The sequence below is a fragment of the Aotus nancymaae genome, unplaced genomic scaffold, assembly GCF_030222135.1.
Source record: "Aotus nancymaae isolate 86718 unplaced genomic scaffold, 86718_ANA_hifiasm-v0.15.2.pri h1tg000138l, whole genome shotgun sequence".
Classification (NCBI taxonomy): Eukaryota; Metazoa; Chordata; class Mammalia; order Primates; family Aotidae; genus Aotus; species Aotus nancymaae.
Window position 1 is genome coordinate 2,324,606 of NW_026988553.1, and position 126,753 is coordinate 2,451,358.

At 56.7% G+C, this 126,753-nt stretch overlaps 8 protein-coding genes and 1 pseudogene across 17 annotated transcripts; 7 read left to right on the forward strand and 2 right to left on the reverse strand.

The window, feature by feature from the left end:
• Positions 1–14,441: 14,441 nt before the first annotated feature.
• On the forward strand, positions 14,442–21,627 carry SLC6A8 (solute carrier family 6 member 8). Its single transcript, XM_021668854.2, has 13 exons — positions 14,442–14,718; positions 16,226–16,357; positions 17,106–17,355; positions 17,763–17,895; positions 18,764–18,898; positions 18,982–19,085; positions 19,176–19,300; positions 19,595–19,707; positions 19,819–19,956; positions 20,034–20,136; positions 20,223–20,323; positions 20,403–20,573; positions 20,755–21,627. The coding sequence occupies exons 1-13, from the start codon at positions 14,457–14,459 to the stop codon at positions 20,893–20,895; spliced, it is 1,908 nt and encodes a 635-aa protein (XP_021524529.2). The 5' UTR covers positions 14,442–14,456; the 3' UTR covers positions 20,896–21,627.
• A 4,284-nt stretch (positions 21,628–25,911) lies between these two features.
• On the reverse strand, positions 25,912–53,933 carry BCAP31 (B cell receptor associated protein 31). Of its 8 annotated transcripts, none has more exons than XM_021668852.2 (8): positions 53,882–53,933; positions 52,649–52,784; positions 50,506–50,606; positions 44,546–44,693; positions 29,276–29,411; positions 28,234–28,357; positions 27,343–27,443; positions 25,912–26,389 (listed from the first exon to the last, which is right to left on the reverse strand). In XM_021668852.2, exons 2-8 carry the CDS (start codon positions 52,738–52,740, stop codon positions 26,351–26,353), a joined length of 741 nt encoding a protein of 246 aa, XP_021524527.2. In that variant the 5' UTR covers positions 52,741–52,784; positions 53,882–53,933; the 3' UTR covers positions 25,912–26,350. The 8 variants fall into 8 exon arrangements, with proteins under 8 accessions (XP_021524527.2, XP_064227565.1, XP_064227567.1 ...); XM_064371495.1 differs by lacking the exon at positions 53,882–53,933 and adding an exon at positions 53,751–53,766; XM_064371497.1 differs by lacking the exon at positions 53,882–53,933 and adding an exon at positions 53,588–53,603.
• An 890-nt stretch (positions 53,934–54,823) lies between these two features.
• Positions 54,824–72,809, forward strand: ABCD1 (ATP binding cassette subfamily D member 1). Its single transcript, XM_012437859.2, has 10 exons — positions 54,824–55,723; positions 58,822–59,002; positions 64,715–64,857; positions 64,947–65,115; positions 65,756–65,850; positions 68,385–68,530; positions 68,837–68,982; positions 71,108–71,192; positions 71,322–71,447; positions 71,591–72,809. The coding sequence occupies exons 1-10, from the start codon at positions 54,824–54,826 to the stop codon at positions 71,823–71,825; spliced, it is 2,226 nt and encodes a 741-aa protein (XP_012293282.1). The 3' UTR covers positions 71,826–72,809.
• Positions 72,810–73,673: 864 nt separating this feature from the next.
• Positions 73,674–74,177, forward strand: LOC105707095 (cytochrome b-c1 complex subunit 7-like). The gene has a single exon (XM_064371520.1). It carries the CDS (start codon positions 73,754–73,756, stop codon positions 74,048–74,050), a length of 297 nt encoding a protein of 98 aa, XP_064227590.1. The 5' UTR covers positions 73,674–73,753; the 3' UTR covers positions 74,051–74,177.
• Positions 74,178–77,089: 2,912 nt separating this feature from the next.
• On the forward strand, positions 77,090–77,739 carry LOC135272840 (small ribosomal subunit protein uS5-like; annotated as a pseudogene).
• A 15,159-nt stretch (positions 77,740–92,898) lies between these two features.
• On the forward strand, positions 92,899–106,958 carry PLXNB3 (plexin B3). Its single transcript, XM_012437860.3, has 36 exons — positions 92,899–92,997; positions 94,061–94,169; positions 95,265–96,305; positions 96,641–96,820; positions 97,279–97,407; positions 97,493–97,593; positions 98,111–98,243; positions 98,382–98,538; positions 98,628–98,736; positions 98,816–98,930; positions 99,046–99,171; positions 99,253–99,369; positions 99,567–99,660; positions 99,740–99,909; positions 100,101–100,252; positions 100,446–100,551; positions 100,952–101,082; positions 101,280–101,456; positions 101,568–101,763; positions 101,901–102,140; positions 102,223–102,381; positions 102,454–102,605; positions 102,714–102,814; positions 102,891–103,114; positions 103,236–103,414; positions 103,567–103,633; positions 103,858–104,185; positions 104,326–104,429; positions 104,516–104,609; positions 104,890–105,062; positions 105,199–105,359; positions 105,533–105,680; positions 105,846–105,910; positions 105,981–106,056; positions 106,191–106,265; positions 106,551–106,958. The coding sequence occupies exons 2-36, from the start codon at positions 94,125–94,127 to the stop codon at positions 106,653–106,655; spliced, it is 5,730 nt and encodes a 1,909-aa protein (XP_012293283.1). The 5' UTR covers positions 92,899–92,997; positions 94,061–94,124; the 3' UTR covers positions 106,656–106,958.
• Positions 106,959–108,561: 1,603 nt separating this feature from the next.
• On the forward strand, positions 108,562–113,089 carry SRPK3 (SRSF protein kinase 3). 2 transcript variants are annotated; one of them, XM_012437872.2, is made up of 15 exons: positions 108,562–108,660; positions 108,732–108,862; positions 109,030–109,138; positions 109,269–109,356; positions 109,652–109,739; positions 110,230–110,336; positions 110,411–110,576; positions 110,678–110,703; positions 111,163–111,292; positions 111,384–111,623; positions 111,704–111,804; positions 112,144–112,251; positions 112,328–112,397; positions 112,470–112,562; positions 112,702–113,089. In XM_012437872.2, the coding sequence occupies exons 1-15, from the start codon at positions 108,608–108,610 to the stop codon at positions 112,884–112,886; spliced, it is 1,695 nt and encodes a 564-aa protein (XP_012293295.1). In that variant the 5' UTR covers positions 108,562–108,607; the 3' UTR covers positions 112,887–113,089. The 2 variants fall into 2 exon arrangements, with proteins under 2 accessions (XP_012293295.1, XP_012293296.1); XM_012437873.3 differs by having other exon boundaries at positions 108,636–108,660; positions 108,739–108,862.
• A 34-nt stretch (positions 113,090–113,123) lies between these two features.
• On the reverse strand, positions 113,124–121,367 carry IDH3G (isocitrate dehydrogenase (NAD(+)) 3 non-catalytic subunit gamma). 2 transcript variants are annotated; one of them, XM_012437874.2, is made up of 13 exons: positions 121,216–121,367; positions 117,527–117,568; positions 117,375–117,386; positions 117,012–117,109; positions 116,553–116,665; positions 115,322–115,382; positions 115,074–115,206; positions 114,743–114,876; positions 114,350–114,452; positions 114,102–114,248; positions 113,723–113,817; positions 113,580–113,640; positions 113,124–113,330 (listed from the first exon to the last, which is right to left on the reverse strand). In XM_012437874.2, the coding sequence occupies exons 1-13, from the start codon at positions 121,294–121,296 to the stop codon at positions 113,229–113,231; spliced, it is 1,182 nt and encodes a 393-aa protein (XP_012293297.1). In that variant the 5' UTR covers positions 121,297–121,367; the 3' UTR covers positions 113,124–113,228. The 2 variants fall into 2 exon arrangements, with proteins under 2 accessions (XP_012293297.1, XP_064227593.1); XM_064371523.1 differs by lacking the exons at positions 117,375–117,386; positions 117,527–117,568; positions 121,216–121,367 and having other exon boundaries at positions 117,012–117,253.
• Positions 121,368–121,594: 227 nt separating this feature from the next.
• On the forward strand, positions 121,595–125,396 carry SSR4 (signal sequence receptor subunit 4). The gene is made up of 6 exons (XM_012437875.2): positions 121,595–121,724; positions 123,401–123,519; positions 124,450–124,524; positions 124,718–124,807; positions 125,060–125,125; positions 125,236–125,396. Exons 1-6 carry the CDS (start codon positions 121,658–121,660, stop codon positions 125,338–125,340), a joined length of 522 nt encoding a protein of 173 aa, XP_012293298.1. The 5' UTR covers positions 121,595–121,657; the 3' UTR covers positions 125,341–125,396.
• Positions 125,397–126,753: the final 1,357 nt, after the last annotated feature.

The window sequence follows — 126,753 nt, forward strand, 5'->3', positions numbered from 1 at the left end:
CCGCCCAAGCCACCAAGTTGCCCGGGATGCACCTGCGACCCCCGCGCAGCCACCTGCCAAGACCACGGCCACCCACGCGGCTGCAGACGCAGCCCGAACCTCGGCGCCGCGGAGCAGGGGGACCTGGCAGCCTGGGCCGCCCGCGTCCCGAGGTGCGTGGACGGAGCGCGTGCGGGCGGGGGACGCGCCGGGCGTGACAGGTGTGCTGCGGGCACGCAGGGCTGCGGCGGTCGTGGACCGGACCCGGTGCGCCCCCGCCTCGCGCGTCCCCGCACCCCGGAGCAAGTGCGCACCTGGAGCTGGTGCCGCGGCGTCCCTCCGCTCAGTGGCCGCTGCGCCGAGCCCCCCGCCCGTGCCCCGCCGGCCCCGCCCCCTCCGCGCGCGCCCCCGTGGGAGGCCCGAGCACGCAGGGGCACAACGCGGCCGCGGCGCCGCAGGGCACCTTGTAAGGTAATCGCCCGGCTCCGGCTCGGCGCCGGCCGCCACTGCCCGGCCCTCTGCTCGCTCGCGCCGCCTCCCGGAGCTCAGGCCTCCGCGCAGCCTGATTGGGCCGGCCCCAGGGCCTTTGCACCACTGGCGGCTGCCTCCAGAGAGCTCTCCGGCCACAGGTCGGCAAGGCTCTCTGCCTTCCAGTCTCTGCTTTCACCGCCTCTCTGAGGAGAGGCCGACCAGGCCACTTGCCCTACAACGGCCTCCATCCCTAGCTCCGGGATCCTGCAACCCTGCACCACCGCTCTGCCACCCTGGGCTCCCGGCACTCACTGGGCTCCCTCTGGCTCCACCGTTAAACCCTCACCCTCACTCTTTTCCTCTACCCAGCACCCAGAGCACTCCTTTTATTGAGATCATGTCACCCTTCCGCGGCTAACCACTGCTCTGGCCCCTCCTCCTCCATCCGTTCCCCAGCCACACCGGCCGCCTGACTGGCCCTAACCCACACCACATTTGCAGCTGCGTCCTTTGCTCCCCTGCCTGGAATGTTCTTCACTCAGATATCTGCCTGCCTTGGCTCCTCACTCCGTCAGATCTCGGCTCAAATGTCCCCTCCTCAAACGGGCCTCCTCCGCCCTGACCCTGCCAATTCTCCTGGCATAACCCTGCCTGTCTTTAGAACGTCCAACCGAAAACTCACCTTCTTCGCCTGGTCTTCCTCACCAAAGCGTCTGCTCCCAGAGTGTATGTCTGTGGACGAAGCCAAGACGAGCTTAACAAGTGCAGGGTGACTGAATTCAATTCTATATCAGCACTTCCTGCACCCCCTCGCTGCCCCATCCAGCCCCATGAGGTTCTGGTACCTCCCCAGGATCTGTGCTCCACAGTCCTGCAGGCCAGCATCACGGGGGTCTGTCAAGTGGCAGGGTCCAGTCTTCACAGTGACCCATAGGCCCCTGGCATGATACAGTCTTCAAGAGAGTCTGCGGGGCAGGAAAACTTTTTTTCAATCATTTTTCCAGACCTCAACTCCCATATGTACTCTGTGTAAAAACTGGGAAATCTGAGAAGGCCCGTGGCAGCTGCTGCCCCTGGCTTTTCCCAGTCACCCCTTCCCGGGCACTCAGGAGCTCCAGTCCCACGTGCTCATCTATGTGAACAGGGCTTCCTGGGACCGACATCTGTAACAGAAAAACAGGAATGGAGCTGATGGCCCCTTCTCATGACAGCAGGAAGTGCTATTTGTTTATTGATACCTGCAGAAGATTCCCCAGAACGTCTAATACGCCCACGGTGCTTCACTCAAGCCAGAAGAAACATTAGCAGAGTTCTACAACATTGTCCTGGGTTATAAAAAGAAACAGAAATATACATATTTCTGTGCCCCAGAGAAGTGTGGTGGTGTGAGCAATAAAAGACTTCCCAAGTGGACAGAGATGGCACAAAGAGAACTCTCTGAGGGGCGGCAGATGCAAGCTGGAGGCCAGGAGGAAAGGCCCCGGTCCCACAGCGGGCCTGGAAGGAAGAGCCAGTGGTCAGGCATCAGTCCATGAGGTGACTCAGAGGCCCCTGGGCTCCTGTAAAAAGTGACGGCACAGTTACTGTTTCAAATCATTGAATCACGGTTTGGGTTGGTTTGTTTTTCCTTTGTTGTTGTTTGAGACAGAGTCTTCCTGTCGCCCAGGCTGGAGTGCAATGGTGCAATGTCAGCTCACTGCAACCTCTGCCTCCCAGGTTCGAGCAATTCTCCTGCCTCAGCCTCCCAATGTAGCTTGGATTACAGGTGCCTGCCACCATGTCGGCTAATTTTTGTATTTTTAGTAGAGATGGGATTTCACAATGTTGGCCAGGCTGCTCTCGAACTCCTCACCGATCCACCTGCCTTGGCCTCTCAAAGTGTTGGGATTACAGTCGTAAGCCACCATACCTTGCCAAAACCTCATTTTCTTTTTTTTTTTTTTTCTTTGAGATGAAGTCTCACTCTGTCACCCAGGCTGGAGTGCAGTGGCATGATCTTGTCTCACTGCAACCTCTGCCTCCCAGCTTTAGGCAATTCTCCTGCCTCAGCCTCCTGAGTAGCTGGAATTACAGGCGTGTGCCACCACACCCAGCTAATTTTTGTATTTTTAGTAGAGACCAGGTTTCACCATTGTTGGTCAAGCTGGTCTCAAACTCCTGACCTTGCGATCCACCCACCTCGGCCTCCCTAAGTGTTGGGATTACAGGCGTGAGCCACCGCGCCCAGCCAAGACCCCATTTTCTACAAAAATCATTTACAAATTAGCCGGGTGTGGTGGTGTGTGCCCATAGTCTCAGCGACTTGGGAGGCTGAGGCAGCAGGATCACTTGAGCCTAGGAGTTGGAGGCTGCAGTGAGCCATGCTCATGCCACTGCACTCCAGCCCCACAACCAGAGGGTGACAGCCCAACTCGAAAAGAAAAGGAAGAAGAAATTATACCCTTTGCATCTGTGTAAACATCTGCTGAAATCCTGTAGATGCCAACGTTACAACGCACGTGTGTGTCGGGCGGTGGGGATGTGATTTAGCTTAGATGTCTGTCCCCTCAAATCTCATGTTGAACTGTAATACCCAGTGTTGAAGGTGGGGCCTAATGCCAGGTGCTTGGGTCATGGGGATTAATCCGTCATGAATGGCTGGGTGCTGTCCTCACAATAATGAGTGAGTTCTTGCTCTGAGTCCATACAAGGTCTGGTTGTTTTAAAGAGTCTGGCACCTCCTCCACTCTCACTCTTTTGCTCCTATTCTTGCCATGGATATGCCTGCTTCCTCTTAACCTTCCATCACAATTGGAAGCTTCCTGAGGGCCTCACCAGAAGCAGATGCTGGCACCACACTTCCTGTATAGCCTGCAGAACCGTTAGGCAAAATAAGCCACTTTTCTTTTTAAATTACCCAGCCTCAGCAATTTTTTTTTTTTTATTGAGTCGAAATCTCACTCTGTTGCCCAGGCTGGAGTGCAGTGGTGTGATCTCGGCTCACTGCAACCTCCGCCTCCCAGGTTCAAGTGATTCTCCTGCCTCAGCCTCCTAAGTAGCTGGGATTACAGGCATGCCACTATGCCCAGCTAATGTTTGTATTTTTAGTAGTGACGGGGTTTCACCATGTTGGTCAGGCTGGTCCTGACCTTGTGATCTGCCTGCCTCGGCCTCCCAAAGTGCTGGGATTATAGGCATGAACCACTGCGCCCAGCCTAGGAATTTCTTTATAGCAATGCAAGAACGGACTGAGACGTGACAGATAAGAGCTTTTCAGATCCATTCAGGGGACACATGCCAGGTGCAGTGGCAGCCACCTGTAATCCCAGCCCTTTGGGAGGCCAAGAAGGGAGTATCACTTGAGCTCAGGAGTTTGAGGCCAGCCTGCGCAACATGGTAAAACTCCATCTCTACAAAAAAATACAAAAATTGGCTGGGTGTGGTGGTGCACGCCTGTAGTCCCAGCTACTCGAGAGGCTGAGGTGGGAGGATTACTCGAGCCTCAGAAGTGAAGGTTGCAGTGAGATCACATCACTGCATTCCAGTCTGGGTAAGAAAGCGAGATTGTGTCTCAAGAAAAAAACACCTCAAAACGGATCACAAAACTAAATGTAAAATGCCAAAGTATAAAACTCATAAAACTTCCAGAAGAAAACAGAGGAGAAAGTCTGTGTTACCTCAGGCTTGACAATAAATTTTTAGGTGCAATATGGAAAACACGATCCATGAAAGAAAAAATGGTAAATTGTACTGTAACAAAATGTAAAATGTTTGCCCTGCAAACACTATTAGAAGGATGAAAAGATAAGCCACAAGCCGGGGAAAGAATCTTTGCAAAACACATATCTGATAAACAACTGAGATCCACAGTATAAAAAGAACTCTCAAAACTCAGTAAGAGGCTGGGCATGGTGGCTCCCGCCTGTAATCCCTGTACTTTGGGAGGGCAAGGCAGGCAGATCACCTGAGGTCAGGAGTTCGAGACCAGCCTGGCGAACATGGCAAAACCCCGGCTTTACCAAAAAACACAAAAATTAGCTGAACCCAGGAGGCAGAAGTTGCAGTGAGCTGAGACTGCACCACTACACTCCAGCCTGGGCAACAGAGTAAGACTCTGTCTCCCTCCCAAAAAAAAAAAAAAAACCTCAATAAGGAAACAACCCGATTTAAAAATGGGCAAAAAATCTGAACAGATGCCTCTCCAAAGAAGAAATACAAGCGGTAAATAAGCATATCAGAAAATGTTTAACATCAGACATCATTAGGAATTGTAAATTAAAACCACACAGAGATACCGCCACATACCTACCAGACTAGTCAAAGTACAAAACACTGACGATGCCTAATGCTGGCGAGGACACCTACAGCAACGGACATGCCCATTCATTGCTGGTGAGAATGCGACATGGTTCAGCCACCCTGCAAAGCGGTTTGCAGTTCCTTCTTACCCGTACAATTCAGCAATCACACTCCTTGGTATTTACCCAAATGATTTGAAAACTTACGTCCACACAAAAACCAGCACACACATATTTATAGCAGCCTTTTTTTAAAAGACCAGTGTGAGAGTATATAGCAGTTTTATTGGTAATCGGCAAAAACCAGAAGCAATTAAGATGTTCCTCAGTGGGTGATAGAGGGAGGAGCTGTGGCGCCGTGCAAAGGAGTCAGTCAGTCTTAAATACAGATCCATGGTTGCTAGGGGCTGAGAGAGGTCATGCTTGACTAGGGGCAGCACAGGGATTCTGTAGTGCAGAACCCATAGCACTTTACGGCAGACAGAGGGAACTGAAATAGTCAACTTTTCAAATAATCTTTTAGAAGTTTGGGAGATCACAAGACAGAATGCAGACTGCGGCAAAAGGCAATTCGAAATATACAAAACATGGTCCAGGCGCGGTGGCGTCCCACCACTTTGGGAGGCCGAGGTGGGTGGATCACGAATTCTGGAGTTCGAGACCAGACTGAACAACATGGTGAAACCCCGTCTCTACTAAAAATACAAAATTAGCCGGGCATGGTGGCGGGTGCCTGTGATCCCAGCTACTTGGGAGGCTGAGGCAGGAGAAACATTTGAACCCGGGAGGCGCAGGTTGCAGTGAGCCGAGATCGCGCCATTGCACTCCAGCCTGGATGACAGGGTGAGACCCGATCTCACAAAAAGAAAGGAAAGAAGAAAGAAAAAGAAAAAAAGAAAGAGAGAGAGAAAGAAAGAAAGAAAGAAAGGCAAAGAAAGAAAGGAAAGAAAGAAAGAAAGAAATGTACAAAACAGCCTTATTGAAGGGGGTCAAGGAGAAAGGGGCTGATCTCAGCCACTCTGGAAATGAGTGGCTTCTGTCAGACTAAAAGCAAAAGGAAGCACACATACACGCTGCACTCTAATTGATAAGATCGCTCCCCACCAGGGTAGAATGATTCTGAAACCTCTCTACCTTTATAGTGGAATTAAAGACCTGTGGCAATGGATGGCAGGAGGCAGGAGCCAGGTTTCTCACTTTAATTTTAATTTTTTATTTTAGAGATCTTGCTGTGTGGCCCAGACTAGAGTGCACTGCACCATCTGCAGCCTCGACCTCTTAGGCTCAAGAGATCCTCCCACCTCAGCCTCCTGAGTAGCTGAGACTACAGGCATCCACCACTATGCCCCGCTAATTTTTTCTATTTTATTTGGGGTTTCACCATCTTGGCCAGGCTGATCTCGAACTCCTGACCTCAGACGATCCACTCGCCTCGACCTCCCAAAGTGCTGTAATTACAGGCACGAGCCACCCAGATGGTGATGGATTCGAGTTGGAGACATCAGTGTGCACTCGAGTTGAATTTAATATAAATACTGATATGTAAGTGTATCTTTTTATAGATGTTATGTTAGTAACACAACATGGGTTAGTATATATATAAATACATGGATTAGTGTATATATAAAATGGGTTCATGTATGTATATATGTAGATACACATACATGGGTTAGTATATATTTAAAAGTCCTTGCTGTCAGTGGAGAGGGCCTAGAAGCACCAACACTCCAGGAACAATGGACACACCTAGAGCCCAGATCTTCATCTCCAACACCACTCTCTCAAAAATGGCTCCTTAAAGAAAATGGCTGGTTTACGACTGATTCAGGAAATATAAGAGATGAGCACAGAGCCAGATAGTAAGGAAGTGCTCGCACACACACACACACTCACACACCCCCACTCACACACACTCCCACTCACACACACCCCACACACCCTCACACCCACTAACACACCCACTCCACACCCACTCACACACCCCACACACATGCCATACACCCCCACACACCCTCACACACCCACTAACACACCCACTCACACCCCCTACACACTTTCACACACACCCACTCATACACACTCCCACTCACACACACGCACCACACACCCCCACACACCCTCACACCCACTAACACACCCACTCACACACACCCCACACACCCCTTTCACACACCCACACACCACTCACACCCACACACCCACTCACACCCACTCACACTCCCACACACCCTCACACACCACACACCCACTCCTCACACCCACTCACACACACACACTTGCACACATGCACACACCCACTCACACCCCTCCACACTCCCACACACCCACACACACCACTCACACCCACAGACCCTCACACCCACTCACTCCCACATCCACCACACACCCACTCACACTCACACACTTGCACACATGCACACACCCACTCACACACATCCACTCAGACACACCCCACACCTCACACTCCCACATCCACTCACACACACTCCCATTCACACCTACGCACCCACTAACACTCCCACACCCACTCACTCCCCACTCACCCACTGACACACCCACTCCCGCACACACCCTGACACACCCCCACACATCCACTCGCACACTCCCACTCACACCCACACACCCACTCCCACACATGCCCACACACTCCCACTCACACACTTGCACACACCCTCACACACATCCACTCAGACACACCCCCTCACACCTCACACTCCCACACACATCCACTCGCACACACTCCCACTCACACACACGCACCCACTAACACTCCCACACCCACTCACACACACACCCACTGACACACCCACTCCCGCACACACCCTGACACACCCCCACACATCCACTCGCACTCCCACTCACACCCACACACCCAGTCACACACTCCCACACACCCACTCCCACACAGACACCCACTCACATTCCCAGTCACCCACTCACACACTTGCACACACCCACTCACACCCCCCACTCACACACGCACACCCACTCACACACCACTCACACCCACTGACATCCACTCACAGACACACCCACTCACACACACCGGCACACAAACACACATGTAGTGATGGATGCAGTGATGGAGGGACGTCAAAAGGACACAGGTGGCCAGGTGTGGTGGCTAATGCCTGTAATCCCAATACTTTGGGAGGCCAAGGAGGGCAGATCACCTGAGGTCAGGAGTTTGAGACCAGCCTGGCCAACACTGTGAAACTGTTTCTATCAAAAAATACAAAACTTACCTGGGCATGGTAGTGGGCACCTGTAGTCCCAGCTACTTGTGAGGCTGGGGTGGAAGAACTGCAGTGAGCCGAGATCACACAAGTGCCCTCCAGCCTGGGAGACAGAGTGAGATCCTGTCTAAAAAAATAAAAAAAGGACACAGGAGCCAACTGAAAGAGCCCCCAACAGTCCAAGATGGAAATTTTGAGCAAGAAAATAAAGAGTTGTGTTAGATTATAACCGAATATAAGGTACACGTCCACAAGTCCATACCATTATAAATAAATGATTACATAAATAAATGCAGGAGAACAGACAATTTCACATCACTTGTGTAGACACTCCCCATTCAGGAGGTGGCCCTGCTCCCCAACTGGTTCTTCCCAAGAGCTGGGTAAAGAAACGGGGAACAGTCAGATCCCAGTGGAGAGATCCGACAAACAGGACCCCAGCCAGTCGTCCAAGGTCCACATGGCCCTGATGAGGAGGCGCTTCACCCCCGTGGTCTTCCCCCTGATCACCTCCCAGGCCCACCAAATCAGCAAAAGATTCCCAACGGAGGGCTGTCGGGGCCACCAAGAAACTGTCACAGCCAAGAGGAGCCTCAGGAAACAAGATGACTAAATGCAACACGTGATCCTGACAGAAAAAAAAGAAAAGCCAAGAAAATCGGAATAAAGCATGGGCTCTAGTCACTAACAATGTTGATTCATCGTTTGCAATGGCCGATGTTGATTCATTAATTGCAATAAATGAGCTGTCCTAACGTAAGAGGCTAACAAGGTGGGAGACGGGAGGTGCTCCACGGGAACTGTTGAGACCCTCTCCAGTTTCTCTGTACATCTAAAACTAGTCTAGAAGGTGAGGGTTGAAAAATTACCTATTGGGTACAACATTCACTGTTCGGGTTGTAACCACTTAATGGGTTCATTCTGCCCGCTGCCCAGATAGATAGAGCCGATTTATCAAGGTAGGGTAATTATAATAAAGTTTTGTTTCGTTTTGTTTGAGACAGGGTCTCACTCTGTCGCCCAGGCTGGAGTGCAGTGGCACGATCTCAGCTCTCTGCAACCTCCGCCTCACAGGTTCAAGTGATTCTCCAGCTACAGAGTAGCTGGGACTACAGGTGGGCACCACTGCATCTGGCAATTTTTGTATTTTTAGTAGGGAGAGGCTTTCACCACATTGGCCAGGCTGGTCTCAAACTCCTGACCTCAGGTGATCCACCCGCCTTGGCCTCCCAAAGTGCTGGGATTACAGGTGTGAGCCACTGCGCCCAGCCTCTTTTGTTTTGTTTTGAGGCAGGGTGTCGCTCGCTCAGGCTGGAGTGCAGCGGTACAATCACGGCTCACTGCACCCTGGACCTCTTGAGCTCAAGTGATCCTCTTGCCTCAGCCTCCCTAGTAGCTGGGACTACGGGTGTGTGTCATCACTCCAGCTAATTTTTAAATTTTTTGTAGAGACAAGGTCTGTCTATGTTGCGCAGGCTGGTCTTGAATGCCTGGGATCAAGTGATCTGCCCACCTGGGCCTCCCAAAGTGCTGGAATTACAAGTGTATGTCACCAGGCCCTGCCAGGAAAGATGTTAATACTCGTAGAGGACACTGGAGTTTTATTATTACTCAAATCTGCTGCCCTGAAAATTTGAAGGCTAGGAATTTTTTTTTTTTTTTTTTTTTTTTTTTAGATGGAGTCTCACTCTGTCGTCCAGGCTGGAGTGCAATGGTATGATCTCAGCTCACTTCAACCTCCACCTCCCAGGTTCAAGAAATTCTTCTGCCTCAGCCTCCTGAGTAGACAGGGTTACAGGCGCCAGCCACCATGCCCGGCTAAGTTTTGTATTTTTACTGGAGACGGGGTTTCACCATGTTGGTCAGGGTGGTCTCGAAGTCCTGACCTCATGATCCACCCGCCTCAGCCTCCCAAAGTGCTGGGATCCCAGGTGTGAACCACCGAGCCCAGCAGGATTTTTGAAAATAGTTTGGCGGACAGAGGGCTAGGGAATTGGTGCCGCTGACTGGTTGGTTGGTGTAGAGCCATCTGGTAGTTAGAAATGCAAAAATCTGAAAAGACATCTCAAAAAGCCAATCTGACAACAGTGATGTTATTTACAGGCGTAATTGAAGAAGTTACAAATCTCTCGACCTCTGGGACAATGGCCGGTAATCTTTAACGTTTGCAGAATTCAGGCCCCTCTCATCCTCCTAACCTGCTGGGCTTTCATTAATTTTACAAAGGTGGTTTCATCTTGGGAAGGTCTATTATCATTTAAACTATAAATTAAATTTCTCCCCAAGTTAGCTTGGCCCGTGCCCAGGAAAGACCAAAAGCAGTTTGGAGGGCAAATGTAGATGGGGTTGGTTAGATCAGATCTCTCACTGGCGTAATTTTGTGACTGTTGTAATTGTTGCAAAGGCGGCTTTAGGGTGATGGGTCCGCTAAAAGCTCAGACTTCACCACCACGAAATATATGCATGTAACAAAGCACCTCTCAATCTATAAAACAAATCAATAAAATGAGTCTAATAAGTTTACGCAAAATGTAAAAACAAACCGAAGCCTCCTTTCTGCGGGCCTGTGTAAAGCAGCACGGCCGGTGGGAAGGGTGGGGGTTCTATGGTCCCCATCCCTGCACAGCTGCAGGCCCTCGTCCCCAGCCCATTCTTTCTTTTCTCCGCTTGGCTGCAGCCACTCCAGCCCCCTCCCCAGGAGCTGGAAGTACAAAGCCCTTCCAGGTGGACTCTGGCTCCCGCTTTGTTCCCGGCTCATTCTCATTCCAAAGCGCATTGTACCCGGCTCGCCTGCAGAAGACGAGGCACCCCCACCCTGTCCAGCTGCCTGTCCTCCCGGGAGAACCAGTCACCCAGGGCCGCATGGCCCCCTACCCAGCCCCTCCCTGGTCCGCAGCTGCCCTAGGCTTCAGTGGGCACCGGCTCCAATTCCCAGGCCTCCCCGGACAAATGGGAGCATTCCCGCTAGGCCCCCTCCCCTGCCCTCCCTCCAGCTCCCCCTCTCCTCCCCTCTCCCTCCTCCTCAGCTCCTCAGCTCCTCAGCTCATAGTCCAACCCCCAGCCCCAGCTGGGGCCTGAAAGGCCGCCCACTCCCTGGGATACCGTAGGGGGAGGGCGCAGCTCTCCCTCCATCTCCTCTGCCCCAGAGAACAGTTTGCTTCTCACCCAGGAGTCACCGTGGGAGCTCTGGGCTGGGCTCACAGGGTACCCTCGCCCCCTGCTGCACATGCTCAGAAACCCCCTTCGGTGAGTAGAACACAAGGGCCTGGCAGGACAGGCGGAGGCTTGGACAGGGCTGGGGAGGGACAGCTGCCCGGCCCTCAGCTGGGGGCCTGGGGAGCCCACCCTGCCCCTCCCCAGCAGCTGCTGCCCCCGGGACTTGTCAGGACCCAGCCAGGGCTGGAAATCGCTTTGCCTTTGTTCCCTGCCCCCCACCCCCATTCCCTCAACTGCTCAGCAGCCTCAGAAGACCCTGTCACTGGCCACCTGGGTCACAGCCTGCGGCAGAGACCAGAACTCCAGCCTCAACAGCCTGAACTTCATGCAGTGCTCAGAGGCCCAGCTCGCCCTGGCTGGGCAGGGGCAGCTCCTAGGGTGGCTGACGAGGGCAGGGTTTCTGAACCTCCCTCAGGAGCCTCCCGGGACAGAGACCTGGAGGTCAGCAGAGAAAGGGTAGCCCAGGCTGTCGGCCCGCATGGAGGGAAAGCTCAGGGGGCCACAGCACCATCACACTGAATCTTGTAGTCTGAGAAGAATTTAACTCTATGTCCAGGGCACAGAGAAGCCCAGAGAAGGGATGAGACAAAGGAGGGTCCCTCTGACTGCTCAGAGAATGCGGTTTGGGGTCTGGCCTAGGGCATGAGGGGGAGTTCACAGCCACTATGGGGTCCAGGCCACCTAGGGGGGCCCTGGCCCAGGGGCTGGCAGCGGGTGCACCCCAGCAGAGTTACAAGAGGGAACTGCAGGCTGGACTGGCAGAGGGCAGGGAAGAAGGCGGGTGTGGGAAAGGGTGGCTGCCGGGAGGAGAGCGCAGATCCGAGAGGTCAAGGGAGTCAGGTGTGGGGGCCCACTGGACCTCCCTTCAGATGTGGGGGCCCCCACTCTGAAGGTCCATGGCAGACACTCTCCAAAGCCCCTCACCCTTCACTTCTGTCTCCAGCACTCTCCAGTCTGGCCACCTTGCCCTCCTCCTCGGCCAGCTCTGATCTCACAGAGGCAGCAGCAGCAGTCAGGGGTGGTGGCTCCCTCCTGATCCTGCCCCTGGTCTCGGAACCCGCCAGAGGAGAACCTTTCGCCAGCAGTGGCCCCTTCCCCAAAGTGCCATTGGCTTCCCTACGTCCTGCTCGTCCTTCTCGAGCCTCTGCTCTCTCTCCCTTCCACTCCCACTCCTTGGACAAGCAAGATCTGAAAGTCTTCCCTGCCCTAGGTTCCCAGAGCTAACTGGCTGTGGCCTGCACTCTCCCTCAAAGCGGTCCTCCCCCAGGTCACTGTCCTCCCTTCGCTGACATCACACGCCCACTCTGAGCTCCTGCTGGGCTGAGGCCCTCCGAGCCTACTTCACTGGATCCTCTTCTCTCTTCTTTGAAAGGCCATGGGGTTTGCCTACGGTCCAGTTGGGTCAGCCCTCTTCCCCTCTGTCCTGGGTCCTTGAGTGGTCCTGGCTTCTTTAGAGCATCTATGCATCACTTCTGTATCACCCCTGTCTTCAAACCAGCTTCAGTAGGCCGTAGTGAGAAACTTCTGATGAGCAGTGTGACCCTGCCACGTCAAGGGTACCCGCCCACCACCCCTGGTCGAAGCACAGGTGACACTGCCTGTCTACCCCAACCACACACACCCCTTGAGGCTCCTCCTCCAAGCCTGGGTGGGGACATGGCCCCTCCCTAAGCCAGCAAGCTCAATCTGGCTTGGGCCGGAACTGCTTTTCTTCCTAAAGCTGGCCGGATGGCCGCCGGCTTAGCTTAACGGGATGAGCCATCTGGGGACTGCAGTGTCCACGATCAGATCAGGGAGCATGAGGTTGAGGGGGGCACTCTACCTCCCAGGCCAGGACAGTGACCCCTTCCTTCCCCACCCCACCCCCAGGCTGCTCTTGGCCCTAGAAAATGCTAAACAAGCTGCTGAGCTGGCTCTTGCTGCGGAGGCCTGGGGGGTCCTGGGGAGAGGAACACTGGGTGGGTGGGGGCGGCAGCAGGGGCCTCGAAGCTGAGGCCTTTGGGGAAGGGTCTGTGCACCTGCCAGGCACCAGGGGGCAGCCTTGCCGTATTTCTGCTCCAGTCCCCTCAAGTCTGAAGCCCCTACCCACTCTCACCCCAGGCACGGGTGGGGGCCGCCACGGTCATTTACCCAGGCCCCTTGTTTGCCTTGGTGACAAAGTCGAGCCTCGCTCCTCAGGCAGCCAGGCTCCCCTCTGCCCCCTGTGGAGACACAGAGGCCTGTCACCTGAAGAGCTGGTTCCGACCTCTAGCTTCCAGGGTAGCCGAGAAGCTTTAGCCCCAGTGGGGCAGCGCTGGACAGAGCTGGAGGAAGGAGGGGCAGCAGGAGAAGGCAGCAGCCTGCCAGGAGCTGGGAGAAAGGGAGAGAAGGGGAGGTGGAGGGCTGAGGGGGTCCGGGGGGCGTCTTCCTAGGGCTGGGAGGGGCCGGCCGGGAAGCCTAGGGCGAGGGGCGGCCCGGAGCCCCGCAGGGGACGCTGGCGGCCGCCCCAGGTAGCAGCCATCCTGCCCCCAGCTGGAGCGGCGTCTCCTCCTCGGGAGGAGGGCGGGGAGGAGGTGGGCGGAGTGACAAGGAGGGACGGATGCGGGAGGGGGAGGGGGCTGGCCGGCCGTGGGGGTGGGGCGACAGTGACGTCACCAGGAGTCGGTTCTTAAGAGGCGGCCGGCCGGGGACGGGGAAGAGAGGGACAGTCGGAGCCTGGTGGCGAGTCGCTGAGCCCGCCGCGGCCCGGAGAGCGGCTGCAGCCGCCGCCGCCGGGAAGGAGGGGTGAGGCACTCCCGAGTCGCCGTCGCCGTCACCGGAGTCGCGGGCGAGCCGGGTAGCCGCCGCGAGCCCCGGCCGGGGCGGGGGGCACGGGCCGCAGGCCCCTGCTCCGGCCTCCGCTTGCAGACAGCGGGCGCCGATGCCGCCGGCGCCCCGCTAGGCTGAGCTTCGGGCCGGGCGAGGAGCCGCCCGAGCCTCCCGAGCCGCCCGAGCCGCGGACAGAAGCCTCGGGAGCCGCCGCCGCCGCCGCCGCCCGGCCGGGCCCCGCCGCCGCCCGCGCGCCCCCGGGTCCCCGACACACATGAGATTCTTCAGGCTCACTTTCAAGTGCTTCGTGGACTGCTTCTGACTGCGCCGCCCGCGCCCCGCACCCCGCCGCCCGCCCGCCGCCCCGTCCCCCGGCCCCCGGCGGGCCCGCGCCCTCGGGGCCCTCCCCGGTGCCGCCGGCGCCCCCGCCCGCCCGCCGCCCCCCGCGAGGCGCCGCGACCCCGGCCCGGCCTCGCGGCCCGCCGGGGCCATGGCGAAGAAGAGCGCCGAGAACGGCATCTATAGCGTGTCCGGCGACGAGAAGAAGGGCCCCCTCATCGCGCCCGGGCCCGACGGGGCCCCGGCCAAGGGCGACGGCCCCACGGGCCTGGGGACACCCGGCGGCCGCCTGGCCGTGCCGCCGCGCGAGACCTGGACGCGCCAGATGGACTTCATCATGTCGTGCGTGGGCTTCGCCGTGGGCCTGGGCAACGTGTGGCGCTTCCCCTACCTGTGCTACAAGAACGGCGGAGGTGAGCGCCCCTGCCCGCCGCGGCCCCCTCCCCCAGCCGGACCCCGAACCCCGACACCCGGGACCGCCGCGGAGGAGCGAAGTCCGGGAAGCGGGTGGCCCTCGGGCGCGCGGGGGTCGGGGCCGCCCCTCGTCCGCCGCTGCCGCTCGGTGGCCCGGCCGGGCACCTCCACCCCCCTCGCAGTCATGTGCCTGGCAGGGTGGGGGGAGGGGGCCGGCGATGCCCGCAGGGCTGCCCCCCAGACTCCCGGGCTAGGAGGAGCGATTGGCCGCCGAGGTGAGAAGGCAGGCCTGTGCCTTGGGGTCTCCGCGAGGTAAGGAGCCCTGGCTGCCCCCGCGGGTCGGGCACACAAGGGGCACATTGTGTGGGCCCCCCACGTGTGCACACACACGAGCATACACACACACACACACACAATGGGCCACTCTGTCCCTCCCCCTGTCCTCCCCTCCCCTTGCGGCCCTCCCGCCCCTCCCCTCTGGCCGGGGCCTGGAACACTGGGTGCCGGAGCCAGGCTTGGGAAGCCTGCGGCCTGGCCGGCCTGGCGCCGCCACTGGACACACTGCATGCACGTCCCATGCCCGCCTGCCCGCCCGGGCCCAGCTTAGCAACAGCGATGGGCACGCGTGTGTCCTGTGACTACAAAACAGCACTGGGGTTGCTGGAAGCCTAAGTGACCCGGTGATGGGTGGGAAACAAAGGTCCAGAGCAAAGGCCTTTGCCCAAGGTCAGGAGAAGGATGCTGGGACCTGGCATCAGGCAAGTTGCGGCCAAGCTCAGCCTCTGAGTAGTGGAGCGAGCCCAGCCGAGGCAAGAGTACCAGGCCCAGAGAGGAGGAGGGGGCAGTGGAACTGGGCTCTCCCTGCCCTTCTGCCAGCCCCACCCCGGCCTGTTGGCCAGCGCCTGTGTCTGGCCCTGCCCTGCCTCCCTCCTGCAGAGCCCGACTCCTGGGACTTGCTGAGGCTGGCCTGGCCCCTCTTCCCGCACCTGTCTCCCTCTGTCCTTGCATATTGCCACCCCACCAGCAAGGGACTTCGACCCACCCACCCTCTGCCTTGGACCTCACACTAGCAGGACGGTTGGGCTGCCTTTGGACGAGCCCCCCAGGCCTGAGCACCCAGGCTTGGCGCATGCACACACACGCACACACACACACACAGGCACGTGCCCTCACTGTGCTGCCTGAAACGGGGAACTGCAGCACTAGGGACAGGCTGCGTGTCTCCCCGTGTGGGTCCTCTGTGGCCATCACCCCAAGTGACCGTGGGGGTGGAAGCCCTGTGGGCCTAGGGTCCCTCTGCCACCCAGGGAATCGGGCTCCAATGGCTCAGGGGTACCGTAGCCCCACTTCAACACACTCAACCCACCCCGGCAAGACTCCGCCCTGGGCCTGAGTCAGTGGCCACCCCTACACTGACTCACCCAGTGGGAAGCTGTAATGGGGCCTTTGGAGTCTGGGCAGCCTGGCTGAGGCCACGCTGAGCCTACCCTGTGCCTCCACCCCCAGGTGTGTTCCTTATTCCCTACGTCCTGATCGCCCTGGTCGGAGGAATCCCCATTTTCTTCCTGGAGATCTCGCTGGGCCAGTTCATGAAGGCCGGCAGCATCAATGTCTGGAACATCTGTCCCCTGTTCAAAGGTGAGCAGCCCTTGGCCAGCCTCAGGGACTCCCCCACTTTTCCCAGCTGGCTCCCATTTGAGAATCTTTTCCTGTCCTCAACACCAGGCCTGGGGCCACGTGATGGCGCCCAGTCTCAAGGGGGAGCCTGGAGATGTGCAGGCCACAGTGAACTTGGGGAAGCAGGGACCAGAGGGGCCATAGGCAGCTCCACAAGGCAAGGATGGGCCAGGCATAGCCGGGCTGGGGACGAGGCCCGCCCAGCACACTTGGCACTCTAGGTGGGTGGGTCCCACTGTTATCATCCCCAAGGACACTGGGGCACAGACAGGTGGAGCGACTTACTGAGGCTGCCCACTACGGAGGCAACTGTCTCCAACACTACCTCAGGTTATTAGAAACCCCCCAGCTGATGTGCACCGGAGGCTACCGGGGGGCCAGGTGGAGGCTTGGCCCTCCTGGAACCGCCATGGTGGCAGTGGGGCCCACAGATGGGGCCAGGTGTATGAGGCTGGCGACTCAACAGCACTTGGTCAGATGGGGCAGGAGGGGAGGGGCTCACTCTGCCTTGGGTCTGGGGGCAGCTGGAGGAGAGGAGACAGGCTAGGGAGTCAGCCCAGTGTTGGGGCTCACACAAGGGGGAGTCCAGGGGGGTCAGGAGCACCACAGAGAAGGCTCCGGGAGGACAGACAGTGGAAGCACAGCCAGCCGCGGTGGGGAGGGAGGTGGCCAGGAAAGAATCCACATGGCAAGGACTTCCCGGCCACAGGCCTGGGCTATGCCTCCATGGTGATCGTCTTCTACTGCAACACCTACTACATCATGGTGCTGGCCTGGGGCTTCTATTACCTGGTCAAGTCCTTCACCACCACGCTGCCCTGGGCCACATGTGGCCACACCTGGAACACTCCCGACTGCGTGGAGATCTTCCGCCATGAAGACTGTGCCAATGCCAGCCTGGCCAACCTCACCTGTGACCAGCTTGCTGACCGCCGGTCCCCTGTCATCGAGTTCTGGGAGTGAGTCAGGCACCTCAGGGACAAGCCCATCCCATCCCCCAGGTCTCCCTCATGGGGCCCGGCTCCAGGGGAATGGGCCTGAGAACACAGGGCCGGGGTGTTGCCTGGCAGCCCATCCTGGATTCTGCCTGCCCTTGCCTGTCCTCGGAGACTGCTGGGCCAGGTGGGGTCACTGTCCTGGTCACTCCAGCCTGGTGGGGAAGCTGGGGCTGCATGTAGGGTGGGGTGGGATCGGAGTGGCCTCCCACTGACAACGGGCTCCTGGGCTTTAGGTTTAGCCCAGGTAGACAAGAGGGACCCACTGAACCCGCGCTGTGGGAGAGAAGGAAGCCACGACCCCTGGGGGTGGACCCTGTGGCTCCATCCTCTACCAGCACAGGCCTCATGGGACCTCCTCCTTCCCCTAGGAACAAAGTATTGAGGCTGTCTGGGGGACTGGAGGTGCCAGGGGCCCTCAACTGGGAGGTGACCCTGTGTCTGCTGGCCTGCTGGGTGCTGGTCTACTTCTGTGTCTGGAAGGGGGTCAAATCCACGGGAAAGGTACCACTAGAGGCATGCAGGTGGGAGGGTGGCACGGCCCTGGGAGCTGGATCTCTGTGCCAGGCACACATGTGACAACAGGAGGTGACCAGTGTCTAGCCCTGAGGAAGGGGCGGTGTTGAAATCCAAGCCACACTCCCCACCCTCCAATCCAGGGCCCAGCAGCCTTCGCTCCTTGGAGGAGAGGGCCCGGCAGGCGTTGCCCCTTCCCTGTACCCATCACCCCCACCGGTGCCCTCCTAACACTCTCTGACTGTTTTGACAGTTTGGGTGGAGCTGGTCTGACCATCTGTTACCTGCCTGTCTTGCCTTGGGGACCCAGAGCAGAGTCTGGCCACATCCCTTGGGGGCTCCTGGTCACATAAGACAGTGTCTAGGGCCATGGGACATGGCCAGGTCCCTGGGAGACAAGGTCCCCAGAGCAGCATGTGGGAAGAGGGGGCAGAGGGCGTGGCAGCCACATCTCGCCTGCCTCTGCCTGGCCCAGTTCCACTCTCCAACTGCTCAGCCCCCACATCTCTCCAGAAGAGGAGGGGGACCCGGCCCCAGCCTGATGTCCCACTCCCTGCCTGGGCCCCCCACACGTGCACTGCCCACACACTCAGAGAAGTCCTCACAGCCCTCACTCCCCACACCTCCAGTCCCCAGAGGAGAGCTCCCAGAGGCTTGCCTGCTCCCCACCGACACACGTCCCTGCAGACAAACGAGGCGCCCAGAGCGCCTCACCCCTGCATTTGCTGGGGCTGCCGGGCCCCAGTCTTCCCCTACCTTCCTCTAAACATACCTGCCCACTAGGGGACCGACGGCGCCGGGAGTGGGGGTGTGGGGGAGGTGGTGCCTTGCCCCGCTGAGCAGCCTGGCCCCCCAGATCGTGTACTTCACTGCTACATTCCCCTACGTGGTCCTGGTCGTGCTGCTGGTTCGAGGAGTGCTGCTGCCTGGGGCCCTGGACGGCATCATCTACTATCTCAAGCCTGACTGGTCAAAGCTGGGGTCCCCTCAGGTGAGGTGGCAGTGGGGAGGCTGCAGGGCACTGCAGGAAGCCCAGCAGGCCCCTCATGCCTGTGCTCTCCTGCCCTCCTCTAGGTGTGGATAGATGCCGGGACCCAGATTTTCTTTTCTTATGCCATTGGCCTAGGGGCCCTCACTGCCCTGGGCAGCTACAACCGCTTCAACAACAACTGCTACAAGTAGGCACTGCTGCCCTGCCACCTGTGCCCTGCCCCACCCCACTCCGCCCAGCAGCCTAACCCATCCACTCTGGCCCCTCCACCCCCTAGGGATGCCATCATCCTGGCTCTCATCAACAGCGGGACCAGCTTCTTTGCTGGCTTTGTGGTCTTCTCCATCCTGGGCTTCATGGCTGCAGAGCAGGGTGTGCACATCTCCAAGGTGGCAGAGTCAGGTAGGGCCCTGCCCCCCACCCCACCTCCAGAGCAGAAACGCACCCAGATGCACAATGCACATGAACACGCAATAGAAATGCTGAAAAGTGAGGATTCAAACGGAACTTGTCAGATTATGGGCCTTCGGGGGCAGGTCCTGTGTTTTGTCAGTGTTGACAGAGGGAGAAAGGACCTCCCAGCCCCTGCTGCATGACCCAGGGTTCACACCACCTCCAAGGCAGGCGTGGGCATGGGCGAAAGTGTTGCGGGTAGGACACCTGCTGCGAGGTCTAGAGCCTGCACCTTTTCCGCAGGGCCGGGCCTGGCCTTCATCGCCTACCCGAGGGCTGTCACACTGATGCCAGTGGCCCCGCTCTGGGCCGCCCTGTTCTTCTTCATGCTGTTGCTGCTTGGTCTCGACAGCCAGGTTTGCATGGGGATCCAGGACAGGGAGCCAGGAGGGAGGCAGGTGAGGGCTGCAGGCAAGGAGATGGGTGGAGGGTGGTGCGGGGCTCGGCCTGAGCTGCCCTGGCCACAGTTTGTAGGTGTGGAGGGCTTCATCACCGGCCTCCTCGACCTCCTCCCGGCCTCCTACTACTTCCGTTTCCAAAGGGAGATCTCTGTGGCCCTCTGCTGCGCCCTCTGCTTTGTCATCGACCTCTCCATGGTGACTGATGTGAGTGGGGTGGGGGGGTCTCCCTGTGGCCTCCGGTGGCCGTCTGCCATCTTCCCTCACTGGACTCTGTCCCCCAGGGCGGGATGTACGTCTTCCAGCTGTTCGACTACTACTCGGCCAGTGGCACCACCTTGCTCTGGCAGGCCTTTTGGGAGTGCGTGGTGGTGGCCTGGGTGTACGGTAGGTCATGGCTGAGGGCTGGGCTGGGGGACAGTTGGGGGGCAGGCAAGTCTCCAGCTGGGCCCTCCCGCCTCACCTGGCCACAGGAGCTGACCGCTTCATGGATGACATTGCCTGTATGATCGGGTACCGACCTTGCCCCTGGATGAAATGGTGCTGGTCCTTCTTCACCCCACTGGTCTGCATGGTAAGGGCTGGGGGAATTGGGATCAGGGGGAGGCGGGGCAGGGTGGGGGCCCCACTAACCATGGCATTCTGGTTCATAGGGCATCTTCATCTTCAATGTTGTGTACTACGAGCCACTGGTATACAATAACACCTATGTGTACCCGTGGTGGGGCGAGGCCATGGGCTGGGCCTTCGCGCTCTCCTCTATGCTGTGTGTGCCGCTGCACCTCCTGGGCTGCCTCTTCAGGGCCAAGGGCACCATGGCCGAGGTAAGGCCCCCACCCAGCCCACCCTCCCCTCCCCTGCTGTGAACATTCAACCCAGCCTGCTTCCTAGCCAGGGAGTGGCCCCAACTGGGCTGGCAGGCAGTGGGAACTGGAGAGAGGCAGTAGTAGTCACCTGGGGATGAGCAGGTGACCCGGGGCTACAGCATGTCCTCCTCTCCTGCAGCGCTGGCAGCACCTGACCCAGCCCATCTGGGGCCTCCACCATTTGGAGTACCGAGCTCAGGACGCGGACGTCAGGGGCCTGACCACCCTGACCCCAGTGTCCGAGAGCAGCAAGGTCGTCGTGGTGGAGAGTGTCATGTGACAGTCCAGCTCACATCACCAGCTCACCTCTGGTAGCCATAGCAGCCCCTGCTTCAGCCCTGCCCCACCCCTCCAGGGGGCCTGCCTTTCCCTGACACTTTTGGGGTCTGCCTGGGGGAGGAGGGGAGAAAGCACCATGAGTGCTCACTAAAATAACTTTTTCCATTTTTAATAAAATGCCAAAAATATCACAACCCACCAAAAATAGATGCCTCTCCCCTCCAGCCCTAGCCAAGCTGGCCCCAGGCCCTCCCTAGCACCCCACCCCCAACCCACAGTGCTGCCCTCCTCCCGTCCCTGCCATGCCCACCCCTGCCCACCTCTCCAGCCTCTGCTCTGTAGCACACCCTTGGGTGACTCCTCACCCCAGAAGCAGCAGTGGCAGCTTGGGAAACGTAAGGAAGGGAAGGAGGGAGAGATGGGAGGGAGGAGAGAGAGAAGAGAGGCAAGGGAGGGGCAGCGGAACTAAGGCGAATATTTCAGCTGGGCTACACCCTCTCCCCCCATCCCTGTTATAGAAGCTTAGAGAGCCAGCCAGCAATGGAACCTTCTGGTTCCTGCGCCAATCGCCACCAATCTGTGTGAGCTTGGGTGCGAGCGCACGCGTGCGTGAGTACGTAGAGTATATATAGATCTCTATCTCTTAGCAAAGGTGAATACCAGATGTAAATGTTGCCTCTGGGCAAAGGAGGCTTGTATTTTGCACATTTTATAAAAACTTGAGAGAGTGAGATTTCTGCTTGTATATTTCTAAAAACAGAAAGGAGCCCAAACCATCCTCTCCTTGCCACTCCCATCCCTGTAAGCCCCACCTTGCCCCTCTACCCCTAGCCAAGGAGTGTGAATTTATAGATCTAACTTTCATAGGCAAAACAAAAGCTTCCAACTGTTGTGTGTGTGAGTCTATTGTGTGGATGTGCGTGTGTGGTCCCCAGCCCCAGACTGGATTGGAAAAGTCCATGGTGGGGGCCTCAGGGCTGTCCCCACACTGTCCCTTTGCCCACAAGTCTGTGGGGCAAGAGGCTGCAATACTCCGTCCTAGGTGTCTGGCCTGCTCACCTGGCCTGCTCAGTCTTCCCACCCTGTGCCCTGGGCTGGGCAGACCCCCAGGAAGGGACCCCGGGCACAGCTTCCACCTCCAGTCTTCCGTGTAGCAGCTTTCACCCACGTATGTCTGTGTCACATCCAGTCCCGAGACAGCTGAGTGACCCTGAGAAAGGCTTCCCCCACAGCCGGACAGAGGCTGGAGGGCTGGGGCTGGGAGAGGGTGGCAGGCCTGCAGGGACATTCTTACTGTGCTAAAAAGTCACTGCAAACATAGCAATAAAAACATGTCATTTTCCAAAGCGGGCTCCTGCTTCAGCCTCTGCTGGTCTAAGAAGGGGTTGGGGCGCAGGAGGCAGGGGAACCTCCTCCAGCTGGAGCTGCTGCGGTGGGCAAGGCTCTGCTCTGGGGGCCTCTGCAGCCGGGGTCGGCCCCCTTCTGGGGACTGGGAAGGGAACAGCCCAGGGAAAGCCTCATTCCCTGGAGCAGAGGCACTTCGGGAGAGCAAGACAAGAGTGAGCTGGAGGGCAGCCACACCGGCGGGGAAGCCATGGGTGCTGAAATTTTCAAATTGTTGCCCCAAGAATTTGTCACTGAACAGGTGGCCTTCCAAGATCTGAAACAGGTGATGGGGCAGGCCAGGGCCAGGCAGGTAGCAGCGGAGGGGATAAGTCTTTGCAATAACTTATCCACAAGCCACAGCAATAACCCAGGGAAGAGGTGGTGTCACTTAGGCCAGGCAGGTGGCAGCGGAGGAGTAAGTTTGCATCAGGGATCAATTGTGAAGGTGCAGCCAGTAGGGTTGCGCATGAGCAGGATGCAGGGCTGACAGAGGGGTTAAGGATGACAGATGTGGCCTGAGCAAGAGGAAAGATGGAGCTGCCACCAGGCCCTGCAACAGGGAGGCAAGGAGACAATGATCCAGAGTCAGCCTTGGGTGTGTCATGCAGGCGTGACATCCAAGTGGAGATGTCTAGTTGGCAGGTGGACGCAGGAGTTCCAAAAAGTACTAGAACTGAAAGAGATGCAACTTTGCAAGTTCTTACCACACAGAGATGACACGGAAAGCCCTGAGCCTGGCAGAGCTCACAGGGAAGCTGCGTACCCCGGGACACGATGAGAGGAGGCGGGGAGGTGTGGCAGCGGGCAGGGAGGACGCCCAAGAGTGCCTGGTGGTGCCCTGCAGCCTGAGCCAGTGAGGACCCCTTCACAGGTCAAGGAGGGGCAGTGTCCGGCTCCGTCTGTCCAGTGCTGCTGCTGGTGAAGAACAGTGACCTGCAGAACACTCACTGAGTCTGGCGAGGGTCACGGGGGCCTGGCAAGGGAGGCTTGCATGCAGGGGTGTGTGAAACGCTGGTTGATGTGGGATTGAGAAAAGGGGTGGCGGCAGCCCAGTGTCATCTGCAGATGAAGGAGACACAACGTAGTCCATCCAGACGAGGAAACACACGACACAACACGGCCGACCCTGGAGGGCATCTGTGAGACGAGCCGTCGTAAAGGGCCAAGTGCTATGGGGTTCCGCTCCTGTGAGGCGGGCCTTACATGAGAGAAGGGGGATCCACAGAGACAGAGGGCAAGGGTGGGGGCCAGGGGCTGGGGACGGGGAGAGTATTGAGTGGGGACAGAGTGGCAGTTGGAGAAAATAAATTCTAGAGGTAGATGGAAGTGATGGCCACATTTCATGCCACTGAACTCCACACTGAAGGATGGTGATGACGGCTCATTACACATACATACATCATATATACACACACGTTTTACCGTAGTAAGAGACAGCGAGTACAGACAGGTCCTTCGAGGGGCAGGACCCGCTGCACAGGTGAGCATGTGGCACCCCATCCGCAAGGGCTGGGCACCGTGGCGGGGCAGAGCAGGAAACGCAATGGCTGGCCCAGGCAGGCACGGAGAGCACCAGGGATGGGAGCCTGTGAAGGGGGAGCAGGTGGCCCCTCAGAGCAAAGTGACAGCTTGGGCTGCTCCCTCCACATCCTGCCCAGGACTGCTACTATGCTATGGGAGAGGCCCTGCTTCTCAGCAGGCAGCACCCTCTATGGAGGGGCTTTAATCCTACACTTCTGGAGCCAGGGGAGGGACCTGGCTTGGAATATGGCCAACCAAGAAGAGCCCAGGTGAGAAATACACGCAGTCCCTCAGCCGGGGACTCTGAGGCCTGTCCTGCGGGTCCCGCCCCCACCTCTTCAGCACGGCTGTTTCCAGTTTTCTTTCTCTCCCTGCGAAGCCTCTCCTCTCGCCATGCCTACACCTTCCAGAACCCTGCCTGCTGGCAGCTCCCAGACCTCCAGCCTGGCCCTCCTTAGCTACAAAGGCACTTCCCAACGTCCTTCACACAGCCGCTGCCCCCAATGGACTCCAACTGTCCTGCAGCCCACGGTCACCCTCAGGACCCCTGAGCTCATGCCAGCTGCTTCATACACTGTCAGCCAGGTCTCCGCCTGGATGACAACCACCTTCTGCAAATTGTTCTCCACACCTCCAGGCCAAATGCCCTCCAAGCCACCTCACGCACCACAATGCTACCAAACACACAGAAGAGAGACATTGAAAAAAGGAGACTTCCTTGCACAGAGGACTTAGCTCCTGCATCAGGAGTTGGGACACAGAGATCAACAAGCAGCAGGCTTTGCCCTCAGGCAGCTAGCAGTCTAGTGGAAGATGGGCAAGAAAACAGATCAGGATGCCCATGGCTGCAGACGCCCTGGAACAGACGCTGATCCAGGAAAATGCGACCCTGCAGGCCACCCTCCAGTCCAGGCTGGCACATGCCTCAATTTCCAGCTCTAAGAGCCTGTGCCCCTGATCCATTGTTGTTCCATCCCCCCCACTAGAAAGGGCACTCCAGAAGCCAGCCTCGTGCAGAACGGAGGAAGAGGCTGTCAGGGCTGGTGAGGGCAGTACCCGTTTGGACTTTAGCCTTTCAAAGCTCAGAGAAGGGTGAGCTCAGGGAGGCCCAAGGTAGCCAAGAACACTTCCTGGAAAAGTGGGATCAGCCTTCGGCCTTGGCACAGCAACCAGAGGGCATGGCCCACGTGCCCCTACTCCCGCAGACACCACCTCTGAGACTGTCTGGAAAGGGACAGAACTCGTCTGAGCATGGGGAAGGGTGATGGGAACCACCGGCCTGGACACGGACAGGGCAGCATGTACAGCAGGCCGTCAGTTACCCTGCCAGCATCAACATCCTTCAGGGGCCCCCTACAGTTCCAAGAGACACACCTCTAACCTGCTCCCCGACCCCTCCACCCATTCCTCACGCAGACACCAGGCATGGCAGAGGTCCTGCAGGGGGAGCACGGGGCTGCGGGCAGGGGCCACCTTCCTCATGTGCTGCTGGAGAGCAGCACAGTGCAGGGCGCCAGGCAGGAAGCCCTGGTCCTGGCCCGGCTTGCTGTGGGCCTGGAAGACACAGCTCCGAGGAGCCACCTGAGGGATGCCCTGGAGCCAGCACAACGCTGTGTGGCAGGCACACACCCAGCACGTCCGCAGGGCCGGAGCCCCGGCCCATTCCCAGCCCCTTTCTGCCTAGCTCTGCCCTGGGCCAGCTCCAGGTCACTGCCAAGGACAAGTCTCCTCTCCCAGCTGGCATTAGTCAGAGGTCATCCTGTAAACCTTCAGGAGAGGGTGGGGCAGGGAGTGACTAGTGGCGTTCTGCCATGTTCTGTCTATCCCAAATGTGACGAAGAGGAACCCAGAGAAAGCAAGCAAGTCCTCTACCCGGAAGCCTTGCCGGTTTACTGAGCCTCCCAAGCTGCCCACACCCAGCGGGTGGCCCTGAAGCGGGGCCTGGTCCAGCCCAGGGAGCAGGAGGGCAGAGAAGCCAGGGCCTTCGAGAACAGGTGTGAACCCAGCCTTCAGTGGGGGAAACAGGCTTAAGGGCTATGGCTACTTGGGAGCTCTGGACAGGAGAGGAAGCAGAGCCCTCCCCACGGCCGTAGTCACACACTGCACCACGTACACACCATAACAACTTTTATTGCCCTCAAGAGAAACTCCAGTCCACCTGCTTCACCCGCCCTCCTTCGGGACCAAAGAAAACACCCAGAGGGCAAAACAAAAAGGGCGTTCAAATCTACGGGAAGCCAGCCTCACCACAAGCCAGACTGCAATTAACGCGTGCCCTCCACGCTCAAGTGTGGAAGCTAGGGCCGCCAGGCCTGGCCAGGCCAAGCAGGGTGACAGCAGACGCATTCTGAACCTGTAGCAATCAGGTCCCCTGTGGTGTGCTGGTAGAGCGTGGACAGGGGCCAAGATGACAAGCTATGCGCCGTGGAAGGGAACGGGGGAAGCAGAAGAGCACGAACAGAAGTACCAGAGGGAGAGGCCCGGCTCTCAGGAAGCAGCAGGCACGTGCCAGGTGGAAGCCGGCTACAGGCAGGGGAGGAGGGAGGCCCTTACGCCTCCTTCTTGTCCGTGGGACCATCTACTGCAGCCTGGAAAGGGACAGAAATCCCACAGCAGTAGGTTGGCTGGGCCCACCCCTCCCCTGCCACCTGTAGCCCCGTGCCCCCCGAGGCCCAAGCTTGGTTCCCCTCTCCCCTAACAACAGATATTCAAGTGAGCAAGGGGCCCCCTCCTCACCTGTACCCGAAGGCCTGCCAGGGTGGGAGAGTCAGCCCTTGCCCACACTCTAGGGAGAGCCCCGGACCTAACGCCAGCCAGGGAGGACCACCAGGACCTTACTGGGGGCTGAGTTCTGGCTGTGGGGAACAGCAAGGCCTGCCAGGCCCTTCCCAACTCTGCACACCTTTGACAGGTGCCCTCAAGGCCCAAGTCCCGTCCGCAGAGCCTGCCCCATACAGATGGTATAGGTGCCCCCTTGGGACTGGATCCTTCCTCCCCACCTGCTGTGGTGCCCAGACTTGGGCTGCCAAGCACCAAGGCCAGCTGTCCAAAGTTGGGCATATTTACGTGGCCCTCACTCCCAACATCAAGACCACCGGAGCTTCCAGACGCAGCCTGCCGCACCCAAGCCAGTCTGAGGACTCGGACGAGGCCTGGGGCAGCAGGCAATGGCAACAGCTAGCGCCTGCTGGGGGAGGCGCATTTTTGGCGCCCCATGTGACACCCGCAGCACTCTAGGAGAGAATGCTAGCAGTGGTCCCAGAGTTTCACCTGCTTCTGTTCTTGATGGGGCCACAAACCATGGACTCAGTCTGACCACGAAGGTAGGAAGGCTGAGAGCCTAATGAGCCAGCGCCACTCCTGAGGGCCACCCCTCTCCTGCCCAGTGAAGGGTCCCACGCAGCAGGGCAGAGGCGGCCAGTGGGAGTAGGAGAGAGGGCAGCCGGCCCCTAGGCCTCTGGAAGGCTCCCTCTCCCCTGCAGGGGCTGCCCCATCCTGTTCTGCTCTCCTGCCCTGGACGCGGCAGCATGGGAGGGCTGACCTGCAGCTTTGCATGCTCCTCCAGCAGGCGGTCATACTCCTTGGTGAGACCCTCGGACTGCTTCCGCATGGCCAGAGCCTGGTTTTCAGCTTTCTCTAGTTCTGGAAATGATGTAAATAACCAAGAAAACAGAAATGAAAAGGCCGGAATTGGGAGAAAAACCCGACTGCTACAGATATCAGAAACTAACCCAAATCTATCTCAAATGAGGCTATATAGGAGCCCACTTCCCAAATAAAGCCCCGCTTATTTTGCAGGCCCCAAAGTAGAGGGAAAGGGCTGACAAAAAAGCTACATAAAGTCAAAGAAATACAGAGGATGTCCCCTAGTCCCTTTAATGGAGGAAACTCTAGTGGCTCTCAGCAGGGGTCACCTTCAGGGAGGCTGAGAGCCGAAGGCAGGCAGCAAGATCCCAGCCTGAAAGCAAGACCCCTGATGACAACCGTGCCTTGCAGAGAGCAGCAGCAGCTGAGGCCTGTGGTGTTGGGGGAAAATGGCCCGGACTTAGTCTATGCGTGGGAGAGCAAAGACGGGCAGGCCACTTGGGAGCCGACCATTCCCTTCCTGAATGCCACTCTCCCACTCCCCTTACTCTCAGCCCCCAGGCATGCTGACGCTCCCGTGCCACACTCTGCACAGCAAAGTCCCAGTGTGCACTACTCCAGCGCGGAGCGATCGAGGCCCTGCAGCTGCAGCCTGCTTCCTCCTAGGACCCACTCATACCACGTGGCCGCACTGGGGTTGGAGGCACAAGATGCTATTTGTTTTCAGCCAGCCCTCAAGCGTGCGTGCGAAGCTTGTTACTAATACTTTGGCATAAGACAGGCAGCGGCGGGCAGAGGAGGCTCCTCTGGACTTCCCTGAGGGGGAGGACACAGGGTTGAGCCTCACTTTGCTTAGCGCTGGCCAGCTCGTCCTTTAGCTTCTGCAGGTCAGCCTTCAGGCTCCTGTTCTCTTCCTCCAACTTCACCTCAGCATTCCCGACATCCAACTTGCCTCCATCAACAGCAGCTCCCTGGGAAAAGTGCCAAAGGCCAGGGTTACTGAGGGAAGAGCGGGGGGGCTCCAGCCCCATCCTCCCCACAGAACGGCGGTTCCTCAAGCTGCCCTGGACACTTGCCTCTTCGGAAATGTCAGCACGGAACTGAGCCACCACTTGCTCCCAGCTCCTAGGCAAAGGCCAGGGCGTGGCTGCACGCCGAGGGAAAGAGGAGCGCCAGCAGGGCCACCTGCTGCAGCTCGCCAGGCACGCCTTGCCTGTCCTGGCCCTTGGCCCTGCCTCCTTCCTGAGCAGCAGGGCTCAGCGGCTTCATGGCGCTCACCAACCCCTCAGCGGATGGTGGTGCCTTCTGCGCCCCATGCAGTGCTGCTTGCTGCAGCCAGGAGCCCCCAGTCTGCCTGGCCAGCTCTATCCCACCTCTGCACCACATCCCTCCGAGCTTAGCTCGCAGCTCGCCTCCCAACAGGAGGCCTAGGACTGGCCAACCACCTTCTCTCCAGCACTGAGGGATGCCACGGACCCCGAGTTCCAGAGAGGGTGCGGCGATCTTCCAGAGAACCAGGGCCTAGCTGAGGGCCTTTGGTTCACAGTGCAGGCCCTGGCTCACTGAGGGGTCGTTTTTCTCCGGGAAGGGTCTGACTGGAAGCAGTGGATAGAAACGAGAGCAGCAGCACCCTCTTCCTCACCAAGCCCTCGCAAGCTAAAGGCGTCGCAGTCACCCGGATCCTCCCACACAGACGCCTCCAGCAGGCACACCCTCCCCACTGAGGACTTCCCCTCTGCGGCTCCACCCAAGTCTGGCTTTTCAAGCAGCAGGAGTTTCACACATTTCCCAGCCTGATAGGCTACCAGTGGCCACTGAGGCCCTAAGAAGATGGCTCCCACAGCATGGCACCAGGACGCTCCGTGGTGGGTCGGGAAGGTGGGGCTCACCTTCTTGAGCTGGTCATTCTCCTCCATGTATTTCTTGGCTGCCTCGCTAGCACTCTCCGCCTGCTTTTTAAAGGCTTCATTGGAGGCCAGCAGTGTGGCCTGCTGTGAGATGAGAGTCACCAGGCGTCTAAGCAGGCTGCAATTATTTACAAAAAGAAGGGAGAAGTGAGGAAAAGAGCATGAAGGGCTGGCAGGAGCGCCTCCTGGTTGCTCCCACCCCACACCTGGCTCCCGCCTGGGCCTGCCCTCCTGCCAGGGCAGCTGAGCAAGAAGCCGCCAACCTGGCGCTGGCAATGTGAGGGAAAAGGTGGGGCCCAGGAGCTGTTCTCTGCCGCTGCACCCCACAGCCACCCTCTGCTCTGGGGGATGGCTCAGGGAGGGGCTGGAAGCAGAGGCCTGGGGGGCTGGGAAGAGCCTCACTACAGCATGAGGTCCCAGAACTCGGCACTTTCCAGATCAGGGCCTAGACATGCCAGACAAGCCACAGCACCACCTTCCTCCCTGCGAGGCTGGGCTTGCCTCGGTAAGGTAGCGAGAGCAGCTCATCAATGCAGGCACTTTCAACATGCCGGCCGCATTCTCACGTCTAACTGACCAGGAACTTACTATCACTGCCCCAGCTTATAGAGGAGGAAACTGAGGTTCAGCAGCGTCAATCAATGTACCAGAAATGGACGTGGCTGGAATTCCAACTTACGTCTGCCTGACTCCAGAACCTGAGCTCAAAACCACTATACTCTCTAAACTAACAGGGAACAGCTCCCAGGTCCCGACATAAGACAGAACTCTCTTTTCTGGCCAACCTCCTTCCCAACCCGTCATGCAGGCTGCACCGGAACATATCCGTTATGTAACAGCGCCCCAAATGAGGTCTTCTTGGGCTGGAGGGTGTAGAGGAATCAGGACACAGGCACACACTGCCTATCCGAAGCAGCCAGGAGAGACAGGCAAACAGGTGGCACCTGGAGGCAGATTCTGGTCCCCAAGCAGAGGGAATGACCACTTCATTTCCCTTGGTTCACCCTTGCCCTGAAATGTCAGCCGGCAGGAAGAGAGGAGGGAAGGACTTGGTCAAACAGTCAAAACGAGGCAGGGGTACCTTTGCCACACACCTCAAAAGGCAAGGGACACACAGGGCCTGGGGGAAGGAGGAGACAAATCTGCTTGGTTCAGGGTGCTTCAACAATCGCTTGCTCAGAAGAGCCGAAGTGGCCTCCTTGCCCAGCCAGGCCTTCACAGCCTCTGCTCACAGCCAGGGGCAGCCCGGAAGGGCTGAAGAAAGCAGATAGCACACCAGGTGAGCTACCTCCCTGGCCCAAGGCATGGCTGTCCAGGGCCTCGGCAGAGCCCCTTTCCAGAAGGATTCAGGACAGAAAGGGCCCACCCGGGCCAGGAGATGCCGAGGTTCCTGGTTTAGGGAGAGGCTCCCAGGGGCCCCTGGCAGCACTAGGAGAGCCAGGCCATCGATTCCTGGCAGAGGAGGAGAGTTTCCAGTGACATGTGCTTTCTAAAATTAGCAGCCCAGGACCTCGTGGCCTAGGGCTCAGGTTTCCCTGCCTCAGCCCCCAGCTGCCCACCAGCCTGCCCCCAACTGGGCTGGAACCTGAAGGTGGAGGAAGCTACTGAGCGCCCAGAGAAAAACAACGCGACTGACTCACATCAGCATGGCCAGAAGTCACTGGGGAGGCCTAGAAAGAAAGGCAAGTCTGACTAAGACCCAGCCCCCCAGCAAGGAGCTGCCCAGCCCCAGACCAGATGGCGATGATGTAGAAAGAGGAAGAGGACCATTCCTCCCAGCTGGAATTGTGGGGTGGGGGTCATGCCACCTGGTAGTAGAGACAGGACCGAGGGACTGAAGGCTATACTCCCCGCCACCAGGCCAGCCAAGTGGCTGCTGGTGAGTGCCCATGGCTGTCACCCCAGTCCCCAGAGAGATCGCTAACACAAATGCTTCCTCGGCAGGGCGGCAGAAGCCCAGCTCTCCTATGACATTCCCAAGCTTTGCCCGGCTATTGAGAACCAGGGCTCCCAAGACAGGCCAGGGCACACACAGTCTAGCGCAAGATCCATGCCATGTCTCCCCAAAAGCCTGGCCCTGCTCAGCCCCAGCCCAGGCCTTTGGTTACCAGCCTTGGGACAGTCTGGGGCTCCCCTCTGCCAGGCTCTGGTTCCCCTTCCTCTTGCCAGCCCTCACAGGCGCTCCCCACCCCACAGCGCCCTGGGCATACTCCTCCCACTGCCCCCCTTCTAGGTCCTCTCTCTTCCTGCTGGATGACCTGGGATCATTCTCCCCCCCAGGAACCTCATCTTCAACTGCGTCCTTCCTGGAGTCACCCTGCCCAAGTCCCTGGTCTTTTCCCTTGCATACATTCCTCAACCGAGGCCAGCCAAGCCTGCCCTTCCCAGTTAGCAGCAGGGCCACCAGTCCAGCGGCCACCCTGATGTCCTTGCTCTGCTGCTAAGTTACCCTCCTGAGGTCCCCCTTGCAACACCCCCTCCTGCTGTCATTCTGCTCCCTCTGGGTTCTGCACTCTTCGGCTGACAGTCTGTACTTTCTCTTAGCCACTCCTATCCCTGAAAGGGTTTTCTCTGAGGCCCAGACTCATACCTAACCCCTTGCTAAACATTGGCTCCTGGATGTCCCCAGAGACATTCCAGACTCAGTTTGTCCAAAACAGGCCTTCCCTTGCCCCCCCTGACCTGACCACCTTGTGCAGTCCCTGCTGTAGTGGTGGGCATGCAAACCGCCTTAGACTCAGCCCTCTTGGGCCCCTAGCCCAAGCCACAACCCAGTGCTTTCCATGTCAGCTGCAAACGTGCCCGCCATCATCTCCACTGCCAGCACCTCCTCCCTATCTGCAGCCATTAGGCTTTCCCAGCCACTTCCCTGAGCCAGGCAAATCCGACCACATCAGCCCTCTGCTTGAGTCACCTGCCTCTGGCACGCAGGCCCTCGGTGAGCTCTCCTCCCTCACTAACCACGTGGCCCCCTACTCTAGTAACACCTAACCATTCGCCATTCCTGGAACACGCCTGGTTCTACGTGGTAGTCCTCCAGGTCGGGATGTCCTCTCTACCCAGCTCGATCCTCACCTCCCCCCAGAAACCCTTTCGGCTCTCCTGCCCCATCAGAGGGATGCCGTCTCCTGCAGCAGCTCCCTAGGCACCTGCACGAAACTACCTCATTCTCTGTTCTCTGCGTGGCTGCCATCCATTTATATAGCTGCCCTACCAGGCTATGAATATCTTTAGGCTAGGCGCTGTGCCTTCATCTCTGCACCCCCATACCTGGCACACTGAAGAGGGGTCTTCTGCCCAATCCATAAAGTATACCTGAAAAAAGGGGGGCAGCCTTCCAGATGACCCAATCCTACTCCCAGGAGAGGAAGTCCTCCCTGACAGGTGAGAGGAAGTCCTCCCTGACAGGTGAGAGGACGGGTTTGAGGCTGCACGTCAGGCTAGACAGAATCTCCCTGGGCCTAGACTGCACCTGTGTCCACCTGGGAGCCTGGCACCAAGAGGGGCAGAGGCAGACACACAGCTGGTCAGTCTAGCAACAGAGGAGACAGAAGACAGGAGTGGGAAGGCGACGTCTCAGACCCATGCTGATGAGCAAGCCAGGCTCCGGGATACAGGGGGGGATCCATTCACTGCCTCGAGCTGAAGGCGTATCCCAGAGCTCTGGCATCCAAGCACCTTCAATCCCTGGAGGGCCCCAGTAATGCAGACCAGGCTTTCCCTGATCACTGGCATTTTTCAGCCTGGAAGCCAGCCTTCTAGAACATTTTCCTGCTCCCTCACACTGGGCCACTCAGGCACATTAAGATGCCCTTCTGTTTGTCCCCTCTGTAGTTTCCCAGACACCCAGGACAGGGCCACGGAACAGCCTCTGCTGGATCTCCTGAGTAATGTTACCCGAATCACTGTTCTTAGCTATTCATTTCCGGAAAACAAGCAAGAGCCTAAGAGCCAAAGGCATCGCCTACAGATACAGGGTGGTCACCAAGAGAATGGCCTGGGGTCCAAGCGAAGGCCAGTGAACGCAACTTAACAGAATCCAGATGTAGCCTTGGCAGACACATGGCAGCCCCAAATGCCTCAATCTGACTGCGCTCTCTTGACAGAGTGTTCTTGGACGCTGAGCAGGGATATCATGCTTTTATAAAAGGTTGAGTAAACCAGAGAAGGCAGGAGAAACAGAACCTCTCCACAGACTCAAGAGAAACAGGGCCAACCATATCAAGTGGGGAGAGCCATGGCTCATAAGCACTTTTCAGCATCCCTGTCTTCCCCCATGAACAAGGGGAGGCGGACAAGGGTTTCACGGGAAGTGGGGGAGGAACAAATCCCAACCAGAAGGTTCCACGCTGTGGCCACCCCCAGCCTGCCCGGCTGATGGGTTTCAGGTGAGTCGAGTCCTTCAACCCCCAGCCCCTGCACACACAGGGTGTTCACACAGCTCACTCCTCTGCCCTCAGCCAGCAGGAAGCCGGTGTCCCAGCGCCACCTGCTGACTCTCCAGGCCTACCACAGGGTGGCCAATGGACTCTGGGTGAACATGCCCCAGCTGTGGAAGAAAAAATGCGGCAGCGCCCAGGCAAGGAATCAAGTCAGGTGATGCCTCAGGAACGTTTCGGTGAAGGAGAATGATTAACACCAGGGCTTCCACTGTCCTGAGCGAGTCTCACCTGCCAGTCTGGAATCAGGAAGACAGGTTACAACTGGGAAGTCACCTACTGCAGACCCGAGAAGGCCACCCCAAAGGACTGCCCCAAGTCCACTCTAGTACATCTGATCGGCCTTCCCTGTAGCCTCCCAGCACAAGATGCTGGAGAAGACAGGAAGAGGAGGGCCAGAGCTGGGGGATATATAGGCCCTTCCGCATGAGAACATGCCTTGTGGCGGCTCCAGCCTACAGCCCAGATGGAGCTCACCAGTCCTGAGGATGGTGCAGTGAGCACAGGGCGAAGGGGAAGGTGTGGGTCTGGCCTATCCTCTCTTCTTGAGAACAAGTGGCATGGACCAGCTGGGTTTCTGGGGTTTTGCAGTGTTTCTTTTTTAAAACCAGCTATCGGAGGGGTTTTGGGTAAGCTGGAGGGCAGAGGGCAACCAAGTGAGGTCAGACAACTTAGGCAAAGATAGTCTGTGATTAGATGACTCAACCTAAAAAAGAAAAAGAGGAGCTCAGCAGAGAAGCACAGGCAGCTCCATCTGGGTTAATGGCAGCGATGGGATTCTACCCTGGAGGAAACGAAAGATGCCTGTGGATCAAGTTCAGGTCAGCAAAAATCCAGGGGCTCCCACACAAACAGGGGCCTTCCTGCACCTGGCTGCTAACTGGCACTTCGGGCCTAACCCTTACCACCATTTAAGCTGGGTAAAGCAGAGAAGACAGTGCAGGTCCTCTAAACACACAAAACCCAGCCCAGCGGGAGCTGCCATCCCCAACACACTACGAGACTCAAGAGGGCTCTGGCTAGCTGTGCCCTCAAAGTGCAAGGCTGGCATGAAGGGAACAGGAGCGATGATATAACAGGAGCGACTGCCAGAGTCTTTCCCAAGCGGAAACCAGTGGCTCATCCAGTGTGGTCCCCTGGAGGTGGCCCCGACACATCCATCTTCACAAACTGTCATAGCTCCTCAGACCTGAAAAGCTGGGCTTCTCATCTAAAAAGCTGGACCTGACAAGTTCAACCCAGAAACACACCTAAAACTGTTGCCGTCAGCCCAGGACAGCCCACTCGGTCACCAAAGGTTTCAGCGGCCCTTCATATATGCCAGGCCCTTGGCACTGAGCTGAACAGTCTAACGGGAAGAGCCCAGGTTCCACATGATTAGCAACCCTGCCAAGTGCCACCCTCAGAGCTATGTGTGCCAGCTGCCCTGGGACCCGAGAACAGCACTCTAGGCCAGCTAGGGACACGGTGCGGGCCCTCACAACAGGCTCCACAGGGAAGCCTCAGAGATTCACGAAGAGGAGGTGCCAGCAGAGCCAGCAGGTGGAGGGGGTGTTCTGCACAGAGGCCCCCAAAATGCTCAGAGAATCGGGTGTCAGGGAGAGCACGTGTTGTGTGAGGAGACCCACGTGGCTGCTTCATGACGGGGAGGCTGAAGCAGAGACTGTGGGGGAGCCGCATCGTGGAGGATCCATGTGATACCAAGCCACTGGAAGTGGGGTGCACAGGCCAAAGTGGGGAAGGTGGGTAGCAGGGAGCTCGCTTGGTCTATACAGGATGCTGGTGGCCCCACCACAGCAGTGGTCCCAAGAGTGGTGAGAGAGAGGCTTAGGAGGTGACATCCACAGGCTGTTTCATGGGTGGAGTCCAGCTCATTCTGGAGGTCGGCTACATGACAACGTAAAAGCGCCTCACCCTGCTGGGCCGCATACTGAGAGATGGCCATGATGACTGGGCAGTCACATGGGACAAGAAGAAAGGGCGGAGCAGCCCCAGGCTTCTGGGTCAAGTGGCAGGGTTGAGACAGTGGTGGCAGAGGCAGGACAAAAGCCCAGAAGGCTTTGGTTGGGAAGCTGGGACTCTCCCACTGCTGCCCCACCCAGCAGTAGCAAACTATGGGGGGAAGGGGGATGCAGGCTTGCTTCTGGGTGTGATGTTTTCTTTCAGGCCAGGCCTTCTTTCCCAATTACAGGGGCTACTCGGGGGTTCTCAGGCTAACCTCCTGTGTGTCCTGAGTCCAGTACCGCTGAAAACTAGTACCAAGCACCACGCTTTCTCTGGAATGCGCTCCCCTCCTTGGACACTAACCTGCTCACATCTTCCCTCTTGATCTGGCTTCCCTCTGCCTTCTGCTCCCCCATCTTCTACTGCTATGCTGGGGGCTGGAGCCTAGCCTGCCAGCACATTCACCGGCCCCAACACCTCTGTGAAGCTGGCAACCCAAGCTTGATTGCCCAGGCCTTCCCCTGCTTAACCATGCTTTCCCTGTCCCCTCCTTTCCTTGCTGTCCCCAGGTCTGGCCAGAGGTCCCACTCTGCAGCCAACCCTCAGGCCTAGCACAATAGTGTTACCCCATGGGCAGCCAGAGCTCCCTTTCCAGCAGGGGGCTGGGTCCTCGCATTCTGCAAGTCCAGAGCAGAACCAAGACCATCTCAGACTCCCAGAGACTGGAAAAGCCTGGTGATTAACTCCACCTGGGCCTCTCAGGTCTGTCCCCTCCTCCCCACTCTTGCTACCACTGCCCCAATTCAGGCTCCCAGCAACTCTCACTGTGACGATCTCCAACTTGGTCTCCTCACTTCAGGCTCTCCTGCTCCACACCATCCCATACACCCTTGCAAAATATTAATCCACACAGGTGACCACATCCCAGCAGTACTGGAATACCCAATAGGCAAGAACCCTTTACTCCTAACCATCTAACCTGCTCGAGTCACGAGTACCTGCTCACATTCAAGAACTGAGCCAGCTCCGCATAGCGGGACGTAAAAAACATGGAAAGAGACAGGGCCGGGCGTAATGGCTCACGCCTGTACTCCCAGCACTTTGGGAGGCCGAGATGGATGGATCACATGAGGCCAGGAGTTGGAGACCAGCCTGGACAACATGGCAAAATCCCATCTCTACCACAAATACAAAAATTAGCTGGGCGCAGTAGGGAGTGCCTGTAGTGCCAGCTACTGGGGAGGCTGAAGCGGGAGAACGGCTTGAACCCAGGAGGTGGAGCTGCAGTGAGCTGAGATTGCGACACTGCACTCGGGCCTGGGCGACAGAGCAAGAGTCTGTCTCAAAAAAAAAAAAAAGAGAAAAGAAAAGAAAATCAACAACAAAAAAGAGAGAGATAATAGGAGTGGCACAGGTGCTCAAAGAAAGCTGACTGGCTAAGGCCGCTGTTTATGACATCAGAAACACAGAGCCGCAGGCTCAACGGCCACGAACGAGGAACTGGGTGGACACTCAAGAACACTGGAGAGACCAGGCACGGTGGCTCGTGTCTGTAATCCCAGGACTTTGGGAGGCTGAGGTGAGAGGATCGCCTGAGCCCAGCAGTTTGAGATCATCTTGGGCAACGAGCAAGACTGTCTCTACAAAAAATTAAAAAATTCACCGGACGTGGTGGCACGTGCCTGTAGTCCCAGCTACTTGGGAGGCTGAGGCAAGAGGTCAAGGCTGCAGTGAGCCATGATCACACCAATGTATTCCAGCCTGGATGATGGAGCGAGACCCTGTCTCAAAAAAAAAAAAAAAAAAAAAAAGGCTGAGAACAGGTCCCAAAAAATATTCATGATAAACTGAGTAAAACACTCAAGTCACCAAGGGGCATTTAAAGCATGTGGTGCTTTCAAGCCCCGTGGTTAACTATTTTTAAACACATGAAAGTTTTTAAAAAGCATGTGGAGTCCAGATGCAGTGGCTCACGCCTGTAATCCCAGCACTTTGAGAGGCTGAGGTGGGCGGATCACCTGAGGTCAGGAGTTCAAGACCAGCCTGACCAACAGGATGAAACCCCGTCTCCACTAAAACTACAAAAATCAGCCAGGCGTGGTGGCACGCACCTGTAATCCCAGCTACTTGGGAGGCTGAGGCAGGAGAATCACTTGAATCCAGGAGGCAGAGGTTGCAGTGAGCCGAGGTCACGTCATTGCACTCCAGCCTGGGCGACAAGAGCGAAACTCCATCTGGGGCGGGGAGGGGGAGCATGTGGATTCTGTAGGGAGAAAACCCCAGGTAATCAGGTCAGATCATTATAAGTCTGAATTTTCAGTTCTGCTGATGGCCAGCCTGGGCAATATAGCAAGACCTGATTTTTTAAATAAAAACAACATCCCTCAAGCAAGGGAACTACGAAATATCTGGAAAGGCATACAGCAAAGGTGTATGGCAAGAGCAGAGACAGTGGCATTTCAGAGGACTTATTTTCCTGGTTTTGCTTATTTAAAGCCTCATCTTTCTACAACAAATATGAGCTACCAGATGATTTCCTGATAGCCAAACACAGAGAGGGACTGAGATTAGATGTCAGACTCATAAAATCAAAACTAATACCTAGAATATGCAGGGAGGTGGATTTTATGTCACAGATTACACGGGCACTTTCCTACCAAACGCCAGGTAATGTCTACACAGGAAAAAGCAGCCCACACCAATCCAGGACTCACAGCTTCCAATAGAAAGCACCTGGTATTTGAACAAGGGCTCAGAAGCAGGCAGGGGCTCTGGGCTCGGCCACTTAGAAGCCATGCCACTCAGGCCACACCATCTCACCTACTGCCCGTCTTCATTTACAAAGGCCCATGTCGTACGAAGAGTTACTGAGGTCCTGAGTGATTTCAACTAGAACCAAAACGAACCACACAGACAGCTTACATACACACACACAGGCAGAGTCTGGTGGCTGCTGTCTCCTACATAAGCCCTGAAACAGATGAGAACACTTAGGGCAAGAGGGTTGAGTTGCTGACCCACAGCCACACGGTTGCTAAAGTACCGCCTCGGCCTTCCGGGGAGACATCAGGAGCGTGTGACAGCACGTGCCGTCCATCTGCGCTCCCGTGCATTCTGAGCATCCCTCTGTCCTGTCTATGAAAACAGCCCAGCACTGTCTCACAGAGAGCAATACTCTAGTGTTCACTAAAACTGTGAGTGGGCCCCCACCAAACAGTTCTCATTATACAACAAACCTGGCCCAGCAAAGAGAAAGACACCTCTGTCATTTTTACATATAGGTCTGCACCTGGCTAGCAACAGTGGTTCATTTTGAAAAGGCATGTAAACAACAATTAGCCTACCACAGAGATCAGCCCACTGATTTATAACCCAACTAGGGCGGACGGCATGTGCTGACAGATGCGAGGCTCACTTCAAAAAGAAAGCATACTGCCCAAAGCAATCTACAGATTCAACGAGATCCCCATCAAATTATCAGCATCAGGCCAGCACGGCGGCTCATGCCTGTAATCCCAGCACTCTGGGAGGCTGAGGTGAGCAGACTGCTTGAGGTCAGGAGTTTGAGTCCAGCCTGGACAACATGGTGTCTCTACTAAACCCCGTCTCTACTAAAAATACAGGGTGGCACATGACTGTAGTCCCAGCTACTCAGGAGGCTGACGCAGAATTGCTGGAACCTGGGAGGCAGAGGTTGCAGTGAGCCGAGATTGCGCCACTGCACTCCAGCCTGGGCAACAGAGCGAGACTCCATCTCAAAAACACCATCTCAAAAAAACAAACAAATAAAAAACCCATCTTCTCATCGGCAGGCCGGGCCAGCCCAAGCGTCTGCATTTCTGAGAAGCCCAGGTCCTGCCAAGGTTGCTGGGCTCTGGGCCGCACTTACAGTATTGAGGTGCAGCAGAGCAGGTGTCAGCTATCCAGTTCCGATGATTAAGAAGGGGAAAGGCAAAAAGGAACACAGTGTGCGAAAAGCGCAGACAAGAAACCATGGATGTGGGACGCTAAACCGTGGCCGGGCGCGGTGGCTCACGCCTGCAATCCCGGTACTTTGGGAGGCCAAGGTGGACAAATTACTTGAGCCTAGGTATTCAAGGCCAGTCTGGGCAACATGGCAAGACCCATCTCTACAAAAAAAAAAAAAAAGTTAGCCAGCGTTGGTGGTGCATGCCTGTAGTCCCAGCAACTCAGGAGACTGAGGAGGTCGAGGCTGCAATAAGCCATAATCACCCCACTGCACTCCAGCCTACGTGTCAAAATGAGACGCCATCACCAAAAAAAAAAAAAAAAAAAAAAAAAAAAAATTGATGGCACAAACAGGCTGGAGTAAAATAGAAAAAAAGATTTCAAAGCAGCTCACACATCTCTGAGTAAGGAACTGGTTAAACCTCAGCAACTGAACACTGCATGCGGCTGAGGATGAGGGAGGTCTGCACAAGGCTTGTGGACCAATCGCTCAGAGGCACTGCTGGGTGGAAAGGGCTAGTGAAAGCAGGGCAAAAGCAGGCCTGGCACTCATAAGGAGGAAGTTATCCATAATGTAAAACATCTGAAACATTCAGAAACACGCCACCAGCCACTCTCTCTGGGTGGGCCCACAGGGGAGCTCACCTGATACTTGTCTATTATGTGAAGTTATTTTTTTGGGGGGGAGTGGGGCTTGTTTTAGAATGAGCAGGTATAACTTGTAACAGAAATATAAGGATGACAGCTTTGTTTGTTTTGTTTTGTTTGAGACAGAGTCTCACTCTGTCGCCCAGGCTGAACTGCAGTGGCACCATCTCGGCTCACTGCAACCTCCACCTCCTAGGTTCAAGCGATTCTCCTACCTCAGCCTCCGGAGTAGCTGGGATTACAGGTGCCCACAACCACGCCCAGCTAATTTTTGTATTTTTAGTACAGATGGGGTTTCTCCTTGTTGGCCAGGCTGGTCTCGAACTCCTGACCTCAGGTGATCCATTTGCCTCAGCCTCCCAAGGCGCTGGGATGACAGGCGTGAGCACTGTACCCAGCCTCCTTTGTTTTTAAGTGTCTCCTGCAAGCTGCAGATGGGTTGTGTGGCTGTTAAGGCTGGACAAGAGCATCACAAACAAAGCAAAGTTCCTCTAGGGTCACAGCCACCATCTTAGATTTAACACTTAAGACTATCGAGGAGTACTGATTTCTGGCAAAATTCCAGAAATGATTAACTAGATCCCTTATGGGCAACTGGTGAATCCCCACCGATCCCTGGGATCACCATTTCCTTTTCTTTTTTTAAAAATTTTTTATTTTTTTTTATTAATTTTTTTCCTCCCCCACCCACCATTTCCTTTTCTAAGAAGTCACGCAAGACCAACCTCGTGCCTTTTTTGGATCAGGCTACTGGATGGGAGGACGGGAGAATGAGGCAGGCACACCGAGGCAGCTGATGCGCAGCTTCCAGCCAAGACGCACGCAAGACATGTGTGACCGCTTGAACCATCTGGCTTGTCAGACTTGCTCAACAGTGAATGAGGCGAGGCCTCACACGCATGTCAAAGGGAAAGGTAAAGAGAAGTGGGAGAGGCCGCAGACACCAGAGAGCAGGTCAGGACTGTAAGAGCGGGCCGAAGTCAACTCTGCGCTGCAGCCTCCGGGCATCACTTTGGGAACACTGGAGGTGCTGGTGAGAACTGCCTTTATTGGAAGCCAGGCATTGAGGGTAGAAAGGAAAGTGTGAGCTGTTCTGCATCCTGACGGTGGTGGTATTAACCAATGCTCTGCATGTCAAAACACTCACAACTACCAGAAAGTTAATTTTACGACATGTCAATTTTTTTCAAATGCCTACTGTAGGAATTAATCTGGAACATCCTAGCTTCACACTAAGGCACACAGAGAGGACTACACTGAGCGCAACACATTCGCCTGGTAGCCTAGCTACCCCAAAGCTACAGGAGGGAGGTGACCATTCCACTGTCCCCTGGCATGGTCAGACAACACTTGTAGCGCCCAACCTGGAGGCGTCCTAGAAACAAGATCATGAAAGCAGAATGGAGTCAGCAGAGCAAAGGACTTATTAGTAAAAAGCAGTCTGTGGGGAATCAGCACTGGCATACCTGCTACCACTATGACAGCTTCTGAGGCGGCAATCTGCTCTCAAAAAGGTGGGGCCTGAATGCAACCCTGCAGGTAGCACAGGACTGGCAGCAAAGCCTGCCAGCACCAGCACCTCCTTCCTGGCAGCCCTAGCCTTCACTAAAGGCTGCTAACTGCTCTTTTTGCAGTAGTTCTGTCACTAACGCAAACTGAGCTGCAATAAGCCCCAACCCCCAAGTCTTTGAGCTCCTGGGTAGCCCAGTCCTTCCTGCCCTTTATGAAGCTACTTGCACTTAGAATAATGTCTCCCCATTGAAAACCCAAGTCTCACTGAGGTCATTCTGATCAGGGAGCCCATCTAGACAGCTAAGGATTCTGAATGGTCACTAACCTTCTTGCTCTTCCTCCTAGCATCCATTTCTCCCATCTGCTCACCATGACAAATGTCTTCACGCAGATACAAACTGAGCAAGCCAGACGTAAAGAGTGAGCCTTCTAAGGCTTCTGTGTGGATGGAGCTGATCCACATGGCAGCCACCCATGTGGGTTAGGACCACATCTAACTACACTGTTCTCCTGGCACCTTCCTCGCACTTCAGCATCTGGTCCTTAAGAACAGACTCAGACTAGCAAGCATCACGCTAAAAATCCATCTACACTCCATCTATAGAAGGCTGACGGAACTTCTCCAGGAATTCACAGCAGTCACCAATGATCCCACTCTTCTTTTCTGAAAGCATACAAGCTATTCTTTGTAGAGCCTATCTGGAGATCAAAGTCAACCCTCCCCATGTCAATTCCTCATGTACCTGCTCCTCCCTTTGGAAATTGGGATGCTTGCCTGGCTGCGGTCTGCCAGTATCTCTCCCACTCTGCAAATCCTCAAGCATCTGTGGCAATTCCATCTGCAGATAATCTCAACAGCTTCTGGGCATAATCTCATCAAGACTAAGCAGAAAGTACATCATTTAGGGACGCTACCCTCACCCATATAGAAATTCCATTTTCTTATCCTAGTGTTTCCTTTGCCCTTGACCACCTACCCTCCATCTCCTTCCCTACAGACATATGAAAGGGACTGCCTTCTCCCCACTTCTCCCCATCTTTCATGATTCAGAGCTCCTGGCAGGTTTTTACCTTCCCGATACTATTCTTTTTTTTTTTTTGAGATAGAGTCTTGCTCTGTCACCCAGGCTGGAGTGCAGTGGTGTAATCTCAGCTCACTGCAACCTCTGCCTCCCAGGTTCAAGTGATTCTCCTGCCTCAGCCTCCTAAGTAGCTGAGATTACAGGCACCTACCACCAGCCCGGCTAATTTTTTTGTATTTTTAGTAGACACAGGGTTTCACCATGTTGGCCAGGCTGATCTCGAACTCCTGACCTCAGGTGATCCACCTGCCTAGGCCTCCCAAAGTGCTGGGATTACAGGTGTGAGTCACCGCGCCTGGCCCCCGCATACTGTTCTTAAAGCTCTAGATGCTTTTCTGGTAGATGGCCTTAGTTTCCTCTCCTTCCCTCCTCACTGTGGTCTTTTTTCCTCATTTTGCTGACTGTCATACTCAGAATTCTGGTTTTGAAACTCAGTCCTCCAGATCTGCTTCCCTTTCAACCTCAGCCCACAAGATCATACTTGTTTGGAACTTCCTGAAAAATCTAGGATATGTGTCTGACTCCTCCCAGCCTTCTCGTTTCCTGACTTTCCTAAGTTTGAAGATGGCAAGCTTGTAGATCAAATCTGTGATCAAACCCATTATCTTGGAGAAAAAAAAAAAAAGTGTTTACCTTTTCTAGTTCCACCCGTTTCCAAGTTGGACACAGAGTACAAGATCATCTGAATGACAGACTTTAAGACAAGTAGTCATCCTAGTGCCTGGTAAAGCAGGACATATCAGGTAACTAGAGGGCAAGAATCTCCTAGGCATGGAGATTCTTGAGTCTCGGGGCACAAAACCAAGTGGAGAATAACTGTGCATGAGCCTGAGAATCCATGCGATCACTTGATGCTATGGGCTAAGTGCCCTCCAAAATTCACGTGTTAGAATTTCATCCCCACCATGGTAGCATTAAGAGGCGGGGCCTTTTGAGAAGTGATGAAGTCATGAGGGCTCCCCACTCACAGCAAGCGCCTTTCCAACGCCTTCATACACCCTTGGTCTGAGCTTCCATCCACCTCTCAGCCAGGCCCTGCAGATCAGAACTGCTGTGTGAAGCAAGAGGCAGCAAACAGGGCCCCAGACTCAAATAGGCGCCTCGCAGTAGGCAAGTTTTGCCCAACTAGCTTCGTCCTGACCAAGGTACTTAGCTTTACCAAAAAAATCCACCAGAAATACTCTGGCTGCCATGGAACCTAACATGCCCTCATTACGAGTTTCACGTGAGAAAGGCCCTGAGTTGAGGGGAGGAGAGGCCCGGCCTCTTCATGCCACTTCTACCTGCTGTCCCTAGGTCAGCATTCCAGACACAGAGCGCCTACTCGTTTGCTCCCTTGTGAGCTAGACTCTGAAGGTCCTCTCCCAGAGGAGAACGAGGCCTTACCGCTACACCTCACTCTCCATGCAAACAGAGCACGAGATAGTCATTTGTTTGCCCCAAGAGAGTATGTGGTGCGTGAAGGTCTTCTGACATTTCGGGTGGCCCTCTCCCACTCTCCATGCTGCCTCTGGAGGTGAGGACAAAACTATGTGGCTTCCCTAACACAGACAGGGCCTTGGGGTCCAGGCCACAGGCTGAGGAGGAATCGAAGTCACAGGGGAGACTGAGCCCACTGAGCTTCCTCTAACAGCACCTGCCCCTCAACCCCCACTCACAAGGACAGTAGCAAGGCAAAGCCAGCGATGTAGAGATTCCTCTGGGCACGGAAAAGCTTCATGTGGAAGTGTTCCATGGCCCCAGGATTGTTCTGGAGGTTCACCTTTTCAGTCACATCATCGTACTTTCGAATCTCACGCACAGCATCTGTGGTGGAGCAGAGGGGAGACACAGGTGTTTAGCGGACACTAGGGCAAGTCAAGGCTGTACCAGGCAGACGCAGCGTGAGACAGGTTAGCCTCACTTCCCTCACATTGGCCTCCCCAGTTCTTCCCACTTCTACACACACACACCCCTTGTGGGATGCTGTTATCAGAAGCTCCCCCTCAGGCCGGGCACAGTGGCACACGCCTGTAATCCCAGCACTTTAGGAGGCCAAGGTGAGCAGATCACATGAGGTCAGGAGTTCAAGACCAGCCTGCCCAACATGGCAAAACCCTGTCTCTACTAAAAATACAAAAAAAAAAAAAAAAAAAAATAGCCATGAGTGGTGGTGGGCATCTGTAATCCCAGCTACTCAGGAGGCTGAGGCAAAAGAATCGCTTGAACCCAGGAGGCGGAGGTTGCAGGGAGCTGAGATCGTGCCAGTGCACTCCAGCCTGGGTGACAAGAGTGAAACTCCGTCTCAAAAAAAAAGAAGCTCCTACCCTCAGACCCACTCCTTTCTCCAGTTTTTCAATCCCTGGTCCCATTCTACACAGGCCCCAAGCTTGCTCTACAGTTCAAGATGCTAACCAAGCCTAGAGAGTTGCTAGAAACGGGGGTGGCTTCCTTTTCCCACAGTGCCCCCAACCACATCTTGTTCTGTTCATCTCAAGTTGGCCCACCGGCCACCCCCAGTGATAAGCCAGGGTGAACCTGGTGATAGAAATGCCTGCTGAGGGGACCTAAGATGCTGAAGAGTCAAGACCCAGGCCAGATGTGGTGGCTCACGCCTGTAATCCCAACAGTTTTGGAGGCCAAGACAGGAAGACTACTTGAGGCCAAAAGTTCATGGCCAGCCTGGGTAACACAGGAAGACCCTGTTTCTACTGAAAAAAAAAAAAATTTAATAGCTGGGCATGGTGGTGCACACTTGTAGTCCCAACTACTCAGGAGGCTGAGACAAGAAGATCGCTTGAGCCCAAGAGGTCAAAGGTGCCATGAGTTAACATCATGCCACTGCATTCCAGCCTGGGTGACAGAGCGAGACTCTGTCTCGAAAAAACCAAAACCAAAAAAAAAAAAACCAGGAGTTAAGAACTGCAGGATCCCAGCTAGGGGTCAACGGTTTCATTTCAAAGCTTTACAAGGCGTTTTATTATTCATCATGTTTTATTCTGATTACAAAAGAAATTTGTGCTCATCAAAAGTTCAAACACACCCAAAATGTAGAAAGGGAAAGGATAACACAATCACCTCCAGCAACATATACAACAAAAATGTGGCCACCTCATCTAAATCACTTTTAGTCACACTACTCTATGTTATCTGCTTTGTAATAGACACTCATCTCTGATATTATCTTAAACACATTTTTTGGCTGGGGGAGGTGGCTCATGCCTGTAATCCCAGCACTTTGGGAGGCTGAGATGGGCGGATCACCTGAGGTCAGGAGTTCAAGACCAGCCTGGCCAACATGGTGAAACCCCATCTCTACTAAAAATAAAAATCTTAGGTGGGCATGGCGGTGGGTGCCTATAATCCCAGCTACTTGGGAGGCTGACGCAAGAGAATCGCTTGAACCCAGAAGGTAGAGGTTGTAATGAGCTGAGACTGTGCCATTGCACTCCAGCGTGGGCAACAAGAGTGAAACTCCATCTCAAAAAACAAAACAAAACACATTTTTTGGGTCCATCTCTCCCAAACAAGACTACAAACTTCACAAGAGCAGAAATCTTTTCTACTATATTCCCAGGGCCTGACATAGTTCTGGGTGCAGAGTGGGCACTGAAATAATTGCTGAGTCAGTGAACAGCCTCTGCTCCTCAAAAAGCCACTGTTAGACAAATAGAGTACCAGTTAAAAATATATTTACGTTTGTCTCTAATGTAGAAATTGAAAACTGAGCCACACCAAACCTACTGCTTTTCACCATGTATCCTGAGACATCTTTTTAAGTCAATACACTAAGATGTACCTAAAGAATGCGCTTAATAGACTCCCATATGAGAAGGGCAAGGTGTATGGGCATCAAGATTCTTTCTGTAGGGTAGGTTACAGGGTCTCACTCTGTCACCCAGGCTGGAGTGCAGTGGCACGATCTCAGCTCACTGCAACCTCTGCCTCTCAGCCTCAAGCAATCCCTCTACCTCAGCCTCCCCAGTAGCTGGGACCACAAGTGTGTGCTACCACACTCAGCTAATTTTTTTTTCTTTTTCTATTTTTGGTAGAGACAGGGTTTTACCATGTTACCCAGGCTGGTTTTGAACTTCTGAGCTCAAGCAATGGCCTTGGCCTCCCAAAGTGCAGGGATTACAAGTATGAGCCAGGGCTCGGCCTCATGGGGTTCTTAATTTCTGGTTTTAGGCTGCTTGGTTTTTAGCTGATCTTGCATTATAAACATCTGCCCATGCTCACTGGTGTCTTTGTGTTACATCAGTACCGTGAAGCAAGTACTCTCTCTTTTTGTTTGTTTTTTGTAGAGACGGGGTTTCACCACGTTCGCAAGGATGGTCTCGATCTCTTGACCTTGTTATCTGCCCGCCTCGGCCTCACAAAGTGCTGGGATTACGGGCGTAAGCCATTGCGCCCGGCCAAAGCAAGTACTCTCAAACACTATTAGCAGGGGTATAAACAGCACACATGTATAAAATGTAAAGTGTTCATACCCTTGGGTTCAGCAATCTACCTCTGTATTTGCCCACAGAAGGATTTGCATAAATTTGCGATGATGCGAGGAGGCTTATAAACAACAGACTATGGCACAACCATATGAGAGAATACTACATGATCTTTAAGAAGAATGAGATTGCCATAGAAAGATGTCAGCCAGGCATAGTGGCTCACACCTGGAATCCCAGCACCTTGGGAGGCCAAGGCAGGCAGATCACACAAGGCCAGGAGTTCAAGACCAGCCTGGCCAACATGGTGAAACCCTGTCTCAATTAAAAATACAAAAAATTAGCTGGGCGTGGTGGTGGGCACCTGTAGTCCCCAGCTACTCAGGAGGTTGAGGCAGGAGAACTGCTTGAACCTGGGAGGCAGAGGTTGTAGTGAGCTGAGATGGTGCGACTACACTCCAGCCTGGGTGACACAGTGAGACTCTGTCCCAAAAAAAAAAAAAAAAAAAAAAGGCTGTCTAAGGTGCAATAAGTGGCAAAAGCGCAATCCAAAGCATTGGCTCAGCTCTGCCGTGGACAGCAGGCTTGTCTCAGAGCCGTGCTGCCTGCAGGACCATGGAAGGAAACATAAATACTCAGGCCGGGCGTGGTGGCTCACGCTGGTAAATCCAAGCACTTTGGAGGCCAAGGCGGGTGGATCAACTGAGGTCAGGAGTTCAAGACCAGCCTGACCAACATGATGAAACGTCGTTTTTAAAATAAATAAATAAATAAAAATAAAATAAAAAAAGAAACATAAATACTCTGTGTGTGTGATTCCACTGCTGTAGACATTTTATTAAAGATGTCAGCATAGAAAACACCTGTGGAAATGTGTAACAAAATATTCATGATGGTTACCTGTGGGACATGGGATTAAGGGGGAGTTTAATTTTCTAAACTCAATTTTTGAATTTTTAAGAATAATTACCCATTATTTTTGTAATCAGAAAAACAAGATAAAATACATATTTTCTTACACTGTCACCTGCATCCAAGAACCCCATCATCCTAAGGACCACCTTGGCCAATGACCAAGAGTGGGGACGGAGGACTAAGCAATACTAACCCAAGTCCCACTGTAGAACCCAGCCCCTCCGTCTCAGGCCTCAGCCCAGGTGGGAAGATCCCACACCCTCAGCAACTCCACCTTCCCAGGCAGATCTGCTCAACCCTCTCTGCCCCCAAGTAAGGACGCAGCTCTAGCTGGTTATGCCCGTTACCCTTCACTAGTACCTGTGACTAATACTTCTATTTGAAGAAGGCTCTGCAGATCTTTCTAGATTATGCTTCTTAACATGAGAGTAGGAAGCAGCCAGTCATCATGGCCATATGTTCCTCTAGAACTTCTAAGCAGTTGCCTGATCCCAAAAAAGAATGAAGGCTTTGTCAACTACTGGATTCTGCAAAGGATCTCTCCAGCCTACTCAGCTGCTCTAGGAAAGAGATACACTCCTTCCAGTTTGGGGAAGGGGCAAGGCCCTGAGGGAATCATCCTCAGCATGGTCCCTCCCTTCCCCAGTCCCCGCCCCAGACCCAAAAACCAAAACACACACGCTCAGTTCAAAAACTCTGTAGCTTTTCATGCCACTTAACCCTGGGGACGACACATAGATTCCTTACCTACTCCTGGCTTGGAGGCTGCTCAGGGAGAGAACCCTGCTTAGAAAGAGCTACCTACTGGTACCTTGCCTATTATTTTGGGAATACTGAGGTACTCAGGCAGCTGGTACCTACCCTCTGTGGCTGGAAGCTGTCAGGTCACACTTGGCCTGTTCAGAGGCAGTCTTGCCCGAACATAACCTAGCAGACCCTGAGACATCAGGAAGGAGAAATGCCTGACGCTGAAGCTGGTAGGTGGGGCTTTGCACATTCCCCTGAACTACAGCTTCCACCACTCCCCCTACCACCCTACACCCACCCCTGGACTCAGTGAGAGGAGTGTTCCATGCCTAGGCAGGCACCACAGCTCTGAGACAAGACTAGTGTCCACAGCAGAGCCAAAGCAATACTTTGGAGCCCAAACAGGGGGACATATTGATCACTTACCACAGTAAAACAACAAACACCTAACAGTCAGACAAGAGCTTTATCGATTCCTCGTCTCCAGATGGTCACCCCACTACCTCATCGTAAAATGTCTGCCATTCATCTTAACACCACCTGGCCTGGCCTCGTCTCTGAGCTTGCTTTCCCTTCGACCAGTTCATCTGTCAAGTCCCTGCTGGTGTGCACCTCACTGTCAAGAGTTTACAGAACTACAGAGCTGGAAAGACCTGGCAAAACGTCAAGTCTAGCCCAGATGCAGAGAGGTCTAGGACCTCGCCCCAAGATTCACTGCCACACATCTCAGTGTCGTCCTCCTCCTCCTCCTCCAGGGAACAGCAGGACCTCCCTCATAGCTAGGCTCACTGTGTGCTTGCCTGCTCAGTCCCCCGCTAGACGCCCTGCTCCAGGCAATGCTGCTGTTTCAGTGACCGGTGAGCAGCACTCCTCAGACCAAGGTCTCAGGCCAGTTAGCTTCCCTTGGCTTCAGTTCTAGAGTGACCTGAGGAGCAGCCTCAGAAACCTAAGGTGTCCTTTCTCCCAAGGTCTTGAAAAAAACAATGTAAGGTGGCCATCATAAGGCTGCATACAAAATGCTTAGTATAAGCCCATGCCCACTGCTAAAGGGGCCTCTTTTTTTTTTTTTGAGACAGTTTCACTTTTGTTGCCCAGACCAGAGCGCAGTGGCACAATCTCGGCTCACTGCAACCTCTGCCTCCTGAGTTCAAGTGATTCTCCTGCCTCAGTCTACTGAATAGCTGGGATTTATAGGCATGCACCACCACGCCCAGCTATTTTTGTATTTTTAGTAGAGATGGGGTTTCAACACGTTGGTCAGGCTGGTCTTGAACTCCTCACCTCAGGTGATCTGCCCACCTCGGGATCCCAAAGTGCCAGGATTGCAGGCATGAGCCACCACACCCAGCCTAGAGGGGGCTTTCAAAGTGAAGGCCTCAATAGCAGTCAGCAGCATGGACAAAGGGAGCCTCTTCCTTCCCCCAAGAGAAAGACACAGCATTTCATCAGTGTGTCTCCGAGCAGCCAGAGCTGGATGCTACACATCAAAAGTGGCGAAGGGCTTTGCAGCAGAGACCAAGGTCTAGCTCACTCACCGATGACCAACAGCACAAGGATGACAATGAGAACCACAAAGAAGGTGTTGCCATAGGATACCACCAACTCCACCAGCCGGGACTTGAAAATTTTCTGCCATCTGTGAAGACAAAAAGGACAGGTGCTGAAGAGAAAGTACACACACGGGCTCTAGGGCCCTGAGCAGAATGGAAATCCAGCTTTGTCCTCTTCTCCAATGGCCAAATAGCCCACACACAGTCAGCCTCAGTGGCTTGCAATTCTCCAATCTGACGTCCACTCAAGAGTGTTGGAAAAAATGCCGGGTGCAATGGCTCACTCCCGTAATCCCAACACTTTGGGAGGTCAAGGCGGATGGATCACTTGAGGTCAGGAGTGCAAGACCAGCCTGGCCAAGATGGCAAGAACCCATCTCTACTAAAAGTACAAAAATTAGCAAGGCGTGGTGGTGGGCACTCGTAATCCCAGCCTACTCAGGAGGCTGAGGCAGGAGAATCACTTGAACCTGAGAGGCCAAGTTGCAGTGAGCTGAGATGGCACCACTACACTCTAGCCTGGGCACAGAGCAAGACCCTATCTCAAAAAAAAAAAAAAAAAAAAAAAGAGATGCTGGTCCATGTATAGATAGAAACGTCTGGAAAACTAATCTTAAACACTGGTAGTTGGCCAGGCACAGTGGCTCACGCCTATAATCCCAGCACTTTGGGAGGCAGAGGTGGGCAGATCACCTGAGGTCAGAAGTTTGAGACCAGCACGGTCAACATGGTGAAACCCCCATCTCTACTGAAAATATAAAAAGAAAAAATTAGCTGGGCATGGTGGCAGGCGCCTATAGTCCCAGCACTCATGAGGCTGAGGCAGGAGAATCACTTGAACCCGGGAGGTGGAGGTTGCTGTAAGCCGAGACCACGCCACTGCACTCCAGCCTAGGTGACAGAGCAAGGCTTTGTCTAAAAAACAAACAAACCACACAGTGGTATTCTCTGAGAAGGGAAACTTACTTTTCATTGTACTCCCCTTTGTAATATTCAAAATGTTTGCCCCATACCTGTGCTATTTCTTCAAACTGTCTTCCACATGATAAACCTTGGTTTGTCTAGATCCCCGCCACCATGGGTTATGATGAGATGGACCCCAGACCTCACATCATTTCCATCCACAAACGCTTTGGGATGCAGCTCTAAGAAACTTCAGAAGTGTTTACATACTGTTCAAACCAACAAGAAGCCCTCACGATCAAAGCTAGAGTTGAAAAGGCCAATCACTGCAGGCAACAGCATTTGTCTGAATCAGGACCCAACAAGGAACTGATTAGGCATTCGGCAGGTAAGTGTGTCTCAAATCTCTCTTATTCCGTAAGGTCCCCTTCCCTCTCCCTCTTTCATTTGCTTTTCCAGTTTGCTTTGTGTAGAAACCAGATTGTTTGTCCTCTACGGCTTCCCAGATTAAAGCTCCCCAGGGCCCTCTGTCTCTGCATGTCCTGTCAACTGCACGAGGGTTTGGTTTTTTGCAAGAATCCTCCTCAGGCAGCAGTGAGTCTGTCATTTTTCACCAAAAAACAGCTTTTAAAAAAACCTGTGGAAATTTGCCCTTATTCATAAGTAACATTGTAATTTAAATAGGGATAATGTGTTCAGGTATTAAACATAATTAAAAATTAATTTCTCATTCACTTTTAACAGGTCTTCTGTTCATTAAAAGGGAATATGGCTTCATCCTTTACAGGCTGAGTAATGTTCATGCAGCCACTGCGCAATGCCAGTGAGACTAGTTAGGAGGACAGGAGTCACTAAATCAGCAACAACGTGACCCAGTGGTGTAAGTCCTCCAGATCCCACACTGCCATCCCAGCACCCAAGGGACCAAGAGTAGGCGGGAGGGCATCATTTCCAGAACCAAAATATAGATCTTCCTGCCTCTCCAGAGCATTCTGAAGACCAGAAGGCAGGAGACACGGGAAAGGAAGTGAGCAAGTCATGATGAAGCAGAACCCTGGGGAGGGTTGGCGATAACACACACAACCCCTGCCACCCCCACCTCGGACAGGTTCGACCTGTTCCATCACGCCCCAATTCCAGGGTCCACGAGCTGCACACACCAGTCCCAGGGCTAGGGCACAGGCACCCTCCTGCCTAACTTGCCTGCTTGCTCCACAGGCCATACCTTTTAGGAGAAATGAAAGGAATGCAGAGAAGCAACACCACAAAGACCTCCGCATAGAGGAAGGTGGCGACTGCAGTCCACTGCAGACTCATCCTGTTGCTAGAAGGTTTCCCACAGGGAGATGTGAGCTTGTTTCCTGGCAGGGCACAGAAGGAATAGGACTTGTAAGCGCTGGGCAGCCAAGGACATCCAGTTCAGGAATCCCGCGAGGCTGGGACCGCCACTCTCCACCCCTGACACACACACACACACACACACACACACCTGCACTCTGAAGCGCTGGCGGAAGCAGGGTTCCACTCGGCAAGGCCACTAGGCCAGCAGCGTTCACAGGCCCCACAAACTTCCGTTCACTGGTCAGTTACCTGCCCCCCCTCCAACACGTGTGTCAACACGTCCAGAGCCACCTCTCCCAACAATCCCTGTCCCAGGGAGCCCCAGACTCCCGACGCCCGTTTAACTGGAAAGGTGTTCTTCGGGAAGAACAGTACCAGGGCGCCAACAAGACGCCTTGGCACCAATCGGTCGCTCCCTTCCCCGCCAGGCGGAGCTCGGCCGCAGAGGCGGGCGCTCTGCGAGCCCAAATCCCCGCTATCAGGAGGGCCCTAGGCCGCACCTCGTCCAAGCGCTGCCGACGCCCCCGCCCCCCGCCCCCACACACACCCTCCCCATGGCGCCTGCAGAGAGAATCCAGCACCTCCCTCGGGGCTCAAGCAGCCTTCCGCCCGGGGCCGCACCGCCTCCGGTGGGCTGGAGGCCCGCAAGAGCGACTCCTAGAGGGCAGGAGTCGGGGCCAGGCGCAAAGGCAGGTCTCGACCGAGCACCTCAAGACCCCATACGGAGAAAGTTCTACACGCAGACTTCTCAGAAGCCAGGGCCCCTTCCAGCAGCCCCAGCCGGCCACAGCGCCCACCCAGAGCGAGAGCCGGCCACGCGCACCGGAGGCCCCCCGACGTGGCTCCGGCCGGGCACACCGTCCCCGAGGCCCAGCCCGGCCGCTCCTACAGATGGGGCTTCGCCACCCCCCGCCCCGCCCTGCCCCGCCCCCGAGTCCAGATCCTAGAGATGCCGCCCAGTTTCCCCTTGCCCCTGCCCCTCACACCCAGGTAGGCTGCGGGCCCCGAGATTCCCCGGCCCCTGGGCCTTCCAGCGCTGCTCGCCTGTCTCCCTCGTCGAGGAGCCTGGGAGCCTCGGCAGCCCCGGAGCCCAGCCTGGCGCGCGGAGCCCGCTCACCGAGTTTCCCAGTCAGTCCGCAAGCCCCGCCGCAGCCGCCAAACTCTTCCACAGCCGCCTCAGTCCTAGCCCCGCCCCTTACGCCACGGCCGGAAACCGGAAGACGCCCGCCGGGCACCGCCCACTAGCCCTCGCGAGGCCTCAGAGGCTCCGCCCCACGCCGCTTCCCGCCGCGCCCCCGAGCGGAGGGCCAGCTCCCTGGGCGCGAGAGGAAGCGGCGCCTCTGGCTCCGGGCGCGCGGGGCGGGGAGAAGGGCGGGGTGAAGCGGGCACGCGGGCAGGGCGGGGTGTTGGCGGGCCGGCGAGGGCCGCTTCTCTAGCCCGCGCGGCCATCCCACGTCTCTGTGGTGCGGGAGGGGGCGGGCCCCCGCCGTGGGGCGAGAACGGGGTGGGGCGAGAACGGGGTGGGACGAGAACGGGGTGGGGCTTCCGCGCCCGGACTCCGCCCCTCGCCCCTCCTCCGCCTCCTCCCCTTCCCCAGACTCGCCCCTGGGGAGGGGTGAGTGGGTGGGGATTCTGGGCCGGTGGAGGAGTCACTGTCGCTTCAACCAGGCTGCGGAACGGACGGACGCGCCTGGTGCCCCGGGGAGGGGCGCCACCAGGGGAGGAGGAGGAGAAGGTGGAGAGGAAGAGACGCCCTCTCTCCCCGAGACCTCTCAAGGTTCTGACCTCAGGGGCCAGGGCACTGACAGGACAGGAGAGCCAAGTTGCTCCACTTGGGCTGCCCGAAGAGGCCTCGACCCTGGAGGGCCCTGAGCCCACTGCACCAGGGGCCCCAGCACCACCCCGGGGGCCTAAAGCGACAGTCTCAGGGGCCACCGCAAGGTTTCCAGTTGCCTAGACAACAGGCCCAGGGTCCGAGCAACAACCCTTCCAGCCACCTGCCTCAACTGCTGCCCCAGGCACCAGCCCCAGCCCCTGCGCGCCAGCCAGCCCAGGTGATATGCCGGTGCTCTCCACGCCCCGGCCCTGGCGGGGGAGCACGCTGAAGCGCACGGCGGTGCTCCTGGCCCTCGCGGCCTATGGAGCCCACAAAGCTTACCCCTGGGTGCGCCAGTGCCTGGCCCTGGCCAGGGGTCCTCAGGCTCCCGCCAGGGACCCCACACAGGAGGCCTCCGGGGCCGCGGCGGCCAAGGCCGGCATGAACCGGGTATTCCTGCAGCGGCTCCTGTGGCTCCTGCGGCTGCTGTTCCCGCGGGTCCTGTGCCGGGAGACGGGGCTGCTGGTCCTGCACTCGGCCGCCCTGGTGAGCCGCACCTTCCTGTCAGTGTATGTGGCCCGCCTGGACGGAAGGCTGGCCCGCTGCATCGTGCGCAAGGACCCTCGGGCCTTCGGTTGGCAGCTGCTGCAGTGGCTCCTCATCGCCCTCCCTGCCACCTTCGTCAACAGTGCCATCCGTTACCTGGAGGGCCAACTGGCCCTGTCTTTCCGCAGCCGTCTGGTGGCCCATGCCTACAGCCTCTACTTCTCCCAGCAGACCTACTACCGAGTCAGCAACATGGACGGGCGGCTTCGCAACCCTGACCAGTCTCTGACGGAGGACGTGGTGGCCTTCGCGGCCTCTGTGGCCCACCTCTACTCCAACCTGACCAAGCCACTCCTGGACGTGGCCGTGACTTCCTACACCCTGCTTCGGGCGGCCCGCTCCCGTGGGGCTGGGACAGCCTGGCCCTCGGCCATTGCCGGCCTCGTGGTGTTCCTCACGGCCAACGTGCTGCGGGCCTTCTCGCCCAAGTTCGGGGAGCTGGTGGCAGAGGAGGCACGGCGGAAAGGGGAGCTGCGCTACATGCACTCACGCGTGGTGGCCAACTCGGAGGAGATCGCCTTCTACGGGGGCCACGAGGTGGGGCAGCTTGGGGTGCTGGGCATGGAGGGAAGCATTTGGCAGGGAGGCCCGGGGGCAGGCAGTCGTGAGAAGTGGGGATAGCCTGGGACAGGCCAGGGCTGATGCCAAAGGTGTGGGCAGGCCATGAGAGAGTGGGGCTGGGGTGGGCAGGGCCTTGGGCCACCGTGGACTCAGGCGCGGTAGTGGAGAGGCAGGAAGGCTGGGTGGGGACTGTCCTGTGCTGGTTGCCTGCATGCTCCAGGCCACTTCTGCTTCCTCTCCTCCTCAAGGAGGTTGTCCTGGCCTTAGAGCTGCGATCCTAGCGGTTTAAGCCTTGAGAGCTCCTGCCTGCCCCACTCCTGTAGGCAGCTAGGAGGAGATGCCTGCCATTCATGAGCAGCGACCGCCGGACGCAGCCTGCTGCCCAGCCCCTCCTGGGCCCCTGGGCCCTTTGAAGGCCAGCGTCTAGCAGAGCTGGCCAGCCAGGCAGGCCGGCATTATGGGCATGACTCAGCCCAAGCGGAGGTTTAATGAGCAGCGCCCGGTGCAGCAGTGGGACTTGGGGTCAAGGCCACCCCCTCCTGAGCCCACGGGCCTGCCCAGCTACCAACTGGTTCAGCTGCCTTCCCGGGCCACCAGACCAGAGATGCCGGCCCCAGGCTGCCACTGCGGCGGGACACACTTCCTGCTCCTAGTGTGGCCGCCCTTCCGACCGCCGCCGGGTCTGTCTCCCGGCTCCCTGGTGGGCCGGGGCAGGCGGGCTAGGCAGGCGCTGGGAAAGGTTACTCCGGGTCAGTGCTCCCTTTATCTCGGCTCGGCCCCTCCCCTTCCTCGTGCCTGGGGTTGCAGCTGCCTTGAGCCGCGACTCAGTTTCAGTTCCCCAGTGCTTCTTGGGAGGAAGGGCACAATGGCATTCATCCCCTGAAGGCTTGTGTGTGCTCCCTGGGTCAGGTGACCTCTTGCCCTGGGACCTGGACTCACTGACTGTGCACCAGCAGAGAAGTAGGCTTGTCCCCAAACTCCACGGAGAGGGGCATCCCGGGTGTGGGCCAGACTGCAGATTCAGAGAAAAGGCACCTGGACTTCAGCCACCACCCCGGCTTCCCTCTCCTCTTCTCCCGCATGCTGGGCTGCAGGGCCTTGGCAGGCAGCCGCAGCCTTGGGCGAGGCACTTGGCACATTCCCTGCAGCTACATTGTCAGCCTTGGCTGGCACCCCTGCCAGCTCCCAGCACGAGTCTGGATTGCCAGGGTGCTTGCTTCAGGAATGGGAGATCAGGCTTGCGGGGAGCTGAGCTGTACAGGCTGACCTGGGTGGCAGGGGCAGAAGAGAGATCACTGGTTTTTTAAAGCCTTCATCTGAGCTAGCTTCAGGAAGTAGAGAGATCACTGGTTGTTTGAAGGCCTTTGTCTGGGCTAGCATCAGGAAGTAGTGTGTTGGCCAAGAGAGTTTGTTGGCTGGGGCTGGAGGGCCCCACGTGCATCTGCGGCCTGTCCACATAGGCCTCAGCTGGAAAGCTGTGTGGGGTGATAGGAACCCCCTGATGGCTGGATGGCCCTTGCTGGGCAGTTATATGGCCCATGCCAGTCCTGCTGGCTGATGTCTCCGTGGACACTGGCCTAGGCTCAGCTCAGGGCGGAAGCAGCTGACTGGCTGGAGGGCACAGAGTAGAGTATTCTGTCCTTCCTGGGATTGCCACGAGGAGGCTTATTGAAACACACATGCACACACACGCACACAATCTTTTGCTTGAGAACAAAGTAAACCTCTCTTGATAAGTCAAAGCATCATTTACAAAATCTGGTTCTCCTAGCGTCTCTGCCAGTGTGGTCCAAATTCCCACACTGGTTGCTACCATCAAGCTGTATGGGCTTGGGCAGGTCCCTTTACCTCCCTGGGCTTCAGTGATCTGTGTACAATGAGCACGTTAATAACTTGCAGTGGGACATGGTGAGAATCAGGTGCAGAGAGACAGGAGAGCACTTGGCAAACAGTGCCATGCTGGGCAGCTGTCTTCGGACGGCTGTGGGGACGCAAGGCTGGGGCACATGCCCCTGGACTGAGCCCAGAAACTCACAGCCCCTTGGCTACCTTGCCCGACACCTCCCACCTTCCCCACCTGTCTGACTGCTGCTGCCACCTCTTCCCTGCGGATGTCCCTTTCCCCTCCTGCTGGTGTCTTGACGTGGTGGTGGCCAGTGCAGGATGGGAGACAGAAGAGCAGGGGAGGCCTACCTACTGCTGAGGGAGCGAGGGCCTGGCTCGACAGTCATCGGGACATCCCCCAGGGCGAGTCCTATAGGGCCCAGCTCCTGGTTTCTATGGGAAAATGCCATGCAAATTTCTCACCAAAAGGAACTGTGGGAAGGGAAAGAGGGGGTTGAGCCAGGAGAGTGGGCATTATGGGCGTGACTCGGCCCAAGCGGAGGTTAATGAGCAATGCCCAGGGCAGCAGTGGGACTTGGGGTCAAAGCCACCCCTGCTTGATGGGGGCAGGGGCTGGGGGCTGGGTAGGGCCTTAATAGGCCCAGACTGTTGAACCGAGTTTTTCAAAATTATTTTTGGTAGAGACAGCATCTTGCTATGTTGGACAGGCTGGTCTCCAACTCCTGGGCTCAGGCAATCCTCCCACCTCAGCCTCTCAAAGTGCTGGGATTGCAGGTGTGAGCTACTGTGCCCAGCCCAAGAGCACTGCCTCTTGCTGTCCTGCGCTGCTCTTTGCTTAATTTAGGGGGATAAATTAGAGCTGATGGATGACCTCTGTAGACCAGGAGGAGGGGCTGGCAGGGAGAAATGGGCTCTGCAGAAGACAGAAACAAGGTGAGTGCCCTGGGCTGGTTTCCAGGGCCGACAGGGTAGTGGTGAGCATCCCAACTAGACAGGGAGTGGAGAGGGGATGGAGGCCGCACTGGGACATCAGGCAGGCCCTTACGCCCCCTCACACCTTGAGTTTCAGACCCGGCCCCACCCAATCATAACCCCCGACTCTTGGCTTTCTCATGCCCATCCATGGCATAGCGTGTGTGAGTGGCTCTGGAAGACTCTGACCATCGCCCCCGTGGGAGCTGCCGCTGTGCACAGCCACGAAGCCTCTCTGTGTCTGTCACTCCCCACAGGTGGAGCTGGCGCTGCTGCAGCACTCCTACCAGGACCTGGCCTCCCAGATCAACCTCATCCTTCTGGAACGCCTGTGGTATGTCATGCTGGAGCAGTTCCTCATGAAGTACGTGTGGAGCGCCTCAGGTCTGCTCATGGTGGCTGTCCCCATCATCACCGCCACTGGCTACTCAGAGTCAGGTGAGAGCCAGGGCGCCAAGAGGATACAGCGCAGGGACCCATCCCCACACCGCTAGGTACTGGGCTCACGAGGGCCCAGCTCAGCCATCCCGCCTCCCACCACCTCTGCTGCCCGTGCCACCAAGGCCCTGCTGCCACCCTTGATGCTCCCAGAGGTTGGACTTGCCTTTTGCCCTGCACGCACCTCACGCCCCTTGGTACCACTCAGCCAAGCCCAGGACTGCGAGTCGGGGACACCACACATCACTTCTCCAGGCACGGGTACCCTCACGCAGCTGCGCCTTAGGGGTGGGAGGATGTGGGGAGTACCTTGATCACTCCAGCCTCGCTTTCCTCGGCCCTAAGACAGCTCTGGCAAGTTGCAGAGGGGAGCCTCACCCTAAGGCGTTTTAGAGGAGTGGGGAGCCTGTTCTACCTGTTATTTTAGTGATAAGATTCAACAGTTAGGTTTTCTGCATTCCTGGTTTTTTTGTTGTTGTTTTATTTTGTTTTTTGGTTTTTGAAATGGGTCTGTCACCCAGGCTGGAGTGCAGTGGTGCAACCTTGGATCCCAGTTCAGCCTCCCCAGTAGCTGGGACTACTGGGCGCAAGCCACCACACCTGGGTAATTTTCATATTTTTTGTAGAGATGGGGTTTCCTAGTCAGATGATCCTCCCGCCTCAGCTTCTCAGAGTGCTGGGATTACATTCCTGTTTTGTTCCTCTGCTGGATTGCAACTTCTGCATTCTATTTTTAGTCCATTAGTGGTTACCCTTTACAAGATCAACAGGCGTACTCGTTAGGTTAATCAATAGCTCCACCTCCTCCTGGACCGTAGGACACAGAAGCAGCCCCCGTGGGGCGCGGCAGGCATCATAGCGCAGCCAGGAGTTGCATTTGTATCTTATTTTTCCTCTTTGCTATCGCCTTATCCATGCACATTGAAACTCGCTTATGGGTTTGTTGATTTCTGTGCTAACCATTTTGTTCTTACATCTCAGTCTCTATGCTCTGTTATCTTCCTCCAGATAGACATGTTTTGAGTTGTATTTATTTTTTTAACTCACAAGTATACTAGAACAGACATCAGTACTTCTAATTGTGGTTGGTTTTCTAAAAGTTCTTTCAGTAAGGGTTTTGTCGTGGGAAATTCTTGATTATTTATTGTAATTCTTTGTGCTGTTTCGTTTTGTTTTGGTTTTTGTAGGGGCAGGTTCTTGCTGTGTTGCCCAGGCTAGCGTGGAACTCCTGGGCTCAAGCCGTCTTCCAGCACCGGCCTCTCAAAGTGCTGGCATTACAGGTGTGAGCCACCACACCCAGCCTATTGTCATTCTTGATTATTTCTGTTGAAAATGTTTCTATTCCACTCTTATTCCCAAGCTAAAGTTGACTCGCACAATGGAGTCTAGGTGGACAGTTCTTTTGTCTCAGCCCTTTCACAGTGTTTCGTCGTCTCCTTGCTTCTTCTGTGTTTTACCTCTGGGTACTTCGATGATTTCCTTTCTCTTTAGCTTTCTGCAGTTTCACTATGACGTGTTTAGGTGTCAGTTTCCGTTTATTCTGCTATTATCTTTTCAAATGTCGCCTGACTCTCATTGTTTTACCGTCTTCTAGAACTCTTGGTTGTGTCTTTTGGTCTCTGTTTACCGTTCCCCATCTCACACCGTCGGTGAGATTCCGGGGGCTCCCTCAGGCCTTCTTCCTGCCCGCTGATTCACCAGTTCACCAGTCTTCTCTTTGGCCATGTCTAATTGGAATTTTGCTCACATTTCAGTGACTGGTTCTGTAAGTTCTAGTTGATTCTATTTCAAATAGAAATTTGTAAATGGAAATTTCCTTTTTCGAGTAGCCGTGTCAGGCTGTTTCTGTGTCTTATTTGCTCATCTTTTTGATGCCTCCTTTTATGCTGCATATCATGTTGTCAGACTTACTCCACCGGCTCTCTCTGAGAGTCTCATTCTGCCAGGCGGTCCTTTGAAAGCCCCAGAGGCAGTCTCTTCTGCCTCATGGTAGATCAGTTCCTTGTGCGGGAGGGGGATGGTTCCTGAATTGAGAGATAGTTTCATTTGAATTCATCTGAGCTCCACGCGCATCATTAGAAGTTCTCAGTGCACATAGAGCCCACGATAAGCAAAGAAAGCGTGCTGGTCTTCGCCCTGCCTGCCTCTGGGGCTCTCAAAGGACCGCCTGGCTGCCTGCTTCCCGATGGTCCCAGGAGCTTCCCTTGCTTTCTGTCAAGCTTGGCTCTGCTTGAAATAGTGTTATAGTTTACTCAGTTTGGTGGGAAGAAGGTTTTCGATTTATAAACAAAAGTCTGATTCTCTCCCTGTTCCTGTTTCCACCTCGGGGCTTCCATGCCCTCAGCTGTCTGTGTTGTCCTCTGGACGACTCACCAAGAGGAAGGATCTAATTCGGGGACTGCACATCAAGGGCAGCCTTGATGCCAGCGTGGGTGCCCAGCCCAGTTGGCATACCTAGCCCCGGGCACCAAGGCAGCCCACGAGACAGCACCTGCAGCCGCTTCTCTCCATGGCTACCCCTGGTCGCATTGGGCTGCTCCCTGTGTCGAAGGCCTGGGACTTTTCTGAGCCTCTGCCGTGCCAAGCTTTGTGGATGATTCAAAGGAGCACGAGCTCCTGGCCCTGCTCTGGTGGTCCTCAGAGCCAGCAGCCTTTGAAGGCTGTGAAGCGCTCCCTTTCCCAGCTTGATCAGCTCTGTCCTGTGGCCTTCTGTTTTTTGTTTTTGTTTTGTTTGTTTTGTTTTGTTTGAGATGGAGTCTCACTCTGTCACCCAGGCTGGAGTACAGTGGCCCAATCTTGGCTCATTGCAACCTCCAACTCCCGGGTTCAAGCAATTCTCCTGCCTCAGCCCCCCAAGTAGCTGGGACTACAAGCATGCACCACCACGCCTGGCTAATTTTTGTATTTTTAGTAGAGATGGGGTTTCACCGTGTTGGCCAGGCTGGTCTTGAATTCCTGACCTCAGGTGATCCATCCACCTTGGCTTCCCACAATGCTGGAATTACAGGCGTGAGCCACCGCGCCTGGTCCTGTAGCCTTCTTATTTCCGCACTCTGTCCTCTGCTGCCCATGCTTCAGTCCCTCTAGGCAAGGCCTTTCCTGTCTCCTTCCCTGCAGGCTCCATAGGGTCAGAGATTTTTGTCTGTTTTGTCCAGGCTGCGTCCCCTGCACCGGTGGCTAGTGAGGGTTCCAGGTGCTTCAAGGAGGCAGAGCATGCTGAGGGTTGGGTGGGGAGGCAGGCTCTTACCGGTTGGGGAAGATTTAGGTAAGCTTTGCTCTGCTGGCTTGCAAGGCAGGTGGGCTCAGGAAAGGGGCAGGACCTATGCCTCCCACTCCAGCCCAGAGACCTTGCTGTGTACAGCTCCGGGGCCCTGGCCTTAGTTGCCCAAGGCTCCAAGAGAACCCTCAGAGGACAGCTGGTTCTGCGCCAGGATGTCCTGGCCACAAAGACCTGTAGACCCTTCCCTTTGTCACAGCGACTGTCCAGCTCTCAGAGGACCTGGGGAGGAGGCTGTGTCCTTGAGGGCACGGTGGGAAGGAAGGTCCAAGGCCTTGACCTTTAGGATGAGCATCCGTACCCCGCCAGCCCAGTCTATTTTCCCAGTTTCCCAGGCCAGGCCCCTTTCCACCCTGCATGGCCCTGAGCAGACTCTGCATTCCATGTCCTCCCCAGCCCCCAGCCAATGATCCCTGAGGGTTCCCCCACAGGGTCACACGCACCCCTGGATAGAGTCCTTGGGTCCTCCACAGAACCTTCCTTCCTATCACCTCTGTTCCTGTGGGGACTCTAAGGATCAAGAGACTGAGAGTCAAGGCCATTGATGAGGGTCTACACTGTGACAAAAGAGCAGGTGAAGACAGGAACAGCTCCTGGGAGACGCAGAGACCAAACAGTATGGCCGTTGGCCCAGAGATCAAAAACCATGGTGTAGAGGGGAGGTGAGAAAGCGGGGCATGAGGCCGGGCGCGGTGGCCCACACCTGGAATCCAGAACCTTGGGAGGCCACGGTGAGCGGATCACCTGAGGCCAGGAGTTTGAGACCAGCCTGGCCAACACGGTGAAACCCGGTCTCTACTAAAAATACAAAAAAAATTGGCCAGGCTTGGTGGCAGGCTCCTGTAATCCCAGCTACTTGGGAGGCCGAGGCACAAGGCTCACTTGAACCTGGGAGGCAGAGGTTGTGGTGAGCTGAGATCATGCCATTGCCCTCCAGCCTGGGTGACAGAGCAGGACTTCATCTAAAAAAAAAAAGAAAGTGGAATGTTAGTATTTCAAAGCCAAACAGCCCTGGGCATTACATGACGAAGTTCAGATGTGACCCACTAGGGGTGACATCAGTGGTGCAGGACAGAGGGCAGGTGGAAGGAGCTAGTGGTGCCAAGGAAGAAAGCCAGATGCCTACTGGTGCGTTTTAAAGATCAATGTTATTGAGATGTAATTAACATACCATACAATTCATCCTTTTCAAATGTACAATCTAAATTCATTCGCAGAGTTGTGCAGCCATCACCACTAACTCGAGAATGTTTTTATTTTATTTTATTTCCCAAAGAAGCCCCAGACCCATGAACAGTCACTCTTCACTCCCTCTCTCCAGCCCCTGGCACTCACTCATCTGCTTCCTGTCTCTGTGGCTTTTGTGACTAGCTTTCTTCACTGAGCATCATGGTTTGAAGATTCATCCATGGCATAAGGTGAATCAGCCCTCCGTTCCTTTTCATGGCTGAATAATATTCCACTGTATGCACAGACCACAATTTCTTTATCCGTTCATCCCTTGATGGACATTTGGCTTTCTTCATGTTGTGGCCATTGTGAATAATGCTGCTGTGAACATCCATGGACAAGTCTCTATGTGCACGTATGTTTTCATTTCTCCTGGGTGTAGTTGCACTCCTAAGTGCAACTGCTGGGTCACATGGTAACTGGAGGGTTCACTTTTTGAGGAGCTGCCAGACTGTTCTCCACAGTGGCTGCGCCGTTTGGCCTTCCTGCCAGCAGTGCTGGAGTTTCCACCTTTCATCCTGGCTAGCACTGGTTATCTCCTTTGCATTCTAACCACCTAGTGGGTGTGAGGAGGTATCTCTTGGTAGTTTTGATTTGCATTTTTCTGATAACTAATGATGCTGAGCCTCTTTTGCTGTGCTGAGTGGCCATTTGTATGACTTATTTGGAGAAATGTCTGTTCATGTCCTTCACCCATGTGTGATGGGGTTATCTCTGTTGTTGAGTTGTAAAAGCTCTTTATATATTCTAGATACTGCACCCTCATCAGGTATGTGGTTCACCATTGCAGCGTTTTCTCTCAGTCTGTAGGTCATCCTTTTCACTGTCTCAGTGTTGTCCTTTGGTCACAAAAGTGTTTAGATGGATGAGGTTCGATTGATCTGTTTTTCTCTTGTTGGTCATGCTTTTAGTTTCCTAGTGAAGGAACTATTGCCATATCCAAAGTCATGAAGCTTTACCCTTGTTTGCTTCTAAGAGTTTCATAATTTGGGCTACACTGTATGTCAGCCTGTGCTGCGCTCTAGCTTGGTTTCTCTGTGTGGTGTGGAGAGGTCCCTCTCTTGTGCGTGGAGATAGAGAGAGAGATCTGGTCGTCCCAGCACCGTTTGCAGAAGAGCCTCGTCTTTCTCTCCAGCGGTTCATTTTTTACTTTCTCCCATCTCTGCCCCTCCCCACCCACAATCCGACCCTCTTGGGCTTTGCAGATGCAGAGGCTGTGAGGAAGTCGGCCTTGGAGAAGAAGGAGGAGGAACTGGTCAGCGAGCGCACAGAAGCCTTCACTATCGCCCGCAACCTCCTGACAGCGGCCGCAGATGCCACTGAGAGGATCATGTCGTCCTACAAGGAGGTACCCCCGGCCCAGCCCCACCCGTGCCATCCTTGCCGTGCTCCTCTCTCTGCACGTGGCAGGGGCTGAGCCAGAGTCGCCTCCCTCAGGTGACGGAGCTGGCTGGCTACACAGCCAGGGTGCACGAGATGTTCCAGGTGTTTGCAGATGTCCAGCGCTGTCACTTCAAGAGGCCTGGGGAGCTGGAGGACAGTCAGCCGGGGTCTGGGACCATAGGCCGGGCCGGCGTCCGTGTGGATGGCCCCCTGAAGATCCAAGGTAAGGCTGTCCCCTCCCTGTGAGTGAACCCGCCCCTGCTGTCACTGCTACCCTGGCTCCTCCCATCCCTGCTCCCTCACTCAGGGCCCCCCATGTGCTCCTGGCCCATCCCAGTCCACTCGAGACAGGAGGGCTGCCCGGCAAGGGGTTTGATGACTTAGGCCTGGTCAAGTCGGGCCCCTGGAGGGTATTCTGGGGAGAGGTGCTGCCGGCCACCCAGCTGCCTTGCCCTTTGAGGGCCCCAGCCTAGCTTATTGGTTGAAAACAAGGGGGATGGGGTACCCTCCCCCATGCAGGGCAGCAAGAGAAAGTTCCAGACAGTGTGCCAGCTGCTGGCTGTCGTGGGAGGCAGGCGCTGCAGAGGAGGGCCCCCGGAGGGGAGGGTTTCAGAGGACCACAGGGTGGCAGAGGATCAGAGGGTGGCAGCCCAAGGCACCGTACTAGACACTAGGGGAGGAGTTCGTCTCATTGGAAGACCTGGCTGTGTTCCCAAGGGGCCCTGGACCACAGGCTGCTGGTGGGGAACCAGCTGGCATGCTGCTGCGGGGTGGGAATGAGGGCATACAGCCTGGGGCACGCAGATCCCCCGGAATGCGGGGGCGCCACCACTCCCTCTCCTCACACTGTGCTCTCTCTGCAGGCCAGGTGGTGGACGTGGAGCAGGGGATCATCTGCGAGAACATCCCCATCATCACGCCCGCCGGAGAGGTGGTGGTGGCCAGCCTCAACATCAAAGTAGGTCCAGTGGGGAGGGTGACGGCCAGGCTGGGCTGAGCGCGTGGGGCCAGGGTGCCTGGCCACACATATCTGCAAGCCTCAGTCCTTGGCTTCCCGCCTGTCTGTGCTGGCAACAACCGTTGTCCCTAGATCTACGTGGCAGGTGGGCCAAGGTCAAGGTGAGACACCAACGTGTCTGACTGTTCATCCGGGGGCAACAGAGGCAAGGCTGATAAAAAAGACTAGAGATACCAGGATTGGCCAAGGTTCACCCCAGCATTCCTGGCCCTATCACCTGATGCCAGCTCCCCACACTCCCGAGAAAGCCAAGATTGGGGGGGTGGGGGCACTGGTTCAAACCACTCCTCGACTACCCTGGGAAGACCACAGCAAAGAATCCACAGATCACCTGTGTCCCCATCTGGGGGTTTGGATGGGGCTAGGGAGTGAGGGGGAGACCGGGGTGGAGGGACAGGTGGAGGAGTGACAAGGAGTCACTCATTCATTCATTTAACCAATGTGCCCTGACCTCTGAGGTAAATCAGGGGCTCTGCGCTCACGGAGTCCCCACCGTGGAGGGCACTAAAGTGTTACAAAGGTCTCCAGGTAGACAGCTGTACAGGGGACAGCAGGGGTCACAAGAACAGTGCTCAACGTCCCTGGGGGTGGTGTGGGTGGGATGAAGCCTTGCCCAGGAGTCGCCGCAAGCAAGTGGGCAGGCAGCTGAGGGTAGGGGAGTGGGGGGCTGTGGGCCTGAGGAGGTGAGAGAAGGGGTGCACCAGGGCTCCAGGGACTGGCACAGGTGGTTACCCCTCGCTGCAGGCAGTGGCCACTCCTGGGGTGGCGGGGGAGCTGATCACCCGTGGGTCCAAGGCCCAGCCCCTCGGGAGGGGACAGTCAGGTGGCTGCGTTAGCATCCTATGGCTGCTGTCACAAAGTGCCACAAATTTCGAGTGGCTTCCTCAGCAGAGACGGCCTCTCTTCCGGCTGGGGGACCTGCAGTCCAAGAGGAAGGTGCAGGCGGGGCGGGCTCCTGCCGAGGCCTCTGTCCCAGCTCCTGCTCTGCTGCCCCTCTGCGGACTTCCTTGGCTTCTGCCACGGCAGGTCAGGTCGGCCTCAGCTTGTCTCCACACAGCGTTTTCCCTCTGGGTGTGTCCGTGTCTCCGTCCTCCCTTTCTGTCAGGACACGGGTCACACTGCATTAGGGCCCACCCTGCGGAATGACCCTGTTTCCAAATAAAGCTCACACTCCGAGGTAGTAAGGATTAGGGTTCCCGCATAGGAGTTTCAGGGAACACAGTTCCACCCGTGAGACAACCTCAGGTCTTCCACAGGAGCCCCGTGTAGCATTGCTGTTGTTACTGTGAACTTCACTGACTCCAGGCCCCATGGCCTCCTCCCTGCACACAGCCCGCCTCCAGCCTGGCTGGCATTTTCCCACAGCAGGCATTTCCTAGCTCCTGCGAGGACCATAGAATCAGTGAATTGAGCCAGAGGTCTGTGATGCTGAGCCAAGGGGAGGCAGACATGGGGAGGCAGTGGGGTCTGTGTATCAGGCTAGACCATAAAGAAAGTGCCTTTTGGGCCGGGTGTGGTGGCTCATGCCTGTCATCCCAGCCTTCTGGGAGGCCAAGGCAGGCAGATCGCTTAAGCCCAGGAGTTCAAGACCAGCCTGGGCCACAGGGCAAACCCCATCTCTACAAAAATTTTAAAAAATACAAAAATTAGCCGATTGCGGTGGCCGTGCTGGTAGTTGCAGCTGCTTGAAAGGCTGAAGTGAGAGGATCACCTGAGCCGAGGAGGCTGAGGCTACAGTAAGCCATGATCCCACCACTGCACTCCAGCTTGAGCAACAGAGCAAGGCCCTGTCTCGTAAAGAAAGAACATGCCTTTTGTACCCAGTGACTCAGGAGGCCAAGGCCAGAGAATTGCTTGAGGCCAAGAGTTTGAGACCAGCCTGGGCAACATAGCAAGACCTTGTCTCTACAAAAAGCGTTTTCAAATTAGATAGGCTCAGCTACTCAGGAGGCTGACGTGGGAGATCACTTGAGCCCAGGAGCTGGAGGCTGCAGTGAGCTGTGATCGCACCAGTGCACTCCAGCTGGGGCGACAGAGTGAGATCTCATCTCTTGAAAACAAAGTGCCTTTCATGGCAGTTCCTTAAAAGGGGCTGAGCGTCGACCCTGCGCTTGGATTCCCAGTGAAGTGGGACTCGGATGGGATCGAGAGCGCCACTAACTGTTGGAACACACCTCCTCAGTCCGCTGTGGCGGAATAGCCCTTCCTCTTGTGCTGGCCCCCTGTTCTCTAGGCATGTCAGGGCCAGGTCTTGGCCTTTCCTGTGTCCTGGGCCAGGCATTTAGCTAGCGCTCAATCTAGCTAGGGCTGGGGACGCTGGATCCCATCCCCCAGGCCCTGCTGTCCCTTATCAAGAGATCAAGAATGGCCCGCCTGCTGGCCTCGGGCGTTGGGAGCCTCTCAAGACCGGGCAGGAGGCCACAGGGTGTGGGAAGGGGCCGTACTCTCTGGCGTCAGCGGCTGTTGCCCCGCAGGTGGAAGAAGGCATGCATCTCCTCATCACAGGCCCCAACGGCTGCGGCAAGAGCTCCCTGTTCCGGATCCTGGGCGGGCTGTGGCCCACGTATGGTGGCGTGCTCTACAAGCCCCCACCACAGCGCATGTTCTACATCCCGCAGAGGTGAGGAGCCCGTGCCTCCTCTTCCCCACCTCTTCCTGCCTGTGCGCTCAGACGTGGCTTCCTGCAGAGGCCCAGGAAGTGGTGGAGAGTCAGCATCTCAGGAGAGGACACCAGTGCTGTCCTCAGAGCCAGAGAGGGGCTGTGGTGCCTGCTCCCTCCACACTCGCCTGACCCACTGCCCTGTCTGTTTGGGGTCTGTGTGGGGTGTGTGCACGGGTAGTAATGTGAACCCCACCTGGAAGGCACAGAGCATCTTGGGGGAAGCAGGGCTGGCCCTTCCCTCCATGACACCCAGCTTTCCCACAGGCCCTATATGTCTGTGGGCTCCCTGCGTGACCAGGTGATCTACCCGGACTCAGTGGAGGACATGCGAAGGAAGGGCTACTCAGAGCAGGACCTGGAGGCCATCCTGGACGTCGTGCACCTGCACCACATCTTGCAGCGGGAGGGAGGTAGGAGGCCCGGGGCCAGCAGCCGCCCTTCGTCCCGCCCTGGCCTCTCCCTTGGCCTCCAGGGGGTGAAGATTATCTCCACATCCAGGAGTCTAAAGTGCCAGGCGCCGCAGGGGTGGGGCAGAGGGTGCTACCTCAGAGGCCCGCCTACCAGGGAGGACCAGCACCACACAGATGGCCCCAGGTGGCATGGGTGCCCTAGGGAACGGGGCACCTCAGGGGCGTGCACCTCATTGGGGAACCTAGGACACCCTCTCTTAGAGAAAGGAGGTCTGAGCTGAGACCTGCAGAATGCTGAGTAGTCACCCCGTCCAGGAGCAGGCTTGGTGACAGGAGAGGCTGGCTCACAGAGGGCCCTCTGGACCAGGCAGGAGCCTGGGCTTTCCCTGAGCGGGATCAGATGCTCTTGGAAGGACCATGGGGCGGTGGGCAGGGGCAGCATAGGAGAGGCAGGCCCACGTGTGCGGGTACGGGCGCTGCCAGGTTTATGCAGAGGTTTGGAGGGGGCTGGGGTGAGCAGAGTCGGGTAGATTCTGAGACAGCCTCTTGGGAGAGGAGGCCAGGCTGAGCTGTTGTCTTGACCTGGGCTTATCAAGGAGCGCTGTGTGTCCGCAGTGTCCATCATGCCTAGAGTGGAGGAGGAGAGCGGGCGCAGCTACAGGGGCACAGCAGGCACAGTGTCCACTTCTGTCTTTGAATTCTGAGCCTCTGGGTTCTGTCTCCAGCCCCCACTGCTGGGCGAGAGATGGCCTTGAGCAAGGACCTCGCTTCCTGGGGCCACCTTCATGGTTCAAGGACGTGGGCACCAAGCCCCTGGCCTGGCCCTGCCTCTTGCTCCTGCTGCCCTCTGCCTGGGAGCATGTGGTCCCTCCCGCCTCTGTGGCAGCCCTGAGTCCCCAGGGCCTGTGGCCGGCCAGCATGAGCCATTAGGATGGGGTTCAGCTGCGAGGAACAGAACTGGCCTCCCCACAGTCGTGGCTAAGATCATTCGTGAGTGTGTCCTACTGAGCTGTCAGGCCCCAAGAGAGGCAGGCCATGGTTGCCGGGGCTGGCCCTGCTCTGTGAAGGCCCCAGGGCTCCAGGCTTTTCTACTAGGTCACTCTGCTGTGTGTGGCCTCCATTCCCAAAGTCACCTCATGATCCAGGAGGGCTGCTGCAGCCCTCACATTGTGTCACAGGCTATAGGACGGAGGAAGTGGAAGGGAAGGGGCAAAAGGTATGTGCCATCTATCTTTTAAGGAAGGTTCCAGAAGCAACCATATCGAATACTGACAGTTATACCTCATTGGCCACAGCTTTGTCTCATGGTCATACCTCACCACAAGGCCGCCTGGGAAGCACGATCTGTATTCTGGGTGGCCAGACGCCCTGTCGTTACTTCCAGACCTGGGCCACGGAGGAAGGCAGCGTGGGGGAGAAGACGAGAGGGGTTGCTTCTGCCGCAGCGCCCCCACCCAATGCAGCAGCTGGCTCACCTGCTCATTCGAGCAGCCCACCCGAGCCTTGCCGAGGTGCTGGCACAGGGTAGTGATGGCGAGCCTCCTATGGGTGGCGAGCCCCCAGCCTGGGGAGAGCACGCTGGCCACTCTGGGGCTCTGTGCCAAGAAACTGAGTGGGCACCCCGGGGCTGCTGTAAACTGCGTGGGTGGATCATCTCCTGGATCCAGCAGGGTGGGTTCCTTCCAGGGCCATCAAGAAGGATGTGTTCTTCTTCTCTGGCCTTGGCGCGCAGATGGCCGGCCTCGCCCTCTGTATCTTCACATCTCGTTCCCTCTGTGCACATCCTCTGCCCGCACACCCCTTTGTATGAGGACACAGTCGTATTGAATTAGGGTCCACTCTGGTGACCTCATCTTAGTGTGATCACCTCTGTTAAGGCTCTGTCTATCTCCAAATAAGGTCACACTGAAGTGCTGCAGCTGGGACTGTACCGTATCTGCTCTAGGGGAACACACGATTCCATTCCCCTCCTCCATGATGAATGCCTGGCAGACAGACAAGGACGCAGAGGCACGAGGGCCCTGTCTTTTCAGGCAGCTCACTCCTGCAGCTGCCCCAGCTCCCCAGCTGGCCCCCAGGGCTCAGTGCTGGTGGAATTGAGCCGAGCCCCTTGCCCCCTGCCCAGGTTGGGAGGCTATGTGTGACTGGAAGGATGTCCTGTCGGGCGGCGAGAAGCAGAGAATAGGCATGGCCCGCATGTTCTACCACAGGTGAGCACTCTGGGCTGGCAGGCTCCCTGGGGTCCCCTGGGAGGGGAAGCAGCAGCCATGGAGCCCTAGCTGGGATGGGGTGCCAGGTGCTGGAGGGTTCACAGACTCTCCCTCGGCCCCGATCGCCAGGCCCAAGTACGCCCTCCTGGATGAGTGCACCAGCGCTGTGAGCATCGACGTGGAAGGCAAGATCTTCCAGGCGGCCAAGGACGCAGGCATCGCTCTGCTGTCCATCACCCACCGTCCCTCCCTGTGGTAGGCGCCCTCTCTCCCTGCCTGGGGTCGGGTGGGAGTGGCAACCTGAAGGGAGGAGGTGGTCTGGTGGGCCCGGCAGTGGCATGCGGCTCCCATCGGCAGCCCTGGTGTCATGCCCCTGACCCTGTCCCTGTCCTGGCCAGGAAGTACCACACACATTTGCTACAGTTCGATGGGGAGGGCGGCTGGAAGTTCGAGAAGCTAGACTCGGCTGCCCGCCTGAGCCTGACCGAGGAGAAGCAGCGCCTGGAGCAGCAGCTGGCGGGCATTCCCAAGATGCAGCGGCGGCTCCAGGAGCTCTGCCAGATCCTGGGCGAGGCTGTGGCACCAGCACCAAGTCCGCAAGGCCCTGGCGGCCTCCAGGGTGCCTCCACCTGACAAGACCCTCCCGGGCCCCTGCCCCGCTCCCAAGCTCGGATCACATGAAGGAGACAGCAGCAACTACCCACGCCCACCCTGTCCTGCATGCCTGGCCCTCCTCCTAGAAGACCCTTCCCGCCCTTGGGAACGTACCCATGGAGGGTGGCACCCTGCATCCCTCCCCCCATCCCCCATCCCTCCCCCTCCCTGGGGAGCTGCTCCACAGTGACTGGGCCCTGTCCAGGGCACTGAGTCCTTGACTTTGCTCCACAGAGGGAGCTGGGGCACAGGGGGCCCCAGTGCTGGCCACACAGCGCAGCCAAGCACCAGGGACCCCTCAGACCACAGCCCCGGCACTGCGGGCGGCCTCCCTCAGAAGACGTCTCTCAAAGACCCCACGCTCCATCCCCCGAGGGTGGTCAGCAGAGGCTACCGTCCCACGAGATGCCATAAAAGCCCCCCAGTGGAACCCATGGTCAGACAGAGCCCCTCACCTGCATCCTCTCCCCCCAGGAGCCCCAAAGAGCCTGAGGGAGAGGGATGCACAGCACTGCCTTCTGAATGAGAACGTAGCCCAGCCCCTCGGCCCCTTGCCTCCTCTTTCTACTGCCTAATTTATTGGATTCCCTATTCATAGCCATCTCCATGGCCAATGTGACTACCCTGCCAGCAGCGAGGGCGGCCCGGCCTCTGAGTCCCATGGGGCCCCGGCTCCCACTGATGCCAAACCCAGCCCGTGGGGCCATCACCCCGCCAGCCTACACTGCCAGCCGCCACCGGGCCGCACAGGCCACTGCTTGCCAGCCAGGAGTGCAGGCACCATGTTCCCAGCTCAGTGCCAAAGAAGGGTCGCCTGGGGGAGCTGTCTGCAGAGCCAGCGCCTGCCCGACGGAGACCCCACTGCCACCGTGTGCCTTTCCCGGGCCCTCAGCCCTTGGGCTGGGTGCCACCCCCAGTCCCCCAGTAAAAGCCTCCATTGGCAAATGCAGTCCTTCCTCCGTGCTCCGTGCCTCAGATTCTGGTGGTGTCTGCTGCGGGTCTCGGGGAGAGATGGAGAGGAGGGAGTGGGTTGCCTGTGGGGGAAAGAGTGAGTTGGGGAAAGGAATGGGCCAGACCCCCAAACCCCTCCACCAGGGAAAGTTCCCAGAAGACACGGTCCAGCCCTCCACGGAGCTTCACGCGGAGACTCGGTTCCCCGTGACGATGGAGGCGGAACCTGCAACAACCTCGCACAGAAATACTGGCTGAGCCCAAACAGGACTGGTGGTGGGGACGTGTTGCTCCCTGCGGGAGGAGCACCAAGGCAGGAGAAGGGATGTCTAAGCTGCCACACAGGGTGCTGTGGCTCTTCTAGGGGCAGGGGGTCACTTGTGCAGGGACCTGAGGGGAATCAGAGGCATAGCCCAGGGTGTTCGTGCTGCATGCAGGGGAAGGGAGGGCTGCGGCCCGCAGGCCTTGCAGGCCACACTACAGAGCCAGGACTTAGCCCAGAGGCCACCGAGGAGTTCTCGGCAACAGGGAAGCAGTGTGGAGTTCTGCAGGCATGTGGCTGCGTGGGAGGGTGGCCGGGGAAATGGGGTGCCGCAGCCCACCTGGCCTCAGAAGCACGAGAAATGAGAACATCCATGTGACCAGACCTTTATGCACGGATGGCCATAGCCTCCCAAAGGTGGGGCAGCCCGACTGCCCATCAGCAGAGAAATGGACAAACAGCCTGCCCGTACGGCGCGGTGCCATTCATCCATAACATGACACAGATGGACCTTGAAGAAGCCAGACCAATGTCCAGAACAGGCAAACTCATTGGGAAAGAGAGCAGACTAGTGAGTGCCAGGGGCTGGGGTGGGGGAAGGAAAATGGGGGGAGCTTCCTTTTAAAAAAAGAATTGTAGCCCAGTGTGTCCTCTATGACTTACCCAGAAGGCAACGGTTCACTTTCTGCCTAAAATGGCTGGCAACCAGGCTGTTTCAGCATCAGGCAAGTGGCTGGAGGGTATTCAAAAATGGTGTTACAATGCTGCAGGATTCAATAAACTGGCGTTAATGCAAGATGATACAGTGTACGGGGATGAAGACATAAAAGAACCCGTAAGAAGGCTTCCAGAGAACCTCTGTAATGACAGGACGTTTCGAATGAAGAGGGCACTGGACCCGTCCATGAAGCATCAGTGGACCAAATCTGAAGCGGAAAATTTCTACCTTGAACCACATCTGAAAGAGGTTATTCGGGAAAGAAAAGAATGAGAAGGATGGGAAAAGAAGCAACCATGTAGTTCAAGTCTATGGACGCAGCTGTTATGAAGATGATTAAACTTGAAACAATTTTAAGACTTATTTGGTCTGCATATGTTTTACTTTAAATAAATGTCTATTGTAAAAAAATAAAAATTTTTAAATTGTATTTTTTTTTATTTTTTAATGAGACAGAGTGTCACCCTGTGGCCCAGGTGGGAGTGCAAGGTTGCACTGCAACCGTGATCTCCTGGGCTCAAGCAATCCTCCTGCCCCAGCCTCCTGAGTAGCTGGAACTACAAGCGTGTGCCACCATACTCTACTAATTTTGCGATATTTTTCTGTAGACAGGATCTCACTGTGTTGCCCAGGCTGGTCTCACACAGCTGAGCTCAAGCAGTGCTCCTGCCTCAGCCTCCCACAGTGCTGGGATTACAGGGTTTCTTTTTATTGTGAAGAAAATGTTCTGGAACTATACAGCATACTAAATGCCACTGAATTGTGCACTTTAAAGGGATTGATTGTATATGTCTTGAATATCACCTCAAAAACAGGTAGCTAGATGATAGACGTTTGATGGAGAAATTGATACATAGACATGTAGATGGATAGCTGCATAGACACGATTGGTAGGTAATTGGCAGATGACGGATGATAGATTGATAGGTGACAAGTGATAGATCAAACATAATGCACGATAGATACATGGATAGATGATAGATGGATAGAGCGATGATAGATTATTTTAAATACTTTTTTAGAGATGAGATCTCACTATGTTGCCCCATCTGGACTCCATCTGCTGGTGTCAAGCAGTCCTCCTGCCTTAGCCTCCTGAGTTGCTGAGACTACAGGCACATGCAACAGGACCTGGTGATAGATAAATGATTGAAAGATACATGATAGAGGGATAAATGACAGAAAGATAGATGGAGAGACAGATGATAACAGGTAGATACGAAGCTACATGAATAGATCGATGATTTATTATGTAGGTAGCTAACAGATTGATAGATTGATTATAGATTGATAGGCGGATATTGATTGACAGATGATTGATCAATTGATGATTGGTTGATTGATGGAGAGAGAGAGAGAAGGAAGCATAGCCATTGCCTCAACCCAGACAAAACATGCTGAAGCCTGATGTTCCAGAAGGTTCGAGTAGTTGGAAGAACTCAACAGGCATGGGGGCAGCCTCTTCAGGGAGTGGAGTGGGCAGCAAGGTACCACTGGGCTCTGGCTTGGAAAGTTAGGTGGGTGACAGCACCCAGGCCTGGGGAGCAGGTGTAGCCGAGCGGATGGTACGTAGGCAGCTGGCTCAGAGCTTGGGGCTCCTCAGTGGGACGTGGGCCAGTGGAGAGGCCAGTGGTCCTTGAAGTTTTGATGGAGACAGCCTGGCTGAGGGGAGGGGCATGCTTGGCATCTCATTTAGGGGACGGGAGGTAGACCGTTGTATCTGCATTTTGAGGTTACGATTTACTCCTGATCCCAGGATGTGGCCGATTCAGAGGGCTGGGATTTGTTCCTCCATTTCTTCCGATGATTGTGCAAGTTGTCCGTGCTTGATCATAAACCCCTTTCAGTTGTTTATTTTTGACACATAGCTGGAATGGCTCTAATTGCTACAGATGGAAGGAGACGCACTTGGCAAAGACCACTCAAAAGGAAGCTAGTGGTGAAGAGATTATATCACACAAAGCAGGCTCCAGGGCAAAATCATTATTAGGCTTCAAAGAGGTTGTAGCGTACTGATAAGTATTCATTCCAAAGTGGGGAATAAATACATAAATAAGTAAATTTTTTTTAAAAGAAGTATTAGCAGCCAGGCGTGGTGGCTCACGCCTGTAATCTTAGCACTTTGGGAGGCCGAGGTGGGCAGATCACCTGAGGTCAGGAGTTCGAAACCAGCCTGACCAACACGGGGAAACCCTGTCTCTACTACAATACAAAAATTAGCTGGGTGTGGTGGCACGCGCCTGTAGTCCCAGCTACTCGGGAGGCGGAGGCAGGAGAATCACTTGAACCTGGGAGGTGGAGGTTGCAGTGAGCTGAGATCGTGCCAGTGCACTCCAGCCTGGGTGACAAGAGCAAAACTCCATCTCAAAAAAAGAAAGAAACAACCATTCTGACCTTGTGTGCACCTGCATAATGATAGAGCCTAAGATTACTACAGAACAAAAAAGTGGCAAGGAAAGGAAAAATCTGTAAATGAGCACATTCTCCACACAGGAAATTATACCACCTCTCACTGGGACTGCTGGTTTAAGCAGACTCAATTACTAAGAATAGAGAAAAATTGGGCCACGCATAGTGGCTCACACCTGTAATCCCAACAGTTTGGTAGGCCAAGGCAGGCAGATTACTTAAGGTCAGGAGTTGGAGACCAGCTTGACCAACATGGTGAAACTAAAATAAAAAATAGAAAAATGAGCCAGATGTGGTGTCTCATGCCTGTAATCCCAGCTACTCAGGTGGCTGAGGCTGGAGAACCACTTGAACTTGAGGTTTCAGTGAGCCGAGATTGTGCCCCTGCATGCCAGCCTGGGAAACAGAGCGAGACTCTGTCTCAAAAGAAAAAAAAAAAAAAAAAAGAATATAGAAAAGTTGAACAAGCTTGATTTACTGGGACCACACACTGTTTTCAAGTTCACGTTGGACATTTACTAACACTCACCATGTCCTAGGCTGCAAAACAAGACTCAACAAATAGCTAAAGGACTGGCATCATACCAGCGTGCTCTCAATGCAATAGAAAAAAGGCAGAAATTAGGGGCTCCCCCATGTTTGGAAATCGAAATTTAAAGATACACTACTGGCCAGACACCATGGCTCACAGCTATCATCATAGCACTTTGGGGGGCCAAGGTGGGAGGATCCCTTGAGCCCAGGAGTTGAAGACCAGCTTGGGCAACATAGTGAGACCCCCATCTCTATAACAATAAATTAAATTATTTTTGCTTCTTTTCCGAGAAAACACCAAACGGCAGATAACGCGGGTGCAGCGGGGTGCGGGGGGCTGGGGGCCCTGGGATGGGGAACCGAGGCCACATGATCAAGGACATGAAGGTCAATCAAGTCCCTGGAGGAGATCTATCTCTTCGCTCTGCCCATCAAGGAATCTGAGATCATTGACTGTTTCCTGGGGGCCTCTCTCAAGGATGAGGTTTTGAAGATTATGCCGTTGCAGAAGCAGACCCGTGCTGGCCAGCGCACCAGGTTCAAGGCGTTTGTTGCTACTGGGTACTAAAATGGTCATGTCGCTCTGGGTGTTAAGTGCTCCGAGGAGGCAGCCACTGCCAGCTGCGGGGCCATCACCCTGGCCAAGTTCTCCACTGTCCCGTGCGCACAGGCTACTGGAGGAACAAGATGGGCAAGCCCCACACCGTCCCTTGCAAGGTGATGGGCCGCAGTAGCTCTGTGCTGGTGCACCTCATCCATGTGCCCTGGGGCACTGGCATCATCTCAGCACCTGTGCCCAAGAAGCTGCTCATGATGGCTGGTATCAGTGACTGCCACACCTCAGCCAGGGGCTGCACTGACACCCTGGGCAACTTCGCCAAGGCCACCTTTGATGCCATCTCTAAGACTTACAGCTACCTGACCCCCTCGTCAAGACCCACAGCAGAGTCTCTGTGCAGAGGACCCAGGCTCCAGCTATGGCTACAACACAGGGTTTTTATACAAGAAAAATAAAGTGAATTAACCCTGAAAAAAAAATTAAATAATTTTTTTAATTTAAACAATAAAAATAGGCCGGGCACAGTGGCTTACGCCTGTAATCCCAGCACTTTGGGAGGCCGAGGCGGGCAGATCACCTGAGGTCGGGAGCTCAAGACCGGCCTGACCAACATGGACAAACCCCATCTCTACCAAAAATACGAAATTAGCTGGGTGTGGTGGCGTACGCCTGTAATCCCAGCTACTCGATCACCTAAGGTCAGGAGCTCAAGACCAGCCTGACTAACATGGCAAAACCCCGTCTTAAAAAAATAATAAAATACAAATACAAATAAACAATATAATGAAGGACAAAGGGATCTCCCTCCAGGTACGACTGCTAGCTGAAACATCAGGGCACCCAGGGGCAAAACACATGGGTGGGAACAACTACAGCCCTCGCTTCTCCAAGCGCCGCTAAAAGGAGTGCAAGGAGATTGCAGATGTAAAAGGGAGGAGTTCGCCCCAGAGTGAGGGCGCGGCGCCTGCCAGGAGCAGCGTAGAAGCTGGAAAGCCAGTGATTCGAGGGATCAGAGCGAACTTTGAAACAAGTAGTGGGAGGCACCAGGGGCCATGTGAGGCCACCGCCCAGAAGAGAGGCCTTGGAAGAAACCAGCCCTGCTGGCACCGTGACCCTGGGCTTCCAGCCTGTAGGACTGTCGACTGTTACAGTGTTGGACTGACGCTGTAAAGAAAGAAGTAGTGATAGCAGACATGGTTGTTTAACTCCAGTTCTAAAAGGGGGAAGGCAGCCGCCATGGTGAAAGGACACCCAAGCCTCCTGCAGGAGAGGCCCACGTGGGGAGGAACCGATACCCTGACAGGTTCCAGCAACAGTCAGAGCCCACCTGCCAGCCACACAAAGCCACCCCCGCAGATGACTTCAGATCACTACTTCTTCATGCAAACCCCAAGCCACAACTAGCCTTTCTTTTGTTTATTAGTTTTAAATTTTTTTTTTTTTTTTGAGTCGGAGTTTCGTTCCTGTTACCCAGGCTGGAGTGCAATGGCGCGATCTCGGCTCACCGCAACCTCCGCCTCCTGGGTTCAAGCAATTCTCCTGCCTCAGCCTCCCGAGTAGCTGGGACTACAGGCGTGCACCACCACGCCCAGCCAATTTTTTTTTTGTATTTTTAGTAGAGACGGAGTTTCACCGTGTTGACCAGGATGGTCTCCATCTCTTGACCTTGTGATCCACCCACCTCGGCCTCCCAAAGTGCTGGGGTTATAGGCATGAGCCACCGCGCCTGGCCTAGTTTTAAATTTTTTAATTTTAATTTATTTTTGTAGAGACAGGGTCTTGCTCGTTTGTCCAGGCTGGTCTCCATATACTGGGCTCAAGCAATCCTCTCACCTCTGCCTCCCGAAGGAAGTGCTGGGGTTATAGGCATGAGCCATTGTCCCCGGCCTCAGAGCCGGCCTTTCTTGAATTCTGATCCACAGAAATTGTGAAAATGTTTGTTGATCACCTCCTGCCTTCAAAGATGGATTTGTTGAAGATGAAGGTCCCGGGTTTCATATGAATGAAGAATGTTCTCCCATTATAGCCCCTATGGCCAGAGATGGACACTATTTAAGGTGACTCTGGAATATTCTTCCAGCAAATAGCCCAGGGTCTACCCACAAAGGTCTATGCTGCTGGGGAGATGAGGCCTTTCACTTTTGGGAGTCAGGTCTCCAGAAGGCCCTTCCATGTTTCTCTGTGGCTCTTGTGGCCTGGATGTCAGCGCTGGGAGAAACCACCTCAGAGTCGCCCGTAAAACCCAAACATCACTGAGCTCAGCATCCCCACTTTCGCAGCTCTCTGTTTCCATTTCTCAGGTTTTGTTCATTGGGCCAGGGCCAGCATTAAAGGCAAAGCCAAAGTTGCTCTCTGTGGAGTGACCTCTTCTTCCTTCTCTACGTGTCTGCCATGTCCATTAGCCTGGGAGCTTCAGGAAACAAAGGAGCATGTTTCTTCATCCTGACACCCCTGAAACTTGCACAGTACATGCTATAAAATGCAGGTACAATGAGGGTTCTTTGCATTACAATTTTGAAAGAGAATCATGAACTGTGATTTAGCGTCTCTTCCCATCAAACCTCAGGACCATAGAGCAATTGCCTCTACCTGTGACACGTCCCCCTCCTCCCAGGCATCCCTGTCCTGCAGACCAGACACAAAACTCATCACCATCCCTTTCCAACCTGGCTTCTTTTCTGACTTCCCTTCAGGTGCCCCAAGCAGAACCACGGGGATCATCTGACCCTCTGTCTCCCTCATCCTTCCCTACCCCACCATCCCATGTCCTACTGACTCAGTTCCCAAAGTCCTTGTCGTTCCCCAGTGGATCCTCAGTGTCTTGCGGTATAGTACCTGACATGGGAGGTGCACAGCAACCGCTAGGTGAGTACAAGAATGGTATGATTTAGGGTGTCTGCGCAGTCTCATATGCTGCCTGTGCTCAGTAACACAGTGAACCATCATCTGTTTGGAGCATCTCCCTTCCCAGGGCTCTGACTTGATATTCTAGAAGAGCACTGTGAAGCCTGTCCAGGAGGGGCTTGACATGGATGGTCCCAAGGAGCCAATGTCCCACCTCAGCTTGCACACGTGCCCTAACGTAACGGTGCCCAGTGCCTTTCCCAGGAAGCTGACCCCAGTTGACAAGAGCGGGGCATTGTACCATGATACGCCATGGGGTCAAAGGCTACCAGGCACCAGGAAAAGAAGCCATTTTAAATACTGCCTCCTCTCACCAAGCTGACATCTCCACGTTTGCATTTTAGGGGGAGAAATACCTTCCAAAGGATTTTCCCTTCACATTTAATAATTAGAAAAATTGTGTTATTTTGCTTAATTATATGCTAGGAAAAGTTGTAGCAATTATGCCATCCCAAATTAATTTTTTTTTAACACTTAGGGGAAAAAAGTGGTGGGAGGCAGCCAGTGGCAGGAATCAGAGGCACCAGATAGCTCAGAAACAATGTGTGTGTGCGTGTGTTGCGGAGTGCAGAACGAGATGACTGATTGGAAGTCTCTATGAGAAGCTGCTGTCCTTTCACTGGCTATGCAGATTAAAAGAGAAAGAAGAAAACAAAGAAGCGGCTAGATGCCCACATCTCTGCCCCCCTTTGTGCAGAAGACTGGAGATGGAACAGAAGGTCTGTGGAGATGCAAATTAAAGTCACGGTAAAATATCTTTTTTTTTTTTTGAAGACTGTCTCACCCTACCACCCAGGCTGGAGTACAGCGGCACAGTCTCAGCTCACTGCAACCTCTGCTTCCCGGGTTCAAGCGATTCTCCTGCCTCAGCTTCCAGAGTAGCTGGAATTACAGGCGCACACCACCTCACCTGGCTAATTTTGTATTTTTAGTAGAGACAGAGTTTTACCATGTTGGTCAGGCTGATCTCAAACTCCTGACCTCAGGTGATCCACCCGCCTTGGCCTCCACTTGAACAACACTCTAGACCAACACCCAGTACCAGTCTGTGGCCTGTTAGGAACCGGGCCGCAGAGCAGGAGGCGACTGGTGGGCAAGTGAGCATTACCACCTGAGCTCCATCTCCTGGCAGATTAGCAGCGGCATTACAGTTTCATAGGAGCACAAACCCTATCGTGAACTGCGGGTGTGAGGGATCTAGGTTGTGCCTGATGATCTGAGGTGGAACAGTTTCAACCTGAAACTGTACCCACTGACCGTCCATCCGTGGAAAAACTGTCTTCCATGAAACTGGTCCTTGGTGCCAAAAAGATTGGGGACCACTGCTCTAGACCAAATGGACCTAGCAGACATACACAGAACATTCCATCCGTCAGCAGCAGAATCCACTTTCTTCTCAACTGCACATTGGACAGTGTCTGGGATAGACCATATGTGAGGAAGCAAAACAAATTCAAGAAGATCAAAATCACATAAAGCATCTTGACCAACCGCAAACGAGAAATCACTAACATAAATAAAGCAGACCGGAAAACTCACAGACGGGTCCACAATACCCTCCTGAACAACCGATGCGTCAGAGAAGAAATCAAAAGGGAAACAAAAACAAACTCTTGAGAGGAAATGAACATGGAAACGTAACATACAAAATGTGGTGGCAGTAGAGCAATTCCGAGAGGGAAGGTGAGAGCCATAAACGCCTCCATTAAGAAATAAGAAAGAGGCTGGGCATGGTGGTTCACATCTGTAAACTTTGGGAGTTGGTGGCTCACATCCCAGCACTTTGGGAGGCCAACGTGGGTGGGTCACTTGAAGCCAGGAGTTGAAGACCAGCCTGACCAACATGGTGAAAAACCGTCTCTACTAAAAATACAAAAATTAGCAGGCACGGTGGCACATGCCTGTAGTCTCAGTTACTTGGGAGGCTGAACATTAGATCAGCAGCAGCATTAGATTCTCATAGACTATCATGAGAGTCACTGACAAAAAAAAAAAGGAAAGAAGAAACATCTCAAATAAACATCCTAACTTTACACCTCAAGGAACTAGAAAAGAACAAAATAAGCCCAAAGTCAGCAGAAAGAAGAAAATAACAAAGATCGCAGCAGAAATACATGAAATAGAGACTAGAAAAATAATAGAAAAGATCAATGAAACTTTAAAGATAAAATCAGCAAACCTCTAGCTAGACCAACTAAGAAGAGCTAAGACTCAAATAAGTCAATCAGAAATGAGACATTATAACTGATACCACAGAAATGCAAAGGATCGTAAGAGACTATTATGAATAATTATACTCCAACAAACTGGATAGCCTAGAAGAAATGGATACATTCCTAGACACATCAAACCTACCAAGACTGACTTAAGAAGAAATAGAAAATCTAAGCAGACCAATAATGAGTAAGCAGATTGGACCTGACAGCTTCATTGGTAAACTCTACCAAACATTTACAGAACTAATACCAATCCTTCTCAAACTCTTCCAAAATACGAAAGAGGAGGGAACATTTCCAAACTCATTTTTGTGAGGTCAGAAAATTCCCTGATACCAAAGCCAGACAAGGACACTCACAAAAAAAGCTACAGGTCAATATCCCTGATGAACACAGTTGCAAAAATCTTCAAGAAAATACTAGCAAACCGAATTCAATAGCACATTAGAAAGATCATTCACCATGAGCAAGTAGCATTTATTCCTGGGATGCAAGGATGGTTCAACATATGCAAACCAATAAATGTGATGCACCACATTAACAGAATAGAGGATTAAATCATTTCTCAATTGATGCAGAAAAAGCATTTGACAAAATTCAACATTCTTTAATCATAAAAAAAAATTGGGCAGGTGCAATGGCTCACACCTGTAATCCCAGCACTTTGGGAGGCCAAGGCAGGCAGATGACAAGGCAGGAGTTCAAGACCAGCCTGCCCAACATGGTAAAACCCCATCTGTACTAAAAATATGAAAAGTAGCCTGGTGTGGTGGCAAATGCCTGTAGTCCCAGCTACTCATGAGGCTGAGGCAGGAGAATCGCTTGAACCCAGGCTCATGCCACAGCACTTTGGGATGCCAAGGCAAGAGGATTTCTTGAGCCCAGGAGTTCTGACCAGCCTGGACAATATAGCAAGACACTTCTACAAAAAAAATTGTTAAATTAGCCAGATGTGGTGGTGTACGCCTGTAGTCCCAGCTACTCTGGAGGCTTGAGCCCGGGCGTTTGAGGGTGCTATGAGCCAGGATCATACCACCACACTCCAGCCTGGGTGACAGAGCAAGACCCTGTCTCAAACAAACAAACAAATACAAATTACCCAGGTATAATGGTACATGCCTGTAGTCCAGCAGTTTGTGAGGCCAAGGCAGGAGGATCACTTGGGCCCAGGAGTTCAAGATGAGCCTGGGCAACATAGAAAGGCCCTGTCTCTACAAAAAAACGAGATTAGGTGAGAGAGAGATCCAAGATGGTCGATTACTAACAGCTCAGGATTGTAGCTCCCAGTGAAAGCACAGAGAACGAGAGGATGCCACACTTTCAGACCAATTTTTGTTGCTCACGGACCAGGAGATTCCCAGCAGAGGAGCCCCATGGGTGGTCAGCGCGACTCTTGTGGCTGGTGCGCGGTTCCCGGTGCAGAGTAAACGGGACTGGGTCCCCTTTTGGTCGACGTTTGGAGCTCCGGGAAGGCGGAGTCATCTATTCAGCTGATTGAAAAAGGGATTCAAGAAGGAAGCCAGACCGGAGATTCCCGGGTAGAAAAGCACCATGAACCTTAACGCCGCTGTTTTAGCCAGCGCAGTGGGTTGCTCAGATTCCAGTGCTGGGAATCAACAAGTTGGACGTCCACTCAGAGACCTAATTTGAAAGTCGGTAATTACAAAGATGACAGGTGCATAAATTCACAATGATGGGAAGAAACCAGCATAAAAAGGCTGAGAGTACCCAAAATCAGAATGCCTCTCCCTCTACAGGGGATCACAGTTCCTCATCAACAGGGGAACAAGGCCTGATGGAGAACGAGTGCGTTCCATTAACAGAATTAGGCTTTAGAAGGTGGATAATAAGAAACTTCAGTGACTTAAAAGAACATGTTCCAGCCCAATGTAAAGAAACTAAGAACCTTGAAAAAAGGTTTGACGATATCCTAACGAGAATAGACAATTTAGAGAGGAATATAAGTGAATTAATGGAGCTGAAGAATACAATACGAGAACTCCATGAAGTATGCATAGGTTTTAACAGTCGAATTGATCAAGCAGAAGAAAGGATATCAGAGGTCGAAGACCAACTTAATGAAATGAGAAGATAAGATTAGAGAAGAAAGAGTAAAAAGGAATGAGCAAAGTCTCCAAGAAATATGGGACTATGTGAAAAGACCTAATCTACGTTTGATAGGTGTACCTGAATGTCATGAAGAGAATGAATCCAAGCTGGAAAATATTCTTCAGGATATTATTCAGGAAAACTTTCCTAACCTAGTAAGGCAGGACAATACTCAACTCCAGGTAATACAGAGAACACCACAAAGATATTCGTCAAGTAGAGCAACCCCAAGACACACAATCGTTAGATTCACCAGAGTTGAAATAAAGGAGAAAATTCTAAGGGCAGCTACAGAGAAAGGTCACGTTACCCATAAAGGGAAGCCTATCAGGCTCACAGCAGATCTCTCAGCAGAAACCCTACAAACTAGAAGAGAGTGGGGGTCAATATTCAATATCCTTAAAGAGAAGAATTTTCAACCCAGAATCTCATATCCAGTCAAACTAAGCTTCATAAATGAAGGAAAAATAAAATTTTTCACGAACAAGCAAGCACTCAGAGATTTCATCACCACCAGGCCTGCTTTACAAGAGCTTCTGAAAGAAGCACTATACACAGAAAGGAATAACCAGTATCAGTCATCCCAAAAACTTACCAAAAGGTAAAGACTATCTCCATAATGAAGAATTTACATCAACTCATGGGAAAAATAGCCAGCTAGTATTAAACAACAATATTAAACTCACAAATATCAATATTAATCCTAAATTTAAATGGATTAAATGCCCCAATCAAAGACACAGACAGGCAAATTGAATGAAAAGTCAAAACCCATTGGTACGCTGTATCCAGATCCATCTCATAAGCAAGGACACACAAAGACTCAAAATAAAGGATTGGAGGAAGACTCACCAATCAAATGGAGAGAAAAAAAAAAAAAACAGGAGTTGTAACTTTCGTGTCTGACAAAATAGACTTTAACAGTAACAAAGACTAAAAGAAACAAAGAAGGACATTACGTAATGGTAAAAGGATCAATGCAACAACAGGAGTCAATGATCATAAATATATATGCACCCAATACAGGAGCACCCAGATACATAAGACAAGTTCTTAATGACTTATAAAGAGACTTGGACTCCCGCACAATAATAGCGGGAGACTTTGACACCATATTGTTAATATTCGACGGATCAATGAGATAGAAAATTAACAGGGACATCTATGATTAGAACTCAGACCTGGAACAAGTAAACTCAGTGAATATTTATAGAATTCTTCACCCCAGGTCCACAGAACATACATTTTTCTCAGTATCACATTACACCTATTTTGAAAGTGACCACATAATTGGAAGTAAATCACTCTTCAGCATTTTCATAGTATTTCATAGACTTAACGAAATATTGGTTGGCTGTTTGTTTGTTATTTTCTTCTCTTATTCCTTCCTGTCTCCGCTGTTAAGCACAATTAGCGGTATAAAAGAGGTTTTCAATACCTATATTTAGATTGCATTCCAGCCTGGGCAATAGAGCAAGACTCCTGTTCTCTCTCCCCCTTTCTCTTTCTCTTTCTTTGTTTCTTCTCTTTTTCTCTTCCTCCCTCACTCCCTCTTTCCCTCTCTCTCTCTCCCTCCTTAAAAAAAAAAAAATTAAAAAGAAACTCTCAACAAATTAGGTACAGAAGGAATGTACCTCAACATCATAAAGGTCACATATGACAAACCTACAGCTAACATCATACTCAATGGTGAAAAGCTGAAAGCTTTTCCTTTAAGATCAGGAGCAAGACAAGGATGCCCACTCTCACCACTTCTACTCAACATAGTCCTGGAAGGCCTAGGCAGAGCAATAAGGCCAGAAAAAAAATTTAAATACCCAAATTAGGCCAGGCCCGGTGGCTCACGCCTATAATCCCAGCACTTTGGGAGGCCGAGGTGGGTGGATCACCTGAGGTCAGGAGTTCGAGACCAGCCTGGCTAACATGGTGAAATCCCATCTCTACTAAAAATACAAAAATTAGCCAGATGTGGTGGCGCGTGCCTGTACTCAGCTACTTGGGAGGCTGAGGCAGGAGAATCGCTTGAACTTGGGAGGCGCAGGCTGCAGTGGGCCAAGATCACACCACTGCACTCCAGCCTGGATGACAGCATGAGATTTCATGTCAAAAAAAGAAAGAAAAGAAAAAGAAAAAAAACATTAAATTGTCTCTGTTTGCAGATCACATAATCCTGTACGTAGAAAACCCTAAAGATTCCACCGAAAAACTATTCAGTCAAGGTGCAGGATACAAACTCAGCATACAAAAGTTAATCTCATTTCTTTCTTTCTTTTTTTTTTTGAGACAGAGTCTTGCTCTATCACCCCACCTGGCAGTGGCTCAATCACAGTTCACTGCCGCCTTGACCTCCTGGGCTCCAGCAATCCTGAGAGGGACTTACGGAATACAACTAATAGAAGCATGGAGATGGATTCATTATCTGAGATTCTCCAACAGATCATTTTAAAAGATATAATTGGGCCGGGCGCGGTGGCTCACGCCTGTAATCCCAGCACTTTGGGAGGCCGAGGCGGGTGGATCACGAGGTCAAGAGATCGAGAGCATCCCGGTCAACATGGTGAAACCCCCGTCTCTACTAAAAATACAAAAAATTAGCTGGGCACGGTGGCGCGTGCCTGTAATCCCAGCTACTCAGGAGGCTGAGGCAGGAGAATTGCCTGAACCCAGGAGGCGGAGGTTGCGGTGAGCCGAAATCACGCCATTGCACTCCAGCCTGGGTAACAAGAGCGAAACTCTGTCTCAAAAAAAAAAAAAAGAAGGCAATCTTGCCATTTGCAACATGGAAGAACCAGGCACAGAAAGACAAACACTTCATGACCTCACTCGTGTGGAATGTAAAAATGTCAGCCTCATGGAAACAGAGCAGAACAGTGGCCGCCAGGACCCGGGTGGGGAAAGGGGGAAATGGGGAAAGGGGGAAAGGCGGGTCAAACGGCACCAGGTTTCAGCTACGCAGGACAGAGACATTCCAGAGATCTGACGTGCAGCATGCTGATTCTAGTTAACACTTTAAAAAAAACAAAAACAAACATGGTTGCAAAAGTAAATAATTTATTGTTTAGGGCTAATTCATATTTTGGACTAACTGAAGGGGAAAAGAAGGGTCCATGGTGGCTTCCAGAAAATTGTGACACTGTTCTCCAGCAATTTTGTGTGTATTAGGTTGAACAAGATGAAACTACAATTTTTGTACATTAAAAATAAATGAACATTAAGCAACTTCATCTGGTTTTGACCCAAGAAATTTCCTAACAAATCAATAATAAAATAAAACCAAAAAACTTTATGCTAACTTGAAAACTTCAACAAAAGTTTATGCTAACTTTTATGCTAACTTGAAATCTCAACGAAATGGGCATGTTCCTAGAAAAATGTTGTTTATCAAAAATTGACTCAAAGTAGGACAAGTCATTCTAACATTCAGATAGAATCTCAAGGGACTCCAAATAACCAAAATAATTCTGAAAAAGAAGAACGAAGTTGGAGGACTCACACTTCCTGATTTCCAAAATACATTACAAAATAAAACATATTACAGTGTGGTCCTGGCAGAAAGACAGAGACAGACCAGTGGAACATAATCCAGAGCGCAGAGAGAAACTCTCAGTATATAGTCAGATGATATTTGACAAGGATACCAAGGCTACAAATTGGGAAAAGAGCAGTCTTTTCAACAAGTGGTGTAGGGGAAACTTGATACCCACATGCAAAGGAATAAAGTTGGAGGCTGGGCATGGTGGCTCACACCTGTAATCCCAGCACTTTGGGAAGCCAAGGTAGGAGGATCCATTGAGGCTGGGAATTGGAGACCAGCCTGAGCAACATAACAAGATCCCATCTCCATCAAAAACATTAAAAAATTGAGGCTGAGGCAAGAGGATTGCTTGAACCCAGGAGGCGAAGGTTGCAGTGAGCCAAGATCATACCAGCCTGGACAACAGAGTGAGACCTGTTTCAAAAATAAATAAATAAATACAAATTAGCTGCGCATGGTGGTGCATGCCTGTAGTCCCAGCTACTTGGGAGGCTGAGGGAGGAGAATTTCTTGAGCCCAGGAGTTTTAGGTTACAATGATCACAGCACTGTACTCCAGCCTGGGCAACAGAGCAAGACCCTGTCTCTTTAAAAAAAAAAAAGAGAGATGGCAAATTTTGTGTTACGTATTTTTTTCCAACAATAAAAAAATTACTCAAGAAGAAACAGAAAACCTAAGCCATCCCATAATTATTACAGAAGTTGGATCCAGTGTTTAAAATCTATATGGGGAGGGGCTGGAAGCTACAAAAACAAGGAAGGCTGGGCTGGGCGCGGCGGCTCACACCTGTAATTCCAGCACTTTGGGAGGCCAAGGTGGGCGGATCCCCTGAGGTCAGGAGTTCGAGACCAGCCTGGCCAACATGGTGGAACCCAGTCTGTACTAAAAATACAAAAATAAGCCAGATGGAATGGTGCATGCCTGTAATCCCAGCTACTTGGGAGGCTGGGGCAGGAGAATCGCTTGAACCCGGGAGGCAGAGGTTGCAGTGAGCCAAGATCGCACTACTGCACTCCAGTCTGGGCAACAGAGTGAGACTCTGTCTGAAACAAACAAATAAACAAACAAAAAACAAAGCAACAGCAACAACAAAAAAATACAAGGAAGGCCTAGATGGTTTTACAGATTATCTGCAGCAAACATGGAAGTAACCGATCATTTCCATCTTAGACTAACTGTTCTAGTGAACAGCTGAAAGAGGAAATACTGCCTCAACTCACTTTATGATGTCTTGATACCAAAAGCAGACGAGGATAGTAATACGAGACTACAAAATAAAACAAAACACCCAATTCAGAATAGTATATGAAAAAAATGCATCATGCTAAGTTGAGTTTAGCCCAGAAAATGCAAGAGTGGTTTAACATTGAAAAATGAATGAATGTAATTTGCCACATTAACAGATTAGAGGAGGAAGATCCTGTGCTCATCTTGTGATCATCTCAATGCATTCAGAAAAAGCATTTTATAAAAATTCAGGCCGGGCTGGTGGCTCATGCCTGTAACCCCAGCACTTTGGGAGGCCGAGGCTGGCAGATCATAAGGTCAAGAGATCAAGACCATCCTAGCCAACATGGTGAAACCCCATCTCTACTAAAAATACAAAAATTAGCTGGGCATGGTGGCTCATGCCTGTAATCTCAGCTACTAGGGAGGCTGAGGCAAGAGAGTTGCTTGAACCAGGAAGTCAGAGGTTTCAGTGAGCCGAGATCACGCCACAGCACTCCAGCCTGGCCACAGAGTGAGATTCCGTCTAAAACAAACAAAGAAACAAAAAAGTTCAACATATAGTACGCTAGGAATGGAAGGGAACTTTCTACATCTGATAGATGTCTACCAAACGCCACCTGCAAACATCATACTTAATAATGGAACACTGCGAACACCTATGCTTTCATTCACAGGAAGAAAAAGCAAAAGAGAGCAAGTCCAGGGAATTAATGCAAGCAAAAGAAATGAGCTGGACGCAGCGGCTCACGCCTGTAATCCCGGCACTTTGGGAGGCCAAGGCAGGAGGATCAGGAGTTCAAGATCAGCCTGGCCAATATGCTGAAACCCTGTTTCTGGTAAAGATACAAAAATTAGCTAGGCGTGGTAGAAGGTGCCTGTAGTCCCAGCTACTTGGAAGGCTGAGGCAAGAGAATTGCTTGAACCTGGGAGGCGGAGGTTGCAGTGAGCCAAGATTGTGCCACTGCACTCCAGCTTGGGTGACAGAGCCAGACTTCATCTCAAAAAAAGCAATCAAAGCTAAAAGGACTGGAAGAGAAGAAACATTAAGTCTAATGATAGGACTGTGTATGCAAAAAGCCAAAAAGAATCCAGAAAGAGAACACAAAGATAATTATTAGACTTAATATGAGAGTTTACAAGGTTACTTGATACAAAATCAGAACACAGAAATCCATTGTTTTTCTATACACCAGCAACACACAGTCTGAATGGGAATTCAAAAGAAGGTAGCCAGGCGCAGTGGCTCCTGGGCTCATGGCTCAGCACTTTGGGAGGCCGAGGTGGGAGGATCACTTGAGCCCAGGAGTTTGAGACCAGCCTGGGCAACAGAGCGAGACCCTGTCTCTACAAAAAAATTACAAAATTAGTCGGGCACTATGGTGCCTGCCCACAGTCCCAGCTGTTTGGGAGGCTAAGGTGGGAGGATCGCTTGAGCCCAGGACGCTTCAGTGAGCCATGATAGTGCCAATGCACTCCACCCTGCACGACAGATCGAGACCGTGTCTCAAAAACAAAACAAAACAAAAAGATAAGATTGACAAATGCTATGACATTTTTACAATTAAGATTTTGTGTTTAGGAGCAGGTGGGCCGAAGACATATACCCCAAGGATTGGGATCGAAAAGATGGAACGCCTGCAAAATGTAAGATCAAGACATGCACGGGCATTTCACAGAAGAAATGAAGGGCTGCGCTATGATGGGTGGTCAGGGAATGCTCATTCAAAACCCAGCCAGGCACTATTTCACACCCACTGTACTGGTGTGCATGAGGACGTGGAGCAGCAGTGGCAGTGGGGCTATCGGCTGGGCCACTAGCCCTGAAAGGTGTGTCTGTAGCCCAGCAAACGCGAAGCCCACGTCCCACTGACCCGGCAGGTCCCCTTCCAGCATCGAGATGCCTGGCACACGACAAGGAGACGACAGCAGGCCAGGTGAAGGGACCCCCCATTGCAAGATACATCCAGCACGACTCCCTGACACAAGATGCTTCAGTTTCCAAACCAGCCTAGATCCTTTCTGCGTACACCAGCTTCAGGCCAGGGGCTGCAGGCTGTATGCACACATATTTATGAAAACAGTGCTGCCAGTGGGTGGATTTATTTTCTTTCTTTCTTTTTTTTTTTAGACAGAGTCTTGCACTGTCACCCAGGCTGGAGTACAGTGGTACCATCACGGCTTACTGCAGCCTCCACCTCCCAGGCCCAGGTGATCCTCCCACCTCAGCCTCCCAAGTAGCTGGGACTACAGGCTCGCACCACCATGCCTGGCTAATTTTTAATTTTTATTTTGTAGAGATGGGGGTCTCGCTATGTTGCCTACACTGATCTAGAACTCCTAGGCCCAAGAGATCCTTCTGCCTTGGCCTCCCAAAGTGCTGGGATTATAGGCTGGAGCCACCGTGTCCAGCGTGATTTATTTTCTTCTGTGGAAAGAAAGGAAAAACCCACTCCAATGCCAGATTGCAGGTGTCTGTCATCTGGGGGCCAGAGAGGACATATGTATGCATGTGTTGGGGTAGGCATGGGGGGAAGGACAGGGAGAGGAAGAGCTTCTAGACCCCTCCCTGGCCCCTTCAAGGCTGCCTGACCTTCCTGTTGGGGAGAGACCCCTCGCTGGCTACTCACTCGCTTCTTGGTGGTCCCTTCCCACAGGCTTGCCTGGTTTGCCTCCATATCCTCAGTGCTTGCAGGTGACAGGCTCTGACTCTGGGACCCAGTGGTCCAGAGCGTGTCCCGAGCCAGAATGCCTGGGTTCAAATCCCATCTCTGTGGAGTGCTCTCTGGGGAACTGACGTCAGGCCAAAGCCCTGGGCAAGTCACCCACCTATGCGCCCCATTTCTCTCCATGCAGATTGGAAAGAATAACGCAGCTGCTCAGGGAAGCGCCCACACCCCAGGGCGAACACCCGGCCCCACACCCTGACCGCCCCCAGGGCTCCAGTCACCTGAGCCAAGCTTCTCACCCCTAGACCTCCCCAGCCCCATCATCATTTCTCCCTCCCGCGTGTTCTTCCCCTTCCGCCCACCCCCGCCGTGGGTGACCCTGCCTGAGGCGGAGCAGTGCCCCAGCAGAAAAGTCCCAGGTTCGCCTGGGTTCTCCTGCCTTCTCCTCCTGCCACGGTCCAACGCACAGTCTTCAGAAGGCTGCCTCCTGGAGCCTCTCTCCACACCCATGACCACCGCTGGTCCAGGTCTCCCCACATTCTCTGCCCCAGGGCTACCAGCTTACAGTCGCCCATGGCGAGGCAAGTCCAAGCTGTCAAGCCTGGCAGCGGAGACCCCGCCACACCCCAGAAGCCTGCCCTCGACCAACCCTGTGTTCCAGTCAGCTCATTTTCCCGACTTGTGTGTTTAACCATCCACAGCATGCTTTGTTACTGAATAGTACCAGTGCCGAGCCCAAGCCTGGCATCCAGTAGGTGCTTCGTGCCAGGTTATGGAATGACCAGCTGAGAGGAGGGCGCTGCCTTCTCTCACCTGCTCCAGCCCGGTGCCCACAGTCAGACCTCCGTCATGCCCGCTGGGGCCAGCAGAGGGCAGCAGCACCCTGCCCCGCGCCGCTGGGCAAAGGGGTGGGCGGAGAGAGGCTGGGCTGCCTGGCCAGGCTTGTTGGGATGAGTCGGGCTGGGCACCATTGCATTGTGGGGAGGGAGGCTGGGGCTCCGCAAGACGTGCTCCTGGCACCACCAGCTGCTCCTTGGCCCTTGCCAGTGGCCCACCAGGTAGGCAGGAGCCAGGGCAGGGTCGGGCTCTGAGTGCAGGGGCTACCAGGCCTCAGGGCAAGCCTCAGGGTGTGCTTTGGCCAGGGAGAAGCTAGGGTCTTAGGGCCAACTGGTTGGGGTCAGGCAAGAGCCCTCGGGTGCCAGCCCAGCCTGACGATGGCACTAGGGACCTGGGAGCATGGTGTCCCCCAAGGGGTAACCCTGGGGTTAGGAGGTAGGGAACTGAGTTTCTTCCCCAAAATGGGAGAGCCAGTGCCAGCCCCGGGCAGGGCGCAGGGTGGAGAGGCTGCCCGCCTGGCTCCCTACCCCCAAAGCCTGCTGCCACCATGCCTAGGAGCCTACTGCTGCCATGCTGTGGGGGAGGCAGAGACCCCATCCCCAGCGCACCTACTCCTGTGCCACTGGGCAGCTGCTAGCTGCCCCTCCCTTCCACGCCCTGGGCATGGATGGCATTAGGCCAGCAGGATGGTGCTTCAGGGGGCGGGGTGGGCAGCTCTGGCCCGCGGACCCTCTGCCTCAGCCTGTGTCAAGCAGCCTCCTCCCGTGTCCTGCTCGGTGCCACCATGCTGTACTTGGCACCACTTCACCAGTCCCCAGGGGCAGGGCTGGGCCAGGGGCATGGGGGAAGATCTTTTGGACAATGACAGGCATTGAGGGCCAGGACTGGCACTTGCAGGGGCATTGCAGGGGCTGCACAGCCCACCCCGTGCCCTTCACAGGGACCCAGGGGAGTCAGGGAGGGGCATGCTGAGTGACATGGGGTGGCAGGGCCTGATGGGGAGGGCTGGCTGGAGGAACCCTGAGGGCGGGAAGTGGCAAGGAGTCCCCTGTCCAGAATAGCCTGGGTGGGGTGACAGCTGTAAGGAGTGGGGCCCTGGCCTGGCCTCCGGACAGAGGAAACATTGTTGTGGTGGAGGCAGGGCTGCCTTGGCCTGGCCACTATTGACAAAGCTGCCAGCTGTGAGGGAGCCTGGTCGCCAGGCCCTGGGCGCCACCTCCCCACCCCTCCTCCCCCAGGCCAGCTCGAATGGGACTGAGCCTTGACTGTCTCCCTCCCACTCAGGGCAATGCCCCCCACAGCCATCTCGTGCCCATCACCACTGCCCTGGGGCAGCTGAGCTGAGCGGATGTGCCGCGCTGACCAGGAGAACCCTCTGCTGCTCCACTTCATGGTAAGTGCCCAGGCACCACGTCCCCAAAGATGTTCCTGGAAGGGGCGGGGTCGGGCAGGATGGCTCTGGCCAGGGCCCCGGACACAGGCTGCAGCCTCTCACACATGCCAGGCACTGCCGCAGATAGCCCAGGGGTCCACAGGAAATGCCCAGCTCTTCCCGCCTGTGTTCCTGAGATAAGGGCTCCTGGCCCTTCCTCCAGGCGCTGCTCTGCCCCGAGTCCCAGCGGCCCCACTCCGGGTCGGCACGTGACCACACGCCCAGCTGCGTGGACCCCTGCTCAACTCAGGGCCTGGGCCTGGAGCTCTGCCCAGTGTCCGCCCCTTCCCAGGGGCTCTGCCCAGGACAGCATCTCTCCCAGGGGGGCAGCAGGGGCCACAGCAGGGGCTGCTCTCACCCCTTCCCTGCCCCTCCCCTAGCCAGCTCTCCTGGCTCTCCTTCTCCCGGGACACTCCTGCACTGAGGCCCCCTGTGCCAGGCCCTTGGCACCCTTGGCTTCTCCCAGCACCCCGCTGGCTCACTCCAGTGCCCCCCACCCCTGCCCTCACCCTGCTCCTCGCCGCTTGCAGCTGGCCTTGGCTGCCCAGGGCAGTGTTTCTTTCCCTGTCCTGTCCCTCGTGCCCCACAGTGGCCTCACTCCTCTCGCCCCGCTGCCATCTCTCTTGTCTGGATGGCAGTCACAGGGGTGTGCTGCGACACAGCTTCCGCCAGCCTTCCAGCTCCCGCGGCCTCCCTCCCTCCCCTGCCCTCTCTCCCTCCCTGCCCCCTCTGTGACTCAGAGTCCCTCTGTGGCTTTCCAGGACCTGCCCCCCTTTAACAATCTACTTGCATGTCAAGTAGGAGATGAAAGAATTCTCTCCTTGTGTGCATGTGCGTGTCCCCTCCCCGCCTCTTGCTCCAGCTCTTGGACAGTCTTTGTCCCTCCTTCTGTCCTCCTCTCTCTGTGCCCCCTCTGTCTCTTCATGTCTGCTCACTCCCCCTCGCCCTCTGTCTCTCTGCCTCCCTCCCTCCCTGGCCTCTCTCCACCCCGCCTCCCACCTTCCTCTGGTCCTGCCAGCCTTGGGCCGCACTGCCCTGACTTGTGCCCTCTCACAGGCCCCCGTGATGGTTCGCTGGCCTCCCTTCAGCCTCTGCCTCCTCCTGCTGCTGCTGTCCCCACCGCCACTGCCCTTGACAGGGGCCCGTCGCTTCTCCGCACCCAACACCACCCTCAACCACTTGGCGCTAGCCGCTGGGCGAGGCACGCTCTATGTCGGCGCGGTAAACCGCCTCTTCCAGCTCAGCCCCGAGCTGCAGCTCGAGGCCACGGCTGTCACTGGCCCTGTCATCGACAGCCCCGACTGTGTGCCCTTCCGTGACCCAGCCGAGTGCCCGCAGGCCCAGCTCACCGACAATGCCAACCAGCTACTGCTGGTTAGCAGCCGCACCCAGGAGCTGGTGGCCTGCGGGCAGGTGCGCCAGGGCGTGTGCGAGACACGGCGCCTTGGGGACGTGGCTGAGGTGCTGTACCAGGCCGAGGACCCTGGTGACGGGCAGTTTGTGGCTGCCAATACCCCAGGAGTGGCGACGGTGGGGCTGGTGGTGCCCTCACCCAGCCGGGACCTCCTGCTTGTGGCCAGAGGCCTGGCGGGCAAGCTGTCGGCAGGGGTGCCACCCCTGGCGGTCCGCCAGCTGGCAGGGCCTCAGCCCTTCTCAAGCGAGGGCCTGGGCCGCCTGGTGGTGGGTGACTTTTCCGACTACAATAACAGCTACGTGGGGGCCTTTGCCGACAACCACTCTGCCTACTTTGTCTTCCGCCGCCGCGGGGCCCGGGCCCAGGCTGAGTACCGCTCCTACGTGGCCCGCGTCTGCCTGGGGGATGCCAACCTGTACTCCTATGTGGAGGTCCCCCTGGCCTGCCAGGGCCAGGGCCTCATCCAGGCCGCCTTCCTTGCCCCAGGCACCTTGCTAGGGGCATTCGCTGCGGGCCCAAGGGGTACCCAGGCAGCGCTCTGCGCCTTCCCCATGGTGGAGCTGGGCGCCAGCATGGAGCAGGCCCGAAGACTTTGCTACACGGCGGGCGGCCGAGGCCCCAGCGGTGCAGAGGAAGCCACCGTGGAGTACGGCGTCACGTCGCGCTGTGTCACCCTGCCCCTTGTGAGTGGCATGCCCTTCCATCCCCCTCCCTCCATAGATGGGCTGGCATCTCTCAGCACCAGGCAGGGGTGCCCTCCCATGGGAACTGCTAGCCAACCTCTCAGCCAGGGCTTGGCTGGATCGGCAGGTCTCCTGCCCGCTCTCCACCCGTCTCTTTCTGCCTTTCTCCTGGGTGCTGCGAGCTTGCCAGGTGCCCTGGCCCTTTGGCCCTGATTGCTGGGCCCTGGGATCCTCCCAGGGGTGGCTGGCTTTCCTCTGACTGGCAGCCTGGGCATCCCCCCGACTGCCTCTCTGACCCTCTTCCGGGAACTGATTTTCCACTTCCTGCCATGTAGGACTCTCCCGAGTCGTACCCCTGCGGTGACGAACACACCCCCAGCCCCATTGCTGGCCGCCAGCCCCTGGAGGCCCAGCCTCTGCTGCAGCTCACGCAGCCAGTCAGCGCAGTGGCAGCCCTCCAGGCAGACGGGCACATGATTGCCTTCCTGGGGGACACCCAGGGCCAGCTGCACAAGGTGAGGGCCCACCTTGCTGTCCGGCTGGGTGTGCCCCGGCCATGAGGCTCAGGGAAGCCCCCAGAACCCTCCACCTCTTAGCCCATATCCCACCGGTGGGTCAGGGGGCTTTGCCACACAGTGACTGCTGGCTGGGTGCCACCCCTGCAGCCCTGCCTTCACCAGCTGGTGGGGGGTTCATGGTGAAGGTGGCTGGGGCGGCTAGGTGGGGCAGGCAGGGCGTGGTGCCTCCTGGTGACCTTCCTGTCTCCCCATAGCTGCCCTCCCACCTGGCAGAACTGTCCCTGGTACGCAGGGCCTCACCCAGGGTGCTGCTGCTGCCCCGGCATAAGGGTGCTGAGTGGCCCGGCAGGAAAGGGAGCTAACTCTTAAAAGGAGCCCCCACTGGGAGGAGGGGATGTCCCTGAACAGGCAGCCTCTGGCCATCTGGGTAAGCTTTGTCCTTGTCCCCCACTCAGGTCTTTCTCCACGGCTCCCAGGGCCAGGTTTACCACTCCCAGCAAGTGGGACCTCTGGGCTCAGCCATCAGCCCAGACCTGCTGCTGGACAGCAGTGGCAGTCACCTCTATGTCCTGACTGCCCACCAGGTGAGGGCCATCCTGGGGCTGAAGGGGCCAGCACACGTGGCCTGAGTCTCGTGCCCATTGCCTCTCTGCCCTGCTGCCCCTTCAGGTGGACCAGATACCCGTGGCAGCCTGCCCCCAGTTCCCCGACTGTGCCAGTTGCCTCCAGGCCCAGGACCCGCTGTGCGGCTGGTGTGTCCTCCAGGGCAGGTGAGCACGGAGCCTGTGTCTAGGAAAGGGCCTGCAGGTGGTGTGTGCCAGGTGGCGGCCCCTGGGAGCAGCCCTAGGCATGCCAGGACGCTTGGAGCCACCGCAGAGGTCACCCATCCTGCCCCATCTCACCAAGCCATGAATCTGGTTGGCAGCCCCTCCCCTCCAGCACCACCCAGCCTGTGGGCTCTTCATCCCAGCAGCCCCAGCCAGGGACCAGGACCTCCACGCAGCTCCCCTCTGACCCATGCTCCATGCAGCAGCCCCAGGAATCCTTGAAGGCAGTCCCAAGTCACTTTGTGTAACCCAGCCCAGTTGCAGCTGCCTCTCAGTCATGGCTGCAGTCCATGCCTCGGCCATGAGTCCCTGCTTGCTCGGCCCTTCCTCTGTGGGCACAGTTCCCTTCACACCTCCTGCTCACTGCACTCCAGCTGGGCTGGCCTCCCCAGTCCCCTACTGCCGGTCATCCTTGGAGCCTAGGACCCCCACGGTGACCCAATGGGCCCCTGCCTGGCAGGTGTACCCGGAAGGGCCAGTGCAGGCGGGCAGGCCAACCGAACCAGTGGCTGTGGAGCTATGAGGAGGACAGCCACTGCCCACACATCCAGAGTCTACTGCCAGGCCACCACCCGCGCCAGGAGCAGGGTCAGGTGAGGCACGCACCTCCACTGGAACCCCTGGGCAGCACGCCTCCCGTCCTCGTCTTCCTCTGCTCTGCTGCCGCCCCCAGCAGTGGCCGTCCCCTCTGCTCTGGCCCCATTTCCCTGTTTCTCCCCACTGCATCCCAGGTCACCTTGTCTGTCCCCCGGCTCCCCACCCTGGCGGCAGATGAATACTTCCACTGTGCGTTCGGGGACTACGACAGCTTGGCTTATGTGGAAGGGCCCCATGTGGCCTGTGTCACCCCTCCCCAAGACCAGGTGCCACTTAACCCACCAGGCACAGGTGAGTGGTCCATGGGGTAAGGGGCTGGGGTGGGAGCTGGAGGGGGCAGGAGCTACCTGACCTGTCCTGCCCCCGCTGTCTCCTCCCAGACCACGTCACTGTGCCTCTGGCCCTGATGTTCGAGGACGTGGCTGTGGCTGCCACCAACTTCTCCTTTTATGACTGCAGTGCTGTCCGGGCCTTGGAGGTGGCTGCCCCGTGAGTCCCTGGGCCTGCCTCCTGGGGCGGGGTGGCGACCCCAGAGGGCACTCAGCTGAGCAGCTGTCTTCCCCTCAAGGTGTCGCGCTTGCGTGGGCAGCATATGGCGCTGTCATTGGTGCCCCCAGAGTAGCCACTGCGTGTATGGAGAGCACTGCCCAGAGGGCGAGAGGACCATCTACAGTGCCCAGGAGGTGGGTGGGCCCAACTTGCGGGCAGAGGCAGAGCTGCCCCTTCTCCACCCTTCCCAGGGCCGCCTGGCCGCAGGCCCCTTGACTTCTGAAGGGCTGAGGGCTCTCGTTTGCCCAGGTGGATGTCCAGGCGCGTGGCCCAGGGGCTTGCCCGCAGGTCGAAGGCCTGGCAGGCCCCCACCTGGTGCCTGTGGGCTGGGAGAGCCATTTGGCCCTACTCGTGCGGAACCTTCAGCAATTCCGAGTGAGCTGTCAGGAGGGCAGGGGGCAGGGCGGTGGGGGCAGCCAGCGGCGTGTCCCGGCTCCTGACAGCGTCCTCCCCCAGGGCCTGCCGGCCTCCTTCCACTGCTGGCTGGAGCTGCCTGGAGAACTTCGGGGGCTGCCAGCTATCCTGGAGGAGACAGCAGGGGACTCGGGCATCATCCACTGCCAGGCCCATCAGGTGAGTGGCTTCTACAGACCCTCAGGGCTGTGCCATCTTTGTGGAGAGCCTTGGGGCCCACAGCCTCTGTCCCTGGACCCCAGTTTTGGGGGAGAGGCAGGGAATAATCACATTCATTCTGGGGGATGGCCCAGAGACGACAAGAGTCAGAGGTGCCCTGAGTGGGCACCCAGCCTGACCGCATGCTCCGCCCACAGTTCCACCCCTCCATGTCCCAGCGGGAGCTCCCAGTGCCCATCTACGTCACCCAGGGCAAGGCCCAGCGGCTGGACAATGCCCGTGCTGTTTATGGTGAGCCCGGGGACAGCCAGGCCTGTGGGGCAGGGTGGGTGGCGGACAAGCGCTTAGTGCACTGCCTGACCTTCCCTAGTGATCCTATATGACTGTGCCATGGGCCACCCGGACTGCAGCCACTGCCAAGCGGCCAACGGCAGCCTGGGCTGCCTGTGGTGTGCTGACGGCCAGCCTGCCTGTCGCTACGGGCCCCTGTGCCCACCAGGGGCCGTGGAGCTGCTGTGTCCTGCCCCCAGCATTGATGCGGTAAGCCCCTGCCTCTAGGGTTGAGTGCGAGTCTCCTGTCGGGGCCACACAGCCCAGTGTCCCACTTCTCCTGCCCCCACTGTCCTATCCTCCGTGGTCAAACCAGCCCTGCCTCAGGCCCCCAAACCCCAGCACCTGGAACTGCAGAGTCAGGCGTGGGTTCGCCATCTGCCATCATTTGGCTGCTGCAGGTCGAGCCCCTGACCGGTCCCCCTGAGGGAGGCTTGGCGCTCACCATCCTGGGCTCCAACCTGGGCCGGACCTTCACCGACGTGCAGTATGCCGTGAGTGTGGCCAGTCGGCCCTGCAACCCTGAGCCCTCTCTCTACCGCACCTCAGCCCGGTGAGGCACTTGAAGGGTGGGGATGGGTGGGGAGGCCCTCAGAGAAAGCCACCCAGAGAGATGGCAGGCCTGCGGCCACGAAACATGGAGCCCTGGGTCAGGGGTGGGGTGGAGAAGGCTGGCTCAGCAGCAGCTGGTGGGCTGTCCCCTGCATCCCTGGGCCCTGAGCAGCTCCTGGGCCTCGGCTTCCCAGGATTGTGTGTGTGACATCTCCTGCCCCCAATGGCACCACTGGGCCTGTCCGGGTGGCCATTAAGAGCCAGCCACCAGGCATCTCAAGCCAGCACTTCACCTACCAGGTCAGTGGCACGAAGCTGTTGGGACCTGCTGCCCTGGGCACTTGGTGGCACCATTTCCGGGTCGGGAAGCCCAGGACAGGAGCAGAGGGGGCACAGTGGGTTCTGCTGACACATGCAGGTTGGGGGCTGCAAGCTGTGGTGGGGAAGAGGCTGTGCAAAGGCGGGGAGACCGGCCGTGAGGATGAAAGAGTCCCACCCTACTCCCCATGTGGCAGGGCTGGTTGGGGGGAAGCTGGCCAGTGTGCAGAGGCCTCGGGAAGGAGGGTGTGGTCTACTCTGGCCCCAGGAGGTAAAGCCCAGAGATGGCGGGCGCTTCCGAAGCAGATGGCCTTGGGCATGGCCCAGGGGCGGAAGGGCCAGGCGGGGCTGCCGTGCCTACCCAGCCCGTGCTGTTCCCCAGGACCCTGTCCTGCTGAGCCTGAATCCTCGCTGGGGTCCCCAGGCAGGGGGCACCCAGCTCACCATCCACGGTCAGCACCTCCAGACAGGCAGCAACACCAGCGCCTTTGTGGGTGGCCAACCCTGTCCCATGTGAGTCCCAGCACCACCACAGGCTTCAGTGTCCCTTCTACATAGTGGGGGTGGTACATTCAGAGAAGCGGCTGCTGTGGCCGGCCCTGGTGGTCCCTGCCCTTGTCAACGGAGGCAAAGTAGGGGGCTGGGCCAGGGCTGGGGTCGGGGGGTGGTAGTTACAGCGGAGATGAACGAGCCTGCCACCCATCCTGCAGCCTGGAGCCAGTGTGTCCCGAGGCCATCGTGTGCCGCACCAGGCCCCAGGCTGTCCCAGGAGAAGCAGCGGTCCTTGTGGTCTTTGGCCATGCGCAGCGCTCACTGCTCGCCAGCCCCTTCCGCTACACTGCCAACCCGCAGCTTATAGCAGCAGAGCCCAGCGCCAGCTTCCGGGGGTGAGGGTCAGCCCACAGGCCAGCCTGTGCACCGGCAGGAGGGAAGGAGGGGTGAGGGCTGGGGTGTGCTGCCCACCGCCCGTCCACATCCCGACTGTCATCCGGGTACAGGGGTGGGCGGCTGATCCGAGTCAGGGGCACTGGCCTAGATGCAGCGCAGCGGCCCCTGCTCTCTGTGTGGCTGGAGGCTGACAGCTCGGTGCAGGCTTCCAGGACCCAGCCCCGGGACCCAGAGCCAAGGAGGAGCTGTGGAGCCCCTGCTGCAGACCCCCAGGCTTGTATCCAGCTTGGCGGGGGGCTCCTGCAGGTGAGCCCCTCACCAGCAGGTGACAGGGCTGTCCCTAACCATGCCCAGTGGGGAGGGGGAGGGGGCCGCCATGGCCCTGGCAGAGCACAGTGGAGCCCAGCTCACTCCACCTGTGGCCGGCCCTCAATACCCTACAGTGCTCCACCGTCTGCTCTGTCAACTCGTCCAGCCTCCTCCTCTGCTGGAGCCCTGCCGTGCCAGACGGGGCCCGCCCGAGGCGGGTCTTCTTCACCCTAGACAATGTGCAAGTGGATTTCGCCAGTGCCAGCGGGGGCCAGGGCTTCCTGTACCAGCCCAACCCCCGCCTGGCACCCCTCAGCCACGAGGGGCCCGCCCGCCCCTACCGCCTCAAGCCGGGCCACATCCTGGACGTGGAGGTGAGGGCCACCTCCAAGGCTGCCTCTGTGGCAGGGCTGCCTCTGTGGGGGCCAGCGGCTCAGGCTCCCATGTGTGTCCCAGGGTGAGGGCCTCAACCTGGGCATCAGCAAGGAGGAGGTACGTGTGTACATCGGCCGCGGTGAGTGCCTGGTGAAGACGCTCACACGCACCCACCTGTACTGTGAGCCGCCTCTGCGTGCCCCACAGCCTGCCAACGGCTCCACCCTGCTACAGTTCGTGGTGAGTCTTCGTCCTGGGTGGGCAGGTGAAGTGGGCGCCGCCAGCATGCACTCAGGAGCCCCGCCCCCCCAGGTGCAGATGGGCAACGTGCGGCTGGCCCTGGGCCCTGTGCAGTACGAGGCCGAGCCCCCGCTGTCCGCCTTTCCCGTGGAGGCCCAGGCAGGCCTGGGCATGGGCGCTGCCGTGCTGATCGCCGCCGTGCTCCTCCTCACCCTCATGTATAGGTGAGACCCCCCACCCCCAGCACACTTCCTTCCTCGCCATGGACGAGGGTGCCCCGGCCGGCGGCCCGTCTGGCCCTGGCCCTGGCTGATGCTGGCCCTGGGCTTCAGGCACAAGAGCAAGCAGGCCCTGCGGGACTACCAGAAGGTGCTGCTGCAGCTGGAGAGCCTGGAGACCGGCGTCGGAGACCAGTGCCGCAAGGAGTTCACAGGTGGGTGCGGAGGCGGGGCGGGGGGACTGGGCACCCACGGGCCGGAACTCACACCTCAGCGGCTCCTGGCCTGCAGACCTCATGACGGAGATGACTGACCTCAGCAGCGACCTGGAGGCCAGCGGGATCCCCTTCCTGGACTACCACACCTACGCCGAGCGAGCCTTCTTCCCTGGCCACGGCGGCTACCCGCTGCAGCCCCAGCCCGAGGGGCCAGGGGAGGATGGCCGCTGCGCCACTGTGCGCCAGGGCCTCACGCAGCTCTCCAACCTGCTCAACAGCAAGCTCTTCCTCCTCACGGTGAGGGCCGCGGGGCAGGAGTCCCCAGTGGGTGAGGAAGGTGGGCTGGGGACCTGCTGGTCTGAGACAAAGGCGGGGTAAGAGTGGGGCTTCCCAGGACAAGCGTCCACCCCCTGCCCAGCTCATCCACACCCTGGAGGAGCAGCCCAGCTTTTCCCAGAGGGACCGTTGCCATGTGGCTTCGCTGCTGTCGCTGGCGCTGCATGGCAAGCTGGAGTACCTGACCGACATCATGAGGACCCTGCTGGGTGACCTGGCGGCCCATTACGTGCACAGGAACCCCAAGCTCATGCTACGCAGGTTGGCCTTGACCTGGACCCACTGTGCCCTGGGTAGGCTCTGTCCCAGCGCGGGTGGAGCCAGAAAGCCCCAGGAGGTGGGGGAAAGGAAAGGGAGACGTCCTCACCAGGGACAAGGGCATGAAGGCCTGACCCTGTGACTGGTTCCCACAGGACAGAGACCATGGTGGAGAAACTGCTCACCAACTGGCTTTCCATCTGCCTGTACGCCTTCCTGAGGGTGAGGGGCACTGTCCCACCTGCCCCTAGCCCTGAGTGGCAGAATCCTCCCCTCCCACCATGTGGGGGCTGCTGCCTACGCCCTATCTGACCAAGGCCCAGCAAGGGGGGGCTTTGGAAAGGGGACTTTGAACCCTCTCCCTGGGTAGAGGCAAGGCAGAGGTGAGAAGGGCTGTCATCAGTCCCTTCTCGCTTGGCTGATGCCAGGTCATCTTGGCGGTGCAGGAGGTGGCCGGTGAGCCACTGTACATGCTCTTCCGGGCCATCCAGTACCAGGTGGACAAGGGCCCTGTGGACGCCGTGACAGGCAAGGCCAAACGGACCCTGAATGATAGCCGCCTGCTGCGGGAGGATGTGGAGTTCCGGCCCTTGACGCTGATGGTGCTGGTGGGGCCCAGGGCTGGCGGGGCTGCAGGCAGCGGCGAGGTGCAGCGCGTGCCTGCTCGGGTGCTCGACACCGACACCATCACCCAGGTCAAGGAGAAGGTGTTGGACCAAGTCTACAAGGGCACCCCCTTCTCCCAGAGGCCCTCAGTGCATGCCCTAGACCTTGGTGAGACAGCCAGCACTGCCCGCCCATCCCAGGGACCCTTCCCCACCCCTTGGCACCTGGAGAGCCTCAGCTGCGCCCTCCTCTGAGCGTGGAGCAAGGAGAGCAGGCTGTGGACTATCCGCTTCCCTGACTCCCTCCAGAGTGGCGCTCAGGCCTGGCTGGTCACCTGACCCTGTCGGATGAAGACTTGACCTCTGTGACCCACAACCACTGGAAGAGACTCAACACCTTGCAGCACTACAAGGTGCGAGGGGGTCAAGGCCAGGCAGGGCAAGAGCGGCGTGGGTGCCTGGCTGGGGTCAGCACCGCCTCCGCTCCCATCTCCGCCAGGTCCCAGATGGAGCAACAGTGGGGCTCGTCCCTCAGCTGCACAGTGGCAGTGCCGTCTCCCAGAGCCTGGCACAGAGCTGCCCCTTGGGAGAAAGTGAGTCCCTCAGGGTCAGCCCTGAGCTAGGCACTGGCTCCAGCCACTGGAGTCCAGGCTAGGCAGGCAGGATTCCTGGCCACGCATCTGCCTCGGCTGCATCCCCCGCCCCACCCTGCCCAAGGTTGGGCCAATGGCCTGGGGGCTCCCCCGAGCTTCTCTGCCCAACTCCTTCCTTTCTTCCAGTCCCCACCCTCCCCACCTTGTAGGGGGAATGCACTGGGCAGTCCAGGCCAGGGGCAGGGGGCAGAGCCCTGAGGCCAGGCTCCTGTGTCCCCAGACATCCCCATGCTGGAGGATGGCGAGGAGGGCGGGGTGCACCTCTGGCACCTGGTGAAAGCCACCGAGGAGCCAGAAGAGGCCAAGGCACGGCACAGCAGCCTGCGGGAGCGGGAGCCGGCTCGGGCCAAGGCTATTCCAGAAATCTACCTCACCCGTCTGCTGTCCATGAAGGTCGGTACAGCCCGGGCAGCCAGGCCCACGGGGAGGCTAAGCCACGAGCCCCCGCTGAGCCAGGGGGCGGGGGTCATGATCCTGGAGGGGCCGGGGTGGCCGGAGCCATGAACGGTCCCCATCCCCTGCCCCGCAGGGCACGCTGCAGAAGTTTGTGGATGACACCTTCCAGGCCATCCTCAGTGTGAACCGGCCTGTCCCCATCGCCGTGAAATACCTGTTTGACCTCCTGGATGAGCTAGCAGAGAAGCACGGCATTGAGGATCCAGGGACCCTTCACATCTGGAAGACTAACAGGTGCCTTTCCTGCTGCCCCGCCCCTGCTGTGCGCAGGATCCACTGAGTCCCAGAGGGACCAGGACGCTCCCAGGGTGGATTCGCGCGCCCAGGGTTTCTGGAACTGGGACGAAGATCTAGGGCCCAGGTCACCTGGGCCAGGGCCTCACGCCACGCCCACCCTGCGCCCACAGTCTTCTGCTGCGGTTCTGGGTGAATGCCCTGAAGAACCCACAACTCATCTTTGATGTGCGGGTGTCGGACAATGTGGATGCCATCCTTGCTGTCATCGCCCAGACCTTCATTGACTCCTGTACCACCTCGGAGCATAAAGTGGGCCGGGTGAGAGCAGCGCCAGCAGCAGCAGCTGGCAGGGGCTGGAGGAGGAAAGGCTTCTGGGGGAAGCCTAGAGGGCTCTGTGCAGAACCCTGGGTGGGCGGTGGCAGCGTGATGGGGGCTCCTTGACCTCCTAGCTCATGCCTTGCGCCTCCCCTCCCTCCGGAGCAGGATTCCCCAGTGAACAAACTGCTCTATGCCCGGGAGATCCCGCAGTACAAGCAGATGGTGGAGAGGTGGGTGTCAGAGGCAGCGGGGCTGCAGGGACGGGGACTGCCCCACCCCTAACTAAGTCTGCTCCTCCAGATACTATGCGGACATTCACCAGAGCTCCCCAGCGAGCTACCAGGAGATGAACTCGGCTCTGGCTGAGCTCTCCGGGGTGAGGCATGGCCCAGGGGGTGTACGTGTCCACATGTGCATGGAAAGGCTAGCAGAGCGGGGGCAGGGGGAGGAGGCTTGGGGCTTGAAGACCAGGCTGGGACCTCACTGCCTCCCTCTACACGGTGCCCCCAGAACTACACTTCTGCTCCCCACTGTCTGGAGGCTCTGCAGGAACTCTACAGCCACATCCACCGGTACTACGACCAGGTGAGCCAGAGCACGCTGGAGGGGAGGCGCGGTGGGGAGGCGCGGTGGGGAGGCGCGGTGGGGAGGGGTGCCCGTGGGCCCTCTGAGGTGAGCAGGGGTGCCAGTCTATGCTGGCGGGGCCCAGGCTGGGGAAGGGACTCAGGCTTTCATTCAGATTCCTCAGGGAGACACCAGGCAGCCCCCACTGGACCCCCAGGCTCCCGTGGAGATGGAAGCAGGGTGGGCAGCCCTGGGCCAGCAGGGAGAGGGGCAGGCTCAGACGGGAACCCGCCTCTGCCCGGGCAGATTATCAGCGCCCTGGAGGAGGACCCTGTGGGCCAGAAGTTGCAGCTGGCCTGCCGCCTGCAGCAGGTCGCTGCCCTGGTGGAGAACAAAGTGACTGACCTGTGAGTTCAGCTCAGACAGCAGCAAGCCGGATCCGCCACCACCGCAGTGCCTTACAACCCCGGAACCGAGCCAGACACCGAGGGGAGCCAGCAGAACCAGGGGGCGCAGGGTACACAGCCAGGCACTGTGCCCAGCAGTGGGCTCCCTGCCTGCCACCTCCCCTGCCAGCCAGCCCACCTGCCTTCCCCTACCTGGGCTTGTTTCTAATTTATAAGGATCCCCCTCCGTCCCCCTCTCCCCACTGTATTTATTTGCCTGCTGGAAAATTACATCTGGAAATAAAATAGAAATGTCTTTTTATTTTGAGATGGAGTCTTGCTCTCTCTCCCAGGCTGCAGGGCAGTGGCGTGATCTCGGCTCACTGCAACCTCTGTTTCCCGGGTTCAAGCAATTCTCATGCCTTGGCCTCCCAAGTAGCTGGGATTACAGGCACCCGCCACCACACCCGACTAATTATTGTATTTTTAGTAAAGATGGAGTTTTGCCATGTTGGCCAGGCTGGTCTCAAACTCCTGACCTCAGGTGATCTGTCCGCCTCGGCCTCCCAAAGTGCTGGGATTATGGGCGTGAGCCACCAAGCCAGAAACGTCTTTTTAGAAAGGGCCCAATCCCCAGGCCCTGCTTTTCCCTGTCCGAGTTGCCTCAGTGCTCTCCTGATCTGGGAGCCCCTCAGCCCCATGGCTATGACCTGCTGCCCACGGACAGAGAGAGGCCATCAGGTACCCGGGCTTCACTCTCCCCTCGACCTCCCTGGCCCCACAGGACGGCAGAACCTCCACCATTGCCTATCCCACCCCTACCAGTTCAGGAACACTGCACCAATATCCTGGGACAAGCCCCCTCCCTGCCGAGCACCGTCCCCTTCACTGGGACTCCTCCAGCAGGCCCTAGCTGGCCTCACAGCCCCACTCTCACCCCTCTGTTCCCTTGTCCTTGAAGCAGCCAGAGTGATCTTCTTCTGAGCAGCTCAGTGACCACCCCCCGCTACGCATTGAACTCACAGACTCAGTCCTCTAGCCCTCGCCCCCGAACCATTCAGCCACTTGACCAGCACGTGGAGAGCTGGAACGTGTCTGGCTGCAAGCCTTGCCCCGCTGTGCCGTGCTGCCCTGGATGCTTCTGGGGACCCAATTTCTCCTGTTCTCTCAGGATGCAGCCTCTATGTCACAGGCCCCTCGGTCACCACCACACTCATGGGAAAGTGGCTTCTTGCTGCCTCCCCCGTGTCCAGCTATGGAGGAGCCCACGGCAGGCACTCGGCAAATGGTGGAGAGGGAAAGCAGGCGCTGGGAGCCAGAATGCCAGGCAGGATCGCAGGAGCAGGTTCTGGGCTGGCAAGCTCCCAGGCCTCCCCTCAGCAGGCCTGGTGCCTCTGGTAGTGGAAATGAGGGGTCCCCAGTAATGCCACATTCAGAGGGCATGGGGCTCCCACCTGTCCTAGAGGCTGATGAAATGCGGTAGAAGCAGGAAGCAGCTGGGAGCAGCCGGGGATGGAGTTCCCATGGGAATGAGAGGGGCACCTCCAGGAGGACGCCCACAGGGGCATGGGTGGTGGGGGCTTGGCCTAAGGACCAGGTCGCCAAGTGGAGCATGTCCCCGAGGTAGGCACTGGAGCACAGGTTACTTCACCCCTGCATGGACCTCCCACTTAGCTCAGGTGCAGACACTCAGCCTGGGGGCCCAGTTGCCCCCTGGTCCCCCAGCAATAGCCCCCTCTGCCTCCAGGGTGGGCCTGGAGCAGGAAGGGGGCTTGGCCTGGGGGCTGGGCTCTCTGGGCCGCTGTCACGCCGCCCCCTCCCCGTGCTGCATACCTTGCCCACAGCTGAGCAGCTGGGAGGCTATTTATAAAGGCGGGTGAGATCAGCGGCCGGCTGAGGCTATAAATTCACAGGCTGCGGCCGGGCCCCACAGGAGCAGCCGCCCAGGGCACCGGAGCTGCTGGCTGCGTGGCCGGGATGAGCGCCAGCACGGGCGGTGGTGGGGACAGTGGCGGCAGCAGCAGCAGCAGGTAGGGCTCGGCCCGGGCACCCAGGGCCACTGGCGTCTCTCACACTGACTGCCCACCCACCTCACCCACAGCTCACAGGCCTCCTGCGGGCCCGAGTCCTCGGGCTCTGAATCAGCCCTGGCCACACCAGCGCCTCAGATGCTGCAGGGGCTTCTGGGCTCCGATGACGAGGAACAGGAAGACCCCAAGGACTACTGCAAGGGTGAGGCTTGGCCTTGGACACACGCGGCCTGATGGCCACTGCAGGGACCCAGGGCAGCCCAGGCCCACATAGGCCAGACGGCTAGTGGGGCCAAGCTGTTTGGGGACCCAGGGGAGTGACCCAGGGGAGGACTCCCACCGTCCTGATCTATTGCCTCCCCTTGGCAGGTGGCTACTACCCTGTGAAGATCGGCGACCTGTTCAATGGGCGGTACCACGTGGTGCGCAAACTGGGCTGGGGCCACTTCTCTACCGTCTGGCTCTGCTGGGACATCCAGTGAGTGCCTCCTTCGCCTCCCGGGCCCAGCTGGCTGGGATCCTGTCCCTGGGCTTGGTTGGGGCCACCCCGATCCCCGCCGTGGCTCCTGCCAGGGCCGCCACAGCCTACAAGGGTCTCGGTATTGCAGGCGCAAGCGCTTTGTGGCCCTGAAAGTGGTGAAGAGTGCAGGGCATTACACGGAGACAGCTGTGGATGAGATCAAGCTCCTGAAATGTGTGAGGCGCCTCCCCTGCCCACTCCCAGCTCCTGGGGCCTGGCAATGTGGGTGCAGGGCCTGCCGGGGCTCTGCAGAGCAGGGCGGGGCTCCCCGAGGGGCAGCCTCCAGCTGGCTGGGCCAGAAGGGGAGGATCTGGAGGAATGGGTAAGGGACAGGAGGGGCTGGTGGCCTTTCTCCCAGCACGGCGCAGCTGGAGCAGGAGCGGGGGCTAGAACTGCTTCAGGGTACACCGAAGGGAGCTGCTGGAGAGGGGCAGGCCGGAACCATCTGTGGCCCCTTGGCTTCTACTCCAGGTCCGGGACAGCGACCCCAGTGACCCCAAGAGAGAGACCATCGTCCAGCTCATTGATGACTTCAGGATCTCAGGAGTCAATGGAGTCCGTATCCTTTGCAGGAAGAGCAAAGCAGTGTGGCAGCCAAGGGCCGGCGAACCGGGGTCGTCACTGCCAGAGCCTCAGTCTGCAGATCCGCACAATGGGCCTACAGCCCTTCCAGTACCTCGAGTCTCTAATGTGACCCTGCCCCTTTGGGTAATGGTGTTTATGTGGGGGTGGTGACAAGCTAGTGGACCCATGGACATTGCCTCTGTAGCACTGCCTTTCCTCTGGGGGATGCCAACAGGCCCTATGGCATGACTGGCATGGGACTGGGCTAGCCCGAGAGGCCTCTGTGCCTGCTCCTCTAGGATGACCACAAAAGGCATTATCCCAACTGGCATACCTGTTGAGAGTGACAGGGACACTATCAATGACACCAGCGTAATGGTGACCAGGACTGCCCAGGGCACATCCTGCCTCCTCACCTCTGCATGGCCCGAGCCTTGCTGTTCCCCCAGCTGTTGCCCGCTGGCCACCCTTCACTCCAGGCCCAGATGTGTGCATGGTGCTGGAGGTGCTGGGCCACCAGCTCCTCAAATGGATCATCAAGTCCAACTACCAGGGCCTGCCTGTGCCCTGTGTGAAGAGCATCGTGAGGCAGGTGAGTGCTGCCCACTGGGCTGCCCAGCCCGGCCTGGGCAGGAGCTGCTGGAGGCCAGGTGCGGCTCTCTGCAGGTGCTGCGCGGCCTGGACTACCTCCACACCAAGTGCAAGATCATCCACACGGACATCAAGCCCGAGAACATCCTGCTGTGTGTGGGGGACGCCTACGTCAGGCGCCTGGCAGCCGAGGCTACCGAGTGGCAGCAGGCAGGGGCGCCAGCCCCCTCCCGCTCCATAGGTACCAAGGGCCCGCATGGGGTGGGGTCACGGCCTCTGGGCCTGAGCCCCTGCCTGAGTCTCCAATCCTCCTGTCCCCCTGCTCCCCACCTGCACTCCCAGTCAGCACTGCCCCCCAGGAGGTCTTGGTAAGTTGGGGGGCCCCTCTCTCCCTTGCATCCTCTCCCATCTGAGCAAACCGAGGCCATCTCAGAGCTCGCCCCTGGGCCACACTGGCTCCACTACCCCACCTTCCCACACTCCCACAGTGGCACTCCCAAAAGGCTGGGTGGCTGGGCTGAGGGTGATACCCGGGGTGGGTCACGTGCCCCAAACTGCTCTTGGTGAAAGGACGCTGTCTTCCTTGAATGGCCACTTCTGGTTGCCTTAGCTGCGGCTGGGAGGGGACAGAGAGCACCCTGAGGTGGGCCGGCCAGGTCCTCCTACTCCTAATGGAGCTGTGGGGAGCTGCGCCACAGGTGGGGAGGCAGGGACAGTAGTGAGGAGGTGGCGCCACATTCTGGCATCCATGGGAGCCCTGGGGCCCGGAGGCCTCTTCCCTGGGGCGGGCAACAAGAACCCTGGGGTGACCCTGGCTCTGACGGCAGACGGGTAAGCTGTCCAAAAACAAGAGGAAGAAGATGAGGCGCAAACGAAAACAGCAGAAGCGGCTGCTGGAGGAGCGGCTGCGGGACCTGCAGAGGTTGGAGGCCATGGAGGCCGCGGCCCAGGCCGAGGGTGAGGGGCCACAGCGGGTGCCGGGCTGCGGAGCGCAGCGCAGGCTGCAGGGAATCCGGAATCCGCTCACCCTCCACCTCCATCTCTCTAGACTCCGGCTTGAGACTAGAGGGGGGCAGCGGCTCCACCTCCTCTTCGGGTTGCCACCCTGGTGGCGCCAGGGCAGGCCCCTCCCCAGCCTCCTCCTCCCCCGCCCCAGGGGGCGGCCGCAGCCTCAGCCCCGGCTCACAGACCTCAGGCTTCTCCGGCTCCCTTTTCTCTCCTGCCTCCTGCTCCATCCTCTCTGGCTCATCCAATCAGCGCGAGACTGGTGGACTCCTGTCGCCCAGCAGTAAGTTGGGTGGCAGGTGGTGGGCAGGCAGGGCTGGCAGGAGTGAAAGCGGCTCAGTCTCCCTGCTCTTCCTTCCCTAGCACCATTCGGTGCCTCAAACCTCCTGGTGAACCCCCTGGAGCCCCAAAATGCAGATAAAATCAAGATCAAGATTGCAGACCTGGGCAACGCCTGCTGGGTGGTACGAGCAAGCCTGGGAGAGCAGAGTGGGGGACCCTGGTCCAAGTGTGGAGGCACAGGCCCACTCTTGGGGAGCCCCGCCCTGGCCTGCAGTACACGTGAACCATCAGCTGGTTCGGCATCAATCCTGCCCAGTCAGTAGCACTGGGCCATGGCCAAGGGCAGAGGCCACTATGAAGGGGTCAGCCTCTGCCTCAGATCACCTGCCTTGTCCCTCTTGGGAGATCTGGGGACCCCGAGGCTCAGAGCAAGAGCCACCGAGCTGCTCGGGTGTGTGGATCGGGTGGGGTAGGGTCCGTGGGGGCAGCCGGCCTCAGCCCAGGGCTCCCACTGCCTCCAGCACAAGCACTTCACAGAGGACATCCAGACTCGGCAGTATCGGGCCGTAGAGGTGCTGATTGGTGCCGAGTATGGTCCCCCGGCGGACATCTGGAGCACGGCCTGCATGGTACGCCCGCCCGGACTGCCCTGTGCCCAGGGCCACCAGCCCACCGGCCAGCAGCCTCACCTCCTCCCCCTTCCAGGCCTTCGAGCTAGCAACTGGAGACTACCTGTTCGAGCCGCATTCTGGAGAAGACTACAGTCGCGATGAGGGTAGGGGATGTGGGCCCTGAGCTCAGTCTCCCGGCCTCCTGCCCGCCCCCAACCTCCTCTTCCTGCCCACAGACCACATCGCTCACATCGTGGAGCTTCTGGGGGACATCCCCCCTGCCTTCGCCCTCTCGGGCCGCTATTCCCGGGAGTTCTTCAACCGGAGAGGTGAGGGCCCAGGCAGGCTCAGGCCATGTAGCTGCAGGGAGGGTGGGACACGGGAACACTGCATCCCAGGAGCCGGGGCCTAAGCAGCAGGCAGGCGACGGGACAGAGACGGAGCCTGACGCCTGCGGCCTGCCTGCAGGAGAGTTGCGGCACATCCACAATCTGAGGCACTGGGGCCTGTACGAGGTGCTGATGGAGAAGTACGAGTGGCCCCTGGAGCAGGCTACGCAGTTCAGCGCCTTCCTGCTGCCCATGATGGAGTACCTCCCCGAAAAGCGGGCCAGCGCCGCCGACTGCCTCCAGCACCCCTGGCTCAACCCCTAGGCCAGCCAAGGCTCCGCCCCCAGCTCCCCAAGCCTAGAGGGAAAGCGGGACAGCTCCCGCACCCTGCTGGGCACCAGCTCCGCTCAACTGCAGGGCAGATGGACGCTGGACCAGGCCCGGCTCTCAGAGCGTGTTCTGCCTGAGACTCCCGGGAGGGCCTCAGAGGTGTGCGTGTTCCTTTCTTAATAAAGTGTGGACTGAACACCAGTGCCTGGAGTGAGGGAGGCCCACGCCAAGTCTAGGGACAAGCTGCTTTATTCTGCGCTCTGCCTACCAGGCTGGCTGGGGTGCTGGAGTGAGAAGGGGATCTGAGGAGCAAACCGAGAAGGTTCCAGGGCCAGCCTAGGCCTCCACAGCCCGGCCGTTGACAACACGGATGTGGCGGATGATGTCCTGGATGGCCTCAGATGTTGTGCCCTGGCCCCCAATGTCTGGAGTGTGCATCTGTAGGAGACAGGCAGGCTCGGCACACGCCAGACCCTGTCACCCCTGCCACTGGCGGCCCGGGGCTACCTGCTATCTCCTGTGGCTTGTGGAGGCTGGGACTGCCACTAGGAGGGCAGTGGAACCAGCTAAGGCCCAGAGGCCCTCCCAGACCCAGTGCCACCCTCCCCTGAGGACAGTGGTCAGTGTGAGACGTGGGCTACAGGAGGCTGGCAGGGACAGCAGGGCAGGGGGCGAGGGGAGCCTCACATTCTCATTGTCCATGGACGCCAGGACAGCCTTACGGATGGAGGTGGCGTAGGAGTGCAGCCTAGAGGATGGGACAGCCAGCCTTCAGTCCCTGGGGCCCAGAGGGCTGGCCGGGGGCACGGGGGGCACCGGGAGCCACTCACTTGAGGTGGTCCAGCATCATGCAGCTGGCCAGCAGGGTGGCCGTGGGGTTGGCGATGTTCTTGTTGGCGATACTCTTGCCCGTGTTCCTCGTAGCCTGGAAGAGGCAGGATGGAGAGTGGGTGGAGGGTGCAAGGATGTGGGGTGGCGACCACTCCTGTGGCTACTCCACAGGGACAGAGCCCATCAGTGGGTGCGAGGGGCTGGGGTGGGTGTGAGGACAGACAGCTCATGTGGGGTGGTGAAAATGCTCTGGGATGACAGGGTGGTGATGCTGAATCATGCACTTTGAACGGACCACCCGGGTGGGGCGAGAGCGCGCCTCCGTGAGTCTGCGGATGAGTCTGCGGACAGGAGAACGGCGCCGCCGCCGGCACTCACCGTTTCGAACACCGCATACACATGGCCGTAGTTGGCCCCAGCCACAAGGCCTGGGCCTCCGACCAGTCCCGCGCAGACGTTGTTGACAATGTTGCCATAGAGATTGGGCATCACCATGACATCAAACTGCTGGGGCCGGGACACCAGCTGCAGGTCAAGGAGGGGGCTGGCTGAGGGGCAGATTCGGGAGCACAGGTGCAAGAAGCCCGGGGCACCCAGGGAAGGGACGGCACTGGGCGGGCTAGTACCTGCATGGTGGTGTTGTCCACAATCATGTTCTCAAAGGTGATCTGGGGGTAGCCAGCTGCCACTTCCCTGCAGCACTGCAGGAAGAGCCCGTCGCCCAGTTTCCTGGTGGGCGGTTAGGAACAGGACACCAGTTCGGCCGTCGCAACAGTCAGCCGCAGGGCAGGGGTGTGCAGAGGGCCCCGAACGCTGGGGTCTGACTTCTCACCTGTCCCTCACCAGCAAAACGGACATAATCCCACTCCACTTCCCCTAACTGTCGGCTCTGGTGAGGCCTTGGGGACAACGGGGCACACGCCTGGGGTGGCCCCTCGGTGGGTGGCTGGGCTTTAGGACCACAGATCCCTGAGAGCAGGCCCAAGCAGACCAGAGCAGTCGGGGGACAGGGGACATACATGATGTTGGCCTTGTGCACAGCCGTCACTTTCTTACGCCCGCTCTCCTGCGCCAACTTGAAGGCATACTCGGCAATGCGCAGGGACTTGGCCTTGGTGATGATCTTCAGGCTCTCCACCACTCCTGCCACACTCTGAGGAGAGGACGAGGAGAAGAGAACCATGTCCTGCTGGAGAGCAGCGACGGCCAAACGAGCTGCTGCGACAGGGCCCCAGTAGGAAGCAGCCCTGTCTGCGTATTTCCGGCTTCTCCCTCGGGGATGGCCCCTGCCCTCTGAAGGTAGGCCTGTCCCTTGGCCCAGTGGGGCTCGCCCTCAGCCCCCGTGCACACCTCATGCTCCAGGCTGCTGTACTCGCCCTCCGTGTTCTCCCGGACAATGAGAATGTCTATGTCCTTGTGCCGGGTCACCACGCCTGGCAGGCTCTTACAGTGGATGACGTTGGCATAGAGGTCCAGGCTGGTGCTGGGAGGGGACAGAGAAAGAGGCTGCTAGGCCTGACAGGCGGCTGACTGGAGCCAGACTCCACCGGCACGCCCCTCAGCCCCGCCGAGCCCCGGCCCGTGCAGCTGGCCCTCACCGGAGGATGTTGTTTCGGGACTTGTGGGACGGAGGCAGGTTATGGTTCGTTTCAATGTTGCCTACAGAACACAACACAGGCTTAGCGGGACTGCCCACCCCCGCCCCACCTCAGCGGGGCAGCTGAAGGTTGCCGGCATCAGAAGACGACTCGGAGAGCAAAAATACTTCATGGAACACGAGAATGCAACTTCCAGCCTAAGCCCCATGGGGCTGCATGCTCAGGGATCTCCGGCACCTGGCACGCAGCAGGCGCTCCATGAATAGCCACTGAACAAAGGAATGAACAAGTAAACAAATGAAGAAAGGCTGGCAACCAGCCAGGCAGCCATGCCATTCCCCGCCCGGGTCTGGAGCAGCAGAAAGTGACCACTCTTTACTACTAACAGGCTGGCTGGCCAGGCTGGAGCTAGCAAGGTGACCTTGGTGGGGCTACTGCCAGGCCCCGCATCAAGGTGCCACACTCAGGGGCAGGCAGTGGCTGCCTGGAGGAGGCCACGGATTGGCCGGGCTCTGCCCTACAACCCAGGACACCTGGAGGAAGGGAAGCAGGGGCCAGTGGCCACTGGAGACAGCAGTCAGAGGGCGCCCAGCAGAGGCCACCTGCCCGTGAGCGGCACCCTGCCCAGCTCGCTCTACTCAGAGCACAGGGGTCCCCTGTGGCTGGCATGAAGGCCCTTCTACTTGACTGCCAGGGCCTGGGACTCCCCCTGGGTTCATCTTTGCTCACACCTTCCTCATATAGCACAGGTGATGGGCTGAGTGTGCAGAGTGATGGAGGCAGTTTAAGGACCTCAAGCCAAGCAGGGCAACCCGGGAGGGCTCCGAGAATCCCTGCCTGGGCTGTGCCAGTCACCACTGGGCTGGCTGCAGCTCAGGCGCCAGGCAGAGGGTCAGAGCTACATCCCTGTGACTCCTGGTTTGTGAAGAAAGACACTGAGGGTCAAAGCTGACCCCAGCAGAGGGGTGAGAAAGGACTGCCTCAGGAGGGAAAGAGGGGTGGGAGGGAGCCATCACTGGTCAGGCGCACATACAGCTGCTCCCACCTGAACCCCAGCATCGTAGCGCAAACAGGCCCGAGGAGGCATCCGTCCAGCCTCCAAGCACAAGGGTGCTCTGGAGCCAGACAAGCCCTGAAATCAGAGCCTCGGGGCCACACCAGAGTCAGCTCAAGGAGAGGTAAAAGAAATCACGCCTAGGTTCCCATCCTAGCCCCTGGCCCTGGAGCTCACCCTTCAGGGCCACACGGTTCCGGCGGATGGCCATGATAGCATTGCGAATGTCCTCTTCATCAGCATTGGAACTCACGTGCACCTCTTCAAAGTCCACCGGTACACATGCGTGCCTGAGGCAGAGCAGGGTCAGGGAGGCTGGCCCAGGCCTTCCCCGCACCTCCTCCAGGAAGCCTGCCCTGGCTACCTCTTCCCTGTTGCTACCTGTCCTGACCTGGCTCTGATTGAGAGAGGACTGGGCCCACCTTCACCGACTGATGCACGCTGCGGCAGGACTGGCGCCACCTTCCCTGAGCCCAGGCCAGCCTGGCGGGATCACAGGCACTGTGACACAAGGCCTGGGCTTACAGGCCATCCTGCCACGGCCTCACCAGATGCTTCTGGGTGCAATGCCCCTCTCGGCATAAAGTCCTCAGGGCCCCCTGGCTGGGGACAAGGCAGGGCCCAGGCGCTCCATACCTGAAAACAGACTTCACGTGCAGCATGAGCTCCGGCCCAATGCCATCGCCTGGGATCATGGTCACCGTATGCCGCCCGCCATACTTAGCTGATGGAGGCTGCGAGAGGCAGAGGGTGAAGGCGGGGACCCCACATGCCCCCAGTCTGGCCCCCATGGACTCTAGCCAGTTCCCTTCTTCCCATGGGCACTGACCCCACAGGCCGCCCCATGGCAAGGTGCCAACGTGGGGCAGCCCCATCCCAGACAGGGCTGCTCATCCGGGGCTTCTGGGTCAGCAGCAGCCCACCTATGCCTGGAATTTAGTCAACCCCAAAGCAACTGAGAGCCCCCAAACCTGACAGGCAGAGAAGAAGGATACTCACAATCGTTTGTTGCTAGAAGGGGAGGAGAAAGAAGACACTATCAGCCAAGGTTGCCAGAGCATCTCAGGGGCAAGGACACAGGCCATACGCACACATGCACACTCACGGCCACACGGAGACGGACATACGCGTGGGCACGGGCAGATACTTACTGAGGAGATGCTCCTCGAGGGGGCCTCATAGGCGCCTAGAACCTGGTAGAGAGACCCAAATGCCAGCGGTTGGTTTGATGTCCAGCCCAGAAAGCCAATTTGGAAGGAAAAAGGGACCGTCCCCACTGTGCCCAGGCAAGCCCCCTGTCTGTGCAGCATGGCCCACTGCCAGGGGAGCAACACACAATGAGTTCTGAAGCCTCGGCCTTCAGGGCTGGCCCGCTGGAACACCTGGAAAGCGGAAGTTGCTCCAGCCTCCTGCTTCCTTCAGCTCTTCGGTCAATTTCTTTTTTTTTTTTTTTTGAGATGGAGTCTTGCTCTGTCGCCCAGGCTGGAGTACAACGGTGAGGTCTTGGCTCACCACAACCTCCGCCTCCTGGGTTCAAGTGATTCTCCTGCCTCAGCCTCCCGAATAGCTGGGATTACAGGCATGAACCACCACGCCCGGCTGATTTTGTATTTTTAGTAGAGACGGGGTTTCTCCATGTTGGTCAGGCTGGTCTTGAACTCCTGACCTCAGGTGATCCGCCCGCCTCAGCCTCCCAAAGTGCTGGGATTACAGGCGTGAGCCACCACGCCCGGCCATTCTTCGATCAATTTCTTAGAAGACATGTCTCTGGCCTCCCTCCTTTTTTTCGTTGTTTCTGATGATTTTTTTGGCCAGTTAGTCCTGCTCAGTGATGTTTGTAATGTGCAAAAATGGGCACCACAGATCCAAGACAACAACAATCACACCATCACTTCGCTCATCACTTTTCCTTATTACAAAAGTGGTGTGTGGTTGCCACAGAAAGAGCAGAACAAGGAGATAAGAAGGTAGCACCCAGCCTCCAGCCTCCCTGAGACAAGCACTGTCGGCCCCCTGGGGAATGGCCCTTCAGAGTTAGAAACAGAAAACAAACATGTAGGGACATCCAGCCACTTCTGGAAGGTTGATAACAGACACCCAACTCTAGGGAGGGCGTCGGAAAGGACCACTGGCTGCCAAATGTCCCCAACCCCCTGCCTAGAAGCCTGACAGCTTCAGAGCCAAAGCTGCCTGAGCCAAATGTGCCAGGTGCCAAGTGAGCTGCTGTCCTGGAAGAAGCCCAGGCCCCAGGTCCCACCGCAGGAGAAGCTTCCCTCCCCACTGTGCCCCACCTAGGAACACACCTGAGGTCTTCCCTGTGACTTGCAGAGGTCCTGCCACTTGACCACCAGCCAGCAGCAAAGTGTTCCAGCCAATGGCAGAGGCCTCACAGCCATTGGCCAAAGAGCTACGCCTTTCTACTAGAAATCCAGAAGGCTGGGGTGGAGTCTGACCTCTCCCTGTGTGTCTACCTGGCTGGCATTTGCAAGGGTGCTGGTGTGCCACTCACCAGTCCATGCCAGGGGCCAGGAGAGGGTCACCACAAGGACCAGAGCCCCGAGGGCAGCTCAGCTGACCTGTGTGGCACCTGGATCTGTAGCCACGGGCACAGTCGAGACTTTGGTCTTCTCTCTAGCACTTATGAACATCTGGAATCATCTTATTTGTGGGCTCTTATAAGTATACAGGAGGCAGCTTCCATGGACCTCCATAGAAGCTTTCCCTGATGTCCTAAGGCTGCTGAGCTGGGTTCCTAAGGCCCTACCCACCCCTTTCCCTAGGTTATCACTGGACCGCTCCCTCTTCAACCCCTGAGCCCGAGAGGAGGGGTCGAGTCAGTTTGGTCCAATACTGTCACCCCAGGACCCAGCACAGTGGCCCAGAGTTGGGACATAAGGAACATTTCCTGAGTGAACAAGCACATCAGAAAATGAAGAAAGAAATGGAGAGTAGGGAGACGTCACTCCAAATCCACCATCCACTCTTCTTGAGGTGGCTTCATGGCCTCATCTGAAATTCACAGAACAGAGACACCCACTTTCCACGACTGTTGGAAAGATTAGGCGAGAGGAAGTGTGTGAGCTGCTCACAGTAGCTAGTGCTACAGTATGCCTGCCCCTTCACTCCACTGGCCCCTCAGGTCAGAGTTCAAGGCTGGTGTCCCTGGAGGGTCACGGGATGGACCCCTGCAGCTCCCAGCTGTAGTTCCTCCTGGGCTTCAGCTGTGGCAGTGAGCCAGGCTCCTGAGGGCATGAACCTCCTGCACAGATGGCAACATCACCACCAGGGCTGAACTTCTCCCGCACCCGGTCCCTGCACCAGGTATTCCTTTGGGCTTTGGCAAAGGACCCAGAAAGTACTCCAGATGGACTTCCCTGACCTGACTGTACAGATGCAGGCACCTTCCTTCAGCAGGTCGCAAAGGCTCTGCCTTGTGCCCCGGCTTCCCTGTGAAGCCACCAAAGGAGCCAGGTGTGAGGCAGGATGAATACGCACACGCCTCCAGCTCTCCCATCACCCTTTCATAGTTCCACGGAAACAAAGGGCGGCCACACCCCATATCTCATGCTTGCTGACATTTCTCTTTGGCACATTTCTGTTGGACCATGTGCCAATGGTGGCTGTGTGTTGTCCCAAGGCATCCGAATCACTGGGATCTAAGACCTGGGGTTCCTCTCTAGGGGTTCTCATGCCCAGGATAGTCAGTCTCAGGGCATGGCACTGACCAGCTACCGACTGTTCACTGCCCCCCACTCCCACCCCAACGCACACACACACAGGGGAGGTCAGGGAGGAGGCATATGTCTTCACCGAGAGCCTACAGGCACCTAGCTGCTGGAGCCACCAGAGCCTCCGGAAAGCCACGACATACTGCCGTCCTTTCAGCAGCAAGGTGGGAGAAATCAGCAACGTCAAAAGAATTTCATTAGGCATAAGCAGTCTCCCCCAGAGGTCAGAGGGAGAAAACACAGCAAGTAGAGGTGTCCCTGGGGAATGGCAGCAAAGTCACGGAGTTCTGGTAGGTGAGAGTTGACAGGATCCTTTGACAATGTGAAATCCCCTCCCCTCTGGGTCCCAAAGAGGAAACTGGAACCCAAAGAGAAGAGGAACTGGCGTAAGGCCACGCAATGGGTCAGTGGGGGAGTATGGCCTAGAGGTCAAGCTTCTTACCCATCAGGGCCAGTGCTGGATAGCAGCTGCTTCAGATGGTTTCCAGCCCCGCTAGGACCTAAATTAACCTCATCTTAAATATGTGTAAGGAAAGAGGACTCGGACCCGAATACGCAAGACCGCAGACGGTGAAGAGCAGAAGCAAAACCCCCGCGGCCTCAGAAACCCTAGCTCCCTTCCATTCCAGGCGTCTCGGGGGAAAGGCATCCGGGGCTCTAAGACTGGGAGAATGGCCGATGACTGGCAAAGTCCGATTCTTTTGCCACCGTGACAGGTAGCAAAGCGGTCCGCGAGAGGGGAACCCGGGGAGAAATTGAGTCCCACAACCGGATTCCCGAAGCGGTTTGAGAAGGGCGGGCCCGAATATGTGACGCCTGAGAAGGACTCCTTCAAATACACTAAGGAGGTGACACCCGGCCGCTATGGCCCACTCTCCCCCGCCTGTACGGAGCCCCCCGCCAGCCGTGCGGACACCTTGGGGGAGCCGGCCCAGGGCCAACGTCGGCCAATCCGCTCAGTGACAGCAGAGGCGGCCAATCAACCCCGCAGCACAGCCCTCTCCCCGCCCCTGATGGGGCCCACAGCCAATCGGACTCGACTGCTTCGGGAACGGCTACCGCACCGCTCCCCCGCGAGCGCTGCGCGGTCCCTCGGCCCTTTCCCTGCTCACCTCCCAGGGACGGCAGAGAAGGGCTGGCCTGAGCACTGCCTTCGCAGTGCCAGCAGCGGCCGTCGCTACCTTCAGCGCCATGACGGAAAGTGACAACCTCCGCACGTCCTGACAGGCAGACACCGTTCTCGCGAGAATTCAACGGTGTGCAAAGTCTGGGGGCAGGCGCGGGCCCGGTACTGCGCACGCGCGCGGCCGCACCGATTCTCACGCCCCCTTGCGGTGCCTAGAGCGCCGCTGCCGCCATGTTGCGGGGGGATCGTGACCAGCTAGGCCCCTGGCTCGGGAAGGGGCCACGTCAGTGCTGCCAGCGACGTCACAGTGCCGGCCCGGCCCTTCGGTGCATGATTGGCTGCCGCTGCCACTTACGCGTCGCGCTTCCTTGTCTGCCCCTCGGGTTCATGGGAGCTCTTTCTCTTTTCCTCTAGGCAGAGAAGAGGTGATGGCGGCGACGACATCTCTCGGCGCCCTGGCGCTGCTTCTGCTGTCCGGCCTCTCCCGCTGCTCAGGTAGCAGCCTGGCAGGGGCTTCTTTGTGGCGAGCCTCTGACCCACGGCAGGTGGTCTTGAGGGGAGGAGGGATACGGGGTCTGATCTTTCGGGATCCGTCGCTGCGGGCCGGGCCTTCCTCTGAGAGGCAGGTGGCCTTGGGCGCCGGGGACCAAAGCACCTCACGCACGTTTACCGGCATCCAGGCTTTTCCTTGTCTGCTCAGATGAAGAGGAGTCCCGGAGCCTCCGCGGTGCGCCCGGCCCCCAGCTTCGGCACGGAACGTGACAAATGTCCCCGCTCCCGCTCCCTCTCTCTGCGGGTTCGGACAGGAGCAAAGCTCTGTAGTGCTGAGCAGATCGCGGCCAAAAACGGGGCTGGAGGAGCCACATAAGCCAGGAAGAGACCTCAGTGAGGAGAGGGAGCAAGAGTGGGGCGAGTTAGATGGGGAGCCGAAGGGGTGCGCAGGGCCTTGAGTGCCAGGCCGAAGACCGGCTTTTCCGGAGGACCCTGCCTTACTCTTACCAGAGCAGAGACAGAGGTCCCGTCGATTTGCGATCGTGAGGAGCTGAGCTGTGAGCTCCAGTGTTTAGGAGTGGCTGCAGCAGCCAGCCTCGGGCCTGGGAGCCTGGACTGGACAGGCTGCTTTCTGCATGTTCCCTTTTCCGTCCTCTTTCAGGCCAGCAGCCTTGCTACCTGGAACATTTTGCCAGCCTGACTGGCCTCCCTGCCCTCACCCTCATCGTCTGCCCCTGAGGAATTCCCTGAGCTGTAGCCAGGGACGTATCCAGAGGACAGGGCTGGCCATAAAACCCTTTCAGGGCTCCCATGCGCCACAGGAAGCGGGCCTGACTGAGGCAGGACACAGAAGTGCTGGCGGGACCTGGCCCCGGAGAACTGTCTGTTCCCAGGGATCTTATCTTCCTCCTGCGGTCCAGACCCAGAGCCTTCTCTGACATCCTCTGCTGAAGCCAGCATTCTGCCAGGGCACCACATTGAGACAGCGGGTGGCTGAGAACAGTCCCACTTTGGAAAGCCTTTGCTTCACACTCTCTGACCTAGGCAGCAGCCTTCCTTTCCCGTGGGCCTCTGTGGTTATGGAGAAGGCTAAGGCAGGGTCCTTTCTCTCACAGCTGACAAGCTGTGCTTCTGGAACCAGAGCCTGTTCCGTTTTCTTCCTCAGGAAACGCTGGGGTCAGTCTTGACCTTCTGTCAACTGGCCAGGGGCAGAGACCCTTTCCCTCATCTTGAAAGCCCCCATGCACTGCCTGCCTGCAGCCCCTACCCCTGATGTCTCTGCTGAGGATGCGTTCAGTACTCATCCAGGCTGTTTGTGGCTCTGAATTGAGGCTGGCCTAGCCCCCAGGCCTCTGTGTCATAGGTCCAAGCATTAGCATGAATTGTCCGGTGAATCCAGCCCCCACCTGCCCCCAGCACACATGTGTTTGTGCTTCCTGCACACCTTCAGAAACCCGCCTTGCCTCTCCCCAGCCTGCCTTCATAGTCATCCCACCTCTCTTGGCACTTCATTTGTTACTGAGCACTTGGTTCAGTCTCTCATCCCACCTGGAAGGGGCAGGAGGATCCCGTGGGTCCCCAGCTGAGCTGAGCTGTGAGACAGGGCCGGGCCAGCCTTCTGCCTCAGCCTGGCACACTCGAGCTGGCCTTCCCCAGGTATCTCTCCCTCTTCCCCGCAGCCGAGGCCTGCATGGAGCCCCAGATCACCCCTTCCTACTACACCACTTCCGATGCCGTCATTTCCACCGAGACTGTCTTCATCGTGGAGATCTCCCTGACGTGCAAGAACAGGGTCCAGGTGAGACAGTGGGGGTTCAGCCAGGAGGGCAGGTTGGGGTGTTCCTCACTGGCAGTTGACACGGGGACCCGTGTCGACAGAAGAAGAATAAGGATTCCAACTCTTGGGGTGCTGGAGAGATCGGGAGACAGCGATGCAAGATCCTAGCCAGTGTGGCCAGGTCACCCTCCTCACCTGCTTTGTGTGCGGTGCCTACATGAGGTAATGCTGGGCTCACACCCCGCTGTTTCCTGAAAGTGTCTGGACCGGGGAAAAGGGCCGGGGTCCGCCCGCCCTGGTTGCCGTTGGCCAGTTTGTCTGTGTGGGTGTTTTGTTTTGGTTTTTATTTTTCCTTTGTTTTTTTTCTGAGACAGGGTCTCACTCTGTTGCCCAGGCTGGAGTGCAGTGGCGCCATCTTGGTTCACTGCAGCCTCCGCCTTCTGGATTCAAGCACTTCTCCCCTCAGCTCCCAAGTAGCTGGGATTACAGGTGCTCACCACCAAGCCCAGCTAATTTTTGTATTTTTTGGTAGAGATGGGGTTCGAGGGTTGTAACTTCAAGATTGAGGAGCCTTGGCCTTGGCCTCTGACCTGCGTTCCCATAAGTCCAAAGAAGAAAATTGGGCCTTTTTTGGGTACAGACCTCTTAGAGTAAAACACCCCTTGGCCAGCCCACTGGGCACCCCTGACCCCAGCACCTCCCTTGCAGACTCAGGGAAATCGCTTGGACATTTTCATCACCCTACCCCTGCCCACAGTCTTGTTAGGCCGGCCCATGGGGGGCCCTGTGCCCCACGGGAAGGCTGATGCAGAGGGCCAGGCACGGGATTGGTGAGTGTTCCCTGGTACCTCCTGCCAGGGACCTGCAGGCCATGTGAGCAGCCCACAGGGCTCCTCTGCCTACACACCCAGAGAGGGCAGAAGGTGACTCTGCCTTTGTTCCCTCACCCAGAACATGGCTCTCTATGCTGACGTCAGTGGAAAACAATTTCCTGTCACCCGGGGCCAGGACGTGGGACGTTATCAGGTGAGGGGCCAAGGGTGCCCTTGCTGGGGGCATTCCCTGCTCCTGGGTATAACCCGAAGCCCTGTGGGTGGCTGGTCAAGTAGGGCCAGGGGCCATGGGTTCGGGCTGCTGGAGAGCTGCGCTGTCGGCACTGGGAGGCAGGGCGCCCCCCGTGTCCACTCTGCCCACGCCCTGCACAACACACCCAACCCAGGTGTCCTGGAGCCTGGACCACAAGAGCGCCCATGCGGGCACCTATGAGGTCAGATTCTTTGACGAGGAGTCCTACAGCCTCCTCAGGAAGGTGAGGACGCCTGCAACGCACTGTACTGTCCTTTCCCTGGGGAGCAGGATGGGCTGGGGGAGGAGGTGTTGGCAGCGAGCCCGAGCCAGGTGGCCCTTCTGTGCTCCTGTCCCTTCTCTTCCTCAGTGTCTCTCACCCATTTCTCTCCTTTCCTTTTCCGGGGCTCGGACTGGTGTTCCTGCCTGTCTTTCCTCTCCCCACCCCACCGTGGCTGCACGCTGGGCAGCCCTGAGCGCAGCGCCTCCCTTGCAGGCTCAGAGGAATAACGAGGACGTTTCCATCATCTCGCCCCTATTCACAGTCAGTGTGGACCATCGGGTAAGTGGTCTGCTCCCTCCTCCTTTTGGGGGGCGTTGGGCTGAGTGAATGTTATCCTGGTCTGCTCGCCCATCCCCCTCTGAGCTGACTTGTGATCTCCTTTCTTTCAGGGCACCTGGAACGGGCCCTGGGTGTCCACCGAGGTGCTGGCCGCAGCGATCGGCCTGGTGATCTACTACCTGGCCCTCAGTGCGAAGACCCACATCCAGGCCTGAGGGCGGCACCCCAGCCCTGCCCTTGCGTCCTTCAATAAACATCACAGGGACCTGGGGCTGCTGGCTTGCATTGCTGTGCCTTCCCCGCACCAGGAGAGCTGAGGGCTGGTGTCCCCTTGTCTGCCTGGTTGGTGGAGGTAGCGGGCGGGAAAGGGGCGGGCTTTGGTCTGGAACTCCCCTCCCTCCTCCCAGTGAAGTCTCCTGTCTGGTCCCCACAGAGCCCTGTGTCCACCTTCCTGCGTCTCTCCTGGTTCAGGGGTGAGGGCAGCAGGCTTGGCCGACCCCTCCCCAGGCGGCCCCACAGGCTTCACGTGGAGACACAGCCAGCCTAGTCTCCACACAGCTCCTGTGCTGGGAGCTTCAGGCCTGATCTGCACACTGAGGGCTTTCCCTACACTGCTCTCAGGCATGCCAAGCGCCCCCACCCTGCCCACGCAGCGTGCAGCTGTCCAGGCCCGGCCCCTCCACGCTCCGTGACCTGACCACACCACCTTGCTTTCAGTGTGCTTGGCCTTCGTGGGATGTTGAGAAAACACACACCCATGGCCAGGCGTGGTGGTGCACGCCTGTAATCCCCACGCTTTGGGAGGCTGAGGTGGAAGGATCACCTGACGTCAGGAGTCAGACCAACCTGGGCAACATGGCGAGACCACGTCTCTACAAAAAACACAGAAGTTAGCTGGGCGTGGTGGCATGCGCCGGTCCCATGGGAGAGGATGCAGCGAGCCATGATCACACCACTGTACTCCAGCCTGGGTGACAGAGTGAGACCTTGTCTCAACAAAAAAACAGCGACACCTGTGAAGAGCACACCACTTCCTCCTAGAGACCTCTCTCCCAAGAGCACCCATGCTCTCAGGACGCCGGGCAGGCATCGCAGCCTGGCGTTCCACCTGCAGCTCACCCTGCAGCTCTGTCTCCCATCAGCCTGTTTGCAGCTTGGCACATGGTGGCTCCTGGCCAGCTAATGGCATTCCTTAGGGGCACTGAGGGCCCATGAGGCAGGGAGGGTCCTGGGGTCCAAAGGGATTGGGTGCAAATCCCAGGTGAGCCCTTCCCAGCCATGGGACCCAAGTCGGTTTGCTCAGCTGCTAGGCAGTAACTGTACCTACTTAAAGGTGTCGGGGGGTCCGTTGGGACCAGCCAACAAAGCCCTGACATCTGGGTGCTGGCTCACCCATTGGCTGTTACTGGAGAGAAATGGAACCCTCCAGAGAGGCTGCTTTTTTTTTCCTTTTCCTTTTTCTTTTTTTTAAGATGGAGTTTCACTCTTGTTCCCCAGACTGGAGTGCAGTGGCATGATCTCGGCTCACTGCAACCTCCGCCTCCTGGATTCAAGCGAAAGATTCTCCTGCCTCAGCCTCCCTAGTAGCTGGGGTTACAGGTGCCCGCCACCACGCCTGGCTAATTTTT

Bases quoted from the DNA above. Each gene is read 5' to 3' on its own strand.
- SLC6A8 (XM_021668854.2), top strand. From the start codon at position 14,457: ATGGCGAAGAAGAGCGCCGAGAACGGCATCTATAGCGTGTCCGGCGAC. The intron at 17,356-17,762 runs GTGAGTCAGGCA...TCCTTCCCCTAG, and splicing joins CCTGTCATCGAGTTCTGGGA to GAACAAAGTATTGAGGCTGT. The intron at 20,324-20,402 runs GTAAGGGCTGGG...TCTGGTTCATAG, and splicing joins TCACCCCACTGGTCTGCATG to GGCATCTTCATCTTCAATGT.
- BCAP31 (XM_021668852.2), bottom strand. From the start codon at position 52,740: ATGAGTCTGCAGTGGACTGCAGTCGCCACCTTCCTCTATGCGGAGGTC. The intron at 44,694-50,505 runs GTGAGTGAGCTA...GCTCCACCACAG, and splicing joins CCTTGTGCTGTTGGTCATCG to ATGCTGTGCGTGAGATTCGA. The intron at 27,444-28,233 runs GTGAGGCTCAAC...CATCATTTCCAG, and splicing joins GCTGGCCAGCGCTAAGCAAA to AACTAGAGAAAGCTGAAAAC.
- ABCD1 (XM_012437859.2), top strand. From the start codon at position 54,824: ATGCCGGTGCTCTCCACGCCCCGGCCCTGGCGGGGGAGCACGCTGAAG. The intron at 68,531-68,836 runs GTGAGGAGCCCG...GCTTTCCCACAG, and splicing joins ATGTTCTACATCCCGCAGAG to GCCCTATATGTCTGTGGGCT. The intron at 71,193-71,321 runs GTGAGCACTCTG...CCCGATCGCCAG, and splicing joins GCCCGCATGTTCTACCACAG to GCCCAAGTACGCCCTCCTGG.
- LOC105707095 (XM_064371520.1), top strand. From the start codon at position 73,754: ATGGCTGGCAACCAGGCTGTTTCAGCATCAGGCAAGTGGCTGGAGGGT.
- PLXNB3 (XM_012437860.3), top strand. From the start codon at position 94,125: ATGTGCCGCGCTGACCAGGAGAACCCTCTGCTGCTCCACTTCATG. The intron at 97,594-98,110 runs GTGAGCACGGAG...CCTGCCTGGCAG, and splicing joins TGGTGTGTCCTCCAGGGCAG to GTGTACCCGGAAGGGCCAGT. The intron at 99,910-100,100 runs GTAAGCCCCTGC...TGGCTGCTGCAG, and splicing joins CTGCCCCCAGCATTGATGCG to GTCGAGCCCCTGACCGGTCC.
- SRPK3 (XM_012437872.2), top strand. From the start codon at position 108,608: ATGAGCGCCAGCACGGGCGGTGGTGGGGACAGTGGCGGCAGCAGCAGC. The intron at 108,863-109,029 runs GTGAGGCTTGGC...TCCCCTTGGCAG, and splicing joins CCCCAAGGACTACTGCAAGG to GTGGCTACTACCCTGTGAAG. The intron at 110,577-110,677 runs GTACCAAGGGCC...CTGCACTCCCAG, and splicing joins AGCCCCCTCCCGCTCCATAG to TCAGCACTGCCCCCCAGGAG.
- IDH3G (XM_064371523.1), bottom strand. From the start codon at position 117,250: ATGGGGCTGCCCCACGTTGGCACCTTGCCATGGGGCGGCCTGTGGGGT. The intron at 114,249-114,349 runs GTACTAGCCCGC...CTTGACCTGCAG, and splicing joins TGGACAACACCACCATGCAG to CTGGTGTCCCGGCCCCAGCA. The intron at 113,818-114,101 runs GTGAGTGCCGGC...TGCCTCTTCCAG, and splicing joins TGTATGCGGTGTTCGAAACG to GCTACGAGGAACACGGGCAA.
- SSR4 (XM_012437875.2), top strand. From the start codon at position 121,658: ATGGCGGCGACGACATCTCTCGGCGCCCTGGCGCTGCTTCTGCTGTCC. The intron at 124,808-125,059 runs GTGAGGACGCCT...CCTCCCTTGCAG, and splicing joins CCTACAGCCTCCTCAGGAAG to GCTCAGAGGAATAACGAGGA. The intron at 125,126-125,235 runs GTAAGTGGTCTG...CCTTTCTTTCAG, and splicing joins CAGTCAGTGTGGACCATCGG to GGCACCTGGAACGGGCCCTG.